The 121,896-nt window shown below is 43.6% G+C and overlaps 2 protein-coding genes across 2 annotated transcripts; one reads left to right on the forward strand and one right to left on the reverse strand.

Moving 5' to 3' along the window:
• Positions 1–64,543: 64,543 nt before the first annotated feature.
• arhgap23a (Rho GTPase activating protein 23a) lies at positions 64,544–109,707 on the forward strand (the record flags this gene model as incomplete). Its single annotated transcript, XM_083976473.1, has 24 exons — positions 64,544–64,580; positions 70,692–70,716; positions 70,986–71,078; positions 74,277–74,355; positions 74,922–74,976; positions 80,273–81,031; positions 81,726–82,728; positions 90,651–90,809; positions 92,185–92,296; positions 92,484–92,523; positions 93,859–93,996; positions 95,024–95,335; positions 95,435–95,496; positions 96,433–96,551; positions 96,934–97,052; positions 97,825–97,977; positions 98,089–98,167; positions 98,352–98,425; positions 99,591–99,680; positions 99,787–99,912; positions 100,025–100,066; positions 102,174–102,267; positions 106,870–106,901; positions 108,148–109,707. Exons 3-24 carry the CDS (start codon positions 71,012–71,014, stop codon positions 109,705–109,707), a joined length of 5,274 nt encoding a protein of 1,757 aa, XP_083832599.1. The 5' UTR covers positions 64,544–64,580; positions 70,692–70,716; positions 70,986–71,011.
• LOC310989446 (uncharacterized protein) lies at positions 107,527–121,168 on the reverse strand. The gene is made up of 4 exons (XM_083976519.1): positions 120,199–121,168; positions 118,521–118,821; positions 116,398–117,119; positions 107,527–107,553 (listed from the first exon to the last, which is right to left on the reverse strand). The coding sequence occupies exons 1-3, from the start codon at positions 120,697–120,699 to the stop codon at positions 116,587–116,589; spliced, it is 1,335 nt and encodes a 444-aa protein (XP_083832645.1). The 5' UTR covers positions 120,700–121,168; the 3' UTR covers positions 107,527–107,553; positions 116,398–116,586.
• Between the last annotated feature and the right edge of the window lie 728 nt (positions 121,169–121,896).

The following is a 121,896-nucleotide window of genomic DNA, read 5'->3' on the forward strand; positions in this document are numbered from 1 at the left end:
CAGTTCTGGTTTCTGTTAAAGGGATAGTTCAACATTTAGTCTAACCCTTATCTCACCATAACACATAGGCTAATAAGGTTCATCATTAGGCTACCTTTAATTATCGGTGCCCTTCTCTTTGGGTCGTCAAAAAGCGGAAAAATGACAATCACTGAGATTCAATGTCTAGATAAAAACTATTTTTCTGGTCCTGTTTGAATTGTGCCGTGGATTTCTCACATGCTGTTTGTGATATTTAAAGATTTAGCCGCTTTGTGAGCTATACATCTCTTCGCTGCTGTCGACGCGAATGATGTGTCTCTGCAACAGATATGGAGATTTTTTTTATGTATATAGCACTTTAAAACAACCATAGCTGAAAACAAAGTGCTGTACATAGAGACTAAAACAATTAAAGGATATAAAATAGGATAAAAACAGACAGTAGAATAGTTGTTTCAGTGTTTTTAAAAGCAATTAGAAACAATAAAACACTAAAACAAGAGCAGAGTCTCATGCAGAGTCGAAAACCAGGGAGTAAAAATGGGTTTTAAGACTAGTTTTAAAAATGGACAGTGAGGAGGTTTATCTGATGTATAACAGTAGCTCGTTCCATAGTTTTGGAGCAGCAGTGGAGAACAACGGCTCAATAAACGGTCAAACTCTTGACATGAAAACATCTCATTTAAGACTTTAAACAACATCTGTGTAATCCAACGCAGAACGACTGGGGGATCAGGTCCCATGTATAATTACGACACATGAAGCAGATACTCGGAACTACTTTGCGCTTCTGAAATCCCTCCGCCCAGCAGCCGTGTCTGGAATGTAGTTCCGGCTTCACATTTCCCTCTAAAACAACTCTGTGTGGTAACGTTGTGTTATTATCTCATAGCGTGGTGAATGTGCAGGTCACAACTTGTCCACCAGAGCGTTGTGGAGTTGTTGGATTGTGTATTTGATGAGTTTGATGAGGGAAACCAAGAAATCCCATAATGAGCCTCCGTAGCGTAGCTCTGAGCAGCTCACGTCTCTGCTCCGCCGATCTCAAAACAACATGCACCGATAATTAAAGGTAAATGAACCTACTGCTACGACTATAAGGATTATTATGGTGAGAGGAGGATCTGACTAAATGTTGAACTGTCCCTTTAATGTCACTTTATCAATATATTGCCAATATGACCCCCCCACCCCCCCTCAGGTCAGCAGGACAACACCTCACCTCAGAGGAAAGCCATATCAGTTTCCCATGATGCTTTGCTGCTGTGCTTGTCTTAATAATCAGTGTTATTATCATTATTGTTATATTTATTATTATATTTATTATATTTATCATCATTGTTCATGTTCACGCCTCGTAGAAGTGATGTCATATGTATCAATGGATACATATAAATATAAATAATCAATCAGTATTGACGATGTGGAGTTTTACCGATGCACAGATGATTTGTTTATAGATCGATGACGTTGATATTTGTTGATCTGTCTAATAAAGATGATTTCAATAAGTCACAGCTTCAGTGTCTTTTATTTTTCATTTTATTTTGACCTATATTAAAATATCAATAGATAGATAGATTTATTGATAGATTGATTGATCCATAGGCTATGGTGTGTCAGGGAGGTGATGGTGTGTGAGCTCCAGCAGGTGGCGCTGTTCACCTGCACTGGTTTCTCTGTTGTCTCTCCTCCTGATAGGAAATAGGTTGATACATCTAGTAAAAAATTAGATCTTGCTTTTTTAATCAAAATATTTACTCACTCTTTAGTATTTGGTGTAAACTTGTGATGTAACAAGATTTTGATTACAGTTTTTCTCAATTGCTAAGACACATTTTCTTCTCCTTTTCTCTAAACTGTGAACACAAACCCCAAATGTCAAGCTACATTCACAAAACCTCAGACTCTTCTTGCAAAACCAAACTTTCACCTCAAAACAGTTTAATCTGTTCTCAAAACTGAACTATGTGGCAAATCAAAATTAAAAACACTACTGAGCAGTCAGTAAACACTACATAGACAAATAGAAAACACAATGCTCAGGACATGAAGCTGTAGAAATAAATGTTTATTTATTGTTCACTGTGAGCTAAATGCATGTTGCTAAACAAAAAACCTGTGCATTTAGCAGTTGCACATACTGTACTGTAAAAAAAAAAAAAAAAAAATACAAAAAACAGAAATCCTGTGCATTTACGTAGCACTTGTACAGTACAAAAACAAACAGAAATCTAATGCATTTAGCACTTGTACACAGTAGGCCTACGTAAAAAATAAAGTACAAAAATATAGAAATGAGAAGTGCACAACTCAGCCACAGCATCGTTTCTTCATCCTCAACTGGTTTATACTGTATATGTTCCCTCACATCATTAGCCACAAGTGTGATCAATTTTGAGTTGTTGTGTTCAACCGGTGAAACCTGTACTTTACTTGTGTGACTTTTGCCACAGGTAAATTCATGCAAAACCGCTGATGCGCGTTGCCTTCAGGGACAGTTTTTCATCAAGCAGTCTCTGCATTTCCCTCTAAAACAACTCTGTCTGGTAACGTTGTGTTATTATCTCATAGCGTGGTGAATGTGCAGGTCACAACTTGTCCACCAGAGCGTTATTGTGGAGTTGTTGGATTGTGTATTTGATGAGTTTGATGAGGGAAAACAAGAAATCCCATAATGAGCCTCCGTAGCGTAGCTCTGAGCAGCTCACGGCTCTGCTCCACCGTTCTAAAAACAGTTTGCACCGATAATTAAAGGTAACGAACCTACTGCTATGACTATAGGGATTATGGCAATGGGAACAATTTGCCAAAATGTTGAACGATCCCTTTAACAATGTATCTAAGATGTAATAGATCTGTGATGAAGTGGAGGCTTGACTGCAGCAGCTAAACGATACTTGCAGGTGGGAGATTCTTGAAATCTCGTGAAGTCAGATAAATATTACCATGAAAAACAGAAAAAAATTAGTCAGAAAAACAGAAATAAAACAAACCAAAACATAAATTAGTCAAGGGAATGTAATACGCTTCTGTACTGGACAGATGGTGCAGCTTGTCTCTATTGGATGCAGCTCCGTAGTGTAACTTGCCCTTGGTTTTATGCTTACAGGTCGGCTGTCTGGGAGCTTTTTCTGCTTGTAGATGTAGTGAACGAGCTGCTTCAACGTTTCACCAGATGGTGGACACACGGTGCCTCGTTGCTGTTTAATCTCCGTTAGAAACAGGTCTGGGTTGGTCTGAAATAAACACCACTTACTGATGTTTTTGTGGACGCAGGACGATCTGGGTGTCGCACAAGGGCAATGCCAGGTGTTGGCTGCTGCGTTGTACGTCACCATCGCCCTCCCGAGGCCACTAGAACGATGCAACGCCGGCTCATGGACTGAGAAGCTAAATTTCTTAGGGTCTTTTTCAGAAGACACCTCCACACACAAAGGGACGTGAGCTTTCATGGCGATTTTTTGCCTTTTTAAGCAAATGGCCTTTTTAGCCTCACCGAAAAATTTCAAATCAACCATTTCGGACAGAACTTCTTCCTTCAAACATTCCTCTGTGGCAGTTTCTGTGCAGTTGTCCAGTGAGCGGATGTGTTGTTCAGACTGGCTGGAGATCAGTCCACGTCTTACTGCCATTAGATGATACAGTCTGCAGTCTTCAAGCTCACACTGCACCGTATGCTGCCGGTGGCCCCAGGGCTTCTTCTGCACATGGATAGGCACAGAGAAGCCATGCCGAGCTTTCTGGACAGCAGATAAACAGACGCTCTTCACTGCGCTTCTTCTCACTGCATCTGTCTTCTTAAGGTGCTTCCTCTCTATGTGCTTTGATAAATTCTTTTTATGGCAGAGAAGTTTACAATGTGGGCACTGCACCTTTTTATGAAGAGATGTATGTGTGGGAGAGGTTTTATCTGGTTGGAGAGGAGGAACAGGTGGAGCGGTGGATGGTGAAAGGAGGGGAGAGGGTGGGGCACATCGGTCTGGGTTATCCTGGGATGGGGCAGCAGCAGCTTCCGTAGCACCGTGGCAACCCTCCAGGTGGGTCTCCATGTCTTTCCTTCGAATTATGGTTTTGCCACATAGAGGGCAATGAAAGTGCCCTGTAGTTCGGCAATTCAAATTGCACCTGCAGATCTTTTTGTCTAAGAGCAAGTACAGAAAAGTTTATATTATTGGCCAATAACAAAACATAAAGAGTACACAAAGACACATTATTTGTACATTATTATTTATAATTATAAATTATTTGGTCATCTGCAGCCACCAAAGATATTAGAAAACGTCTAATTGCACAGAACAAAGCAGCTGATTGCTCTCAATTGCTCACTGCATGCAAATACTGTATCTTAAAAATGCATTGGAATTTATCATGGCTTCTGGTTGAAGACAGACTAAAATTAAGTTTCCTAACTTTCATGAGGAATTTGATTAACAGTAAAAAAAAAAACACAATATTTCTCAGATCAGATAGTGTTCACCAGAAATGTTAATAAATACGCAACCAGACAATCAAGATATGATAACTTACTGGCACGTAAACCAAGAACAAAGCTTTTAAAACATACTGTAATATACAGAGCCATTATAGGATGGAACACATTACCTAATAACATCTAAAATATTAACTCAAAACACATTTTTAAAAAGGTAGTAAAAGAGTATTTAAATAAATTGAAAATTCAATGAGTAAGAAATATATAATGTATAATAATTTATTATAGGAATTTATTTATGGGTTGAACTGTTGTGGTAATGTAATGTGATGTATGATGTATACAGACTGTTTGCTGTTTATGTATATGATGTATACAGTAATCTGTAACAGCGATGAATGTATGTACTATGCTATTTTTAAAATTGCATTGGGGACCCCAGGAAGAATAGCTGATGTCTTGACATTGGCTGATGGGGATCCTATAAATAAGAAAATAAATAAACACAGACACACATATATCCATACCTTTGTATGTAATGGCATTCTTCACATGCACATCAAGGTGCTTCTGAAGCTTTCCTCTGGGGCTCGGCTTGTAATTGGGGCAAAGGGGGCAGTGGAACAGTTTACAATAAGCTGTGCAGCGCTCCACTTTGTGCCCTTTACCCTCTTCATAGACTGAGTGATGCATCTACATAACACAGAGAAAAGTACCGTTAAAATATACAGATATAGAGACCACTCCCAAAATGATCAGTTTCTCTGGTTTTTACTATTTATAGGTATGTGTTTGAGTAAAATTAACATTTTGTTTTATTCTATCAACAATTCTCCCCAAATTGAAATAGAAATATTGTCATTTAGAGCTTTTATTGGCTGAAAATGACTAAACTAGTCTAAATAACAAAAAATATCAAGTCTTTTCAGACCTTGAATAATAATAATACAAAGAAAACATGTTCATATTTATTCCTAAAGAACACAACAAGAATATTTTACCTCAGGAAGAGTTTATAAACCAGTTTTTGTGGGATAATAATGTCAATGTTTAATCCCAGCAGTGGTTTTTATAATCTTCCTATAAAACCAGATGTGGTTCAGGTAGAATGAGTTGTGTTTGTGTTTGTGTTTAAAACAGAAAAGAAAAGAATGACTGTCATACATGTAGAGATGCTTTTAAGAAACATTTGTGAAAGTGCTCTTTGTTTTTTCCAGAGCTGTATGTATCTCAATAAGTAATAGTATAAAACGAGTGGAATGAAGGATAAAAGCCTTAGACAATAATAACCTGAGCGTCAGTCAACCGTTTGCGTAAAAAACTACAACCCATCCACGTTATGTGCGTAAGGCGCCGAGTAAAACCACAAACATGTCTATATCTAGATTAATATATTGTGTAACTTACTGTTGTGTTGTCCCGACGGTAACGTTAGTCAATTCTCCTCTTCTTCAACCTCTCTAGCTCTCTTTCCTCTTCTTCCAACACGCACAGAGAGTTTGTTATTTCCTGTCCTGACGGTGGAGCAGCCTGAAGGTGGAGCCTGCACCGGAAGCAGCCTGACGGTGGAGCTGAATGAATGAATTTTATTTTCGAACATGTAGGCTATAAAAAAAAAAAAAAAAAAAAAAAAGGAACTATTAAAGAAATGAAGAAAAAAAAATAGAGCCAAGACATAACAAAACACCACATTGTTCGAAAAAGGAGTGGGAAGAAGTAAAAACCTTTTTCTGCAGCCAGACCCTCTCGTTGTTTTTTAGCACTGAGGTGTTTTATTTTGAAAATCTTTTCCAAACATGAACTCATTTGCATTGTTTTGTTTTCTAAGTTCTTGTCACTCCTCCACTTCCTCTTCCTCCTCTTCCCCCTTCTCCTCATCTTCCTCCTCCTCTTTCTCTTCCTCCTCTTACCCCTTCGTCTCATCTTCCTCCTCCTCTTCCCTGCTCCTCTTCCTCTTCCCCCTTCTCCTTCTCTTCCTCTCTTTTCCTCCTCCTCCTCTTACTCCCTTCTTCTCATCTTCCTCCTCCTCTTCCTCTTCCCCCTTCTCCTTCTCTTCCTCTCTTCTCCTCCTCCTCTTCCTCTTCCTCCCTTCTCCTTCTCTTCCTCTATTCTCCTCCTCCTCCTCTTACCCCTTCTTTTCATCTTCCTCCTTCTCTTCCTCTCTTCTCCTCCTCTTCCTCTCTTCTCCTCTTCCTCCTCCTCTTCCTCTTCCCCCCTTCTCCTTCTCTTCCTCTCTTCTCCTCCTCCTCCTCTTCCTCTTCCCCCCTCCTCCTCCTCTTCCTCTTCCCCCTTTCTCCTTCTCTTCTCCTCCTCTTCTTCCTCCTCTCCCCCCCCCCCTCCCCTCCTCCTCTTAAGTTTCTCCTTCATGTGCAGACGGAGCCTCTGTGGGAAATAATCTGAATTCCTCTGCTGATAGTACGATCTGCTGCTGCTCTCACACCACAATACACCCGCTGTTCTGTCTCTCTCACACACACACACACACACACACACACACACACACACACACACACACACACACACACACACACACACACACACACACACACACACACACACACACACACACTTCATCTTTTACTCAGGTCAAATGACTCTACAGCAGACGATGAAGCACCAGGGATGAACTACTAGGAAGTGTGTGTGTGTGTGTGTGTGTGTGTGTGTGACCTTGTAACTTAGTCCTGCATTCCTGACCTCCGTGCACACACACACACACACACACACACACACACACACACACACACACACACACACACACACACACACACACACACACACACACAGAGACACACACGCAGCTTCGGTATCAGATCATGTCACAGCTCTGCTCTGTGTCCATTCAATCTAAATAAGCCTGAACAGGTGCTGCTTTGTTTCAGTGTGTGTGTGTGTGTGTGTGTGTGTGTGTGTGTGTGTGTGTGTGTGTGTGTGTGTGTGTGGAGTGGGGGGTATTTTGGGCAGATGTTGTAACATTTCTGTGCTGCTCCAGGTGTGTTCTGTATGACTGAGCTGTGATGTCACTGCCAGATGTTTCCACTGTGGACCAATCACAATAAACTATAAACAATAAAGAATCAATATTAAAGCTCAATACAACGATTCAAACAAGTGATGTGAAGAAAAAACACACCGACCATGAAGAATCCTGATGACTGACAGCAGAGGAGTCGTCTCTGATTGGTTTATTTCCTGTGATGGAACAACAACATATTTTCAAAATAAAAGAGAAAATGAATTCACTAACTAAAAGCTCTACTTCAAAATAAAAGACAATGAATTCACTGAATAAAAGCTAACTTCAAATTAAAAGACAATGAATTCACCGACTAAAAACTCTACTTCAGAATAAAATACAAAGAATTAAAAAAAACTCAGCTTCAAAATAAAAGACTATTAATTCACTGACTAAAGACTTGACTTCAAAACAAAATCGATGAATTCACTGACTAAAAACTAAAAACTCCACTTCAAAATAAAAGACAATGAATTCACTGACTAAATGCTCTCCTTCAAAATACAAAATATGAATTCATCGATTAAAAGCTCTCCTTCAAAATAAAAGACAATGAATTCACTAACTATAAGCTAACTTCAAAATAAAAGACAATAAATTCACTGACTAAATGCTCTCCTTCAAAATGCAAAATATGAATTCATCGATTAAAAGCTCTCCTTCAAAATAAAAGACAATGAATTCACTAACTATAAGCTAACTTCAAAATAAAAGACAATAAATTCACTGCCTAAAAGCTAACTTCAAAATAAAAGACAACAAACTCACTGACTAAAAGCTCCACTTCAAAATAAAAGTCCTGATGATGCTGGTGTAGTGCCCCTCCCCTCCGAGCCTCAGCCACCTGTAACCTCTCGTGCTATGGGATGTTATAGTGTGTGTGTGTGTGTGTGTGTGTGTGTGTGTGTGTGTGTGTGTGTGTGTGTGTGTGAGGGGGCAGAGCATTGAGGAATGGAGTGTAATAACACAATAGGTGGTGACGGAGGGGGCGGGGGTGGGGGGGATAAAGAAAAAGGAGGCAATGAAAGAAAAGAGAAGGAAAGAGGGAGGGTGTGTGTGTTTCACAGTGGCCTTCAGCTGAGGAGTTCCTGTTGTTGTGGTGGGTGTGGGGGGGGGCGACAGAGGAAGTCGTTTCTTCTTCCTGGACATGAGTGCCACCATGTTGATGCCCCAACAGCTTCATTTAAAAGGAGTTGACATAAATACAGATAGTAGCCTATACAGGGTACAGTATACAGGAAAATACAGAGAACATGTTCAACAAGGTTATACATATTACAGAAGTCTATGGTTTTAATAGACTTTTCATTTGTTGATTTGGTGATTATCCATTTCCTTTTGAAAGACATAAAAGCAGGGGGGTTTTCTCAGAAAATTTACTTATATGAATATGAAATTTTGCAAGAAATAATAAACAGATTTATTAATAAAAAGTAACATTTTCCTTATTTCTTAGGGTAATTATGGAAACCAAAAACAAAATTTTCCCAAAGTAAAATAAAATCTATAGTGAAAGAGTCAATAATAGTAAATTTGCTAAAGTCTGCCCATAGTTTTTTCGTGTAAGAGCAAATTTGCCAGATTAGAGCAAATGAACAACTGTTTCTGGATGTATATTACAGAAAGAGCAGTTCATATTAATGTCCTTTTTACATTTTCTTTTGCATATAATGATTAGCTGGATAATATTTGTGTAGATTTTGTAAGAAACCACCTTAACTTTATTTACACTCACACATTCCTCCAGGCCGCCGGGGCTCCGCTCTGAACGCAGCCGGCTTCCCCTCACCGCAGCTCGGACTACATGTCCCGACAGGCCCCGCTCTCCTCCTCCTCCTCCTGGCTCCTCCCTCCCCCGACAACAACAACGGGAGGGGGCGGGGCCTCCCATCCCGGGCAGCCAATCAGCATCGCTCTGTGTCTGTGTGGGGAGCTGCGGTTGGCGCGTTGCACGGCAGCTGTTGTCAATGGCAACAGAGGTTTTGAGGGGAAGCACGAGCTTGTTGGACAGCAGCTGGCGGAGGATCCCCCCCCCCCCCCCCCCCCCCCCCCTTCACCCCTTCCTCCCCCCTCCTCCTCCCGCCACTGGGCTGGGAGGAGTCACGTGACGCGCTGTCGGCCAATCAGAGCGCTCCGAACCCTCCTCTCCTGCTCTCCCATTGGTTCCTCTCGGGGCTGCAGCAGGACAAGGGCGCGGGGGGAGTGGAGGAGGGAGGAAGGGGGAGGAGGGAAATGGAGACAGGGAGGGAGTGGGGAGGAGGAGGAGGAGGAGGCGGGAAAGGAGGGAGGGAGGAGGGGAAGGGGGGGAGAGAGGGGGGGCAGCGACCACAGTGAAAGAGAACACGGAGAGCGCCAGAGAGAGAGAGAGAGCCTCGTCGCTCCTCCGAGAGGTGAACGGGAGATTGGTGAGGAAGAGGAGGAGGTGGAGAAGAAAAGGAGGTGACGGAAGAGGAGAGGAGAAGAAGGAGAAGAGGAGGAGGAGGTTTGATACACAGCGACACACCGGGAGGAGCAGGAGCAGGAGGAGCAGGAGCAGGAGGAGGACCATGCCTGTAGCGGGCGGCTGCCAGGCTGCCTCGCCCGTGTGAGGGAGCGAGAGACCGGGGGAGAGGAGCAGGGAGGAGCCGAGGGAAGGACACGGAGCGGAGAGAGACAGGGAGCGGAGAGAGGAACAGGAGGTGCAGGAGGAGTAGCAGGAGCAGGAGGAGGAGGCCGGAGAGCGGGTGCCATGGTGACCGGGGACAGGAGGAAGAGGAAGGAGGAGGCTCGGTGAAACCATGGACCAGGTGAGGAGGATGGAGGGATGGAAGGATGAGAGAGGGAAGGAGGAGGGAGGGATGGGTGAAGGGGAAGTGAAGGGGAGCACGTATATCCACACCTTCACGCACACACGCATGCACACACACATACACACAGACGCACATGCACCACACACACAGCAGCATCACATCCATCATCTTCTCTCTATTCTATTCTATTCTCTCTGTGTTGGCCAAAAGCAAACAGCACCTCGCCTCTCTCTGTGGGGGAGAGAGGGAGGAAGGGAGGGAAGGGGGGAGGAGGTGATGGGAGATGGGAGATGGGGAGGAAGGGAGGGAGGGAGGAAAAGGTGTTGCCTTAACTCCCCCCTCCTCCTCCCCTCCTCCTCCCCTCCTCCCCCCTTCAGGTGAGGAGCAGCAGCTGGAGGTGAGGGAGGGAGGTGACAGTCAGAGCTCAGAGCATCATCACCGACTCCTTCTCTGACTCCTGGAAGAGGAGGAGGAGGAGGAGGAGGAGGAGGGGTGTGGTTGAGTTTGGTTGTTAACAGGTTGCCCCCCCCCCCCCCCTCCAAATACACACACACACACAGACACACACACAAGGACACAGTGAGGAGGGATGGAGCTGGGATGTCATGCAGCAGCAACACCTGTATACATGTGATGATGCTGTAGCGCTCTCTCTCTCTCTCTCTCTCTCTGTCTCTCTCTCTTCCCGTGTTGCCCTCCACACGCTAACACATTGATTACCTCATCCCCCCCTCAATACCCCCCCCCCCCCCCCCCCTCCTCCTCCTGCTCCTCCTCCTCCTCTTCCCTCTGTTTCCTCTGTATCTTTGCTTCTTCCTCTGAGGGTGAAGTGATGTAAGCATCAGGTTTGTCTTAAAGAAAGTGTGTGTGTGTGTTAGGTGGAGGGTGTGTGTGTGTATGGGGAGGTCGGGGGGGAGGGGGTGTGGGGGGGGGGGTATTATTCGGGGGTGACACACCCTAACCTCAGTCTTCTTCTCCTTTGGGTGAATTATTGATGTGGTGTCCAGAGAGGGGAGCATCATCATCACACACTGGTCAGGGTGACGTTGCCCCCCCCCCCAACACACACACACACACACACACACACACACACACACACACACACACACACACACACACACACACACACACACACACACACACACACCCTTAGTTTAGCAGCGATGATGTCATCACTGTGCAGGCTAGACAGTGTGTGTGTGTGTGTGTGTGTGTGTGTGTGTGTGTGTGTGTGTTGGGGGGGGCAACGTCACCCTGTCTCTGCACTTTGTTTCTTTGTTTTATTTATTTCTTATAACAGGAGAGAAAAAAAAGGTAAAAACACAAAGTTCAGGTGAACTGGAGAACAGACAGTGTGTGTGAGAGTGTGTGTCTGTCAGTGTCTCTCTCACACACACACACACACACACACACACACACACACACACACACACACACACACACACACACACTCTCAGTATCAGGTTCACATTACTGCACCACAGAGCGAAGCTGCTGCAGGAAACTAAAACTATTTTCAGTGAAATGCTGACGCAGCATCTGGCCAAGGCCGACTGTAGGCCGACTGTAGGCCGACTGTGGGCCGACTGTGGGCCGATTGTAGACCGACTGTGGGCCGACTGTGGGCCGACTGTGGGCCGACTGTGGGCCGACTGTAGGCCGACTGTAGGCCGACTGTGGGCCGACTGTGGGCCGACTGTAGGCCGACTGTGGGCCGACTGTGGGCCGACTGTAGGCCGACTGTGGGCCGACTGTAGGCCGACTGTAGGCCGACTGTGGGCCAACTGTAGGCCGACTGTAGGCCGAAGCTGGGCCGACTGTAGGCCGACTGTGGGCCAACTGTAGGCCGACTGTAGGCCGACTGTAGGCCGAAGCTGGGCCGACTGTAGGCCGACTGTGGGCCGACTGTGGGCCGACTGTAGGCCGACACTAAGCCGACTGTAGGCCGACTGTGGGCCGACTGTGGGCCGACTGTAGGCCGACGCTGGGCCGACTGTAGGCCGACTGTGGGCCGTCTGTAGGCCGTCTGTAGGCAGACTGTAGGCCGACTGTAGACCGACTGTAGGCCGACTGTAGACCGACTGTAGGCCGACACTAAGCCGACTGTTGGCCGACTGTAGACCAACTGTAGACCGACTGTGGGCCGACTGTGGGCCGACACTAAGCCGACTGTAGGCCGACTGTAGGCCGACTGTAGACCGACTGTAGGCCGACTGTGGGCCGACACTAAGCCGACTGTAGGCCGACTGTAGGCCGACTGTAGACCGACTGTAGGCCGACACTAAGCCGACTGTAGGCCGACTGTAGACCGACTGTAGGCCGACTGTAGACCGACTGTAGGCCGACTGTAGGCCGACTGTAAGCCGACTGTAGACCGACTCTGGGCCGACTGTAGGCCGACTGTAGACCGACTGTAGGCCGACTGTAGGCCGACTGTAGGCCGACTGTAGACCGACTGTAGGCCGACTGTAGGCCGACTGTAAGCCGACTGTAGACCGACTCTGGGCCGACTGTAGGCCGACTGTAGACCGACTGTAGACCGACTCTGGGCCGACTGTAGACCGACTGTAGGCCGACTGTAGACCGACTCTGGGCCGACTGTAGACCGACTGTAGGCCGACTGTAGACCGACTCTGGGCCGACTGTGGGCCGACTGTAGGCCGACTGTAGGCCGACACTAAGCCGACTGTAGGCCGACTCGGGGCCGACTGTGGGCCGACTGTAGGCCGACACTAAGCCGACTGTAGGCCGACACTAAGCCGACTGTAGACCGACTGTTGACCGACTGTGGGCCGGTGTTGTTTTAATAGACGAACCACGTCCACGCTGTGATGATGCAACGACCCAATATGATTAGAGCACTTCCTGTTGGTCATGTGACATGAGCGTTGTCATGGAGCTGGAGAGGCTTTTTATCTGCTGCTGGGTTTCCTGTGTGTGTGTGTGTGTGTGTGTTATGACTCTGGATGTACAGTGTGTGTTTACAGTGTGTGTAAACAGGCTCGTGGTGTGCTCACTGTCATCATGGAGAGAGGAGACTTCTTTCGTTCTTCTTCCTCAGAAGTTGCACAGTTTGGTTTATTGGTCAGTATCACCTAATACGACAGCAGCAAACTCCTCGTTACACAACCTTTTATTTGCCCGGGGGGGGGGGGGGGGCAGTGGGGCAGTAAAGTGCCAGACTCGTTGTGGATCAGTCCGGGGTCGTTAGAGCTTCCTGGTCGATGGTCATTAGGGCCGAGGTGGGCGGGGCTCTGCTGGCCGCGGCCGCGCTGCTGCTGCTGCTGCTATGAACTCTGGGAGTCGATGGACGGAGCTGCTTCTGACTTGATTGATTGTTGTTGTTGTTTTACTGTTGTTGTTGTTGTTGTTTTACTGTTGGCTCCGTTGCCGTGACGACGCCTCCACTCAGGTGTTTGTTTGTGTTTGTGTGTGGAGGGAAATCCCTGACACACACACACACACACACACTGTGATGCTGCTGCTCTGTTTATTCTCCGAGGACGCTCGATGTGGGCGGAGACTCTGTGTGTGTGTGTGTGTGTGTGTGTGTGTGTGTGTGTGTGTGTGTGTGTGTGTGTTTTATCTGACAAATTGTTTAGTCTGTTTCCCACAGATGTGACTGAAGTGGAATGTAGACGGAATTAGCTCAGAGCGAACGAGTGTGTGTGTGTGTGTGTGTGTGTTTGAAAGGCTCTCTGTGAAGTTATGCAGCAGTGAGAGGGAATGTGAAAGACAACAAGTGTGTGTGAGAGAGAGACAGAATGTGTGTGTGTGTGTGTGTGTGTGTGTGTGTGTGTGTGTGTGTGTGTCATGGTGGAACAGGTGGTCTCTAATCTGTTGCCCCACCCTGAGCCCCCCCACCAGCCCCAGTCTCTGGACTGTAAGGAATGTCTTACTCCTCCTCTATTGTCCTGTGTGTGAGTGTGTGTGTGTTTGTGTGTGTGTTTACATCTTAATTGGTATAAAAACACATTTTATACACACAAATACACATTTAGACTTGTTGACCTCTGCTCCTCCTCTCTATCTCGAGATAGATAGATAGATAGATAGATAGATAGATAGATAGATAGATAGATAGATAGATAGATAGATAGATAGATAGATAGATAGATAGATAGATAGATAGATAGATAGATAGTGTTAATGAAACGCACCGTTAAGACCATGATACAGTCGGTGATATTAGACTCTGATGTGTTCGGTGTTCGACTGCTCATGTCTGTGGTGGTGTTACCTCCTGATGTTCTCTAGCTGCAACAAGTCGATACCGACTCCAAGAAGAACCCAAATCAACTATAACACCTCCTCTTCCTCCTCCTTCTCTTCCTCCTCTCTCCTCTTCTCTCCTCCTCTCTCCTCCTCCTCCTCCTCCTCCTCCTCCTCCTCCTCTTTCCCTCCATCCTCCTGTTTCCCTCTCCTTCATCATATAATCCTCTCTAATCTCTCTGATGGAGATCAAACCAAAACCTCACCCCCCCCCCTGTCTCCTCCTCCTGAGCCCCCTGCTGGCCGCTCACCCTCACTGTGGCTTGGTGTGTGTGTGTGTGTGTGTGTGTGTGTGTGTGTTTTGGGATGGGGGGTGTTGAGGATTATGTGTTTGGAGCAGATGGTTGTAGATTGACAGAAATCAGACCAGATAAAGAAGTTGTTTTTTGTTTGTTAGTATTTGATGATGACAGAGCAGGTTTACATTGAATCTATCGCTGATTGATCAGTTATTGATCAGTTATTGATCAGTTATTGATCAGTTATTGATCGCTGGTTGATCACAGTGTGTGTGGTTGATTCTGCTGTTTCTATATCTTCACTTGTTCTGGAGTTTTTAACAGACTCGTCGTCGTCACCGGCGTCTAATATATGACTGAAGGAGAATAAAGAGTCAGAGCAGGATTATCATCTCTGATCTGACTCTCCCTCCTCCTCCTCCTCCTTCTCCTCTTCCTCCTCCTCATCCTCTTTCTCCTCCTTCTCCTCTTCTACTTCTTCCTCCTCCTCCTCCTCCTCTTCTTTCTCCTCCTCCTCCTTCTTCCTCCTCCTCTTCTCCTCCTCCTCTTCTTTCTCCTCCTCCTCCTTCTTCCTCCTCCTTTTCTTCCTCCTTCTCCTCTTCTTCCTCCTCCTCCTCCTTCTCCTCCTCCTCCTCTTCTTCCTCCTCCTCCTCTGTCTCCCTCCTTCTTCCTTCTTCTCCTCTTCCTCCTCCTCCTCCTTCTCCTCTTCTTCTTCCTTCTTTTCATCCTCATCTCCCTCCTTCCTCCTCCTCCTCCTCCTCCTCCTCCTCCTCCTCCTCCTCCTCCTCCTCCTCCTCCTCCTCCTCCTCCTCCTCCTCCTCTTCTGGACCTGTGTGTTTAGTCAGTTATCTCCTGTGAGGAGTCGGAGCCTAAAACGTTTCGTTGTCCCACAAACACCGATCGTCCTTTAATTTAAACCACAACAACACAAGTTTCTCTTGTATTGATCCTTTTAATCTTTATTTCACCGTCCTGTCTCTTTACTAATCGCTTGATATTGATCTCTATTTCCTGTTTTATTCTTTATTTTACTGCTTTGACCTCTTTATTTGGTTTAATTCTCTTGTTGCTTCAGTTGGTTTTCATCGTCCTTGTTTTTGTTCTTGTTCTAATTCCTTCTTCTTATCTCATTTTGTCTTTTATTTTTTCTATCTGCTTCAGTTTGTTTTCATTGTTGTATTGTTCTTCTCCTCCTCTCTTTGTAAAACCCCTCGTTACTGAAGTTAATAGTGTATTTAATGATAATCGTGGCGGTGAATAAACTCTGATTAACGCTTCAGTTCAGACGAACTCAGGAAGCTCAGTGTGTTTGTGTTGCAGCTTCTTCTGGTAAATCGACAATTAATCACAGGTTTATTCTCAGATTATTAACGAGAAGCAGCAGCAGGAAACATCGACACGTTGTAAAGGAAAAAACCAAAACAAACCGCTCCGTTCTCCTTTGTCTCATCTTTCTAATAACAACAAACCAGGTTTATTTCAGGACTGCGGCTCTGACTCGTCATCTCTGACCTGAATAAGTGAATATTATTATTATTTGTTATTGTTTCTGCTGCTGGTGCTGTTTCCTGGTGCATGCTGGGAAGTGAGAGGCAGACAGGAAGTGGAGCTGTGAATGAAACACATGGAGCGCGTGAAGAGGCGGCGACGGGAAGGAAAAACTGAAGCGTCTGTTTGTTTAAAGGCTGAGAGGGAAAGAGGGAGGAGGAGGAGGAGGAGGAGGTTTATAGTAACAGCTGATATTCATAGTAACAACAAAACAGTGATTCATGTTGATCCTTTATCTCTAATCAGCTCCGCAGAAAACTGCAGCTCATGACATCACAGAGTCCCAGGAATTGTGCTGCGTTCGGGAAAACTCAGAATTCGGAGAATCTCACAGTTGAAAACTCAGATTTCCGACTTAGACCAGAATAAACCTCAAACATGTTGGACCGGGACAAACGTTGCATTCAAAGTGCTTCATGTAGCCGAGGCGTTAAAACATTACAAAGGCACAAAACAATTTAAACAAAGAAGCATTTTAAAATAATGAACCAGATCATTTAAAATCAAAGAGAAATAACAACATGAACTTACTAAATAGGTTAATCTGTAACTGTAAGTAAATATTGCATATTTCATAATGTTTTAATGTATTTTTTTAATCGATTTTTATTTTAAGTTCAGAAATTCTTGATTCTAAAAGTAGCCCACTTTAGTCTCGTTTTGTTTTACTTCAGATTAACTGAAGAGATTCTGTCCCTGAACACACCGTGATGGTTAAACACTTCACACCTCGACACGTTTCCACAAAATTGACGGCAAATTTCTGTACTATATAATTAAAACCGTAATAAATATTGTATGTTTCATGACGTTTGAATGTATTTTGGCTTTAAAAGTGCATTTTAATCTAAGTTTTACCATTGATAGTCTGGGGTTTTTTTGTGCTTTATTTAGATGTGATAGGGGTGACAGCATCATCTAAGCACTTAGAACAAAAAATATATACATAGGTTTTACATACACAGAAACCTTGGGGAAACATAGGCAGACATTATGGAATAATGGGAAAGAAAAATGAAAAATAAAATAAGGAACATAAACAATACACATTGCCAGAAATTTATATAAATGATATCAATCGTTCTAATAGATTAATTATTAATAGTCTGGTTCTGTGCAGGTGCAGATTGATTCTGTTGGGGTCGATTTATTTTTTTCTCCGTCCTGATGCGGCGTTTGAACGTTTTCAAGTAGGAGGAAGTTCTGAGTTGTCTCAAACGCAGCGTTGGTCTTGACCCGTCCATTCTTCCACACTTTTCTATGAGTCGCCGCCACGTGACGCCTCTACAGAATTACCCAGAGTTCATAGCACAGTTGCCTGGAAATGTCCCAAAAAATCTTTATTAGCTATTTCTGATGGGAAAATCGTTGTCGTTTAGTTTCTCTGGGTCGACCCTGCAGATTAATAAACTTTTATAAACGGCAGCAACAGGTTTTACTCGATCTGTCTCAGAGTGTTTGTCTCGGTCCGGCTACGGTGGCCCAGAGGGGTCGATGCCCCCCCCCTGCAACGCAACAGGAAGTGTTTCCAGTGTTTTGTCTAATCTGCTCTGGTAAAAGAAAAAAGCTGCAGTTCATGAGATCACAGAGTCACAGTCCCACTGTCTGTGAGTCACCGCCGCCACACCTCTGCAGACTTTTCCTGTGGTGGGAATTACCCAGAGTTCATAGCACAGGGTGACCAAGATAGAAGAGGTGCCAAGATAAAAAAAAAAAAGAAATAAGCAGGATAAAAAGAGAATAATTCAGTTGAAAGTTGAATTATCTTTATTTTTCCTAACGGAGGGACCTGAACAGTTTTTGTGACCAACAAACTTTGAGGAAAGTAAATAATATTTTGTCTTCTCCTGGTCACGCTGTCAAGTGAATTATTTCTGTTGCCCTCAGGTCGTCGCTATGTCTCACCTGTCTGCAAGACAAACCGTTTTTTAAAATCTTTTATCCCCTCTGCTATTCGCCTCTTAAATTCTTTATAATGATTTTATTCCTCTTACCATGCACATTTTATTGGTCAAACATGTGCAACTTATGTATTTATTCACTTATTCAACTGATCTTTGACAACACTGTATCCTTGGGGTCCTATTCTATTTATTTACCTTGTCTTTTATATGTATTTATTGTTTGTACTGTGTTTCTTTTTTGGCTGTGCAAGCTGCTGAAATCAATTGCCCCTTGTGGGATTAATAAAGTTGTTTGAAGTTGAAGTTGAAGAAGAGTTAATATACTAAATATGTACTGATTATAGTGAATGGAGCTCCGTCTACGGTGGCCCAGAGGGGGTCAGAGAATGAAAGTGTTTCCAGGGAAAAACCAAATGAAGCTGCTGCGACAGACGAGTCCCAACAAGTGCATCAGTTTTTAGAGTCCCAGTGGAAACACTTCCTGTTGGAGCGGCGTCCCACCTCAGGGGGCGTGGCCTTCGTCTGACGAGCGATGACACCGTCTCGTTTCAGCGTGTGTGTGTGTGTGTGTGTGTGTGTGTGTGTGTGTGATTGGTCGACGGTGGTGAAACAGGAAGAGAGGATGGAAACGGAGACAGGGATGGAAACAGGAAGTAGAAAAAACTAAAAAAAAAGAAAAGAAAAAAAAAGTAGTGGAGCTGCTGCAGATGGAGAATCAGTGTCCAGTCTGAGTGTGTGTGTGTGTGTGTGTGAGTCACTCTCTCCAGTTCAGACTTTGAGGGTTTGAGTTCATACATCCTGAAGGAGGAGAGAGAGGGAGGCAGCTGCAGAGGAGGAGGAGAAGAATAAAAAAAATGTCGTTATCATATCGATCTTTTTAAAAAATCCACTTGAAAAACTACTCACAACTCTGTGACATATTTATATGTGTATTACTTTAACTCTTTGCATAATGGTACTATCATGTAACTTTAATATAATTAATATTATTATATGATTGTAATTATACTAGGGATGTGAATCTTTGGGTGGCTCACGATTCGATTCCGATTGTTAGGGTCACGATTCGATTCAAAATCGATTTTCGATTCAACCGATTCTTGATTTTATTTTTGCGATTTTATTTTTTGCTTTATTAACACCAGACCATGTGAAAAAGTTGAATGATGATGATGTCTACAGACTATTATATCAGAAGCCATTTCCCCCCCAAAAATGCACATCACATGTTTCAGATTTATTCAGCAGCAATATATTTGAACCATTTTAAAGTAAACTGCTACATGAAGCTGGTTTTATAGGCTACTCTCTTTTCAAAAGCCTGGACTGAAGGGATGTGAATATTTGCGTGTCTATTCGATTCAAAATCAGTTCTCATGCACATGGACATAGACATGTATCACCTGTAACAAAGGCGCTTCATCACTGTGTTTCTGAGGTTCTAGTCTTCTCTATGTGACATCGTGGTCATGGTCGACCTGGTCCATGGAGCTGCGTTAATGGGTGGTGGGGGGGGGGGGGGGGGGGGGGGGGGGGTGATGGGGAGGGGGTCTGCAGAGTCTTAGAGTGGATGATGATGATGATGATGATGATGATGATGATGATGATGATGATGATGATGAAGAGACGAGGGAAGGAGGTGACGGCTGAGTTCAGTCTGAGTGGAGTGAAACAAGAGGAGATCTGAAAGAATGAGGGGGCAGAGGCCTTTTAGAGGGGGGGGGGGGTGAGGGGTGAGGGGGGGGGAGGCTGGGATAAAATGGAGTGATGAAGGAGACGGACATCATCATCATCATCATCCTCAGCAGCACGTGGGGGGGTGAGGGTGAGGGTGAGGGGGGGTCGTGTTTACTCGAGCGAGTAAAGAGGACGATGGTTGTTGGTGGTTTCTCCTTTTTACCCACAAGGCATCAGGGCGTGTCTGTGTGTGTGTGTGTGTGTGTGTGTGTGTGTGTGTGTGTGTGTGGTTATGTAATGAGCGAGGACTCCGGGGGCGTCGCCTCACATCACTGTCACGGTCTGTGAGGGGGGGGGGGGGGAGTAGGTCTGTGGGACAAACCCTCAGGCTGTGTGTCAGTAGAGGAGGAGGAGGAGTGGGGGGGGGGGGGGGAGGAGGAGGAGGAGGAGGAAGAGGAGGAAGAGGGAGAGAGAGAGGAGGAGGGAGAGGAGGAGGAGGAGGGAGAGGAGGAGGAAGAGGGAGAGGAGGAGGAGGAAGAGAAGGAAGAGGGGAGGGAGAGAAGACAGAGAGGAGGAGGAGAGAGAGGAGGAAGAGGGAGAGGAGGAGAAGGGAGAAGGAGAGGAGGAGGAGGGAGGAGGGGGGAGAGGGAGAGGAGGAGAAGGGAGAAGAAGAGGAGGGAGAGGAAGAGAGAGGGAGAGGAAGGAGAGGAGGAGGAGGAGGAAGAGGAAGAGGGAGAGGAGGGAGAGAGAGGAGGAAGAGGAGGGAGATGAAGATGAGGAGTAGGAGGAAGGAAGAGGGGAGGGAGAGGAGGAGGAGGGAGAGAGGAGGAGAAGGGAGAGGAGGAGGAGGGAGAGGAGGAAGGAAGACAGAGAGGAGGAGGAGGGAAAGGAGGAAGAGGGAGAGGAGGAAGGAGAGGAGGAAGAGAAGGAGAGAGAGAGGAGGAAGGAAGAGGGAGAGGAGGAAGGAGAGGAGGAAGAGGAGGAGGGAGAGAGGAGGAAGGAAGAGGGAGAGGAGGAGGAGGATGAAGGGGGGAAGAGGGAGAGGGAGAAGAGGAGGAGGAGGAGGAGGAGGAGGAGGAGGAGGAGGAGGAGGAGGAAGGAAGAGGGAGAGGAGGAGGAGGATGAAGGGGGGAAGAGGGAGAGGGAGAGGAGGGAGAGAGAGGAGGGAGAGAGAGGAGGGAGAGGAAGAGGAGGAGGAGGAAGAGGGAGAGGAGGAGGAGGAATAGAGAAGAGGAGAAGGGAGAGGAGGAGGAAGAGGGAGGAGAAGGAGGAGGGAGAGAAGGGAGAATAAGAGGGAAAGGGAAAGGAAGAGGGAGAGGAGGAGAAAGAGGGAGAGGGGGAAGAGGAGAGGAGGGAGAGAGAGGAGGAGGAGGAGAAGGGAGAGGATGAAGGAGAGAGAGAGATTTAGGACATTTAGGACGATGATGATGATGATGATGATGATGATGATGATGATGATGATGATGATGATGCGTCTCAAACTGGAGATGAGTGAAGGTCACGAGCAGGAGGACGAGACAGGTCCTCCTCTTCTGATTGGCTGTGAGGATTTGTGACATCACAAAGGAGCGTTACACTCTCAGACTCTTCTCACATGTTTTATGTTGATAGTAAATGATTTATGATGCTGCTGGATTATGAAACAGATAAGTTTCATTTCTCTTTTTTACAGTTTTTATGAGGTTTTATTTTTTATTTTTTATAATACTCTTTTTATTGGTTTCTCAGTTTTGTAAGTACAAACATTGGAACAGAACAAAACAAGACACAACAGAACATCAAAAAGAGAAAAAAAAGAAAAGAAAAAAGAAAACCCACCCCAAACCGAGGTTTTATTTTTTGAGTTAATGTTGCAAAAAAGTATTTTCTTGTTCAAAACAAGTTTACAATGAATTGATTTAAGTTGAGATATGATCAGCTCACAAAACATCAGACAGTTTGAATTATCTCCTACTCAACTCAATAATAATAATAATATACTATGAATTATAGAACTTTTGGCTCCATGACGACGCTTTAATACTTTTTTTTAATGAGCTGCAGAACATTTATGTTTTTTAGTGTCTTGAGAGTTTGTTAAAGTTTATTTCCAACCCAACTTTATTTGTTGAGCATTTGAAATCACCCACATGGACCAAAGTGCTGCACAGAATAATAAATGAAGACATAACAACTCACACGAGGATTAAAATTACATATAAAATACAAATAAAATAAATTAAAAGACATAGGCTACAACATGGGTCAAAATAATAAACTTGTGTAATTATTAATGTATAAGTTGGCTATAACATTCAAAATATCTGTGTTGACTCTGACGTGGACTCTTATTTTGGTAGTCGGGGCTTCCTGTCCCGGTGACCTCTGACCCCTGAGCAGCCGGTGGTGCCGGTGCAGCCAGAGGGAGCTCGCGCTCTGTCCGCTGTCAGCAGCACTGATTCACTCAGGTCAAACTCTGTCAAGTTACACACAACAACAATGACTTACATCCGGTGATTTCCACATTAAAAGCCTCAGGGACAAGTTTTTTTTTTTTTTTTTTTTTTAGAATTTAGAAATAGGTGATTTTCACAATAAAAGCTTTGTTTATAAGTTAAATAACAGTTTTATTCATCACATTTTAAAATAATTAAGTAAGAAATTAAACAAAAAGAGCTTCACATGTGTACAATTTAAAATGCTTAATCCAGCTAATGTAATAATTTACCACTGTATTGGCTAATTGTGACACTGTCATGTCCACGATGAAGCTTTAATAAGTCAGTTTTAATATTTTCTTTATTGAATAAATATTTAAAAGCTTTTATTTTACTAATGAGTGCTAAACAAATTCTCAATTTCCATACATTTTCACATTAAAAGCCTCAGTTATAAGTTTTACAAAAAGAAAAAATAATAAAATCACATTTTAAATTTAAAAAAGAACTTTTAAAAAAAGCTTTTACTTGTACCTGTAAGAGCAATAGGCTACATAGAATTATAATTGTGATGTAATGATTTCCGGAGATTTTCACATTAAAAGCCTCGACTATTGTTTTTTTTTCTCCCCCAGAAGCTTTTTTAATCAAATGTTGAAGTGAATTAAGAAAAAACACAAAACACTAAAAGAGTAACATTTACACCTTTACATCGATTAAATGTCTAATTTACAGACTTTTTGTTTTTCTAGTGTAAAATAATAATTATTGAACTCATCATTTAGAAATCTATTTGAGGGGATTCTTCAGCTTTTGTAGTTCTGACTTTACTTTGAAGGAAGGGTCTCCTGGCTTCCTGTGTGTGTGTATGCTTGATTGTGTGTGTGTGTGTGTTGTGTGTGTGTTTTAGTGTGTGTGTGTGTGTTTGGACCGTGCTGCAGTCCGTTTCCAGGCCGCGCGCACAGACGGATTTAGTTATGTGCAGTAACTGATGCGGTCTGGCGGAAGAAGAGGAGGAGGAGGAAGCAGAAGAAGTAGAAGTAGAAGAAGAAAAAGAGGAGGAGGAGGAGGAGGAGGGGAAAGGGGGGAGCAGGAACAACGGGAGCAGAGCGGAGGGAGGACGGAAGCTGCTGGAGAAGAAGGAGAAGAAGAGTTTGAACGTTTTAAGTTTGAGCGTCGGAGCGACTCTGCTCCCGGTGCCGCGTTAACGAACAAACGAACCCGCGAACCGAACCGAGCCGAACCGGACCGAACCGAACCCGCTGCCCAATGAATGGAGTTGCTTTCTGCCTTGTTGGAATACCTCCCTACTCTGAAAACCACGTAAGTCCGTTAACCCGCCTCTCCTCTCCTCTCCTCTCCTTTCTCTGTTGTGTTGCTGTTGGAGCGGCAGCGGCGAGCGAAGCGACGCGGCGCGGCGCGGCGGAGCGGCAGAGCAGAGCGGCCGGTCAGAGAGCAGAGCGTGATTTCCTAAGAGGATTAAACCGCTGATAGTTTACACAGTTTACACGGACAACGGAGCGTGTTGTGTCGGTGTGTGTGTGTGTGTGTGTGTTGGTCGGTCGGTTGGTTGTGTTGGTTCCCTTGTTGTCTTGTCCAGCCGTGTCCTCCTCCTTCCTCCACCTCCTCTTCATACTTCTCCTCCACGTTGTTCTCTGCGTCTTTTCTGTTCTGTGGTCCGCCTCGTTTCTTAAGGTCCCTCATGGTTTTTTGGCCTCATCTAGTCTATAGGGGAAAATCACAAGCAAAAAACAAAGGTAGCCTACTTGTATGACCATCCAAAATGCAAAACAATGCAATTTCCCACCATGTTATAGAGAAACACCAAAAAAAGAGGGACAAAATCTGTAGCCAAACTGACAAAAAACATGAGAAATCTGTGGTTTGTGACTGAGTGTCTGTCTGCCTGTCTCAACGTCTCTGTTTCTCTGACGGGACAGGATTGAAACACACAGCCAGGGTTGTAATTAATTGTGTTGTCAATAAATGACAGCTGAGACGTTTGTGTAAAAAGGTTCAACTGGAACAGACCAACACTGTAGGCTACACTTCCATGTCTTCTTTACTTGGATGTAGCGTAGGTATCATCTAATTTGTGAATGAATTCTTTGTAACAAGGGGTAGTAGACAATATAAGTTTGCTTCTTTCTGCCCCCTTTCATTCAAGAGTTACAGTATCATTGAGTTTTATTCTATTTTTTGTTTTTATGCTCGATAAATGAATGAAAGTAGTGTGTGTTGTTGCTATAGTGACACATGCATTGCAGATGGAGGTGTGTGTGTGTTGTGTGTGTGTGTGTAGCTAATGAGCAGAGTGTGACCGTGGTTAATTAACGTCACGAGACCAGATGAGATGGAGGAAGATAGAAACATGATAAAACATGAGGAGGAGAGTTAGAGAAACTACTTGTCCTGATGGAAACACACACTACACACTACACACTACACACATGTAGGCTATATTAGTGTGTGTGTGTGTGTGTGGAGGCTCTGTGTGTGTGTCATAGTGAAGTCATGAGGTAAGACATGTCAGCCTGGGCGGTGGTCTGCTCTGCTGCTGATGGGCTGGTATCCTGGTGTGTGTGTGTGATGTGGTTGTGTGTGTGTGTGTGTGTGTGTGTGTGTGTGTGTGTGTGTGTGTGTGTGTGTGTGTGATGTGGTTGTATGTGTGTGTGTAGCTGCTGACTTGAGCTGTGTTTCTCTGCTCTGCTCCTTCTTCCAGAGCTCAAACTGAGGAGCAGAGATGTAATAACAGAGGAGTGAAGGTTTCTCCTGATTGGCTGTTGCTGCTGCTGGTGATGATGATGATGAATCATGATGTCATCATTGATTCTGCTGCTTATTGATCAGATTCTTTATTGATCCCTGTTGATGATGTTTCTCTGTAGAGTCAGAATGATCCAAACTGTCTTTATGGTTATTCTGATCGTATGTATCCGTCCACTCTGGTGTGTTTAACGTTTTAAATCTTTGTCTCTGTTGCTTCGTTTTGTTTCTTCGTCTCCACTCCAGAGTAGCAACGTCACTACTCACTATTATAGATTTTCTTGGTACAATTATGAATGAAATAATCACAGACGTTAATTAATTTCACAGCACTAGGCTATGTTTGTATAAAACCAAATATAGTCAACACATTATGTATTAATTCATGTCGTTCGGTGTTGGTGATGTTCCTGTTTATGTTGCTCAGTGACAGAGTGTGAAAACGAATTTCCCTATGGGACAATAAAGGCATTCTATCTATCTATCTATCTATCTATCTATCTATCTATCTATCTATCTATCTATCTATCTATCTATCTATCTATCTATCTATCTATCGTTCTATCTATCTATCTATCTATCTATCTATCTATCTATCTATCGTTCTATCGTTCTATCGTTCTATCTATCTATTGTTCTATCGTTCTATCGTTCTATCGATCTATCGTTCTATCTATCTATCTATCGTTCTATCTATCTATCTATCTATCTATCTATCTATCTATCTATCGTTCTATCTATCGTTCTATCTATCGTTCTATCGTTCTATCGTTCTATCTATCTATCGTTCTATCGTTCTATCGTTCTATCTATCTATCTATCTATCTATCTATCTATCTATCTATCTATCTATCTATCTATCGTTCTATCGTTCTATCTATCTATCTATCGTTCTATCGTTCTATCTATCTATCTATCTATCTATCTATCTATCTATCTATCTATCTATCTATCTATCTATCTATCTATCTATCGTTCTATCGTTCTATCGTTCTATCTATCTATCTATCTATCTATCTATCTATCTATCTATCGTTCTATCGTTCTATCTATCTATCTATCTATCTATCTATCTATCGTTCTATCGTTCTATCTATCTATCGTTCTATCTATCTATCTATCTATCGTTCTATCTATCTATCTATCTATCTATCTATCGTTCTATCGTTCTATCTATCTATCTATCTATCTATCTATCTATCGTTCTATCGTTCTATCTATCTATCTATCTATCGTTCTATCTATCTATCTATCTATCTATCTATCTATCGTTCTATCGTTCTATCTATCTATCTATCTATCTATCTATCTATCGTTCTATCGTTCTATCTATCTATCTATCGTTCTATCTATCTATCTATCTATCTATCTATCTATCGTTCTATCGTTCTATCTATCTATCTATCTATCTATCTATCTATCTATCTATCTATCTATCTATCTATCTATCTATCTATCTATCTTATATTACACAAACTATCTATTAATATCGGACCAGTTATTAATCCCCTATAGGGGAAATGATACATCAAGTCATAGTTTATTTTAATAGATGATGTTAACTTTTAAATTCCTACTGATTCAATGTTACATTATATAAATGTCATTTAACGAACAAAAGCAAAGTTACGCACACGGTAACATGCAGATGTTGTGTCATTTCGTTTTCCTCTGTGGTTCCAACATCATGTTTTTTTTGGAAAAGCTGCGGTATTTAGGATCTTTATGATGAATTAATTTCATTCGTGTTTAATACTATTTTGAAAAACCTCATCTGGATGGATGACAGTGATGTGATGTCATAGACGCTCATGGTGACTGGCTGGCTTCTGATTGGTCGGTTCCCACTAGACTAATCAAGCTGCAGAGAGACGTCCACTTCCTGTTTACACCTGTGGCACGTGCTCAGTGTCTGTGTGTGTGATCGCTCAGGTGTGTGTGTCATCTTAAAGGGATAGTTCACCCAAAGTTCAAATTTCACTCATTATCTACTCCCCCTCATGTGGACTAAGGGCTGGGAGAAGTTTCAGAGTTATCTGTGGCTTCGCTTTTCTTCGTCCAAAAAGACACACCAAAAAACATCCAAATACCTCCATGCTGCTCGTCTGTAATGTCCCTCTTGTATTGAAGCCCCAGAATGATAAATTGTTTCGAAAAAAATTAAATAAGTCTATGTTTTAAGCTTGTTTGTACAACCTGACGGGACGTTACTGCATGTTCTGGTCTGAAACGATTCAACAACAAGAGTTAAAACCTGACAGATGAACAGTAGCATGTCAAAGAAAAATGTTCTGAGTTGTCAGAGCTCAAAGCTGCATCTTCACATCAGATCAGTCTCAGTTTAGAATAAAACATCTGTTCTTCTCTGTTGATCAGTTGAAGGATGAATTGATTATCAGTTATCGATGTGCAAAAATGAACAAACTTTCAGTCTCAGTGTTAAACTGTATAGAAGATGTAGCCGACGGTCCAAAGTGTCAACGTATCTGCAGCAGCAGCAGTAGTAGTAGTAGAAGTAGTAGTATGGCCTTTATTCGCATTCTAAAACAACAAAATGTATTTTAATCTGCTGTGCTACAGAGTCGAACGGTTCGGTTTGGTTTGGTTCACGTTGATCGTTTTAAGCTTGTTTGTAGCGGAAGCTCCCAGTGTCTCGGGTCTCAAATCTCACGCGATTTGCACATGAGGGTGAATAGATAATGAGGGAAATTTGAATTTTGGGTGAACTATCCCTTTAATCCACAGGAAACTCATTCAGCTCCTTTCTCTTCTTCTTCTTCTCCTCTGACCTCCCTGACCTGTTTCATACGTGACCTTTGACCCCGCATGTCTGAGCCAACGCCCTGCTGCTCTCCCTCACCCTACAGAGACAGAGACAGAGTGGACCGTACCATTCTGCTGCAGCGGGGGGGTGTCCAGCGGGTCGAACCAACCTGATGATTTATCTTTCTGTGTGATCGACGTTTTAATTCGTAGCCGACAGCGAGATGCAGAGCGGCGCTGCTGCGATCTGATTGGACGTGGCAGTCCTGTGGGAGCGAGTTTAATGTTGTTAGTGTTGCTGCTCTAATGCAGCAGGTCTGAGGGGCAGATCGATGAGGCAGGGGGGGCAGGAGGGGCAGAGATGCTGCTCTGAGCCTCGTGATGTCAGAGATATTGACGACAGGAAACATGAGAGAGGCTTTTATGAAGCTAACAGGCCGATGAGCCGGTCGATGGTCTAGAGGCAGACTCTGTTCTTGTTCTGTGTGAAGTCTGACCACGTACAACCTCATCGCCCCCCCATAAATACATGTAAATTATAATAATAAATAATAAAATAAAATAATAACAACAAGACAGAGTTGTTTTAGAGGGAAATTCATGCAAAACCGCTGATGCACGTTGCCTTCAGGGACAGTTTTTCATCAAGTAGTCTCTGCATTTCCCTCTAAAACAACTCTGTGTGGTAACGTTGTGTTATTATCTCATAGCGTGGTGAATGTGCAGCTCACAACTTGTCCACCAGAGCGTTGTGGAGTTGTTGGATTGTGTATTTGATGAGTTTGATGAGGGAAACCAAGAAATCCCATAATGAGCCTCCGTAGCGTAGCTCTGAGCAGCTCACGGCTCTGCTCCACCGTTCTAAAAATAGCTTGCACCGACAATTAAAGGTAACGAACCTACTGCTATGACTATAGGGATTATGGTGATGGGCCAATTTGACAAAAAGTTGAACTGAGTTTGCTGAAAACCAACAAATGTGGAAAATGTTTGTTTTTTTAAAAGAGTTCAGTCAAGTTTTTAACATCTCAACTTTAAATCTACTAGAAAAGAAAAGTTTCTGTCGCTTTGTGGTTGATCTGATTCCAGCCTGTAAGTGGAGTTTTTACAGCCTTGTGTGTGTGTGTGTATGTGTGTGTGTGTGTGTGTGTGTGTGTTGCACAGTGACCAGCATCAGTCCGTTAACGCCTCTCACACCTTCACACCTCCTCCACGCGGTCGCCTGCGCCACATTCCTGCAGACGACAGCTGCAGCCGCCGCTCGCACCTCCAATCATTAACCCACCGAGTGTGTGTGTGTGTGTGTTTGGACGAGTGTGATTAAAGTGTGTCAACAACACACACACACACACACACACACACAGGGTCAAGCACAGGTGTTTCACAGATATAGGAGCTCTGGTATGTTTACATCTCTCTTAAAGAGCCAGAGCTGCACATAAAACTCATAATCTGGGTGCAGGTGCATGAAGCATGGTCACACACACACACACACACACACACACACACACACACACACACACACACACACACACACACACACATACACACTGCTCTGAGCTCGGTGCAGTGTTGTAGTTTGGCTCCGCCCCCTCGTGTCCTTGGCGCTGTACAAACACGGAGCAGAGCAGCTCGTGTCGGGATGAAGGACGTCGTCGACCTCCTTCTCTCTGAGTTCAGAGCAGCCGCCATGTTCTGCTGCTAACGGCTCGTTTAGACCAGTGGTTCTCAACTGGTGGGTCGGGACCCAAAAGTGGGTCGCGGACCCGTTCTGGATGGGTCGCGGACAGCTGGTCAAAAAAGTAAATAATATTTAATGCACATCTGATGTTGGACATGTCTTATATTTTGAAAAATAACTTATTTTGAAAGGCACATGAGACACGTGAACACATGCAGTTGCAATGGTCCTCCTCAGTTTCTTATTATTTGCTCCTTTTGCTCTGAATGCAAAGATATCAGTTTCTTATTAATGTGGCCTGAATGCAGTGAATCTTGTTTTGTTTTGTGGGTCTTTATTTTGTGCAATTTGATATTTATTCACTTTTGTGAACATGCTCTGAATGCAGAGATGCATTAGAAGTCAAATATATCGTTTTGTTGGTCTCCATTTTGTGCAGTTTGATATTTTTATTCACTTCCGTACATGCAGTTGTCATGGTCCTCCTCAGTTTCATTCATGTGCCCTGAAATGCACTTTGCTCAATAAAGAGCAAAATGAGTTTTTAAAGGCTTAAAAAAATAATAATCTTGGTTTGAATTCTATAAAAGTGGGTCGTGACTTAATGACCACGGGAGAATGTGGAGCCCAGAGTGAGACTAGTTGAGAACCCCTGGTTTAGACGTTTAGACCCGTATGGGGCCGGTGTGACATGGTACCTGTGTGTATGTGTGGTCATTTAAGTTATTTAGTTTTATAAAAAATAAGTTCAAACTTCAGAATTTTGAGTATTTATTGTTGCGGTTCGGTGTAAACGAGCAGAGCCGACGTAAAGACGAGTCTCTGGTCGGGTCGGTCGACGACTGAGTTCACGATTCTGTTTGTACGACTCCTTTGGAAACTGTGACATCATTCGCCCACGGTGGCTTCTGATTGGCTGATGAGCCTCGACTAGCAGGAGTAGGCCTAGTGGTGGAGGAAGAGGAACACAGGTGTCACAGGTTCAGGTACATGTATCTGGACTGAGGGATCGAACCCAGAGGCAGCAGTAGAACCGCTGGTCCACCTCGACGCACAGAGGTGAAGACAACAACATCTGGATCAGGACTTTGCAGCTGTGGTTGAGTCACTCTGTGGTTTCACTCTGAGTTTCCTGCAGAGCGACGGTTTCCCTCCTGGTGACGGTGACGAGCAGATTATTGTTAAAAAACAGTTTTCAAAGACGCATCGAGATCCTTAATGAGACGAGTCAGAATCGATGCCGTTATGTCACATAATTGGATTTTAAATTCAAATCATTCATTCAGGTTTGATGATGTTTTTCACAAACAGAAACAAAGATTTATTTTGTTTTATTTTAAAGCACAATGCCAAGATTTATGTTTTGTTTTTGAGAAACGAACAAGTGAACCTTTTTTTTTATGCGTGCGTTCAGACTCAAAGGAAGCTGCTGCTGTTGTGTAAATGCATTTAAATTATACTTTCTATTTAATTCTATCTAAATAAAAAGTTATATTTACAGTATCTGACAATTTATGTTCATTCATAAAAAAGCCGAGTGAGGCAACAGAAAGTTGAGGACTTGATGCATCGTGTAATCGTGAATCGTAATTGAGTTGAATCTTGAGGCTGCAGTGAAGATGCGCACCACTAACGTGCACACGCTCAGTGCACGTTGACTAGTCATGTGATGTCTATGATGTCATCATCAGGTGTCATGGCGGCTTTTTGTTCAAGTTGTTCAAGCAGCTGCAGAGTTTCCTCTCAGGAGCTGATGCAGCCGCTCGACGGCCTGTATGTGTGTGTGTATTAGTGTCTGTGTAGTCGGGGAGCAACGGGGCTCAAAAGCTCAAGGAAATGGGTTGAACCTGACATCGTCCGTTATACTTTTTATTTGTGTTTTTTCTGTTAACTTTGACACTAAGGAACAATAATTGAGGGGTCTGCTCTGCCGGAAATATCGCGAAAAAAAATTGTGGCCATTTCACTGTATGCACCCTTTATTTTTCGACAGGAAATTGTAAAAAATGATTTTTTTCTTCAAATCCTCAGTAGCCTGGGTAGGCTGTCAATGAATGCATTCAGATACACAGAACACATGTGGTGACAACATCCACTGAAAAAATAACTCTTAAAACACATTTCTACATGATTTTGTATCAATTTTATGGAAAAAAATGAGGCGTTTTCTCACTTTTTCCCAATATTTTCATCTTTACTTCATTGGCAATCAACTATGGGTCCAGGTTATGACATCAGTCAATGTGTCATCATTTTCAGCAAACAGTATACTCATTCCAGTGAAAAAATTGTTGTACTGTTCCTCCGTGTTGTTGACGTGACGACCGACGAACAGCAGCAGCAGCAGCAGCAGCAGCAGCGGAGAACAGGTCGCGTCTTGTTCTGAAATGCAGAGCTGACTCTGGATCAGTCTGAGGGATCGAGGCCTGGAGGCAGCAGCCGGGGGTTTGAACCGGGGTCAGGGGTCAAAGGTCACGCACCCCTCCTCCCCCACCTCCTCCTCTTTCTCCTGCATGGAGGCTAAAGATGGAGGCTGATCCCAGGTCAGCGGGTCTGACTCTCTCTGCAGACGATGGGATCTTTGTTTTGTCTCCGTCACGTTCTCATATCGACTCTGTTTACATTTTCTGCAGAGACGACGATAAGAACCTGTGTGTGTGTGTGTGTCTGCAGGAAAAACACAAAACACAAAACACACATAGTGAATGGTGCAGTGTCTCGCTCCAATCAGCTGTGATGAGCTTCTCTCTCCAGCAGGGAGGAGGAGGAGGAAGGAAAACCAAAACAAAAAAGCAAACAGAGAGAATCCTGGTGACTCACAGGAGAAGAACGATGAAGGAAAGTGAAGTGAAGACGAGTGAAAGAAAAAAAACAAGTTCTGGCTTCGTCGTCGTCCCAAAGCGTCGTAACAAGGAGCAGAGTGTAAAAACCTGACAGGACGTTACTGGACGTTCTGGTCTGAAACGATTCAACAACAGCTGAGAAAAGAGTTAAAACCTGACGGATGAACAGAAGCATGTCAAAGAAAACTGTCAGAAAAATGTTATGAGTTGTCAGAGCTCAAAGCTGCATCTTCACATCAGATCATCAGTCTCAGTTTAGAAGAAAATATCTGAATTAATTATCAGTTATCGATGTGCAGAGTTTTTCCTCGAAGAGACCATAAAAAAAATCAACTAACTTTCAGTCTCAGTGTAGCCTACATTTCCCAAAATGCAACACAGCCGACGTCCAAAGTGTCAACGTATCTGCAGTAGTAGTAGTAGTAGTATGGCCTTTATTTGCATTGCAAAACAACAAAATGCAATTTAATCTGCAGTGCTACGAGTGGAACAGTTCAGTTCGTTTCGGTTCACGTTGATTGTTGGGAAAATCAAATCTGTCTTGTATATTCAGGTTAAAACTGTCTGACTTCTGATCCATCATTGTGTCAGTCTGAGGTTAAAGGTAGGAGAGATTCTGGCTGCAAGAGAGGAGAATTTAATTTAATTTAATTTATTGGTTTATTTGACAGGGACGGTGCAACACTGATCAACAGAAAAAGAAGAGCCAGTAAGGCTAGTTTTCATCCGTTGTCCCTGGCCAGATGTTACAGGCAACCTAAGAACCAAAAAACAAAAAATTAAGCAATGCAATAAAATACATCTGAAATGACATATCAATTTACCTAGTAAAAGCTCATAATAACAAATAAGACATGTACATAACACATAGCAACACTGGCATGCAGACATAACATGCAGACAAAAAAAAAAAGTAGATAATACATATTGCTGTGACATTAGCACAAACAGTAACAGACATTAAAAAGCAGGACATGCAATGGCAAAAACTGCTGGTTCCAACATGCTTTTCATTTATTCGGCAAAGAAAGTGACATATGCTAAGAACAATTAGTTATTCACTGAAATATAGAACCTACATTTATCAATTGTGGTTCTTACAGAAAACACATTTTATAATATATGAAAGTAAAAATGTCTTTTAAAGCTCTGAGCCTTGAATTAGAGCGTGCAAAATAATTTAACTTTAGTAAAAATAGACACACACTGTTAAACTGATGGACAGGAGAGTGGGCGGGGCCTCAGTGATCAGATCTCTGACGGTCCCTGAATGCATCTCACCCAAAGTAAATTGAATGCTGTTCTTGAACTGTTTGGAGAATATGGATGGGCTTGGTCTCTTTTGAAAGGTAACACTCTGAAGTTTTTCCCCCAAACTGAAATAATCACTAAAAGTGCTACTATCATTGAGTAATCTAAGTTGGAACACACTGAATTAGAATGTTTTTATTCTCGCCTGAATTTTCTTTTTTGCAATCAGATGCCTGCAGATGATGAGTGTAGCTGGGAATTTTAGCTGGAAAACACAATGGGACCACAGCATGAAGCCTTTACCTGGCCCCAGTCAGTTCAAATTTGATAACAATCCTGCAGAAAATGAGTATTTCACACATGTTTTTCTAAGTGTAGGTGTCTAGGCGTTTTCCTAAAGTTGCCATTAGGGAACAATTCATGCGCCAAAGTGCAGCATTTGCATCGCCACAGCTGCTGCTGGTTTTTATTTCACTATATTTGGGATTTGGGGGAGTGTTAAAGTTGAGTTTGTTGTGGTGTTTGTGTCGTTAGAGGAGGAGGAGGAGGAGGAGTGTGATGATGATGAAGATGAGTGAGTGAGTGTCCTCTGGGCCGACGGTCAGTGAACGCCTCTCGCTGCCCCGGTTCAGTCCATGAACTGTAAGTTGAGGTCAGTAGCCGCGGGCGACGACGACGACGACGATGATGATGATGTTGCTGCTCCACTTCCTGTTTGTTGGACCTGAACCTCAGGCTGTGACACACAACACAGGAGGAGGAGGAGTGTGTGTCTCTCTGTGTGTGTGTGTGTGTGTTGACAGTCAGCATCATGGGACAGAGATTAGCAGGAAGCTAACGAGCAGCAGTGGATTCTGGGAAGAGATAGTGGAGCGCTGTGGTTTTCCTGATGCGGGACAAGAGCAGCTCTGTTCACACGCTCCGAGTAGAAACCAGAAATAAAACCACAGTAGAAATGAAATGAAACCACAGTAGAAATGAAATGAAATGAAACCACAGTAGAAACCACAGATTGGACTCGCTACGTTTACATGACAGTTGAAAAAAAGAGTGAGAGAGAAGAGTTGAAATGGAAAAAGTAAAGAGAGAAACCTTTAAAAATACGGAGACAACATCTACGGTGGTTGTTGAACAGTTTTCTACGTTGTCTGCTCTCCTCCCCCCTCCCTGCTCCTTGTCAGGTAAAACCCAGTAGAACGCGTTATTTCCTGTGCGCCAGCGCGGGAATGTCGGCAACGTTACCAAATATAAAAAGAACAAATACTGAAAAATACGGCGAGGTTGTTAGAGGAGCCGAACGGCTTCATCAGCGTTGTATCATCTCCTCTTGTAGCGGCTTCGGTGAAACGGATATTTACAGACACGTAGAAGTTACGCACTATAGCTTTAATAAAGGAAGCCTGAGGTCCCACAAAGTCATTTGTTTATAGTTTCAGCCCCGAACCAGCCAGTTGAGAACTCTAAGTTATTCATGTCCAGTCATTAAAGGGACAAAAGGTCGACTGGACGGGTCTGTACTGATGTTGAGTCAGTTATTGGATTTTACCTGTTGCATGTGAACTGGGACAAGAACAGAACTGAGATGAGATGAGATGCTGAACCGGAGCTGGTGACAGAGCCGGGCTCAGCTGAGATGTAAACGCACTGAGTGATGAGCTGCAGAGATTCAACAGCTGCAGATCATCTTGGTGCAAAATACAGATGATGCACATCGATCTAGAATCGATTTTGCATTGAAAAAAACCCTAAGAATCGTAATTGAATCAAATCGAGACACCCAGAGATTCACATCCCTTCTCCTGATATAGTTTGTAGACATCTTCATCATCATCATCATTCAACTTTTTCACATGGTGTTAAAAAAAGCAAATTGAAAATCACAATAATCTGCAATATTGAAGAATCGCTTTTAAATTGAAATCGGCACCAAAAATATCGTAAAAGAATCAAATCAGGAGAAATTCATCTCGTTGTCAACTTGTTGTTGTTGTTGTCACTTTGTTTTAGATCTGGACGTTGTCTCGTCTCGTTTCATCGTTGCCGTCGTGATTTTTCCTCTGTGTGACCTGGTGCTGAAGATGAAACTGTTGTAACTTTGTCTGATATTCAAAACTCTGAGCTCGGTCCGACGACCTCATGCAAATAAATCTACTGATCTCTACTCGTCTCTACTTCCTGTTTCCTCCTGTTTCTGCTTTACTCTTTTCTCTCTACACTTTAGTTTCCTACCAACATAGATCCTCTCTCCCTCTCTTTTCTTTCTTTCTTTCTCTTTCTTTCCACTTCCTTATATGGTCATCTCCTTTTTAAAGCATCCTCCTCCTCCTCCTCCTCTTCATGTGTTTAAACCTTTCTGTCCTCACCGAGCTGCTGTAAGACGCTCAGACCTGAAGTAGTTTTTGTGTTTCTCTGTGAAGTTGAGCCATAAAAGGTTTGTTTCGGTCCGATCCTTCTACTAACCCCCCCCCTCCTCTTCCTCCCTCCTCTTCCTCCCTCCTCCTCCTCCTCCTCCTCTCACTCGCTCCTTCAGTTTACAGAGTGAAAACTAACGGGACAGTTTGTTTCTATTAGCGTTCCTCCTCTTCGCTCTGAGCAGCGCCAGCGTGTCTTTCATCTACAGAACAGACCCAGACCATATGTGTGTGTGTCTGTCTATGTGTGTGTGTGTGTGTGTGTGTGTGTGTGTGTGTGTGTGTGTGTGTGTGTGTGTGACTCCCACCATGTCCACAGTCACAGTCCCTCGCTGTCGCTGTCCTGTCAGGACAAAGACGGAGGCTAAAGAGACGCAGCATCAACATCAACAGCAGTTTATGTATGACATATGGATCTCATCACTGTGTTAAACCTCATGGACATTTGTGTCCCTCTCTCACACTTTCCCACCCCCCCCCACGGTCAGATGAAAGGTCACTGGGGCCTGAGTTTTGGCGAGGAGGTGTATCTTTGGGTAAACTCTGGCTGTCCCAAATTTCAGAATGAAAGTCAATTTTTTTGGACCCGTAATGCATTTTTACTACACCCATGACCCTTCAAGTGGACTAAAATGTCCAATGGGTTTTTTTAATGTAAAAATAAAGTAAAAATGTTAACTAACAGATATCACCATGAAACTCCCCAAGTTTATTACTCACTATGGTTGCAAAGGGGTGGAAAATTTCCAGTGAATTTACGATACATTTTCAGAAACTTTCCACGGGAAGTTAAACTGGGGAATTTTGGAAATATTCCCAAATTGGAAACTTTCCATGAGAATTATGGGAATTTATGGGAATTAACTGGAAATTGGTGGTAATTTAAACAAACTGTATCATATCCAAACGTAAATGTAAATTTTGTTTTGTCATAAGCATTGTGACATCCATGCAAAATAATACAATTAAAAAACATGACATTTCAACAGATTTATTTGTGAGTAGAACTTTATCAAGTTTTAATTCTTGTATGAATAATCAATTATTATTATTACAAAAACATGAATGTTGTGTAAAATTACTTATTAAGGGCCAACCTTCAGTTTAGTAAATTTCGGATTTATTCCCGTTTATTCCCACATGTTCCCATTAATTCCTATGGAAAGTTTCCAACTTTGAAAATTCCCGGAATTTTGCAACCCTATTACTCACATTAAGACAAATATTTTTTTTTATTACATTTTATGTTTAAATATGTAAATATGGCAATATCTAATGAAATATGCTAATGCTAATTTCCAGAACCGAAATCTGAACAATGGATAAAGCAAAATCCAAAATTCTTCTTTTATTTTGTTGACATATTAGAGTCAGAAGTTTTCACCGAGGAGGATTTTGGATATCTCTCTTTTTTTTATCACTAAAATACTGTCACCACCAGCCATAAACCCCATAGAGCCCCATAGAAATTATGTGTTTTTGCAGCAAAAACAACTGGCCAAGAAGGGGTTAAACATGTTGAAACCAATGTCAAAAGTGGTTTTCATGTTTAGTCGAGACCCAGTCCTATATGTATCACACATATTTTGGGAGTAAGTGATGTCTAGATGTTGTCCAGGGGTCATGGAAGTGGTACAGAGTCAACAGGAAGCTGCAGCCGATGATGAGACGATAGCGTGGCCTCGTCCTCCCGTATTCAAAACAGGCCGAGTCGTATCTGGAGCATCTCTGACTGAGCCACCGGGGGGGAGGATGGGAGGAGGAAGTGGTGAGAAAGTGAAAAGTGTGTAAAGTTCTGGTCTCGGACGTTTTGTGTCGTGTGATATCGTCTCAGCTTCAAAGTCGAGGAGAAAATGTAAAGATTTCACAGCGGAGCAGAGCTAATGATCGATTCAGAGGTTTCACACCCAGAGAGAGACTGGTGAAGAGGTCGAAGCTGTAGGGAAATAGATAAATGGAAATTTACCTGGAGAAGCAGCAAATAAACTAATTAGCTCAGTTTTTTTTTTTATCAAGAAACAAACTTTATTTAAAAATATTAAAACATTTTCTTCTGTTGAGTTAAAAGTCTAAAAGCTTAAAAGTCTCGTCGAATACGACCGTACGTTTTCAGAAACGTTCATAGATGGAAAAAAAAACCTCTGAAATTTGTTTGTAACAACTTTATTGACAAAAGCAGAGACTGTAAACAGAGACTGGACATTGCCTGGTGGATTAAACGTTGACTGGGAGTCGCGTCGGAGCGAAGAGACGATGATGATGATTGAAGTGTCGGAGGGAACGACTGTTGTTGTTGTTGTTTCGTCCACAGACTGTAACGTCTATCGTTGTGTCTCAGGTTGCAGGTGTTTCACAGAAGATCTGTTTTGGTTGTCTACACGGAAACGCTGATTCCAGATTTTCCCGCTCTGGGACCCGTTTCCAACAAAATACCGTTTTCACCTCCTCCCCCCAAAAAACGCTATTTCTGTCTGGACGAGACGCAGAGACGATAAAATACTTCTGCAGATTCATTAATTCCTAATATTTGTGTGGAAAGTTGTCGGACCGACACAGTTTGCAAAACGTGTGGTTTTTATTTTACTAGAAATGGGAAGGTGCGACTGAATATTTCTTTTTTTGGAGCTGTTTGAATAATTTTCAGTCAGTAAAGCGTCGCCTCGAGCACGGACACGGACGGGAGCTCGAACGAGCGCAGTGATCAAAATCAAATCAAAACAAATAAACTTTATTTGTCCCACAAGGGAAATTTGTCTTGGGCTAGTGTAGCGCAGCTGCCCTGTTCATACACAACAGAATATACAACAGTATCAATGACATAGGCTACATACCCAAAAAGAAAAGTGCGGAGGGAGCAGTAAATAGTTTAGAATACAGAGTTCGTGTAGATTAGAATATAGAGTTCAAATAAAACTCACTAAAAACAAAAAAAAAACTATAAAAACAATGAGGCTAGCACTATGAAATTGGAAGAATAGCGGGAGAAATGAAAAGAGGCAACGCCCACATGAGGAGACCGACTCCCTCTAGTGGTGAGGAGAGGAACTGCAGCTTCATGTTATTCAGTTACAGACGATTCCTGCTGGTTTACGTGGAAATAAACGATGCGCCGCAGGACCAAAGACGGTTTATAAACCAAGAGCTTCCATGACGAGTCAGCTTCCTGTATGATGTCACTAGGCTTCTGCTCGGCCACGCCCCTTTAGGGAGACCAGAGGCAGCATAGAGTGTATTGACTCCAATGGGAAAACTGAACGTGAACACAGATTATGGTCGATTCTTTCTCCCCACAGTCACTGAAGTAAATGTTGGACTCATTTTTCACAAGCCAGATCTCTTCTGAACAGTTTGACACCAAAATGGAAACTTTCAGACAGACACATCAGGAGAAAATCCACTTTGTTCCAGACCTGTCTCTGTCTCTACGACGACACACTCTCGCCAGATTTGGCTCAGATCTCCTAGGCAACGTCAAACAAACGGCTGCGAACTCCCGTGAAAATGATTTAAATTATTTTCGTCATGCTAAATATGACTGTTAGTAGCGTAAATATTTAAAGGGACTATTTGGTTATAAAAAAGTCTCATATTAATGTGGATGAATCTACGTTACCACTTGTTAATGGTCCATTTTCGATAAATATATTGTTTTGTCTCTATCGTTATCGATTTTGTGGCGAGTCATGATAATAACGCCGCCGAATCTCCGTTTATGGTGGGAACTACGACGGTATGTGATCGTCTTCCAACCTCTGACTTTAATTCTTGATGAATGAAAACATGAGTCTGTCTTGCGCCGGTCAAAGAATTTTAACGTGCGCGCGGAGGCTCATAAATGTAGTGTGAAAACACTTTGCTTTTCCAAAACTCCTCGTTGTCCCTTTAATGTTATCATAAGAACATATAAACATCTCACTTTCATCTACCTACAAATGTTATAAATCCACACACACGATCACAGACGAGGTGGTGACGGTTGGCCACGCCCATTTAGAGAGACAGGAAGTGAAATCATTTCTATCATTGGAGCAGCCGCTCATGGAGCATCTTTCTGTATATTGAATATCTTTGCTAGCACTATAAAACTGGAAGAATAGCGGGAGAAATGAAAAGAGGCCACGCCCACATGAGGAGACCGACTCCCTCTAGTGGAGAGGAGAGGAACTGCAGCTTCAGGTTGTTCAGCTAGAGACGATTCCTGCTGGTTTACGTGGGAATAAACGATGCACCATAGGACGTATGACATTAAACCTACTCTCTGCAGCTCCTTCACCCCCCCCCTCTCCTCCCCCTCCTCCTCCTCCCCCTCCTCCTCCTCCAGACTCTGGTGGACTTCCTCAGCGTGGTGTGAGCGCTGGTGCATGGCAGGAATGTAGAAACCAGATGACCTCAAATGGAAACTGTGGGCCATCTCACTCGCTCTAATAAACACTGGAGTCTCCTCTCTGCTGCTGCTGCTCCTCCTCCTCCTCCTCCTCCTCCTTCACCCCCCCCCCACCACCACCACCACCACGCCCCGATCTGGGACACGGTCGGAGCTGCAGCCAAGAAGGAGAACAACAACGTCATCGTGTAGTTTCCAAACTTATAATTTACATCTGTTAATTACACAGAGGAGGAGATGAGCTAAATATATATGAGTCTGGAGGGGGGAGGAGGTGTGGTGATGGGGGGGCTCCAAGTATGGCGGTCCAGATGCAGAGGATGGTGGAGCAGCAGGAGAAGGAGGAAGGAGGAGGAAGGAGTGGGGGAGGAGAGTTTGGAGCTGTGTGGTTTGTTCTGCTGCTGGAAACAACCAGGAGGAGAGAAGAGGAGGAAGAGGAGGAGGAGGAGGAGGAGATGGGGGGTGAAGGGGTGAAGGGGGGGGGGGGGGGGGCTCTTATTGCAGTGGAGCTCAGACGTGACGCTCTGATTGCTCCCAGCGGTTGTGGTCAGCACGGAGAAGAGGAGGAGGAGGAGGAGGAGGAGGAGGAGGTGTGGTGGTAGCTACAGTGGAAGGAGAGAAGGAGAGAAGGTTTTAGCTCTTTGCCAGATGTCGTCATTGACTCTGAGGGTGAATACGGTTCACACACACACACACACACACACACACACACACACACACACACACACACACACACACACACACACACACACACACGTGGAGACAGATGTGTGTGTAGCAGAGACGTCACATTCAGGAAACGACTGAAACTGGAGGTTCAGTTTAGTTTAGTTTTGTCTGTGCAGCTCGTTGACCTTCGTCTCATCTCTCTGCCTCCATCTCTGGTGTTAAAATAATAGTTCAACCAAAATTCTAATTTCACTCATTATCTCCTCCCCCTCATGTGGACTAAGGGCTGGGAGAAGTTTCAGAGTCCTCCGTGGCTTCTCTGAGTTACAGGGGGTCTCGGCGTAGCAGTGCATGTCCATATAACGGTTGCAAATGGATACCAACTGTCTTCGTAACAAAAAGACACACCAAAAAACATCCAAATACCTCCATGCTGCTCGTATGTAATGTCCGTCTCGCGAAATTGTCCCGAAAAAAATTAAATAAGTCTATGTTTCAAGCTTGTTTTGTAGCGGAAGCTTCTCGAAGTTCCTCTTCCTGGTTCGTCAAATTTGGACGAACTATGTTCAGAATTATTGAATAAGATAAAGTTCAGTCTGTTTGATTTATTTAAATATTTAAATTTCTACACATACTGCTGCACACTGGTATTATTTGTAGAGCTGATCATTTCATTTCATGTGGTTTGTATTTGACCGCTCTCTGCAAATGAAGCGCGGCTGCAGGAGCAACGTAACTACAGGAGCCTGTTTAGCTCAAACTTAGACTTTAACAGACAGACTGGACTCGTGAGCTGGTGGCGGTGAGAACTTCTCTATGCAGGATTGAATTGTTTGAATTTAAAAATGGATGATGTGACATGACTGCATCGATTCAGAATCGTTTATAGTTTATAGTCAGGTTACAGGTGGTTCACTGAAGGTTTTGTTTTGGTCTGAAAGAGTTTGAGGGAAACTGTCACTGTGTTGATCCATCGATGGAGCTTCTACAGACGCGTCTCGGTTTCTTCTTGTTGTTTTGCTTTTAGGATCTTCTCCATATTTAACAGATGATTCTTCCTCCTCTTCCTCCTCTTCCTCCTCCCTCTGTTGTTCCAGACCATAAATCCGTTTCCTCTGTGACAATGAGTCGTCTCTGGTTGTATGTGTTGAGGTTTGGAGACGTTCCTCCTCATGTTGTTGTTGTTGTTGTTGTTGTTGTTGGACTGTGAGCCACAGAGAGTCAGATTTAACTCCATGGGAACATGTGATGAGGAGCTGCTGCCTGTTAACCAGGTTAAAGCAGCAGCAGCAGCAGCAGCGTCTCTCCACTTAAAGCTGAGACACAGAGAGAGTTGAACTCTGCTTTCTCAATAGACCGAATCTCCTTGTTGTTTACATTCTACTTCCGGGTAGAAAACCAGCACGTAATTTGAATGAGATCAATAGTAACGAACGAGAGTTTAGCTATATATATCATATTTTTCACGCCCTATCACTGTTTAGACAAATCTGAAATGATTGAAGAAACATCACTATTTCTGTGTGTGTGTTTTGTGTTGCCATGTGTTGTATGTGGTGTCTAAAAAGCATCAGTGGCTGCAGCTGACAGGGACAGCTAACGGTAGCTAAGCTAACACCAGCAGCTAAGCTAACGGCGGTAGCTAAGCTAACAACAGGACGTCAGCTGTTAAAACCCTCCCGTTGTGGGACACGACATGAAACTACTCCAGTTAGCTCAGTCATGTTGGAACTCAGATATCCGCTGGAGAAAATATTTTTTCATGGACCGTTTATTGAGTCACTGAGTTATTAAAGTTAAACAGGTAGCTAACCGTTAGCCCGGCTAATCTATGATAACCATGACTAATTACAAAAATGTGCACACAGAAATAGTAATGTTTGTCCAATCATTGGTTTTATAGACTTTACAAACATCAGATTAGTCTAAACGGTGATATAGTGACATGAAAAATTAGATATATACAGTGAAACTCTCGTCCGTCACTATTGTTCGAATGCTGGTTTTCTACCCGGAAGTAGTTGTAAACAACAAGGAGATTCGTCCTATAGCTCTCTCTCCTACATGGTTAAATATTCGATCAGTTATGACGTGACCTATATGTTTGACATGAAAACACCATGAAACAGGGTCACACACACACACACACACACACACACACACACACACACACACACACACACACACACACACACACACACACACACACACACACACACACACACACACACACACACACACACACACACTAAGTTGAATATGCATCAATAATTCATCTGCATCTGAGTTAATGCATCACTGTGATGTCATCGCTGTATTGAATGATCAATATTGATGATTATTTATTGAATTTGAAACAAACTAGGATTTAAAGGAGAATTCCGGCCATTTTTGACCCCTAAATCCTCCCCCCCCCCCCGACCCAGTGTTGGGGAGTCAATTCTTTCAACCACAACAAACACTCAAAAAACAATCAAACATCTCTGGTACATGACTGGAATCCTTAGAGACACCACTGAACTCATATAGTGAACAGTATAAACAGTATAAACTTTGTGTTTTTGCATGTAGTCACTCACCTCAGATAGCCCAACTCTGAAACATCCTGGAAAGACATTACTATCCCATCACAGAGCGCCTGCTCTCCCCGCCACAGAAATTAACACTTTTTCCTTGTTGTGATGATTTCTTTACTAAAATAAACAGTTGAGCAGAGCAGTGGTAATGTCCATAATGTCTCCGACCGTTTATTGTTGTAAAGAAATCATCACAACAAGGACAAAGTGTCAGATAGTAATGTCTTTCCAGGATGTTTCAGAGTTCGGCTATCTGAGGTGAGTGGCTACATGCAAAAACACAACGTTTATACTGTTTATACTGTTCACTATATGAGTTCAGTGGTGTCTCTAAGGATTCCAGTCATGTACCAGAGATATTTGATTGTTTTTTGAGTGTTTGTTGTGGTTGAAAGAATTGACTCCCCAACACTGGGTCGGGGGGGGGGGGGATTTAGGGGTCAAAAATGACCGGAATTCTCCTTTAAAACTGAAATAAGTTAAAAAGAAAAAAAAGCTGAATATGGAAAATATGGAAACGCAAACGTGATGTTTTTTTTTTTGTCGGGCAGTAAAAGTTGTTGTGTTACCTCAGTCTCTCTCTCTCTCTGTCTACACTGATGCTCGTTCGCCCATCCGTCTCATATTTCCCATGATCCCTTGTGGCGCCTGTAGGATGATTGACAGGCCCTGACTCGGCCAATCACACTGTGTCTGGAGGGGAAATACCTCACTCTGGTTGGTTGTTGTGGAGCTTCTGGTTTTACAAACACGTTGTCGTATTGATTTATTGATTAGTTGATTTATTGATTAGTTGATTGATTTGTAGTTTTAGTTTGTTTTTTGTCTTTTCTGATGGACAAGTGGAAACAACAAGTGTTTTCCAGCCTCAGTCTGTTTCTCCACAGACGCAGCTCACATGACCTGACCTCACGTGGTGTCAATGCAACACACACACACACACACACACACACTAGTAAAGAATGCATGTATAATGCGTTGCGTTCCTCAGGAGGAGGAGCAGGTCAGGTGGTTTAATCCTCGTCTGCAGAGTGAGTCGGTGTTGTTGTTGTTGTTGGTCACTCAAATGAAAACTACTTTTTAAAATTAATTTAGTTTATTTAACAGGAACGATACATATTGCAATGCATATAAGACGTCTATAGCTTCAGCTAGTTTGCAGTCTTTGTCCCTGGTCAGGCTTTAGAATAGGATAGGATAGAATCTACTGAATACAATAAATGCAATGATACAAATACAGTGTCAAACACAGCTGCACAATTCAGATTCAGACAATTACACAAGTTAAATTAAACATTTAAACATTAAGAAGTTTAATAGTTTCTATTTTTATTTAGTTTTTCAGTTTGTTTGCTTTTTTATTTCAGTTTAGTCTTTGTGAGTTCAACAAGTGATGAAGCAGTTTGAGTTTAGTTTTTATTTTTGTGGAATTGACGAGTTTTTATTTAGTTTTTAGTCTTATAGTTATTCAGGTATTAGGAGGCTTTTCCCTTTTAGTTGCATCCCATAATGTTCCCATCAGTCCTCATCAGGTTCCATTCACTCTTATCTACCTGTGGGTTGTAGCCTACTCCAAGTCGTCCCATATTGAGCTGTGGCGTTTTCTTTAGACATATCTAAGAAAACTACAACTCAGCTGATGTTATCTGACTTTGGAGTTTTTGGAAAAATGGTTTTAAATCTTTTTGTTTCAGTTCTTATGTAAATAATGTTTCCACTGCTGGTTGTAGTTGTAGTTATAGTGTTTATAACAACCTCCACCTGCTCTGCTCTCAGGCCGTCGACAGGTGCGACACTGACGGTCTCCGTTAGCAACCGCCATGAGGTCAGAGGTCGACACCTCTCACCTTTTTTTTTTTTTCAAACTTTATTTAAAGTTGTAGCAACAGCAACATTTCAGTCTTTCCAGCTCATATTTGTTACAACAGTAATAATAAAGTTACAATTAAAACAATCAAGTTAACAATAAAGGAAAATAAATTTAGGTGACAGACCTCGTATCCCATGAAATTTATAATTATAGTTATTGTGACAGATTATTCATTACATTTTTTGAATGTATGTTCATTATTGATATACATTTCTTGTTTGTAATTAAATTAAGAGACTTGATAATAATCAACTTCAATCAAAAACAACTTAAATGATGGTGAAGAATTCTGAAATTTACATTTATGGATATGAAACTTCCCCAATAAAATATAAAGGTTTACTATAGTACATAGTTTATTTTCTTTGAAATCAAAATAAGTGATAACGTTCTTCCCCTCAATGTTGATTTTGTGTTTTGTTTTACATAATAGCCTATATAATTCTCAAGTTCTTTCCAAAATGTACTGCTATATGAACAACCATAAAACAAATGAGTTACATTTTCAAGTTCAATTTTACAAAAGGTACATTTGTTATCGATGTCAAAGAATCTTGAAATATACGACACCTCTCACCTCCACTCGTCCTCCTGTGTCCCAGTGACCTCAGATCCCCCTCATCCCCCCCCTTCTCCTCCTCTGTGTCATGGCCGCCCTCTAGTGGCCACAGCCGGTAACTGCTGCTGCTCTGGACCTGTAGCTGCAGTGTGTGTGTGTGTGTGTGTGTGTGTGTGTGTGTGTGTGTGTGTGTGTGTGTGTGTGTGTGTGTGTGTGTGTGTGTGTGTGTGTGTGTGTGTGTGTGTGTGTGTGTGTGTGTGCAGGACTTACAGGAGATTAAAGTTAAAATTAACCTGCTTCAAACCGCGCCGTCCGTTTTCACACAAGCTGCTGCTTTTGTAGAATCCACTTCCCAGATCAGAGCCGGATTCACTTCACACAGGGAAAAATCCTTTATCATCATTCCTTTATTCATAGAGGAAAACCAGAACAAACAACCTGGAAACTCCTGATTTAACCCTTTTTATATTCAAACTGTAGAAAAAACTTTATTAGTCAAAGTCAAAAGTCAAAAGTCAAAATCTTTATTTGCCATTTGTGCAAACACACATAGGAATTTTTTGTCCGGTTGTTCCAGGTCAGGTGGAGAAACAAAAGAGAACACACAAGGACGTACAAGACACAATGAAAAACACTTTAAAAAGGCTGAAGCCTGGGATTAAAAAAAGGACAAGGACATGAAATTTCTAAAAAAGGCCAGAGATCTATGTCTATAAGTAAATAAATATAAGAATAAATAAGTGTAAAGTGCCAAGTGCTACTGAGGTGGGTGCGTGTTGTGTTGCCACGTGCCCGGGTTATTTCGTGTTTGCTAAAAGTCTGACTGTAGCCGGGTAGAAACTAAACTGTTGAAAAAGCGTGATGTGTGTGTGATGATGCTCTCTGGTCGTTTGTGTGAGGTTTTGCAGTATGTGCAGCAGTGTTTATGTTTGAGCAGGGAGTGAGCTGGATGTTGTGCGTCTTTGATGATCCTCTGTGCTCGCTTTTGACAGCGCAGTGTGTAGATGGAGTTCATGGATGGAAGTTCAGTCCCTATGATCTTCTCTGCAGTCTTTATGACTCTTTGCAGGGCCTTCCTCTCCTCTCTGACTGTGTGGTGTTTCCATACCACACAGTGATGCCGCTTGTGAGGATGCTCCAATTCTATATGTGCAGGAAAAATTTATGGTGAACCTTTAATTTACAGGCTGTTGATTACGTCATAATGTCTAGAAATAAACTAGAAATAACAAGTAATATCATAGTAATGTCGTGTTTTTCATACTTTGCATTTTTTGGGAAAGGACAGAATTGTGTTTAGACGGGTCGGGAGGATTCACAGATTCAACAGGTTTCACTGTGGAGCTGAAGGAGATTAAAACACATCACATCTGTCTCTGCCTCTTCTCTCCTCCTCCTCATCCTCTTCTTCTCCTCTCTCCTCTTCTTCCTCCTCCTCCCCCTCTTCTTCTTCCTCCTCTTCTTCTCTCCACCTCCTCCTCTCTCTTCTCCCTCCTCATCTCTCTCTCTTCCCCTCTCTCCTCTTATTCTACTTCCTCCTCCTCCTCCTCCTCCTCCTCTTCTCCTCCTCCTCCTTCTCCTCTTCTTCTTCCTCATCCCTCTCTCTCTCTCTCCTCCTCCTCCTCTCCTCCTCTCTCCTCTTCTTCTTCCTCCTCTCTCCTCCTCCTCTTCTTCTTCCTCCTCTTCCTCCACTTCTTCCTCCTCCCTCTCGCTTCTCTTCCTCCCTCTCTCTCCTCCTCCTCTCTCTTTTCCTCTCTCCTCTTCCTCTTCTTCTTCCTCCTCATCCTCCCTCTCTCTCTACCTCCTTTCTCCTCTTCTTCCTCCTCTCCTCTCCTCTCCTCCTCTTCCTCTCTCCTCTTCCTCTTCTTCTTCCTCCTCCTCTTCTTCTTCCTCCTCATCCTCCCTCTCTCTCCTTCTCCTCTCTCTTTTCCTCCTCCTTCTTCCTCCTCCTCCTCTTCCTCCTCCCTCTTGCTTCTCTTCCTCCCTCTCTCTCTCCTCCTCCTCCTCCTCCTCCTCCTCTTCCTCCTCCCTCTCTCCTCTTCTTCCTCCTCCTCTTCCTCCTCCTCCTCCTCTTCCTCCTCTCTCTTGCTTCTCTTCCTCCCTCTCTCCTCTTCCTCCTCCTTCTTCCTCCTCCTCTCTCCCCCTCCTTCTCTTCTTCTTCCTCCTCATCCCTCTCTCTTCTTCCTCCTCCTCCTCCTCCTCCTCTGTTAAATGTGCAGCTCGTGTTAAACTCTCGTCTGAATCTAATCACAACCGGCGACCGGGTGTGGTCTTCACTCCCTCATCTCCTCCTCCTCCTCCTCCTCCTCCTCCTCCTCCTCCTCCTCCTCCTCCTCCTCTTCCTCCCTCTTGCTTCTCTTCCTCCTTTCTCCTCCTCCTCCCCCTCTTCCTCCTCCTCCTCTTCCTCCTCCCTCTTGCTTCTCTTCCTCCTTTCTCTTCCTCCTCCTTCCTCCTTCCCCCCCCTGCTGGGCGGTTCTGCCCCCCCCTCCTCCTCCTCCTCCTCCTCCCCCTCCTCCTCCTCCTCCTCCTCCTCCTCTTCCTCCTCCTCCCTCTTGCTTCTCTTCCTCCTTTCTCCTCCTCCTCCCCCTCTTCCTCCTCCCTCTTGCTTCTCTTCCTCCTTTCTCCTCCTCCTCTTCCTCCTCCCTCTTGCTTCTCTTCCTCCTCCTCTTCCTCCTCCTCTTCCTCCTCCTCTTCCTCCTCCTCCTCCTCCTCCCCCCTGCCGGGCGGTTCTGGTCCCCCCTCCTCCTCCTCCTCCTCCTCCTCCTCCTCCGTCTGCCTCAGTCTGACTTTATGAAGAACCCTAATTACACATCCTGGTGTATTTATACTCTGCTGTGACTCAGCGGCACATGTGGCGTGTGTGTGTGTGTGTGTGTGTGTGTGTGTGTGTGTGTGTGTGTGTGTGTGTGTGTGTGTGTGTGTGTGTGTGTGTGTGTGTGTGTGTGTGTGTGTGTGTGTGTGTGTGTGTGTGTGTGTGTGTGTGTGTGTGTGTGTGTGTGTGTGTGTGTGTTAGTGAAAGTGTGTGTTGTTGATCCAGGGATAAAGTTCAGATTCACCTGAACTGAGTTTGTTAAAGTTTGTGAGCGCCGAAAACAACTGGAGACGAAATATTGAACTTTATTAAACAAACATGGACAAACTACATCCTTCATGCAGTAATTCAAATGAAGCTTTATTGACACGGACAATATATATATATATACAGAGGCCTATATTTATAAAAGAGCTGATCGTGTTGTTTGTCCCTGTGGGTGTTGCCGTACCTCAGCTGTCCAAGATGGCCGACATGTTTTTATGGAAAAACCTGCGTCCATGAAGTTTGTTTTGTTTTGTTTTGAACTTTTTATTTATTTCATCATTATTTATATATATATATTATTTATATGCATTTATTCATGGAGTTTTAAAGTTGTAGATGTTGAACAGTTGCATGATGGGAAATGTAGTATTCAGGGTTTTGCAGCTCATTGGCCCATTCACAGTCCTGAAGAGGCTGTGTGTGTGTGTGTGTGTGTGTGTGTGTGTGTGTATTGTGTGATGATAAATAGATAAATACTTTATAGATACTTAAATTCAGATATAATTATCATATTAATAATGAAAACAATAATAAACGAGTTTGTAAAACTTATAAAAAAGTTTGTTTAAAAGTTTAAATTCATCAATTAAACAGCAAAAAAAGTGAAATAAAATAAGAACTGACAGTAAAAAAAGAATAAAATCCACTCACTCTTTGCTTTTTCTTTGATTTGTGTTTAAATAAATACACAAATCAAACTTCAAAACCAAAACCACACTACACATTACACACACACGTATTAATTCAGCCTCAGGTGGAATTAAACCACAACGAGACAACATAACAACTGTGAACACAATCCAACAGGAAACGACACAATCAGCTGTAGTTTTCCTGCTGCTGTCGTATCCAGAGGGAACGTCGTCTGAGACCGAGACCGAGACGCTCCTGTTCAGACTCGTCCTGCTGGAACCGGTCGGACCGGGGGAGGGGGGGGGGGGGGGGGGGAGGAGGAGGAGGAGAAGACCCAATCTGTTCCCTCCCTCCATCTTTCTTTCTCCATTCCTTCTTTCCTTCCCTCCCTTCGTCCTTACTTCTTCTTTCTTCCTCTTTTGATCCAATTGACGTGATCTGTTCCCTCCCTCCATCTTTCTTTCCTTCCCTTTTCCCTTCCTTCTTTCCACAATCCTTTTTTGCCTTCCTCCCTCCCTCCCTTCTTTCCTTCCTTCCTTCCTTCCTTCCTTCCTTCCTTCCTTCCTTCCTTCCTTCCTTCCTTCCTTCCTTCCTTCCTCCCTCCCTTCTTTCCTTCCTTCCTTCCCTTCGTCCTTACTTCTTCCTTCTTTTTTGACCCAATCTGTTCCCTCCCTCTATCTATCTTCCCTTCCTTCCTTCTCTCCCTTCGTCCTTCCTTCCTTCCTTCCTTCCTTCCTTCCTTCCTTCCTTCCTTCCTTCCTTCCTTCCTTCCTTCGTCCTTCCTACCTTCCTTCCTTCGTCCTTCCTACCTTCCTACCTTCCTTCCTTCCTTCCTTCCTTCCTTCCTTCCTTCCTTCCTTCCTTCCTTCCTTCCTTCCTTCTTCCTACCTTCCTTCCTTCGTCCTTCCTACCTTCCTTCCTTCCTTCCTTCCTTCTATCCCTGAGTCCTTCCTTCCTTCCTTCCTTCCTTCCTTCCTTCCTTCCTTCCTTCCTTTCTTTATCCCTTCATCCTTCCTTCCTTCCTTCCTTCCTTTATCCCTTCATCCTTCCTTCCTTCCTTCTATCCCTTCATCCTTCCTTCCTTCTATCCCTTCATCCTTCCTTCCTTCCATTATCCCTTCATCCTTCCTTCCTTCCTTCCTTCCTTCCTTCCTTCCTTCCTTCCTTCCTTTATCCCTTCATCCTTCCTTCCTTCCTTCCTTCCTTCCTTCCTTCCTTCCTTTATCCCTTCATCCTTCCTTCCTTCCTTCCTTCCATTATCCCTTCCTTCCTTCCTTCCTTCCTTCCTTCCTTCCTTCCTTCCTTCCTTCTACCCTGTGTCCTTCCTTCCTTCCTTCCTTCCTTCCTTCCTTCCTTGCCCCAGCAGGACAACAGGAGGGTTAAAAACAGGGAGTGAACTAGTGAACGACGACGCAGCAGCAAATGTTTTTTTTTCTTTTCTCTTTGTGGCTCTTTCTCTCTTTCTCTCTTTTCTGTTTTCTCTCTGTTGTTTGCCTCCCTCCCTCCCTCCCTCCCTCTCACTGGAGGGAGGGAGAGAGGGAGGAGGGCTTTTGTGGAGTTTAACGCCTGGATCACAGCTTTGTGTCACTGTGTGTGTGTTTGTGCTGCTCACACACACACACACACACACACAGACACACCTACACACACACACACACACACACACACACACACACACACACACACACACACACACACACACACACACACACACACACACACACACACACACACACACACACACACACACACACACATGCAGCACACGTGCGGCGGCGGCCACCAGCAGCAGCAGCAGCTTCACTCGGCTGCAGCGCGACAAGAGAAGTCTCCATCTGGACTGAAGGAGAGAAGGAAGGAGAAGGAAGGAGAAGAAGGAGAAGAAGGAGGGAAGGAGGAGTGGAAGGATAACAAGGAAAAAGAAAAAGAGGAAGAAGAGGAGAAGAAGAGGAGGAGAAGAAGACGTTTGATGCCCGTTGAGATAAATAAAGAGCGTTGGGAGTTTTGGAGCGTCGAGAGAGAGAGAGATGAGAAGATGAAGGGATCCGTTTGGCGCTAGAGGTGGAAGGAAAAGAGAAAGAGAGAGAGAGGGAGGAGAGAGAGCGAGAGGGGGAGGGAGGAGAGGAGAGGAGGAGTGTGTGTGTGTGTGTTGTGTGTCTGTGTGTGTGTGTCAGGGGCTGGACTCAGTCTGTGTGTAGCAGCAGCAGCAGCAGCAGCAGCGGAGGGAGCTGAGCTGTCAGTCGGCTTTTTTTTCTCTCTCTCTCTGTGTGTGTGTGTGTGTGTGTAGTGAAACCGGACCTACCTCTTGTTACACACACATTACACACACACTTTACACACACACACAGACACACACACACTCGCTCGCTCACTCCACTCTGTCTGCTGCAGGAGTGTGTGTGAGTGTGTGTGTGAGGAGCTGCGAGGAGCTGCAACGGCCCGGGATGTGGAACTATTGTGGGATTAAATTCAATTAAATTAAATTAAAACTTTCCTCCTCCTCCTCCTCCTCCTCCGTTGGCATTGGCAACGGCGACGGCAACCATGGCGATGATGATGATGATGGAGACCTGAGACTCTACAAGAACCAGAAGCAGAACTAGAAGTAAAGAAGAGAAGAGAAGACTAAGAAGAGCTGTGGTTGCTGCTGATTGGCCCATGTGGGCGCTGAGGGATGCGAGAGATCTGAGCAAACCCAGCGGCGCTCCGATGCCCGCCGCCATGTGTCCCGGACCTGGACCTGGACCTGGATCGGGATCGGGATTTGGACCTGGATCGGGATCGGGATCGGGATCAGGATCGGGATCGGGACCATCCGGGTCAGACTGGAGCTTCCAGAACCCGGTCGGCGTGGACTGCAGCTCCCCCGAGCCGCGCTGCATCTGGGTGGCCGTTCTCCGCGGGACGACCACGAACTCCACGCCACTTCCTCCACATCCTCCTCATTCATCTTCACCTCCTCCTCCTCCTCCTCCTCCTCCTCCTCCTCATTCATCTTCATCACCTCCTCCTCCTCCCGGCACCATGCACTCCCATCATCATCATCAGCCGCGGGTAAGGAGGCGCCTGCACCTGTCTGAGCATCACCTGCTGCAGGTACACGACGGATTCTTTATGTTCAGTTGATCAATAATCAATAATCTAGCGATGGGAATCTTTCACGATCTCACGATTCAAATCGATTCTGAGTTTTGGGGCTACGATTCGATTCAAAATCCATTTTCAATTCAAAGCGATTTGATTCCTAATGATTTCTGCTTCAGTCTATCGGTGCAAAGGATCCTCATGATCTACTCCAGAATGACTAAAGTGTCTTTTTCACATTTATTGAGTTTTAAACATTTATCCATGCTTAGATGGAATTGTTGAAACTGTTGCATAAAAGCAATATCACATATTGCTTAAGTAACAAAATTAAAAGTGCCTCTTTATTCAAAAAAATAGTGCAGTTAAACATGCTGCCTTTTTTTATAAACTGTTTTCTTATCTGTAACAACATCTATGTCCCGTCTGTCCGTCCTGGGTGAGGGATCCCTCCTCTGTTGCTCACCCTGAGGTTTCTCCGATTTTTCCCTGTTAAAAGGGTTTTCCATGGAGTTTTTCCTCAGTCGATGTGAGGGTCTAAGGACAGAGGATGTTGTTATGATGCCATGTGAAGCCCTTTGAGACAAACTGTTTGTAAAAACGGGCTATACAAATAAAATTGCCTTGCCTTGCCTTTTAAATTCAAAGGAAATGGGTTTTCCTTAGAATTTGTTTAATTGTTTTATATTTTGAAAATCGATTTTGGGACATTTTATATCGATTCTGTATCGTATTAAATGAGAATTGCGATTCTTCTGTGAATGGATTGTTTGGCACATCCCTTTAATGATCTATTGATCAGTTCTCCTCCACCGGTTGAGTCCAAGCTGCTGCTGCTGCTGCTGGTCGTCGTGCTGCCTTCACTGTTTCTCACTTTGTAGGAAAGTTCAGTTTTATTTTTATTTCTGTAGTTTCTCTGTAAACCGGTGGTGCGTTCAGAGGAGGCTGGGGATTTCTGGTTGTTTCGCTGTTTTGGCTGCTTTTCTTTTAAATCTCTCTGTTCAGATATATAGTGTTGTGTCATAGTGTGTGATGCAGTGTGTGTGTGTGTGTGTGTGTGTATGTGTGTGTGTGTGTGTGTTTGTGTCCTCTTTGGGTTTTTCTAATTAGCGGTCGAGGACAGATGAATGTGGAGGCGGCTCAGTGACACTTTTGGTGTTGAGGTGTTGTGTGTTGTTGTTTGTTTGTTCTTCACACACACACGCACATGCATACACACACACATACACACATGCACACACACACACACACACACACACACATGCACACAGACACACACACACAGTCTGTGTCAACTGTCAGTTAGACATGAGGACGGGAGGATGAGAGGGGGGGTTGGTGGTTGGAAACATTATTGAACAGATGCCCTGAATACTGAGGGCATGTGTGTGTGTGTGTGTGTGTGTGTGTGTGTACACAGCTGGGACACACACACACACACACACACACACACGGATTAATTGGTTCGTCCTGTTCTGTTATTTCTCTCTGCGTCACGTGACCTCCTCCTCTATCTGTGACATCATCAGTCTCATGGTCTGTGTTTGTTATGATGTCGTCGTCGTCGTGATGCGTTCAGGCGCTTCAGGTGTTTATGATAAGTCCATGTGATAAGATCAGACAGAGATAGAGATAGAGAGAGAGGATCAAGTTCATTCATGTGAGACGACCATGCGATGTCATCGTCAGGGCAACCTCCACCTGACTGAGGGTCACGCTGCGTTCGAAGACGACTCGGAACTCGGAAATCTACCCCGACTTCTCTGAGAATGAGTTAATCTGACGTCAACATCCAATTAAAATGCATTTTTTAAAGCCGAAATACGTTAAAATGTTATGAAATACTATACAATAGTTATTACGGTTTTAATCTACATAGCGACTCCTTTTTGTTTTAACTCTTTTCTACAGAAATATTGCCGTCGATTTTGTGGAAACACGTCGAGGTGTTGGTGAACATCACGGTGTGTTCAGGGACAGAATCTCTTCAGTTATTGTGAAATAAAACAAAACACGACTAATAAAATACTTTTAGGATCAAGTATTTCTGAACTTAAAGTAACAAATTGATTTAAAATTAAGATTAAAACGTTATGAAATATACAATATTTACGTACGGTTACAGATTTATCTACTGATGTTGTGGAACACAGTAAATTAATGTTAATTCTCTTCAATTTTAAATGATCTGTTTCTGTATTTTTAAATGCCTCTTTCTTTTTTTAGTTGTTTTTGTGCACTTTGTAATGTTTTAATGTCTTAACTACGTAGACGAACTCCAGACTGCCCCTAAATGGAGACGTTCTGCCCCTAAATTTTCATCTACTTGGGCACGTGCAACCAGTAAATTTGCAGGTTTTATTGATTTATTTAGTTTTTTTTTTTTTTACACTGTTGAAATGTGGAAGGGGCGACTCAAAGAATCTGTAATCTGTCATCACAGGTGTCAGGCCAATGTGTGGGAGGATCATGCATGAAAAGGAAATGTGAATATTTGCTTTGCAAGTCGATTTATTGTGTGTTCCCCTAAATTTTCTGCTTGCGCTCCTTAAATTTGAAGTTCACTGTAAAGTAAAAAAAAGTTAGTGTGGAGCCCTGGTAGGTGAAGCACTGTGAATGCAGAGTTTGTCCCGGTCGGCCATGTTTTTGGTTTTTCCGGTCGTGGTGCGTTCAAGAGTTTTCAAGTCGGGAATCTGAGTTCTGAGTCGCAGCATTAAAAAAAACAGATTGAACCTTCGTCACGTAAACAAGACGACATGTCTGAGGAGTCGTCCTGTAAAAGTTATTCTGAACCTCCAGCTCCTCCTCCTCTTCCTCCTCCTCTTCCTCCTCCTCATCAGATTCCAACATGGCGGCCGTCAGTCAGTCAGACTGGTCTCTGGCAGTTGGACGACAACAACAACACGTTTTACAGCTGGAGTAGAAAACCCAGTTTAACCGACGCTGCGTCATCGTCACACGTCGACCTGGTTTAACAGACAGTAATGGGGTCGGACTGGTTTTTGAGCACACACACGCACACTGACACACACACACACACACACACACACACACACATACACACACTCTTTCCTATATTGATATTGACAGAGAGGCATGTGCAAACACACACACACACAGACACACACAGACCTACATGCAGGGCTCATATGTTGTAATGTGAAGATGTTAGTGTGGAGGCAGCAGCTGGAGACTCAGGATGCATTTAGAGCTGCAGAGGCCGGTGAGTTATCAGGGTGGAGGTGTGTGTGTGTGTGTGTGTGTGTGTTGGGTCATGGTTGGACTGTTGGCAGCTCAGCTCAGCCCGGCCCGGTGGCGGCGGCGGCGGCGGCTGCAGACAGACAGAGCGTTGTGGCGGTGGCGGCGGCGGCGGCTGGTCAGGAGGATTAAGGGCTCGTCAGCGTTTGTAACGGCCGTTAAAGCTCCACTTTTCAAACAGGTTGCAGCTCTCAGCTGTTTAAAAGAGCATTATTGTTCTGGGCTGCTGCTGCTGGGGTTTTAGCAGCTCCAACCCCCCCCCCCCATACACCCCCCCTCACACACCCCCCTCCAACCGCCGCTGCATTCCTCCCTCCTGCTGCTGCTGCTGCTGCTGCTGCTGGATGCACAGGACAGGACTGTGTGTGTGTGTGTGTGTGTGTGTGTGTGTGTGTGTGTGTGTGTGTGTGTGTGTGTGTGTGTGTGTGTGTGTGTGTGTGTGTGTGTGTGTGTGTGTGTGTGTGTGTGTGTGTGTGTGTTGCTGCAGGACAATATCATCATGTCCCAGGAAAATCCTCTTACACTGAGTAAATCCATTTTCACTGGATTTGGTGACCGATAGACACCGACACTGTTTGTTTGTTTTGTTTTTACCATTTAACTCATCACCAGAGTTTCAGTTGTCGACGCCACGATGAACATCCAACAACAGATAAATTCCCTTCTTTATTAAAAAAAAACCTGTTTGACATCAAACCTTCTTGTGTTTCAGCTCCACTGAGCTTCAACAACTTCTCAACCTGCCGAGTTTGAGACGTTGTTCAGCAACTTTAAACTGAGTTTAAACAGCAACATGAAGTTGAGCAAAGTCGCACAGAGGTCACAGAACGATACTGTAGCTGTGTTCAAAATCGCTCCCTATCACGGATGTAGTGCACTATAGTGTGTTCGACTTTTTGTAATGTTGTTCGGATTCTCCGTGGTTAATTTCATGCACTATGTGTAACAGAGGTCCACAGGTATAGTCACAGTCACGAGGTGACAGCGTGTGGCAGTTAGCGGTACTGAAGTTAAACTCACTGGCCCATAAAAGATGTGCTAACCCACTTGCCAAGTGGCCATTGGCCTCTTGGTGAAACGCTTAGCATCGTCGCCCGCAGTGCAGGAGACCCGGTTCAAAACCCACTCAGGGCAGGCCAGAACAACATCGGTCATATATGCAGTGGGCAACAATACCCACAATGCACTGCAAAATTGAGTGAACAAGCGATGGCCTACACCCATAGACTGTATAAAGAATGGACATAGCACCGTGACGTCACCCATTGGTTTGGGGGAGTCTGTTTTGTGCCGCTACTACGGGGGTTTGAGCTGCGCCATGTTGGATTCATTCTACTTGCCATATTTGGAGCGGTGCGGCAGTTAGCTGGCCGATGGCCCGCCCACTGGCCTCGAAGCAGCGGCCTCCGGACCTGTCACTCAACTGACCCTAATTGGCCAGAGTTTTAAACCTAATAATAGTAAAACGGTAGAGTTTTTAAAAAATTCACCCCCCTCAGAGTGTGTGCGGGGGTAGAAACTATCGGTTGAGACCAAAAAACGTTCTGACACCAGGCTTTTAACATGTTTATTGAGGACGTAAAGTCGGCTATTTTAACATGGGGGTCTATGGAGAGTTGCTCCCTTCCGGTACCAGCCCCCAGAGGAAGCCGGGGGATTGCAGTTTTTTGAACGCGGAAGTGAGCTTCACTTCTCAGACCCACAACTGCCCCCTTGCCTACACCACATTCTACTCTCGTATCCCACAATGCAATGCGGTCGTGTTTTGCCAGAGAAGAAGAGCGAGATAATTATCATGTTAGCTACGATTTATTTACCAGTTGACATTGCAAATCAACAAATAGCTCCTTTAACTCCTGAGACATATTTGCCTTCGCTCCGTTTGCCTGAGGAGCAGGAGTTGGGCGAGCAGCATCCGAACAACAACAACAGGCAGCATTAAATCAATCTAATAAAGAAACCGTTACTAGCCAGTAGCTTACAAGCTAAGCTAATAGCCACAGTTCACACGCGAGCTGTTACAGCTCACGCTCGGGACACACAACAGTAGTTGACCAAACCAAACTTCCACACCGTTGATATTTCAACAGTTTTCAACAGGAACAGAACCACGCAGAATCACATCCTCAAATGTTCCAGTTTTTTTTTCTTTTCATGTGTCCGGTTTGTTTACGTCACAGTAGGCTAATACCTGGTGCATTTGCTGATGCAACCACGTTTAGAAAATGACCGTGTAGCGTCCGAAATCTCCTCCCGTCGTTCCCTACATCGTGCAGGATGTAGGGGATAGGGAGTGAGTGAATGAGTGGATGATTTCAAACACAGCTAATGTTTAATTTATCAGATAGAGTGTTGTGTTTCCATGACGACTGTCCGATCCGACGCAGCCCAGCGAGGGCAATAAACCTACCAAAGTACCAAAAAAAAGAACAGATAACGATGTGTTTTTTGTGTGTTGGTACCCAAGTATCTGTTGTCATGACAACCTCAGTGTTTACAGTTTCTACGGCTCTTCACCACGGCTTCAGTTAGTTGTTTAATCTCCTCTCTGTTTGTTTGTTTGTTTGTTTGTTTGTAGTTGACGTGTAAATCGGCTTCTGTAGAAATCTAACTGGTCATGACGCACAACCACAGGGCCGAGTGTGTGTGTGTGTGTGTGTGTGTGTGTGTGTGTGTGTGTGTGTGTGTGTGTGTGTGTGTGTGTGTGTGTGTGTGTGTGTGTGTGTGTGTGTGTGTGTGTGTGTGTGTGTGTGTGTGTGTGTGTGTGTGTGTGTGTGTGTGTGTGTGTGTGTGTGTTATCAGTGTTTATTGTTGTCATCAGCTCCAACAGACAAACTGCTGCTCCACATTTTATGCACCAAGAGACAGGAAATACCAAATCTCTTCTTTTTCTTCCCTCAGCTGAACAAGAGCGACCCCCCCCCCCCCCACATCCAGTATATTTGTCTTATTTTTTAGTCAAAATGTCATTTCTAATCAAAACTAATCTCATTCTACTTAAAATAAGACTTGTCACATTAAAAAGCAGCTTGTTTTTAGACACTTTTTTACGTCTTTCAAGCAGATTTTCACTTGAAATAAGTAGAAAAATCTGACAGTGGAGCAAGTTGAAGAAGATTTGTCTACTTATTTCAAGTGAAAATGATCTAAAAACAAGTTCATCTATCTTATTTTAAGTGGAAAGAGATGAGTTCTGACTAGAAATGAGACATTTTGACAAGAAATAAGACAAATATTCCTCCACTCCTTTCCTTTCTTTGCTCCTCCCTTCCTCCATCCTTCTTTCCCTCCTTTCTCCCTTCTTCCCACCATCATTTCCCTTCCTTCATCCAATCGGTTCCCTTTCTTTTTTTCTTTCTTTCTTTCTTTCAAGTGAAAATTTGTTCGAAAAAAGTGAAAATTATCTAAAAACAAGTTCATTTATCTTATTTTAAGTGGAAAGAGATGAGTTCTGACTAGAAATGAGACATTTTGACAAGAAATAAGACAAATATTCTGGGAAAGATTTAGATTTTTGCAGTGCACCCCCCCCCCCCCCCCCCCCCTCATTGCCGTGTCAAGTTTAGACCCAAAACCACAGGAGGATTTTTCCTGGTTGTTACAGTGAAGGTCCGACTCTCGTCTCGTCTCGGTCTCGTCAGCAACTTTGATCTTTGTAGTTTGTAGTTTTTAGACGGTGAAGCAGCAGCAGCAGCAAAGTGACACGTACCGGAGGAGGAGGAGGAGGGGGGGGGGGGGGGGGGTCGAACCTGCACTCACACCTCACACCGTCCTGTAGGAACAAACTGGGCCGAACCGAGCCGGTCTCACTGCAAAAATTCAAAATCTTACCAAGAATATTTGTCCTATTTCTAGTCAAAATGTCATTTCTAGTCAAAATAAATCTAATTATACCTAAAATACGACTCATCACATTAGACACTTTTTACTTTTTTCAAGCAAATTTTCCACTTGAAATAAGTAGAAAAATCTGACAGTGGAGCAAGTTTTTCTTTCTTATTACAAACACAAAAAAACGTGCTTTCACTGGCAGATTTTTCTACTTATTTCAATTGAAAATTAGTTTGAAACAAGTGAAAATGATCTAAAAACAAGTAAATTTTTAGGTGATGAGTCTTTTTTAAAGTGGAAAGAGATTAGTTTTGACTAGAAATGAGACATTTTGACAAGAAATAAGACAAATATTCTTGGAAAGATTTTGAGTTTTTGCAGTGTAGACCTGTGTGTGTGTGTGTGTGTGTGTGTGTGTGTGTGTGTGTGTGTGTGTGTGTGTGTGTGTGTGTGTGTGTGTGTGTGTGTGTGTGTGTGTGTGTGTGTGTGTGTGTGTGTGTGTGTGTGTGTGTGTGTGTGTGTGTGTGTGTGTGTGTGTGTGTGTGTTTGGGGTAATCACAGGGTTTGGGTTTTTTTTCCCGGCGCTGGGAGGAACCATGTGGTCGAAACCGGCGTGCTGGAGCCTGTCTCTCTCTACTCCCCCCCTCCCTCCTCTCTTCTCCTCCTCCTCCTCCTCCTCTCTTCTCCTCCTCCTCCTCCCCATCTCTCCCTCCTCCTCCCTCCTCCCTCCTCTGCCAGTTACAGTGTGTGTTTCAACTTGTCGCAGCCAAACCGCCGCTCCCTCTCAGGAATTCACCCCGTCTCTTCCTCCGTTCACCCTCCTGCTCTTTCATTTCCTCTTCTTTCTCTTTCTTTCTTTCTCTCTCTTTCTTTCTCTTTTTCTTTCTCTCTCTTATCATTTAAATCCAACAACACCCCCCCCAAACACTCCTCTCCCTCCTTCACCTCCTTCCTCCTCTTCATCACAGAGCTCCATCATGTAGATTAATGATGGATCTGTGAAATATAAACTTCATATTCTACATTCATATGAACCTCAGACTATGAACTCTGGACCAAAAAACACCAAAAAAAAAGTCAGTTTCTTTTTTTTTTTTAATGTCCAAAGTTATTTTTGGTCGTGTTTTTACTTGGATGGAAAAAGATAAAAGTAGAAAAGGAGGGAAAAAACGGGATTTCCACTGCAGAGAGGAGGAGGAGGAGGAGGAGGAAGAGAAGGAGGAGCCTCACCACCGCGCTGACCCACTTCCTGTCCCTGGCTCGCCACTTCCTCTTGTGTGTGTGTGTGACTACGCACAGGCCTGCACGGTCAAATGTGTGTGTGTGTGTGTGTGTGTGTGATTATGGAGTATTGATACTGAAATCCTCCTCCACTGCTTTCAACTTCAACTTCAACTTTCAACTTCAACTTTCAACTTTATTGTCCCCAAAGGGAAATTCATGTTGCAGAAAGGCAAAAAAACACAGGACATATAGAGCACATCCACACAAACTCTACACAACATTGAACAACATTGAAATGGCAAACTGGGAGCTGTTCCAGTAGTTTTTGTTTTGTTTTCGTCAAACAAGTGTCGCTGAATATGGGTATAAAATCTAAATGATAAAGACGTGACAGAAGTGAGAGTGCAACAATCAGTTTGAACAGATTTTGATTTGATTTTGTGATGAACGACTCATTTCAGGGAGGAAATTAGTTTTTTAGTTTGTAAAGTAAAAACGTGTGAATGTGGAGTAGAATCAACAGATGGATTGAAACCTTTATTTAAACCTTTATTTATCACCGTGGGGGAGATTCAGGCGTCCAAAACAGTTACAAGGAGAGGCAGAAGACGGTCATTTTGATAGATAATTGGTTAAAAGAAGGCAATTGGTTAATAAAGTTAATAAATAAATGAATATAGAAATAAAAGTAGCAGCAGGAGAGAGACAGAACCAGATACTTCTAAAAGTATTAAAGTGCCAAGTCAAAGTTAAAAAGGAAAAATTAATCACAGAAAAGTCAAAAATATGAATCAATACCTAAAAACTACGTAAGTGTGAGTGTTTTCCTGCAGCCGTGCAATGCATTGTGGGACAGCAGCGTTCAATGTGGCGTTATATAATAATGTTTGTGTGGTGTGTGAAACTGAAACTTGCTGCAATGCATCATGGGAGCTGGATGCTGAGTGATTGATTGATTGATTGATTAGACGATTAAAGAGCTGAGATGTCTTGTAGATTTATGAACCCCCCCCCCCCCCCCCCCTTCTTCCTCCTCCTCCTCCTCCTCCTCCTCCCTGTTTGGTCAGGTGACGGTGGCGTTTGAGTGACAGATGTGTGTTGCCGTGGCAGCAGGAGGGTGACAGTTCTCTCGTGTGCGTGTCAGCTGAGCTCGCAGCGTCTGTTGTTGACTCAGCAGCAGGAATGAGATGTTTACAGAGCGGCTGCAGACCCACACCCCCCCTCTACCCCTCCACCCCCCCTCTAAGTGTCACAACCTGAACCACTCTGCAGCTGATTATTGGGAAATAGCCTAATAGATTTAGAATTTGAGCATTTGCAGAGGTTTTGCACAGCGGTTGACAAAGAGAACGACTTCTTCTTACCTGCAATATTTGTTATTGTTAAAAGGCAAGTCAAATATTTCAAGTAAGAAGAAAGTGTGCAGGAGTTTCTTCACCAGAATTTGAAATACAATACGATACGATACGATACGATACGATACGATAAACTTTATTGTCCCGTTCAGGGAAATTTGTCTTGGACACTGTAGCTGCTCCATAAATGCCTTGATGGCCACAATGACAAAAACAAAACAAATACACCTCAGCTTTATCAATCCAGCACACAAGACATAACAGCATTGCACATATCCCATAACATAGCACATATTGCACACATCCCACAACATAGCACATACATACACCTCATAAATTCACCATGGTAAGAGCGCTATAAGAATTATTGCACAGACTCGTTAAGAAATTTGATGGAAGTTGGGATAAAATCTAAATGATTAGATTAAGATTTATTTGTCATTGTGCATTTATTTTTATCTCTTAGTATAGCTTTTATTTGTTTTACCTTATCTTATTGTTACTCTATGTTGATGATTTATGCTGTTTTTATCTATATTGCTACTGTAGCACTTGACTCTATATGTTGTGTACAGGACTTTGGGCAACTAAGGTTGTTTTTAAATGTGCTATAACATGTAAATACATTTTGAGTTTTGAGTTAATTACAATGAAACACTGTTGGAGCAAAACCTCAGACAGACAGATAATAAAAAAGAAAAGCAAAACTAATCGCTCACTGAATGTACAGAGATGGTTTAAAGTGCTTGGACCACTATACAATACAAACTATATACACATAATAGTAAAGGATAAAGTAAAAAATAAAATGCAGATGGAATCTCAGGTCCTTTATAATTTTTTCTCCCTATTTATTTATTTTATTTGTTTAATTGTGTTTTTGAAGAGACCCAGAGGAGTTTGTATTTGACTTAATCTACGTTACCACTTGTTAATGGGTCCATTTTTGATAAATATATCGTTTTGTCTTCATATTTATTTTGTTATTTTATGTTATATTATTTAGTGGTCGGCTCATCCAGCATTTCCTACTTTCGGTTTCCCGGACGCTGCCTGGTGGGTCATGAGAATAACGCCGCCGGATCGCTAGTTGGCATCGTTTATGGTCGGAACTACGCCGGTTTAATGAAAACATTCTTGGCAAATGTTTTCGCTTTCATCCTTCTTGCACCGCTCCAAGAATTTCACCGTGTGCGCTGAGGCTCATGGGAAATGTAGTGTGAAAAAAACACTTTGCTTTCCAAAACTCCTCGTTGTCCCTTTAACTGTGTCCTTAAAGGGACAACGAGGAGTTTCTCCATCGGCAGAACGAAAAATTCCGCGACAATAAAAAAGTCTCACGTTAATGTGGATGAATCTACGTTACCACTTGTTAATGGTCCATTTTAGATAAATATATCGTTTTGTCTCTATCGTCATTTTGTTATTATTAGTGGTGGTGTAAATGCTGGGCGAGCCGACCAGCGTTTCTTTACTTTCGGTTTCGTGGCGAGTCATGAGAATAACGCCGCCGTTATGGTCCGTTTATGGTGGGAACTACGACGGTATGTGATCGTCTTCCAACCTCTGACTTTAATTCTTGATGAATGAAAACATGAGTCTGTCTTGCACCGGTCAAAGGATTTCACGGTGCGGAGGCTCATAAATGTAGTGAGAAAACACTTCGCTTTAACAAAACTCCTCGTTGTCCCTTTAACTTTTTAACTGAATGATGAAGATACATATCTGGATTGTGAATTTCTGCAAAGTTAAAAACACAAACCTGCACATCTGGATGCACAGTTTCACATCTTTCACATCTGGAAACACACACACACAGTGACCTTTAACATCCTCTCTGTCTCTCTCTCTCTGCAGGCTAAGGGGCGGAGGGATGGTCTGTCCTCGGCCGGTGACAACCCTCGGCCGCCGATGGCGACGCGGCCGGGCCGGGAGGGGGGCGGCGGCGGCGGCTGGAAGGGCCCGCGCACGCTGCTGCTCCGCAAGAACTCCCAGGGCTTCGGCTTCACGCTGCGCCACTTCATCGTCTACCCCCCAGAGTCGGCGCTGCACACCAACCTCAAGGTCAGAGTCACACAGTCACAGAGTCACACAGTCACAGAGTCTATAAAACGCTGCTGTGGGGGCGTTTTTTATCTCTACGGTGCCTAAAATACGACGCCTGAACGCCACTGAAACTAAACTTCCAAGTGCATTTTGTCCAAACACTAAACTCCTCACTAAAACCGTTTAGACCAGGGGTTCTCAACTAGTCTCACTCTGGGCTCCACATTTTCCCATGGTCATTAAGTCGCGACCCACTTTTATAGAATTCAAACCAAGATTTTTTTTTTTAAAGCCTTTAAAAACTAATTTTGCTCTTTATTGAGCAAAGTGCATTTCAGAGCACATGAATGAAACTGAGGAGGACCATGACAACTGCGTGTACGGAAGTGAATAAAAAAATATCAAACTGCACAAAATGGAGACCAACAAAATAATATATTTGACTTCTGTTGCATCTCTGCATTCAGAGCATGTTCACAAAAGTGAATAAATATCAAATTGCACAAAATAAAGACCCACAAAACAAAACAAGGTATTTTCACTGCATTCAGGCCACATTAATAAGAAACTGATATCTTTGCATTCAGAGCAAATAAGAAGAAACTGAGGAGGAGCATTACAACTGCATGTGTTCACGTGTCTCGTGTGCCTTTCAAAATAAGTTATTTTTCAAAATAAAAGACATGTCCAACATCAGATGTGCATTAAATATTATTTACTTTTTTGACCAGCTGTCCACGACCCATCCAGAACGGGTCCGCGACCCACCAGTTGAGAACCACTGCTTTATAACATCCGTCTGCTCTGTGATATTCTCACTTTTCTACTTTGGTGCAGTCGTAGTGGAGGAGCTGCTGATGCATTCAGGGGCATCTCTAAAGATTCAACATTACTTTATTTGTCACATACACAAGTCACAGAGGAACATGCAGTGGTGAAGTGTTTCTCCTCGACTGGCCATAGAAGTAAAAATAAGAGAAATATCTACAGCTGCATCTCAATAAATTAGAATATCATAGAAAAGTCAAGTGTTGCAAGCATGTAGATGGACAAACTTTTCAGAAGGACAACATTTCCATGTTAAAAATACTTTTTTAATATTGGTCACATTTTTTTGAGATAGTACATTTTTGGTCTTTATTAAATGTGAAGCCATAATCATTAGAATTAAAAGACATTAAATAGATAAAGACATGAGATGTTTCATTCTGTGTGTAATAAGGTTGGTTTTCAGCCAAGAGACGCTCCATTCTCCCTGGAACTAGTTACAAGTCATTGATTTAAATGGTTCTCAAAGTAGAGAGGGTTTAAGGGAGTCCCCAACTCTTGAAATATTACCATTTTTTTCTAGAATTTTTAACCTTTTTTTTTTTTTGCAGATTTTTTACCACTAGTGTTATTATTATTTTTCCTTTTTTTTTTTTTTTTTTAAGAAATTTAAACACTTTTTTTTTTTTTTTTACATTTTTCTTTAAACTTTTTGTGAGAAATTTTACCAGTTTCTTCTATAATTTTTTTTCTTTTACTTTTGAAAAATTTTACCACTTTTTTTGTGAAAATATTTTACTTTTTTTTTTTTTTTTTTTAAGAAATCTTAACACTTTTTTCTATAATTTTTTAAAAAACTTTTTTGAATTTTGATCACTTTTTTGTAAAAAATAAAAACAAAAAATTGACAATTGACAAAAAATAGTTGTCAGATCATAGAGGTGAAGTTCAGGCTGGTTCTGGATCTTCAGCCTCTCTGGTTGTTCAGCTCTTGGAGGTGCGAGGGTGTGGGGGGGGTGGAGGTTGTGGGGGGCAAACGGCTCCAGATGTGGAGTGGAGGCTGGGGGGGGCGGAGCCAGCTGAGACAAGGCTTCTATTATCAGTGGAGCGCGGCACCGAGCTGCAGCAGCTGCAGACAGCAGCTCCGTTGTCTGGGCCGGTACCGCTGTACCAGGCCGGACGGGACAATAGGCCCACTGCTCGGCCTTTGTCCTCAGCTCTGTCCTCGGCTCCTCTTCCTTTAGGGGGGGGGGGGTCACATGGTGCGTTTGGACAATTGCTGCCACAGAGCAGCTCGTTCTTACATGAAATTACCCTCATAGTGTCCAATTATCAGAGGCCCAGTGGGTGCAGCGTGACCCAGTTGGGAGCTAATTACACGGTGTCTGCAGGTCCAGAGCGAAAACAAAGATCCAAACTCTTCTCGGTCGCAAAACAGCTGGAAGATCTGCGTCTCCGCCGGTTATAGATAAATGAATTTAGAAAGAAAAAGCGTTTTATTATTTCCTCCCAATGCACTGACTGTAAATCCTGTGGGTTCAGAGGTCAAAGGTCAGAGCTCAGTGGGCTTCTCCTGGACCTGGTGGATGAAGGAGGGATGAGCAGGGCCCTGTGACAGCCAAATAAACAAAAAATCTATTTGTGACGTGGAATATGACTGAAGTGCTGTTTTCGTGTGGAAGAGGAACGTACAGTATGTCTGGGTGGCACAACCTGTTACCTCAATACATTTCAAGTAATATCTTTTTTTTTTTTCCACAATGTGTTTGTTGATTTTCCATTTTAATGAACATACATTCATAAACATAACAGAATAACACTCAAGAACAGAAACAGAAACCCTTCTAACCCCCTCCTCCCACCACGATAAGATCAATTTATAGTCATTTCTATTTCATTTCTGTACATTTTAGTCATTAACATTAAAAACACTGTAAAATAAAAGTAAAAGGTTAAAAAAAAAAAAAAAGAATTCCCAAAAGTTAAAACAGCAAAAATAGAATTTGGGGAAAAAATAAAAGGTATTTCATAGAGCCCTAGATAAGGAAGAAGGAAGAAGAAGAGAGACGATGCACATGTCTGCAGAAACCAGAAACCTGGAGGAAGTTGGATGTCGGTGTGTTTGAGTGTTTGTCATCCTGCAGCTGAAAGTTACAGAGAGTTTGACCCAGAAACAAGTATTTGATTGATTGATTATTCCACAAATGAAGAACTTTTCCCCAACTACTGGATAATTTGATGAAATTTGGAATTTGAAGTTTGAATTTGAAACAGATAGGAAAATATTCACAATGTATTTGACTAATGTACTGTAGATTTACTCAAGACGAGATCAGAGCAGTTCTGGCTGTTATTGAAGAAACAACAATGAGCACAGAAAACAACACAAACATCCCATTTTCAGATCAATCCACTCAACATCTGGATCTGGTCATCTAGAAAAGTTTCTATCTGGATCATCTGGATCCAATTCAACTTTGCTTTGAACAACTGAGATAAAAGTAAAGATGGATCACGTCATCCTGGATGGAAAAAAAACAACAATAGGATTTCAAAATCTGAATAATTGTGATCCAGATTTCACCTTTTGAACACCTGGACCCAGCTGATCCCAACATGGCCGATTCAAGAGGAGGGGCTTAGCTGGCTGTCACTCAGACAGTCTTTAATAAAACGTAAACACACCAGGATGTACACTGCAAAAACATCTCAAAAAAATCTTACCAAGAATATTTGTCTTATTTCTAGTCAAAAATGACATTTCTAGTCAAAACAAATCTCATTATACTTAAAAATAAGACTTTTACTTCTTTCAAGCATATTTTCACTTGAAATAATCTGATAGTGGAGCAAGATTTTCTTCCTTATTACAAGCACAAAAAACTTTGCTTTCACTGGCAGATTTTTCTACTTAATTCAAGTGAAAATTAGTTTGAAACAAGTGAAAATGATCTAAAAACAAGTTGATTTTTAGGTGATGAGTCTTATTTTGAGTGGAAAGAGATTAGTTGTGACCAGAATTGAGACATTTTGACAAGAAATAAGACAAATATTCTTGGAAAGATTTTGAGTTTTTGCAGTGTAAACATGTTTATTTCTGCTTGGAGTCTATGGAGACTCACTCTAGTGGTCGGCAGAGGAACTGCAGCTGCCTCCTCCTCCTGCTCCTCCTCCTCCTCCTCCTCCTCCTCCTCCTCCGTCCCAGATGTGGTCTGACTCTGGTGGTCTCGGTGGGCCGGTTGTGGAGGTCTCTCTCCTCTCTGGGGTCGGCCGCTCTCCTTTCTCTGCCTCTAAACCCCCCCCATTGTCTGCAGAGCCTGGAATGAGCTGAACTCAGCGCAGCGTAAAGCCAGGCGGCCGTCAGCCCCCCCCCCAGCCCCCCTGAGCCCCCGAGCCCCCGGCCCCAAACTGTCCACTCAGCTCAGTACGCCCGTGTGTGTGTGTGTGTGTGTGTGTGTGTGTCAGCTGCAGCTCTAAAATCTCACCACCTCCATCCTCCTCCTCTTCCCTTACCTATGTTTCAACCGTTTCAATTGAAAACCCCTGATCCGCTCTACAACCACTGATGCGCGTAACACCGCGACGGCCGCCTACTAATCGCTCCTAATTAATAATACGGCAGGAAATATCAATAACAACCCAGGCTTACCTTTGAAAATGGCTGCAAACTATCAATAGACCCTCGTTTTCCTTCTCCCAGTATTATTATTCCTTTTGTTTTTCCTGCTTTCCTGCTGACGTGCGCCCAGTTGCGTAACCTGATGATTGACGACGTCTGTCAATCACTTTCCTCCTCTTTTCTTTTTTTCCCCCTCGGGTTAAAATGCCTCCAAACAGGCGATCTATGAGTAGGCTACGTCCTAACTTAACAGAGAAATAAAACACAGCAAGAGCACGGCTAAAATGTGATATTATTGGCAGCTTATTTACAGATTTTAATAATGGAGGAAACAGCTGTCTGTCCGCATGTCTCGTCCTTTCCTTGTCCGTGGTGCTGAAATAACTCGGAGCACTTTGCTCTCATTACTTTTGTTGCCAATTTAAATTCATAATATTGTTAAAGCCTGTAGTTTGTCTGAAAATGTACATAATGATTTTGCTTTTTGATGAAAACCAACTTCAGTCCTCGTTTTTTCTGCTAAGTCCTGGTTTCTTGCCCTGATAGTGATTTTAACACTCAATGTGTTGTGCGTACCTGGGATGGATGGATAGTGCGTTTACTGCGTCCTTTCAGGGTTTACATAAAGCACATAGCTGGCAAATAATGTGATGTTTAACAGGGTACGACGACGCACCTGCAGACGGTTTCACCTGAGCGTCGCAGCCTCGTAAAAAATAAATATAGTAGCCTATATATATAATTGTCTCCACAGGTCGTCGGACGAGTCTCTGACATTTACAACACAAAGCGACTGACAGCTGTGATGTCTTTGTTACAGTCGAGGCGTCGCCTTGAACACAAACGATTTTATATAAACGACCTGATGTGTCGATCACACGGTCAGACTGAACTCTGGCTCAAAAGTTCAACTCATCTTGCATTTAAATTAAATTTTGTTGTATTTTTTTTTAATAAGAAAGTCGACGGTTCTGTGATCGTCAGTCTGCAGCTGTGAGGGTTTTAAGACTGCAGGTGTCAAATAAAACCTCAGAAATATGAGGAAGAGAAGTCTCAGTTATCTCCACATGTCGTCCTTTACACATAATAATACATTAATCAATTAATATGTGTGTGTGCACCACTAATACAATACATATTTATTTATATAGCACATTTAAAAAATTCAAACCCAAGTTGTCCAAAGTGCTGTACAATAAAAACACACAAGCAAAACTAGTAACAATGAAACTAAATGGGATACAGGTAATGTACAGTAAAACATGCAATAAAACAATAAAACAAAAGTGAAAACATATAAAACCTAACAGTTTCCTGCCTTAAATGTTCATTTATATGTTTCACTGTGTATTTAGTTGTTGGAAAACTCCAGTGAAAGTGAAATGAAGTATTAATTGATGATTAATTCATTGATTCTTCCGCCCATACATTCATCTATCACCTGTTTTAGGTTATTATGAATCTCTCTCTGACAGAAAATGCAGAATAAATGCAAAAAAATAGTCAGACAAATAGAAAAAAAACAAAAAAAACACATGCACATTGTAAATAATTCTCTCTTATCTATGTCTATGTTTTGTGGATGTTGTGAAATTTGACTGTTTATGTATCTGCCACCACTTTAAATTCCCTTGATTATGAACATTTTCTGCCTCAGTTTCATTTCTATTCTGGTTGTTTTATAATAAATCTAAATGAATAACTATATAAAAATGTGGATGTGTGTGTTTGTGTCTCTGCAGGACGAGGAGAACGGGAATGGGAAAGGTGAGTGTGTCTCTCTCTGTGATGTAATGAACTGGTGTTTCCTGTTCCTCCTCCTCCTCCTCCTCCTCCTCCTGCTTGTTGCCGTCGACGCCGCAGCTTCTTCACGCCCCCTACAGGACGACACGCAGCACTGCAGCTCCAACACAACCACACCACCACCATGATGTGACACCAATAACACACAATAAATAAATAAATGTTAGAAATATTGCAGAATAAATGTTATTTTCTCCTCCTGTTCAATCTTCTTTTCTCTCTCTGTGGCTCAGGTTTCCAGAAAAGTCGCTTGGAGCCGATGGACACCATATTTGTGAAGAATGTGAGAGAGAAAGGTCCGGCCCACCAGGCGGGGCTGTGCACAGGTAAAGTCTCAGCATTTTTTTACCTCCTTAAAATTTGCATTGTAAATCTGTTTTGGGGTCATGTGATCTCTCGCTCTCTGTCTCTGTCTGTGATTTACAGGGATAGTTCACCCAAAATTGAAATTTCTACTTACTCATTATCTACTCACCCTCATGTTGACTAAGGTGCTGGGAGAAGTTTCAGAGTCCTCCGTGGCTTCTCTGAGTTACAGGGGGTCTCGGCGTAGCAGTGCATGTCCATATGACGGTTGCAAATGGATACCAACTGTCTGTCTTCGTAACAAAAAGACACACCAAAAAACATCCAAATACCTCCATGCTGCTCGTATGTAATGTCCGTCTTGTATTGAAGCCCCGAAATGCGAAATTGTCCCGGAAAAAATTAAATAAGTCTATATTTCATCGTCAAATTTGGACGAACCAGGGTCTGTCCTCTTCCTAGTTCGTCCAAATTTGACGAACCGGGAAGAGGAGCTTCGAGAAGCTTCCGCTACAAAACAAGCTTGAAATATAGACTTATTTAATTTTTTTCGGGGCAATTTCGCATTTCGGGGCTTCAATACAAGACGGACATTACATACGAGCAGCATGGAGGTATTTGGATGTTTTTTGGTGTGTCTTTTTGTTACTAAGACAGTTGCTATCCATTTGCAACCGTTATATGGACATGCACTGCTACGCCGAGTGCATGTCGAGACCCCCTGTAACTCAGAGAAGCCACGGAGGACTCTGAAACTTCTCCCAGCCCTTAGTCCACATGAGGGGGAGGAGGAGATAATGAGTGAAATTTCAATTTTAGGTGAACTATCCCTTTAATGCACAACTCAAATTCACGAGCTGTATTTGAATGCGACAGTCAGAGAGGTTGTTTTGAGTCCACTCCCAGAGGCTCAGAGTAGACAAACCAAACCTGTAACTCTTGAGTCTGAGCGCGGTTAAATGTCACATCCACTAAGTCACATACCAGCATGAACACACACACACACACACACACACACACACACACACACACACACACACACACACACACACACACGCACACACACACACACACTCACACACTTACACATACTGTCTCAGGGCTTCTGTATGTGTTACAGCTTGTATGAAGTCACTCAGCACATACTTATCTAATCCCTTTTTTTTCTCCCTGGGGCTCTTCTCATGTTTTATTACGTCGTCTAAGAATATTCAAATCCAATAATCAAGATTCAAAACTTTCTCCAGAGTCTCAGACAGAAAGGAAAGATTGTTTCTCATCATCAGTGAGTCAAACAAAAGAAAAAGTAAAAGCAAAGGTAGAAATAAAAACACAATCAGTTAAAACCAGATCATTTGGAGACGCTGGCGCTGGGTTATGAGAAAACCAACGGTAATGAAATTAGTTTTGTGTTGGTTTACTGAGGCGTTGTGTTGTGTTCACCACCACACCCAAGACTGAAGTGGATGAGAAGCGTTGTGTTCCTGAGTCTCTGCTGTCACACCTCAAGCAAAGGACCGGTCACATTAAAGCGAGGGAACGGTCACAATAAAGCGAGGGACCGGTCACATTAAAGCGAGGGACCGGTCACAATAAAGCGAGGGACCGGTCACAATAAAGCGAGGGACCGGTCACATTAAATCGAGGGACCGGTCACAATAAAGCGAGGGACCGGTCACAATAAAGTGAGGGACCAGTCAGGGGACACAATAAAGTGAGGGACCGGTCACAATAAAGGGAGGGACCAGTCACAATAAAGTGAGGGACCAGTCACAATAAAGTGAGGGACCGGTCACAATAAAGTGAGGGACCAGTCACTATAAAGTGAGGGACCAGTCAGGGGACACAATAAAGCGAGGGACCGGTCACAATAAAGTGAGGGACCAGTCACAATAAAGTGAGGGACCAGTCACAATAAAGTGAGGGACTAGTCATAATAAAGTGAGGGACCGGTCACAATAAAGTGAGGGACCAGTCACAATAAAGTGAGGGACTAGTCATAATAAAGTGAGGGACTAGTCATAATAAAGTGAGGGACCGGTCAAAATAAAGTGAGGGACCGGTCACAATAAAGCGAGGGACCAGTCATGATAAGTCACAATAAAGTGAGGGACCAGTCACAATAAAGCGAGGGACCGGTCACGATAAAGTGAGGGACCAGTCATGATAAAGTGAGGGACCGGTCACAATAAAGTGAGGGACCGGTCACAATAAAGCGAGGGACCGGTCACGATAAAGCGAGGGACCGGTCACGATAAAGGGTCACGATAAAGCGAGGGACCGGTCACGATAAAGCGAGGGACCAGTCACGATAAAGCGAGGGACCAGTCACGATAAAGTGAAGGACCAGTCATGATAAAGTGAAGGACCAGTCATGATAAAGCGAGGGACCAGTCACGATAAAGTGAGGGACCAGTCACAATAAAGTGAGGGACCGGTCTGGGGACACGATAAAGTGAGGGACCGGTCATAATAAAGTGAGGGACCAGTCACAATAAAGCGAGGGACCGGTCATAATAAAGTGAGGGACCGGTCACAATAAAGTGAGGGACCGGTCATAATAAAGTGAGGGACCGGTCACAATAAAGTGAGGGACCAGTCACAATTAAGCAAGGGACCAGTCACAATAAAGTGAGGGACCAGTCACAATAAAGTGAGGGACCAGTCTGGGGACACGATAAAGTGAGGGACTGGTCTGGGGACACGATAAAGTGAGGGACCGGTCATAATAAAGTGAGGGACCGGTCACTATAAAGTGAGGGACCAGTCACAATTAAGCAAGGGACCAGTCACAATAAAGCGAGGGACCAGTCACGATAAAGCGAGGGACCGGTCACAATAAAGCGAGGGACCGGTCACGATAAAGCGAGGGACCAGTCACGATAAAGCGAGGGACCAGTCACGATAAAGCGAGGGACCAGTCATGATAAAGTGAAGGACCAGTCACAATAAAGCGAGGGACCAGTCACGATAAAGTGAAGGACCAGTCATGATAAAGTGAAGGACCAGTCATGATAAAGTGAGGGACCAGTCATGATAAAGTGAAGGACCAGTCACAATAAAGCGAGGGACCAGTCACGATAAAGCGAGGGACCGGTCACAGCTTCCTGTTAGTGGGTTTGACAATAAGCTGAGTTTGTTTGGTTCATTAGAACGTTGATATCACATGATTCACATGGTATTGATCACATGTTGTGTGTGTGTGTGTGCGTGTGCAGGGGACCGGTTAGTGAAGGTGAACGGAGAGAGCGTTCTGGGGAAGACGTACTCACAGGTGATCGCCCTCATCCAGAACAGGTAGGACGCCATCTGTCAGCGCTGAACTGACAAACACACACAAACACACACACATCTGTATGCAGGATGTACAGCATTGATTGTCCAAGACAATTTTCCCTCTGGGGACATTAAAGTTTATTTTGATTTGATTTTGATTTGACATACTGTGGTGCTGAAACTGAAAAAACTAATCAATTGGTAAATTGAAATTGTTCATTTTGATGATGAAACAAACAAGAAACGACCGACGAGAAGTAAAAGTTGATATAAATAAAACTAAAAAGAATAAAACAAAGACTTGAAAACTTGTTTTACATATTTATAAATAATGCGATGTAATCCCACACAAATCAATCAACCAATCAATAGATCAATCAATCAATCGGTCGATGATGATTGATCTGTGGCTTTATGGGGTTGATAGCTAGCCTACTGATATCAGGGAGCTGATTGTCCTCATGTTTTACATTAACACACATTTTTAACAATATGGTTCAAACACTTGAGACAGAACATTTTACCAATAACTTTGATTATTGATTATTGACCATGTCCTTATTTGTTCCCTCTTGTTGTGTGTGCAGTGAGAGTGTGTTGGAGCTCTCCATCATGCCAAAAGACGAAGACGTGCTTCAGTTGGTAAGTGTGAGTATGGGATTATATCTCTTTCTTTTCTTCTTCTTCTTCTCCTCTTCTTCTTCCATGCACTATCCTGCGCGCACGCACACACACACACACACACACACACACACTGGCCTGTGAGTCTGTGTGTGTGTGTGCGTTATCCTGGACACTAGCTGGACTGGAGTTCACCTCCGTCATCACCGTCCAGGAATGTGGAGTTTTGACTCGGAGACTCTTGTGTTTACATCATAACAACACACACACACACACACACACACACACACACACACACACACACACACACACACACACGCTCATGAGCAGCTGCTGCAGCGCACATTAAAAGAAGAAGCAGAAATATTTAAGCAACATCACAGGAGAGGGAGTGCTGTTACTGTTATCAGCTCGGTGTGATTGGGTGGTAGATAATCTCACCGTGCTGGTACAACAACACTCCCTCTCCTGTGATGTTGCTTTACAACAGAGCTACGAGGCATTTTATTAGTTAACAGTGATAAGCTACAAGAGATTATGATTTGTTTGTTTATTTAATCATTTATTTGGCTCTGCCAACACAAATAGTTTCTCAACTGGAAGGGAGACAAGGCTGTTGCCAGGCAACACATAAACATGTCCTACTAGCTTGCTAGGCTACTAGCTACAAGCTTTTCCACCGAGCTGCTTCTGGTTCTTGTTCTGGTTCTGATGTGTCTGATTAGCAGCGGAGCAACAGGACCAGCGTGAAGACATACAGAGACGTTATCGATACCGTATTACATCTGTTTATCTGCTATGTAATCAATATAAACACAGTTGAAGCTAAGTAGCTGAGCTACGTGGCTAACAACAGCTAACGCTCACATCAAAACACATCCCCGTCAAAACGTAGTTGCTGCGGCGATTTCTTCTTTCTTTTTTTCAGCCGGGTTTAGACTGAGAATTATCTCCAATTAGACGGACCAGGGGCCTCATGTATCAATACTTGCGTGGATTTCATACTGAAACATGGCGTATGCCAAAATCCAGAAACTGTCGTACGCACAAAGAAAATCTGATGTATCAAAGTGTGCGTACGCATGGATCCAAGCACTTTTCCTTTGTACATCCCAATCAACGTGGAATTGAGCGCACATGCCGAAGTGGTAATCTCCTCCCTGTCCACGCCCCCATTTAAATATGCAAATCAATGTAAATAAGGCCTGCACCAAAGATTCCCTTCTCTTTACGGTCAGAAAACACCATGAAAAACAGTGAGGAACAGCAATTTAACCAAATTTGAGTTGAAGGTGCTCCTCGATAAAGTTGAGCCATGTAAACATCTTTTTTTTTTTTTTTTTTTGCCGTCCTCCGGCACCATCACAAAGGGGGTGGGAGAGTGTGTGTGTTATATAAAGGTGAACGTGAGGCGGAGGACCGCTGTCATCCCAAATGAAAGCAGACAATGTACTCTAATTAAATTACGTGAAATGGATTTACAATTTTATTTGCCTTCTTTTAAACACAGATCGCGTAGTAAATAAATGCAGAAGTGCACCAGGGAGGCTGATAAAGACACATGTCCAACTTTACGCATGTGTTTATTGACATTAAGTACTTCACACAGTCTGTGTAGTTTAACCAGCAAAAAGAAAGTCACTGACAGCGTGATATTTCGGCAGACATCGGGGGGTTACATAGGACAATTAAACAAATACATTTACTTTGCGCGCATACAGTCCCAGGCTGTAATCTGTACCCAGCTATGCTGAATGAACGAATCGTGCGCTGAACCAGCCACCTCGCCACAATGTTTGTTAATATGTGATGCATTTACGCATCACATATGATCTGTACATTTATAGTATAAAAATGCTTCCTGTTCACAGTGTGGTCAGCACCTGAATGGAGGCGATGGCTCCCCGACGTGTCGCGCTCAGTTCCAAGAGAATTGCCCTCGGAGTCATCATGTGCAAAAAAAAAAAAAAAACCTCCGGGACTCGTGTGCACTTCGCACTGCAGCATCTGCAATATCTTAAGACTAAAGCTGATGCTATTTTCTGCACCACTTTGCGCATGCTTTTCTATCCACCTATCTAATTGCAACACGTGGATGGGTTAGTTGTTCATAAATGTGTCTCTGATGTGCACATTACTCTGAGGACTAATTGTTTTCACATTATTAACAGTTTCCCAGCTTCACCTCTAAGTGTCGCCAGAGGAACAACAGCAGTAGAAACGTGCGTACGCCAGCTATGGAGTTGGCGTGGGCCACCGCACTTTTCCACGGTCATTTCACTTTTGATACATCTGAACGTTGGCGTGGAAAATGACGTACGCCACTTTTTTGTGCGTACGCAACATTGATACATGAGGCCCCTGGTCAGGTCCAGGTTTTAATGTTCAGGTCCGTTTCTAACTGTAGCAGCAGCAGAGAGATGGAGCAGTATGGGGTCTGGCTCTGACTTAGCTCCTGTCCAGCTGTTATCATGGAATCATGGAATGTCTCTTGTCCAATCAGATTACTCGGCCTGAACTAACTGTTGTATAATAAAATATAAAAAACACCACCACCTCCTCCTCCTCCTCCTCCTCCTCTGTGCTGGTTGTTCCCTCCGACACATTTCTGGCGCTCCACAGCCGCTCGTTCACATGATCAGACACGCATCATCATCATCACCACCATCATCACCTGAGCTCCGCCCACTCACCTGGAGCGACATGTCAACAACACACCAGCTCCAAGTGGCCCCGCCCCCCTCCTCCTATACACACACACATGCACACACGCACACACACACACACACACACACACACACACACACACATGCACACACATGCACACAAATTATGCAAAGAAATCCCAGTGCAGCTGCCGACTCTGGGATCCCCTCACTCCTCCTTCTCTTCCTCCTCTTCCTCCTCCTCTTTCTGCTTCGACTGTATCTGCCGCATTCCTGGCATGACGTCACCAGAGCTGCGCCTCCTTCCACACACTCCCACAGGGTGGAGTGAGGCAGAGAATGAGAGAGAGAGAGAGGGAGAGAGGGAGTGTGTGAGTGTGTGTGTGTGTGTGTCAGGATCAGACGGAGGAGAAAACAAGGAGAGAGCGACAGATAGAAAAACAGAGGAAAAAGTTGAATAAGTTAAAAGTTAAAAGGAGGATAAAACAGGAAGCAGAGGATTCAACAGGTTGTAGCGGCAGCAGGGTGAGTGTGTGTGTGATTGTGCCTGTGTGTGTGTGTAAATGTGTGTGTGTTTAGCTCCAGGCCGTTGTTGATGCATGATCTTTCTGGTTGTGTAGCTTCTGTGTGTTGAGGCCTCGGTGACTGAGACCTGGAGGTCAGAGCAGCGTTTTGATTTGTGATGTAGTCCTGTCAGTTTTGTGAAGCGTCAAGTTATTTCCTGAGTATTTAAATTAAAAATGATGCTAATGACATCTGGTTTGAACCAAAACTATCAGAACTTATTGTCAGTTTAAAAAATGTTTCCTGTCCAGAACCCGATGTGACAGTAACCATTGGACAGATCTAGATGATCTCTATGGGAAAACTCTGTCTGTCCGTTAGTGGTGCTCAAACTTTTCTTACATCAAGGACCCTAAACTGACACGAATTAAACCATGGACCCGCCCCCCCATTGGACATATTTTGAAACAAACACCAAAAAGACACAAATATTTGTTCTTAAAAGAAACACTTCACCCTCTACTCTACCTAAAATCTACTCACCATCATGCCAAAGAAGGGTTTGGAGAACTTTCAGAGTCATCAAAACTCTTTAGGAGTTCCAGGGGGGGTCCGGCTGGCAACGGGTTTACATATAGGCTAATGGCGGTGGATAGAGTTCACTTTTGAATGGTCCGAAACACACACTATGAAACATCCAGATACCTCCATACTGCTCGTCTGTACTGACCCAAGTGTCCTGAAGCCGCCACATGAAAAAGCGAGATTTGCTGCGAGATGTTCTTCCGTGTTTCCATCAAACATCCAATGGTTTACAACAACGAATGAACATCATCTGGCAGCAAATAGCCACTGTACTGGGAGCTACTGCCACAACAAGACTAAAAACATTTTGGTCTTTTGCTCTGTTTTGTTGTGCACGTGGACGTTTCTGGGTGGAGAGTGAGAGAGTCTGTGTTTTCTCTCTAGCCAATGACGGAGCTCAGGTGAAGCTACGTGCAGCAGAGTAATAGGAGGCTCAGGGCTGCTAGCCGCACTAGCTGTCTCTGATGCTAACGAGTGCTAGCACGTCTCTCTCTCTCTCAGCAGCAGCAGTCAGGACCGCAAAGAAAAAGAAATACAGTCTGAGTGAAGCGCTGGAGCCACGGACCGAATCCCAACCGCTACGACAACTAAAACCTCAACTGGTAACAAGTATGAGGGCCGTTGTAGTGAGCTAGCTCGATGCTAACTTCGGCTAGCGGTAGCAGTTAGCATCCGCCGCTAACACCGTCTTCCCAGCTCACCACAACGGCATAACAACATAACACCGGAGGCTCCCGGTGTCGGTGACGGTTATGGGCTATCGGCCCACGGCTCCAGCGCTTCACTCGGACTGTATTTCCTTTCCCTTGTTGTCATGACAACGGCTGCTGTCTGGGGCAGGAGGCTACACAGCTTAGCCCGAGAGGAGGGGCCCAGTTTCAATGTTTTGTTTACAAACTGCAACGAACAAAACTCCAGACTCTACCTTTAATCATTAACTATTTTGATAATCTAATAATCAGTTTGAGTAGTTTTTTAGAGAAAAAAAGTCCAAATTCTCTGATTCCAGCTTCTTAAATGTGAATATTTCTGGTTTCTTTGTTCCTTTATGACAATAAACTGAGTCTCTCTTTGGTTTGTGGACAAAACAAGACATTTGAGGACGTCGTCTGGTGGTTTGAGAAACACTGGTTGATGTAACCTAGGAAATTTCGACCTGCTTTGTTTTTGAGTTGTGAAGGTTTGTGTATGTATGTAAGGTTTGTGTTTGTGCATGGTCCCCATGGTGGGGGACGTAGCTACTGTGTAGGTATATGTATGTGTGTATGCATATGTGTATGCATATGTGCCATTCCGATCAGACTGCTTATGGATTTTATAATGAAATGAGAAACGAGGGTGTGGCAGCTATAAGCTTTGCTTCAGCCGCAACCCTTTTCGACCAGCTATATAGTACTTGTTACTACCTTGAATTTGTTTTGTTGAAATGTTGATGCTGTGATCGAAATAAACATTCATTCAGTTCAGATGTTTTTCAACATTTTATTGATTAATCGTTTAAATAATCAATAATGAAACTAATCCTAGCAGTCCTAGTAACCACTGTGCCCCCCCCCCCCCAGGCGTACTCCCATGATGCCTACCTGACGGGCAACGAGCCGTACTACGGGGGGGCTGAGAACCTCCCGCCGCCCCCGCCCCTCTGTTACCAGCGCCCCCCGACGACGACCGCCGCCGCCAGCAGCAGCAGCAGCAAGGCCACGCCCCCCTCCCCCGCTGGAGCCCCGCCCCTCTCGCCCCCCGGCGGGCCCCCCCCCATGGGCCAGAACCAGCTGGACAACTGGAGCCGCTGGTCGTCCGGCCCGTCGTCGCCCCTGGACAACCGGTCCTCGGCCGTGGGAAGCCCCGCCAGCTGGCAGGAGGGGCGCGGCGGCGGCGGCGAGCCCGGGGGGGTCGGCCACAGTAGCCCCGCCCACCGCACCGAGGAGATCCAGTACGGGATGACCGGGCAGCAGCCGCAGGGCCAGACCCGCGGCCGCTCCTACTCCTCCTCCTCCTCGTCCGGCGCCTTGTCCAGCCCGCTGCAGGTCCACTACCCCCCCGCCGCCGCCGCACACCACCACTACCACCAGCCGCCGCCGCCACGCAAGTCCAGCTCGGCCTGGACCAGCCCCCTTGGCCCGGGGCGGGGCGAGCGCTGCCAGCAGGCGCTGTCCGACTGGTACTTCAGCCAGCAGCAGCCAGAGCCGCCGCCACCGCCGCAGCCCGGCCGCCGCATGCAGCACCGACACCGCAGCTACTCTCAGGACCGGCTCAGCGAGCGGCGCCGGGTGGCGGCCGCGGCGACCGGCGGCGGGGGCTGGCCCCACAGCGCCTCCCAGGTACGGATGTCACGATTACACATTTTTTTGGTACAATTATGTAAGGGATAATGTATAGTTCAGAGGTTGTTATCGCGGAGGGTTTCCATACTTCCTGTTGGGCTTTATTTAGTTCACCCAAAATTTAAATTTCACTCATTATCTACTCACCCTCATAGTCCAGGCAATTTAGCATTTTTGGACCCAAAAATAGAACTAATTGTAACAGAATGTTTTTCACCATACATCATTTCTATGAGGTGTCTAGAACAACATACTAAAAGTCCTAAGAAATCCTAGTTGGGGAAATGTGTTTAATTTGCATCATTATTTACTGTATAAAGTCTATGGTGCCGACAACAATACACCCCAATGGGGCTATTTTTTTCCTTTACTCCTATCACAATGAAACTTTACATGATGAAAGTATCCATGAAGTGTAACATTTTTTGTATTACAAGTTTCTTTGAAAATGAATTTGAATATGCAAATGAGCCATACACTAATCAAATATGCCCAAAATACACCCGAATAGGCTTATTTTTTTCCTTTACTCCTACCACAATGAAACTTTACACAATGAAAGCCCTTAGTTGACCTGAGGGTGAGTAGATAATGAGTGAAATTTCAATTTTGGGTGGACTATCCCTTTTAATACCGCGATTAATTGTGAAAACACAACTAATCATCATGACATCCTGTTCTCTACTCTCAGGACACTCTGCTGTTACTGCAGCAGTCTGGCCCCGGCCCCCACGGCGAGCCCTGCTGGTCCTACGGCGGCGGCGGAGGAGGAGACTGGGACGCCGCCGCCGCCGGGGGGAGGAGCCACAACGCCGCCGCCGTTGCTAGCGGCTACACGCGGACTCGCTCTGAGAACCTGCTGGCCCAGTACGGCGACCGCCACGGCCGCTCGCTGGAGATGCTGGACCGGGCGTCGGGGCTGGTGTCGCCGCGGTTCGAGCGCCCGTCGTGGCTCCAGCAGCAGCAGCAGCCGGCGGCGGCGGCGGCGCCCAAACCGCCCCCCAGGACGGACGCCGCCTACGGGCACTACGCAGCCGCCAGACACACACAGTCACACTCCAAACACACACACACACAGCAGCAGCAACAAGCGGCGCCGCCCGTTGCCCCCCCCCAGGCCCGACGGCTGCCCCCCGACGACGAGCAGCCGGTCGGTTACCGTAGCTACAGCCCGTCGTTCTATCGCAAGACGGGGCGCATCATGCAGCAGGCGCACTCCTTCAGGGACCCGTCCTACTCCGGCCCCCACATGAACTGGAACCAGACCACCGACCCCCCCAACCCCCCCACCGCCGCCACCGCCGTGACCCCCGACCCCCAGGACCGAGCGTACCGGCCGACCAATCACGAGAGGGAACGGGCGCCGCAGCAGCAGCAGCAGGTGGAGGCGGAGAGCAGCGGTGGAGGGGGGGGGCAGCAGACCCAGGAGGTGAAGCTGAGGCAGAAGCCCCCCACCGGCCGCAGGAACGCACACGGCCTGAGACACCCCCACTACGCCCTCGCCATGGACGGGCTCGAACCCGCGATCTTCTCCTCCTCCTCCTCCTCCGACCCGCAGGACTTGGACATCGCCGCCGCCGCCGCCGCTACATCGGCATCGGCATCGGCATCGGCCCCCCCACGCAGACCCAACGGCAGCCTGGCCCCCCTCCTCCCCGTGGAAGACGACTCCCTGGCCTCCATCCCCTTCATCGGTGAGTCACACACACACACACACACACACACACACACACACACACACACACACACACACACACACACACACACACACACACACACAGGGCTGAAGTGGAGCGTGTGTGTGTGTGTGTTGCTTTAATTTCCCACTTGTCAGGCTGCAATTTCCATTCTGTCACTGTGTGTGTGTGTGTGTGTGTGTGGTGTAATACTGGTACTTCCCTCCCTCTTACAGTCAGTGTTATTCGTTTTGATTGAATTGAATCAGGTCTGATGAGACTTTGCTGAGGTCACATGAGTCTGACATCCTGTGTGTGTGTGTGTGTGTGTGTGTGTGTGTGTGTGTGTGTGTGTGTGTGTGTGTGGGTCTGTGATGGAGGTTTCATATGATAAATGTACAGTTTTCACCTCAGTATTTATTTCATCTATTAAAGTGTATTGTATCAGCACGGTGTGATTGGGTGGTAGATAATCTCACCGTGCTAATACAACAACACTCCCTCTCCTGTGATGTTGCTTTACAACAGAGCTACGAGGCATTTTATTAGTTAACAGTGATAAGCTACAAGAGATTATGATTAGTTTGTTTATTTAATCATTTATTTGGCTCCACCAACACAAATAGTTTCTCAACTGGAAGGGAGACAAGGCTGTTGCCAGGCAACACATAAACATTTCATACTAGCTTGCTAGGCTACTAGCTACAAGCTTCTCCACCGAGCTGCTTCCAGTGCTGGTTCTGGTTCTGAGCCCGTGTCTGATCAGCACCGGAGCAACAGGACCAGCGTGAAGACATACAGAGACGTTATCGATACCGTATTACATTTGTTTATCTGCTATGTAATCAATATAAACACAGTTGAAGCTAAGTAGCTGAGCTACGTGGCTAACAACAGCTAAGCTCATATCAAAACACATCGCCGTCAAAACGTAGTTGCCGCCGTAGTTTCAGCTGGGTTTAGGCTGAGAATTATCTCCAATTAGACGGACCAGGTCAGGACCAGGTTTTATTTTTCCAGTCCATTTGTAACGGTAGTAGGCAGAGGCAAAGGTGTTTGTATTAAAGCTCCATACAGTATAAAGGTAGATGTTTGTGTTAAAGCTCCATACAGTATAAAGGTAGATGTTTGTATTAAAGCTCCATACAGTATAAAGGTAGATGTTTGTGTTAAAGCTCCATACGGTATAAAGGTAGATGTTTGTGTTAAAGCTCCATACGGTATAAAGGTAGATGTTTGTATTAAAGCTCCATACGGTATAAAGGTAGATGTTTGTGTTAAAGCTCCATACAGTATAAAGGTAGATGTTCATGTGTAGTGTGATTATAAAGCAGCTCTAGGTTCTATATTAATACTGTGAAAGTATCAAAGCCTCAGTCCACAGAGAAATGCACACAGCCTGTATTCAGAAACTGAGCCTTAAAACCAGCCGTCAGGACTTCCTGTCACTTTGTGATGTCACAACTAAGCCCCGCCCCCTCACCACCACCTGGACCCACCATCCAACCAAAAACTTGCAGGATTTTGGCTATGGTTTCTCTGAGTGTTTTATTCTGAAATCTGCTCTATATTTTTTATCGGATTAGCCAATCAGAAGAGAGGAGGTCTCGCTGAGCCTCCTCTCTTCTGATTGGCTGACACCGACCCAGAGCTCCAGAGAGAAGCTGAAAGAGAGAGAGGAGATGGAAAACTAGGAAGAAAGATATGGAGCTTTAACTTTTAACGTTGGAATAACTATCGACCAATCAGATGCAAACAGAGATAAAAAAAAAAACAACACCAGTATTTTAATTAGCAGGGTTGGATTGATCAGTGATCGATGAGTTTCCGTAGCTTCAGTCCTTCCTATCTCTGTGTTCATGACTGTGTACAGAGGTGTCGATGGGAGGGAGCTGAGCTGGGTCATGTCCCAGCCTGTCCTCCCCCCTCCCTCTCTCTCTCCCTCCCTCCCTCCCCCTTTCTCTCCCTCTCTCTCTCACATTCCTCGTCTCTTCACCTGAATTAAACGAAACCTCTCCGTCGGAGCTGCAGGTCCCGACACGTTTAATGACCATAAACTGAAACTAGGCTAGTTTCTCCTCCTCTTTCTCCCCTTCTTCTTCCTCTTTATCTTCTTCTATTTCTTCTTTATCTTCTCTTCATCCCTTCATTCATCCCTCCCTTTCTCTCTCTGTCTCTTGCTCTTATCGCCCTGAGTGCAGATACATCAGTGTTTGGTGTTTCAGCTCTTACAGTCAGTCAACCCCCCCCCCCTCGTCCTCAATGCTGCCATTGTACTGGATCAAGGGGTGTGTGAATGTGTGTGAGGCTTCAGTGTGTGTGTGTGTGTGTGTGTGTGTGTGTGTCTTTACTGTCTGGACCCTGAACGCACCACGCCAGGACCAGGACCTTCTTGTTCCTCCCTCTGTCTCCTGAGGCCAATGGGCTTCTTGTCCCTGCAGCTCGTCTCATAGGCACTGCCCCTGATAGTTTATTAATCAATCATGACACTTGTTCATTAAGTCGTTCCAGATGTCTCTTCTTCCTCTTCTTCATCGTAGAGCGACATTTTAGTCTCAAGTGCTGAGAATTTGTGGAATTTAGCCCGACTCTCAAACTTAAGAATAAAATCTATTTATGAACTTCCTCCAGTCTGAGACTCGCTGCTGCTGCTCCTCCCAGATGTTTCAGAGACTCCAGAGGTTCCTCAGTGGTGAGGAGGGGAGACTGAGCCACCAACAATGTTAACGCTGAATTAATGAACTCGAAATATTAGGAAACATTTATTTTTTATTCATTCCTGATGTGTATAGACCGAATCTCCTTGTTGTTTACATTCTACTTCCGGGTAGAAAACCAGCACGTAATTTGAATGAGATCAATAGTAACGAATGAGAGTTTAGCTATATATATCATATTTTTCACGCCCTATCACCGTTTAGACAAATCTGAAATGATTGAAGAAACATTACTATTTCTGTGTGTGTGTTTTGTGTTGCTATGTGTTGTATTTATTCAGTTTGGGGGAATCACGGTGTCTAGAAAGCATCAGTGGCTCAGCTGACAGGGACAGCTAACGGTAGCTAAGCTAACAGCAGCTAAACTAACGGCGGTAGCTAAGCTAACAGCAGGACGTCAGCTGTTAAAACCCTCCCGTTGTGGGACACGACATGAAACTACTCCAGTTAGCTCAGTCATGTTGGAACTCAGATATAATATTTTTTCATGGAGCGTTTATTGAGTCACTGAGTTATTAAAGTTAAACAGGTAGCTAACCGTTAGCCCGGCTAATCTCTGATAACCATGACTAATTACAAAAATGTGCACACATAAATAGTAATGTTTGTCCAATCATTGGTTTTATAGACTTTACAAACATCAGATTAGTCTAAACGGCGATAGTGACATGAAAAATTAGATATATGTAGCGAAACTCTCGTCCGTCACTATTGTTCGAATGCTGGTTTTCTACCCGGAAGTAGTTGTAAACAACAAGGAGATTCGTCCTATTTAGTATTATTTTCTAGATTTACAACGGTTGAATACACACTCCCATTGGCCATTTACACTGTAACTATTCACTGAAACATTTCTATATTCTTCTTAGATAATCATCAGCACTTTGGTCCACTGGGTTTTTAAAGTGCTTTATAAGTAGTTGGTAAAAAAGTTGGTGTGGTGTGGTATAAGGATTTCATTCAGCGATTGGTCACTCCTATAAGTTTGAAGTTGCTGTTGCAGCTCCCAGGCTGTGGAACAGACTGCCACCCGACATTCACACCATCACTGACCTCAGCCTTTTTAAATCGAAGCTAAAGACACACTTTTTTAGATTAGCTTTTAACTCTGACTAGGGAAGTCCTGTTCTTAATATGTACTTATTTTGCCTGTTTTTATTTTGCACTTTTAGAGGGCCTTTAACACCCTGCAGCACTAGTAGCACTTTCTTGTGTCTTCATGTATTGTATTGATGCCTATTATCTTACTGCTCTGATGTAAAGCACTTTGGGTAACGTCCGGCTATTGTAAAGTGCTATACAAATACATTTTGATTGATTGATTGAAGGTGACATCATCTAAAATTGAGTTTACAGCCCATAGTACGGTGGTAACTCAGCTCAGATCAGTCCTACACTTCACTAAAAGTCTGAGTAAGATGCTTGATAACTAAGTTTTAACTGCAGTTTTCAGCCAAGAGTTTTTTTTCACTCATATAACTCGACTCCTAAAAACTCTAAGTCATTTTTAGGAGTTATTCTGAGAAGCTTGATAAATACGGCCCCTGGTCTCTAGTCTCTAGTCTCGGGTCTCTCTGCTTGTTCTGGACTATCTGAGTTCTGGTCTATCTGGGTCCTGGTCTCTGGTCTCTCTGCTGGTCTCTGGTCTCTGTTGGTTCTGGACTATCTGGGTCCTGGTCTGTGGTCTCTCTGCTGGTCTCTGGTCTCTGTTAGTTCTGGTCTCTGGTCTCTGGTCTCTCTGCTGGTCTATCTGGATTCTGGTCTTTCTGGTCTCTGCTGGTCTCTGTTGGTTCTGGTCTATCTGGATTCTGGTCCTGGTCTCTGGTCTCTGGTCTCTGCTGGTCCTGGTCTATCTGGGTCCTGGTCTCTGCTGGTCCCTGGTCTATCTGGGTCCTGGTCTGTGTTGGTCTGCTGGTCTCTCTGGCTCCAGCTGCCTCCTTAATGACGGCCTTTGTTAAACCGCAGCTCGTCTATTTCTGTGCGGCTGTAAACAGATTCTTTCTCTCAGACCGGGAATGTTTCTGTGTCATGAGAGAGATGGAGGGAGAGATGGAGGGAGAGATGGAAGGAGAGAGAGAGAGAGAGAGAGAGAGAGAAGGAGAGAGAAAAGATGAAGAGAAAGAAAGAGAAAAAATGAAAAGAGTGAAGGAAAAGGAAACAGTGAGACAGACCTGGAGCAGAGTGAGGAGCTGCTGCCTCCTGCTGGACACTGGACATCATGACATCATTCACTATCAGATAACACATGACCATATAGGCTACTCAGTATCATACCTGTCAAGTTTTGGATTTGAAAATAAGGGAAATTTTCCAGCGTCCGCCGTGAGCAGTCCCACCACCCCAACCAAGCTCCAGTATCCCTTACATTTTAAGACAGGTGTACAAGAAAGCTAAAATCACCACTTGTCAACCACTTATAAACTACAATTGGTTTTATGCACAGCTGCACTACTTCCTGAACTTCAGCCAGCTCCTTTGTTTCCTGTCTGCCATTATTGGACAAACTGATTAGTCCAGTGTGCCTGACCTCAGTAGTCACAACAACAATAATCAGAAGTTGTGCTGTCGTAATACAGGTGCATCTCAATGAATTAGAATATTATGGAAAAGTGTATTTATGTCAGTAATTCAATTCAAAGGGTGAAACTAATACATTATGTCGATCCATTACACACAGAATGAAAGATTTCATGTCTTTATTTATTTACTTTCTTTTATTTGTAATGATTATGGCTTATATTTAATGAAGATCTAAAAATCAGTATCTAAAAAAATGTAGTGTATAGGAAAAAAAGACCTATTTAAAAAGCATTTTTAATATGTAAATGTTTGCTTTCTGATAAGTTTGTCCATCTATATGTTCTCAATACTTGGTGGGGGCTTTTTGACTTGAACTACTGGAAATAGACTTTTCCATGTTATTCTAAATTATTGAGATGCACCTAGCTATGTGAAGTGATTGCTGCGGTAGTACAGCGGGTGGAGCAACTGCCACGCATGTGACCAGTAATCAAATCCCAGCAGGGGTGCACATTGGTATCTTATTTGTCCTGTATATTAGCCCACTGTAGCCTATTATTCGCCGGCCGGGGACACACCATGTTAACCAATTGTGTCGTTCACACACACCAGACGCGCCGCCGGCTCGTGCCCTGCAGCGATCGTTTCATCTGGTCTATTTTCCGCGTCAATCGCGTCAAAGAAACACGAGAGAATCCGGTCCTAACTCTACCCTTCAAAATAAAACACTGCGGAAATTCGGAATGACGGACCTTTGGAAATTTAACGCAGGTTAAAATACGGGAGATTTACGGGAAAATATTAATACGGGAGGACGGCGGGAAATAAAGGTAAAATACGGGACTTTCCCGGCCAAAACGGGATACTTGACAGGTATGCTCAGTATATATGTCTATAAATCTTTTTTTTTACAGTCTATGCTATAAATTCATAACATAGATAAAGGAATATTAAAATATGTTTAGGTTCTGTTTGTGTTAATGATTTATCAAATTAAAGACAAACTTAATAAATGTTTTAAAGTTTTAAAACATTTAATAACAGTTAAACAATCAATACATTTATTATTATGATTATTGATCATGTCCTCGGTGCAGCTCTGCAGTAAACTACTGGAAAAAGAAACAAAAGAATCAATGTAAATCAGTATAAACAGGTGAAAGTCCTGTTTTCCTACAGTGTTGTGTGGATCATGAACACAACACGAACATGTTGTTGTATGTTTCTCTAGTCTCGTGGAATCGACCAATGAGAGGGCAGCATTTCTGACATGAGACCAGAGACAGATTTAGAGTTCACCTGCACAGAAAAGAGATGTTATCGATCAATAGATATTATTACTTTTAAATAGGAACTCATTAGATTTACATGTGACAAATGTGGGGGCGGCCTCAGTGAAGGAAGTGTGTGTGTGTGTGTGTGTGTGTGTGTGTGTGTGTGTGTGTGTGTGTGTGTGTGTGTGTGTGTGTGTGTGTGTGTGTGTGTGTGTGTGTTTCACATCCTTTTGTAAAAGTTCAAACTGTTGTAATTTTTCCACCTAAAAAGTCTTTTTTCCTGTGGATCAGTGAAGTTCCTGAACGCCTCTCTGCTCGTCTGCACTCGTTCTCCAGCATCCCTCCATCCCTGCTCTTTCTTTCTTTCTTTCTTTCTTTCTTTCTTTATTTCCCCTTTCTCTCTCTCACCCCTCTCTCTCCCCCTCTCTCTCCTCCCTTTCTCTCTCCCACTCTCTCCCCTTTCCCTTTCTCTCCCCTCTCTCCCCCTTTCTCCCCCCTTTCTCTCCCCCTCTCTTCAACTCTCTCTCCCCTTTCTCTCCCTCTCTCTCCCCCTTTCTCTCCCCCTCTCTCCAACTCTCTCTCCCCCTTTCTCTCCCACTCTCTCCCACTCTCTCTCCCCCTTTATCTCCCCCTTTCTCCAACTCTCTCTCCTCTCTCTCCCCCTTTCTCTCCCTCTCTCCCCCTTTCTCTCCCCTCTCTCTCCCCCTCTCTCTCCCCCTTTCTCTCCCACTCTCTCTCCCCCTTTCTCTCCCATCTCTCTCCCCTTTCTCCCCCTCTATCTCCCCCTTTCTCTCCCTTCTCTCTCTCTTCCCTTTCTCTCCCACTCTCTCTCTCCCTTTTCTCTCTTTCTCCTTCTCTCCCCATCTCTCTCCCCTTTCTCTCCCTCTATCTCCCCCTTTCTCTCCCTTTTCTCTCTTTCTCCTTCTCTCCCCATCTCTCTCCCCTTTCTCTCCCACTCTCTCTCCCCTTTCTCCCCCCCCCTCTCTCCCCCTTTCTCTCCCCCTCTCTCTCTCTGGTTGTGACAGTTTCTCCTCATTTTGTAGTTTTCATGCAGAAGTGAAACCTCCAGTGTGTGTGTGTGTGTGTGTGTGTGTGTGTGTGTGTGTGTGTGTGTGTGTGTTGTGTATCTACTGACTGACTTACTGACCCGTTGTCATGGCAGCAGCAGGACACTCAGGTACTCAGACGGCGACGTGTCACAGGTTTGATTCCCGTCCCGGGACCGAGGACGTTGTGTTGAAGTTTGTTTCTCTGACCTGCAGCTTCCTCCTCCTCCTCCTTAAACTCTTCTCCTCCTCCTCCTTATCTAACCGCTGCTCTTCCTCCTCCTCCTCCTCCTCCTCCTCTCTAACACCTAACCTATCCCTCTCTTTTTTCTCCTCCTCCTCCTCTCCTCCTCTCCTCCTCCTCTCCTCCCCCCCTCCCACAGATGAGCCGACCAGCCCCGGCGCTGACTTGCGTGCGCGCCACGTGCCGGCGTCCTCCGTGGTTTCCAGCGGCATGAGCTCGGCGCCCCCCGTCGTCGCCAGCCCCGCCTCCCCCACCTTCCACTTCCCCCCCAACACTCGGCTCTTCTCACACGACTGCAGTGAGTTCCCCCCCCCTCCTCCCCCCTCTCCTCCCCTCTCCGTGCATGCAGCAGCAGCAGCAGCAGCAGCAGCAGTGAAGCATCAGATCTTCACTTCCTCTCGTCTCTGTCGTTGTCGTTATTTTTTTGTTTTTGCCGCCTGTGATGAAATCGAAATGAGAATGTGCACGGTTCAAAAACTTAAAGGGATACTCCGGTGTAAGTTTAACCCCTGGTCTAATGCACCATCAGACCCAGTAGAGTGGTATACTGCAGTGGGTATACTGCTTTTTAGGTGGGTAAACTGTTCATACTTGTATCACTGGTGGTTCTCAAACTTTTTTACATCAAAGACCCCAAAATTTACACAAATTAGACCACGGACCCCCATTAGACAAAATTTTGAAGCAAACACCAGAAATACACAAACAATCAATGTACATTTTTGAAAGATTATAGAGAAATTTCTGGGAAAAGTGGTACAATTTCTCAAAAAAAGTTGAAACATTTCTAGAAAAAAGTGGTCAGATTTAAGAAAAAACTGGTAAAATTTCTCAAAAGAATGCTAGAAAAAGCAAAAAAGTGGTAAGATTTCGCAAAATGTGGTACAATTTCTTGCAAATTATAACAAGTAAAAAAGAAAAATTGAGACGAAACTGGTAAAATTTCTAAAAAAAAAAAAAAAATCTAGGAAAAGTGGTAAAATTTCAAAAAAAAAAAAAAAAAAAAAGAAAAGTCAAAAAATAATTAAAAAAGTGATAACTTTTCTGAAAAAAAAAAAAAAGTTAAAAAATTCTAGGAAAAAGTTGGGGACCCCCTGTCTGTGGTCAACAAACCTGATCTCTGGAGGTGTGATAGACCGTGGATTAAATTTACACCGGAGTATCCCTTTAATGAAATGTAAATGAGAGTCTGCATGGTTCAAACACTTAGATATGATTCTTGTGTCTCTTGTGTCAAACTCTGAAGTGTTTGCATGACGCTGCGTTTTGTAGTTTGCATGAAAACTAGTTTTTGTTTCTTCTGCATGAAGCAGTGAACATGTAAAACTTTTAGATCAGTGTCACTCTGCTCGTCCAGTCGCACGCCGTCCTGTCACTGGTGCATGTGAGTGTTCACTGCACGACAGCCCCCCCCACCCCTCACCCCCCCACTCACCACTACAGCTCATCTCCCCCACCGCCCTCACCCCCTCACCCACCACCCACTCACCCACTCACCTCCACCTGCTTCCTCCCTCCTCCCTCCCTCTCCTAATCCAACACCGTCCACTCTGGTGATTGGCATTACATCAACATCCTGTCTTTCTCTCTGTCTCCGTTCTTCCTCTCTCTCTCTCTCTCTCTGTCTCTCCGTCTCTCCATCTCTCTCTCTCATTCATCCCCTCATCGAGCAGGCAGTATTAAATCCAGTCGCCGTTCCTCCTATCTTCTAGCCATCACCACCGAGCGCTCCAAGTCATGTGACGAAGGACTGAACACGTTCAGAGAAGAAGGACGAGTCTTCTCGTGAGTATCATCCATCTATCCATCCATCCATCTATCTATCTATCTATCTATCTATCTATCTATCTATCTATCTATCTATCTATCTATCTATCTATCTATCTATCTATCTATCTATCTATCTATCTATCTATCTATCTATCTAATCAGTGTGAATCCAGATGTTAAGACAGATGTTCTTCTCCTTCAGGAGGCTTCCAAAGAGAGTGAAGAGTTTCTTCACTGACGGGGTGAGTTCATCATCTGATAATCATCTATATATTATTATTATTATTATTTTATTTTTATTTTTTTTCAGTTCTTGTTTGACACATTGATGATGTCAGACCTACAGTCACATGAAAGAATTAGGACACGTTTGTTTTTTATTTGGACATATGGATATTTTATATAAATAATAAATAAATACATAATAAAGTAATATAACTTGAACAATTAAAACTAAAGAAAATACTTTTTAATTTTTTTTAATAAAAAAAAAAGAAGCTATTTCTGGTGAAGAATGAATTAGGACACGCCCCCCCACACATTTATTCCCACTTAAAATGGCTAAAGTCACACACAGATGGTGGGCTAAACAGTCCCAAATCAATTTGACAGAAATACAAAATAGCCTTTTTAATTGCATCATTGCATATTTATTAATTATTGTTCTGAAGGTGTAAGTTTTACACCACCTTCCTGTGCGATATTTCACAATAAAAGCTCAATTCATGTCATGATTGAAGGACAAATGATAGTGAATCAGAACCATCAAAATGTGGTTTCTTGTTAAAATATGACCAATTTCCTATTAAAGCGTATGGGACTGGGGAAAAATGCCAATTAGCTTAGTTTAGCTTCTGCAGTTTAAGGCAATAACAAAGTCACCATTTTAGTAAAATGATACATGTCTATAAAAGTTCCTAAATAGAATGATATTTTATCATTTAAAGTAACCTCCTGTAATCACACCAAGCACCACCAGGGGTCTGAAGTGTCATCACAGGTTCCCGTTGCTGTGGATGTTGATGTGAAAGTTCGTGTCTCTACATCAGAGAGAGTTTAACCTGCATGAGAGGAAACATGAAGGTCAGATTGACGTCTTAGCAGAGAGGACGTAGACACAGAGCAGGACGACTAGAATAAAGTTCCCTAGTGGACACACGAGTCTGAAACTAAATTATTCGGACTCTAGAACAGACGACGTGTTCGCTGTAAACCAAATAAAATGGGGCGTCCTAATGTTTTCATATGACTGTATTTGTGAATATAAATATGTAATATAAATTAATTTCCCTTTTGGGATTAATAAAGTCATTCCTATTCCCATTCTTATTCTTATATTTATTCTCATATGTCATGAGGCCGATCACAGGTTGTCGTTCTCTCAGTTTCCCTTCGTTTTTTTTCTTTGCCTTTGGAAACTGAGACTTTTCACAGTTCTGCTTTAACTCTGCTCCTCAAACCGTCGAGTCGAGTCGAGTCGTTTCACCTGAGACGAGCGGCCGCCGCCTGCAGCAGAGGAGTCAGAGAGGTTTTAACAGGTGTGTGTGTGTCTGTGTGTGTGTGTGTGTGTGTCTCAGTCGCTGGACAACCTGGGGACGGCCGAGGAGGTTCGGTCCAAACGCCACTCGACCTCGGAGCTGGGGAACATCAGCTACAGCGACGTGAGGAGGGAGGGCTGGCTGCACTTCAAGCAGATCCTCACAGAGAAGGGGAAGGTGAGTCCCATCATCCATCTATCACTTTATTATCGATGTTATCGAAGCGTTACTGTTGCACGACAAGATCCACAACCATCACACTTCCACTTTATGTAAATCAGAGCTGCAGGAGTCAGACAGAGAGAGTAGAGGGAGTTATCAATGAAACAACAGAACAATTAATCAAAGATATGAATCAGTTACGATAAGTTAAGTTTGCAGTGTTAAAGGAATAAACTGCAAATCAATAAAAAAGAAATATTTGTCATTAATAAGTGTTGATCAATATGGATAGAGATATCCTATTGAAGATGATTCATATATGTTTTTCAGTGACTAAATGATTCACTCCTTCAAAATAAGACAAAACCTTCATCAGGATTTTCACAATTAAAGTCCTGCTGAGTCACAGATTCTTCCTGAATTATTTTTTAACACATTTACAGTTTTTCTCAGTCGCTTTGGTGCATTTCTCACATCACAACTAACATTTGCACAACAGTTAGTGCATGCATTTCTCAAAACAGTTAGTACAAACTGCAAAACCTAGTGGATAACCTGTAACCTAAATTCATGCAAAACCGCTGATGCACGTTGCCTTCAGGGACAGTTTTTCATCAAGCAGTCTCTGCATTTCCCACCAAAACAACTCTGTGTGGTAACGTTGTGTTATTATCTCATAGCGTGGTGAATGTGCAGGTCACAACTTGTCCACCAGAGCGTTGTGGAGTTGTTGGATTGTGTATTTGATGAGTTTGATGAGTTAGAAACCAAGAAATCCCATAATGAGCCTCCGTAGCGTAGCTCTGAGCAGCTCACGGCTCTGCTCCGCCATTCTAAAAATAGCTTGCACCGACAAATAAAGATAACGAACCTACTGCTATGACTATAGGGATTATGGCAATGGGCCAATTTGCTAAAAATGTTGAACTATCCCTTTAAATTCTGAGTAAAGCACCAAAGCGACTATTCAGTGTTTAAATAAAGACAGATGTGTCCTCTGACCCCTGAACGCATCACGTCTCTCCGCCCCTTCCCTCTGCAGAAGGTCGGCAGCGGCATGCGTCCATGGAAACGGGTCTTCTCGGTCCTGCGCTCCCATTCGCTGTTCCTCTACAAGGACAAGAGGGAGGCGGTGCTTCGCGGCGCCACGATCGGCGGCGGCGCGGAGGAGGACGAGCAGCCGATCAGCATCCGCGGCTGCCTGGTGGACATCGCCTACAGCGAGACCAAGAGGAAACACGCGCTGCGTCTCACCACGCAGGACTTCTGCGAGTACCTGCTGCAGGCCGAGGACCGCGAGGACATGCTGGACTGGATCAAGGTCATCAGGGAGAACAGCAAGACGGACAGCGAGGTCAGAGCGCAGCCGCCCGTCACGCCCGTCACGGTCTGTTTGTCTGTTGGTGTTGAACAGGAAGTGTGTTAATAAAGTTTTAATGTTCATGTGCTGCAGGAGCTGGGCTTCTCCAGACAGGCGCTCATCAACAAGAAGCTCAACGACTACAGGAAGCAAAGGTCAGTCACATCACATCACATCCATGGCCGTAACCAGGGTTATAAAACAAGTGACGTACAAACCATGCAAAAAAAAAGTTGAGTAAAACAAATAGTGTTTTAAACTGTGCAATTACACAAATACACAATCACACAATGTTGTTGACTGGATCTTTATTAACTTTTGGCTGTTGGCTGTTGCTTTAAGATTATTTTTTGTCAATCAAATTCAAGTATAAGCTGGCTATAGAAAATATAGCTACTCAACAAAAATATTAACACTTTTTTGCTCCCATTTTTCATGATCTGAACTCAATGATCTAAAACATTTTCTATATACACAAAAGACCTATTTCTCTCAAATATTGTTCACAAATCTGTCTAAATCTGTGTTAGTGAGCACTTATCATTTTCAGAGATAATTCATAACACCTCACAGGTGTGGCATATCACGATGCTGATAGGCTGGCCACAATAAAAGGCCAGCCTGAAATGTGCACTTTTGCTTTATCGGTGGTCTGTGGGAGTCAGAGAACCAGTCAGTTATCTGGTTTGACCACCATTTGCCTCACGCAGTGCAACACATCTCCTAGATGAAATGACGATGAGATGAGATAAACGTTAACGTTATTGCCCCCGAGTTGAAATTTGTCTTGGGCAAGTACATGCAGCTGCTGCAAAATAGTGTTTTCTTTTTGTTTCAACAAAACTATTTTTTTTAAAAATAGAAACACAACTCCTGATTGTCGGCTGTAACAGTTAATATAATTTGTGATCTTTCTAGGAATTAGATTTTCATATTTTTTTGTAAAATGTATATCTTTATAAAAAATCCCAGGAAATAGTAACCAAGGTATTTACCTCGGGTGCCTCATAGCTAGTTACGGCCATGCACATGACCATCATCACTTGACCATCATCACCTGACCGTTGTCTCTCTGTGTCTCTCCCCTACAGTCCCACAGGAAGTAAACCTGACTCCTCCCCCCGGCTGCCTCGTATGAAGCCTCCCTTCCTGCTCGCCAAGACGGACAACACCGCCGGAGCGCCGCGCTCGCCCAAACCAGAGGGCAAAGGTCAGAGAGGAGACAGATGGATGGATAGATAGATAGATAGATAGATAGATAGATAGATAGATAGATAGATAGATAGATAGATAGATAGATAGATAGATAGATAGATAGATAGATAGATAGAATGATAGAATGATTGATAGATAGATAGATAGATAGATAGATAGATAGATAGATAGATAGATAGATAGATAGATAGATAGATAGATAGATAGATAGATAGATAGATAGATAGATAGATAGATTAGAAATTAAGAAAAGTAAAATAGTAGAATAGTAAATTCCAGTGTCTCAAGTTATTTCAAACCAGAATTTTCTGAATAAAAGCCTGATTGATAAACGTGTGTGTGTGTGTGTGTGTGTGTGTGTGTGTGTGTGTGTCCAGACGAGAGCAGCCCGCCCAAGTCCCCGTGGGGCATCAACATCATGAAGAAGACGAAGAAGGCGGGGCCTAAGGCCTTCGGCGTGCGGCTGGACGAGTGTCAGCCGGGCGTCAACAACAAGGTCAGAGCTCAGCACATCTACACTGCAAAAACACTAATATCTTACCAAGAATATTTGTCTTATTTCTAGTCAAAACAAATCTCATTCTACTTAAAATAAGACTCATCATCACATAAAAAGCAGCTTGTTTTTAGACACTTTTGACTTATTTCAAGTCTATTTTCATTTGAAATAAGTAGAAAAATCTGATAATGGAGCAAGTTTTTCTTTCTTATTACAAGCACAAAAAACGTGCTTTCACTGGCAGATTTTTCTACTTATTTGATGATGAACATGATCTAAAGACAAGTACATTTTTAGGTGATGAGTCTTATTTTCTTGTCACTACTATGTTTCATCATCTTTAATATTTTGAAATAGACTATAATATTGGTGTTGAAGTAAGCCAATGTAATTATAACAACAGAGAGGGGCAGGTACTATAAGTGTTTCTTCATCCTGCTCCTTTTCATTCATGGTGACTATGTGTAGCCTACATTATGTAAATATGTGCAAATCATGTGTAGAATGTAAACCATGAATGGAATAAATCAAAATGAATGAATGAATGAATTAATTTAGTTTTGACTAGGAATGAGACATTTTGTCAAGAAATAAGACAAATATTCTTGGAAAGATTTTGAGTTTTTGCAGTGTAGACCTGTGTGTGTGTGTGTGTGTGTGTGTGTGTGTGTGTGTGTGTGTGTGTGTGTGCTGGTTCTGACCCGTGTGTGTGTGTGTGTGTGTGTGTGTGTGTGTGTGTGTGTGTGTGTGTGTGTGTGTGTGTGTCCAGTTCGTCCCTCTGATCGTGGAGATCTGCTGCGGCCTGGTGGAGGACATGGGGCTGGAGTACACCGGCATCTACCGCGTCCCCGGCAACAACGCCATGGTGTCGCTGCTGCAGGAGCAGCTCAACAAGGGCGTCGACATCAACCCCGCCGAGGAGGTCACACACACACTTATACACACACATTTATACACATTTATACACACATTTATACACACACACACACACAGGTGGACGTCCACTGACCTTTGACCTCTTGTGTCTCCTCAGAAGTGGCAGGACCTCAACGTCGTCAGCAGTTTACTCAAATCCTTCTTCAGGAAACTCCCCGAGCCGCTCTTCACTAACGGTGAGCACACACACACACACACACACACACACACACACACACACACACACACACACACACACACACACACACACACACACACACACACACACACACACACACACACACACACACACACACACACACACATACCATGTCCGACGTGTTTCATTTAATTTAATTTAACGTTCCTGTTTCTTCTCAGACAAATACAACGACTTCATCGACGCCAATCGGATGGAAAACGCATCAGACAGATTGAAAACCATGAAGAAGCTGGTTCGTCTTTGTTTTTCTTTATAAATCAATGAATCTGTAATGAACATGACAATAATAATAACTTTATTTATAAAGGACAATAGGACAGTATATGTAGACAGACTTGCTGTATGAATGTGTGTTTGATGGTTCAGGCTCATTTATAGGTTTAAAAAACATAAGGTTCAGTCTTATAATAACTCTTTTCTTGCATCAGGAGCAAACTGACTGAAAATAACAGAAAGTTTTAGTTTTTTAACAGAATTTTTCTTTTCTTTTTATCAACAACAATATAATATATACACACATTATCATACAATAACATTTGTTTCCCTTTGACAGCTGCACATCGTCTTTATATCGTCTTTACCTGTACTTACACCCAAATATTGGAAAAGAAAACAACATAAAAAGTTACATAAATGAATACATTTTTAAAAAAGAAACGTGCACAGTGCAGGTCCAGAAAAGGGAAACAGATAAAACTTAGACAGGAAGTCCACAAGGTTTCTATTGTTCAGTAAAAATAGATCTTTATAATGAATAGAACATGACATTTACTCCAGAACCTTTTTGGATCCACATGTTATGTTATGTTATGTTATGTTATGTTATGTTATGTTATGTTATGTTATGTTATATTTACAATGGAGTAATAGGGCCACATTGACAAATAAAAAAATCACAAACTTTGAGAATAAAGTCATAAATTTACAACTTTATTCTTGTAATGTTATGACTTTTTTCTCGTAGGAAATGTACAACTTTATTCTCATAAATGTTCGACTTTATTCTCGTAAATTTATGACTTTATTCTCGAAGTCTGTGTTTTGTTTTGTTTTTCTCAATGTGGCCCTAATACTCCGTTGTTTATATTATATTATATTATATTGTATTGTATTATGTTATATTATATTATATTGTATTATGTTATATTATATTATATTAAATTATGTTATATTATATTATATTGTATTGTATTATGTTATATTATTTTATATTGTATTATGTTATATTATATTATATTGTATTATGTTATATTATATTGTATTGTATTATATTATATTATATTATATTATATTATATTATGTTATATTATATTATATAATATTGTTTTATGTTATATTATATTATATTATATTATATTACATTATATTATATTATATCATGTGTTTCTGTGCCGTAGATCCGAGATCTCCCAGATCACTACTACCACACACTCAAGTTCCTGGTTTGTCACCTGAAGACGGTGGCCGACAGCTCGGACAAGAACAAGGTGAGAGAGACGGAGCAGCTCAGCGTGTGTGGTGATGATGATGATGATGATGATGATGATGATGATGATGATGATGATGATGATGATGATGATGATGATGATGCAGATGGAGCCTCGTAACCTGGCCCTGGTGTTCGGGCCGACGCTGGTCCGGACGTCGGAGGACAACATGAAGGACATGGTCACACACATGCCCGACCGCTACAAGATAGTAGAGACGCTCATCCAGCATGTGAGAGAACACACACACACACACACACACACACACACACACACACACACACACACACACACTCACACACACTGGTACAGTCACTGATCTCTCTCTCTCTGTGTTTCCGTAGTGCAACTGGTTTTTCACTGAGGAGCTGGACAAGGACGAGAAGGTCGGTGTCCTGTAAAACTTTATCTAAACGTCCACATTGTGTTTATATTTACATAAAAAATAAAAATATATATGTTATATATAATATAAGATCCAGCAGTTAAAAACCTGACAAGATTGATTGATTGATTGATTGATTGATTGATTGATTGATTGATTGATTGATTGATTGATTGATTGATTGATATCTTTATTTCGATCATGTAAACGACAATGTAAAAAAAAAAAAAAAAAAAAAAAGATAAAATAATAATATAATAAGGAAATAAGTGAAAAAAGCAAAAATGTATACACAAAAAAGTAACATCTCATAAGCAACGCAGTTTACATGAACGAAAAGGAGTAGGAAGAAGTATAAACTTATCTAATATAATCCTACCCCTATAATTTTAACTACATGTTCTAATTAAAATCATAGCACAAAGACATTACATTTATTATTTCATTCCTCCATTACACTATGTAATATGTATTTCCTGCCACATTTTAATCCAAATAGTAAGTAAGCAAACACCTTGTGTGAATTATTCAATGTACCTCTGGAGAATAATTTCTTTATGTCTCTTTTTAAACATGATTACATGACTTACATGACTTAAAACATATTATTGATCGAGCAATGTAGCTTTCACAGAGTGTTTGAAACGACATGAGAAAGTTAAATAAAACCGGGAGGAAGTGAAACCTCGACATGAAACAGTTGCTGTGGCGCTGTACAAGTTGAATAATTATTAAATTATTAATTGTTTGTGAGAAAGAAAATTGTGGGTAAAAAAAAGGCGGGAAGTGTTTTGTTTGAAGAACCGTTGATGTGATAGATATGGAGGATGCCAAGGTTACAAAACTGAATGACAGAGGCAGAGATTTAAAGATACAGATCTGCAGGAGGAGCAACAGGACGACGGTTTTAATTACATTAAAGTTATAAAAACCTCAGATCAGAGCTGTACAAAGACAAAACAAAGAAAAATGACGTCAAACATTTTCACAAACTCACAAATAATCACATTTATGAACAAGGTTTTTATTTTATTATTATCATTAATAATAATTGATTATGCCATTAGACTTTTTTAATCATGAGCCATTGGCTTCTCTTAACTTCTGTAATCATGTGATAGTGTCTCTCCCTCCTTTTTTTAAATCCTATTTTAGACCTCGCTACTTTTACTCACTTATCCATGCTTTAACGGGTTGTGCAATGTTGTTATTGTTATTGTGTATTCTGTGTATGATGCGTGTGTGTGTGTGTGATCCTGTGCGGTCTTCTGTCTGTAACAATGTAATTTCCTACAAAGGATTAATAAAAAGTATCTTTAACTTTAACTTATTATTTAGAAAGTCTCTTTCAGAATTAAAAAAAATTGTATCAGAGAAAAAAAACAAGAAATAACAATAATGATATTATAGGTTCATTAATGACTGATAACATGTCCTGAACTTTACCATAATAAAACAATAATAAAGGCAGTAAAATATATACATATTATTGATCGAGCAATGTAGCTTTCACAGAGTGTTTTAAATGACATGAGAAAGTGAAATAAAATGTGGAGGAAGTGAAACCTCGACATGAAACAGTTGCTGCGACGCTGTACGAGCTTGAATAATTATTAAATTAATTGTTTGTGGGAAAGAAAATTGTGGGTAAATAAGGTTTTGTTTGAAGAACCGTTGATCTGAAAGATATCGAGGATGCCAAGGTTATGAAACTGAACGACAGAGGCAGAGATTTAAAGATGCAGATCTGCAGGACGACGGTTTAAAGTGTCAATTAACATATTTTAAAGAAATATGAATTAAATATAAATTATAAAAACCTCAGATCAGAGCTGTACAAAAACAAAACAAAGAAAAATGATGTCAAACATTTTCACAAACTCACAAATAATCACATTTATGAACAAGTTTCAGAAGGTTTCAGAATTTTTAAAAAATAGTATCGGAGAAAAAAACCCAGGAATAATAATAATTATAATATTAAACATTAATAAAAGCAGCAACCACATGATCTGTTGAGCTGTAGGTTCATAAATGACTGATAACGTGTCCTGAACTTTACAATAATAAAACAAAAAGCAGTAAAAACCCCTGTGTGTCTCGTGCAGACGCCGGTGGACACGGAGGACGTCCAGCCCGCCCCCAACATCGACCACCTGCTGTCCAACATCGGCCGCACGGCGCTGCTGGGAGAGGCCTCAGGTGAGGACGCTGCTGCCGCCGCCGCCATGGCAGCCGCCATCGCTGCTGCTGCTGACCGAGCTGAGACTGGAAGTGAAAGTAGAAGTGAAAGCTGCTTCTGTTGAATGGACGTAGGAAATCCCCCTTTAGAGCGTCACAGTTTAAACAGTTCAACTTAATTTTCCCAGCGCTCATTCGTTCACACATCAGATAGTCGACACAAACTGTCAATAAAACATTAAAGGGATAGTTCAACATTTTGGCAAATTGGCCCATTGCCATAATCCCTATAGTCATAGCAGTAGTAGGTTCGTTACCTTTAATTGTCGGTGCAAGCTATTTTTAGAACGGCGGAGCAGAGCCGTGAACTGCTCAGAGCTATGCTACGGAGGCTCATTATGGGATTTCTTGGTTTCCCTCATCAAACTCATCAAATACACAATCCAACAACTCCACAACGCTCTGGTGGACAAGTTGTGACCTGCACATTCACCACGCTATGAGATAATAACACAACGTTACCACACAGAGTTGTTTTAGAGGGAAATTCATGTAAAACCGCTGATGCGTGTTGCCTTCAGGGACAGTTTTTCATCAACAGTCTCTGAATTTCCCTCTAAAACAACTCTGTGTGGTAACGTTGTGTTATTATCTCATAGCGTGGTGAATGTGCAGCTCACAACTTGTCCACCAGAGCGTTGTGGAGTTGTTGGATTGTGTATTTGATGAGTTTGATGAGGGAAACCAAGAAATCCCATAATGAGCCTCCGTAGCGTAGCTCTGAGCAGCTCATGGCTCTGCTCCGCCGTTCTAAAAATAGCTTGCACTGACAATTAAAGGTAACGAACCTACTGCTATGACTATAGGGATTATGGCAATGGGCCAATTTGCCAAAATGTTGAACTATCCCTTTAAGTGTATGGGATGGAGTCAAGAACTATATAAATACGTATACGACTCTGAGTTAATCCTCAGTAACAACACAAACTAGTCTCGGAGCTTTTTGAGGTTCATCGTCGGACGCCAGAATTTCCTACTCTCCAGCAGAAACTGGAACGCAGCATAAGAGACGAAGTGTTTGATGATGCGTTGGTTAGTGTGTGTGTGTGTGTGTGTGTGTGTGTGATAGTGTGCGACACTTTTCTCCCCTCTGCTGACTTCTTCTTCTTCTTCTTCTTGTCCCTCCATGTTGCTCATCTTTTTACTTTCTCTCTGCGTTTTCTGCGTTTCCTTCTCCTAGCTGAGCCTGTGGAGCAGCCGCTGCGGTAGGATGGGACCCTGTGTGTGTGTGTGTGTGTGTGTGTGTGTGTATCATGCATTGTGCTGTAAAAGTGACATCGTGTGTGTTTTTGTCAGAGACAGTCAGTGGTGGTGACGGTTTATGTGTCTGTGGTGTTTTCATCATACGGTGGCCCTGAAGGCTCAAATCACTGCAGCTTCAGAAAACACATGTGAAGATAGACAACAGGAAGTGTTTCCGGGGACACGATAGAGCGAGGGACCGGTCCGGGGACACGATAAAGCAGGGGTACCCAAACTACGGCCAGAGGACCACTTCCGGCCCGCCTAAACAATTGACCTATGGCTAAGCCACGCCCCCAAACGCGATGAGCCAATCACAGTGCACATAGCTAGCCCATACACTCGGACAGAAATGCATTGCAGTTGGTCAGTTTTCATTCTTTTTTATATGTTTTTTCTTTACATTTTAAGTTTAAAATGGTCAAACGGTGTTCATGGGGTACATGCAACTCCGACACTAGGTATCCTGAGAGGCTGGGGGACGGGGTGGATTTTTTTTTAACCTTTTCCCAAGCCACATCTCAACCGAGAGAAGTGTCTGCTCTGGATAAAGTTATGCAGTAGACCACAACACCAACTAAACGTGGATAAACTTAACAAGGATGTCTACATCTGTTCTAAGTTAAGTCAACAACCTATTTGAGGCAACATATTGTCAGAGATGTTTAGATGTTAGCCAGTATCACAACTAAGCATAAAGTCCGCTAGCTTAATGCTAACGTATAATGCAAAACTCCATAGACAGGCTAACAGAAGTTAACCCGTCGCTATCGGCGTTTCGCGGCAAACGACAGCCATAGCAGTAAAGTGAAGTTTTGATGACTTCCAGACGATATTTAATCTTTCTGTCTCCAAAAACCATCAGTTGCCTCCTGTGAAATGTCTCTAGTGACAGCTGCCATAGCAACTGTCACCGAATGTTGACTGTTTGTCCGAGTGAGTGGAGGGGGCGGGGCTTAGCCATAGGTCAATTGGAGTGGCCCACTTAACAATCCCAAACAATCCCTCTAAACATGGCCTGTTTTTTAAAATGGCATTTTCCTAATTTAAAATATCCGCATTTGATGATTAATGTTGGCATTATCAGTGATGTTGCTAGCTACGCGTCCTCTGTCACGGACGCATTAAAATCTGAAAGGACGCAGTAGAGTCACTATCCATGCGTCCCTCATTTCCCCCATGAAAAACGACACATTGTGAACAACAACTCGTGTTTGAAATCACTGTATCTAGTTGGGTTGTCACGAGGACCGACACTTTGGTACCAAGTCGATGTCGACACGTAAAAAAATACGTCGGTACCTGCCTTTTTTCGGTACCGTGAGTACTGAGAAAATACAACTTTGCCCTCGGCGGACCGCGTCGACTCCTGTTGGGACTGACGCGGACATTATATGCGCGCCTAAGCATGATGCTCTGACAGTGGTGCTGTGGCGTACAGACCATAATACATCCATGATGGTTTGGACCAGAGAAAAAACAAACGTGTATAAAGGTGAAACGTATGTATGTGCTAAAAAAATGAAACAATGAGTCACTTTTGCACCAGTTTGTGTGAAAACAGCCTAAAAGTGAATGAATGAATGAGAACTGTTGGGGAAACAGAAAATAGATTCAGAGTGCAGAGTTTTTAAACACCAGTGGACAGATGACTTATTTTTTTCTTTTGTCCAGTGCAGGGACAAGGCAGTTTGTCTCATTTGCAAAGAAACAGTGGCTGTGTTCAAAGAATTTAACATTCACAGACACTATTATGAATACTGGTGTCACTTTGGCCCATATCATTTCCTGTTATAGACTGACCCCGGCCGCTTGTCACAAGAAGGAAAGTTGATGTGGCCCCCACCGAAAAAAAAGTTTGTGGACCGGTCAGGGGCCTTTAGTTGTTGTTCTTCTTGACTATAGAAGTGGTGCAGACAGCTTCCTGTTAGTGGGTTTGACAATAATCTGAGTTGGTTTGGTTTATTACAACGTTGATAGCACATTAGCTTAGCATTAGCCTTCAGCCTGGTCCCTCGCTTTACTGTGTCCTCCAGAAACAGAAACACTTCCTGTTGAGTTGGGAGTTTTTGTACATGAGAGACAACGACTCCACACACACACACCCTCCCTTCATAAACGTGTGTGTGTGTGTGTGTGTGTGTGTGTGTGTGTGTGTGTGTGTGTGTGTGAGTGTGTTTCTTCTCATTCTGTGGGTTATTTCTGCTTTCACTCCTCCCACTGCTTCCTCCTTCATGACTGACTGATGTCATCAGTGTTTCCGTGATGTCATCAGTGTGTGCTGTGATTTGCTAATGCTCATAAACCAAACAGACCCCCCCCTCCTCCCACCCTCATCATCATTGTTCCTCCTCCTCCTCTGTGAACCGGTGCTGTAGCAGCAGCAGTTTGTTCCTGCAGAGTCTCCGGCTGCAGCTTCAGCAGCTTCAGCGCCACCTGGTGGACCGAGGCAGAGTGCAGTCTCAGTCTCTGTCCTCCACCTGCAGCCTGTGGCTCTGCATCAACACACTGCTGCTGCTGCTGTGGGGGTGTGTGTGTGTGTGTGTGTGTGTGCGTGTGTGTGTGTGGGAGGGGTTATCAGGGTCAGAGGTCACAGAGGGCAATGACTTCCTGTAGTTTAGTAGGGTTTTTTTTCTTTTTTCGGTCCATTCAACAACAGAACATAATAACTGGAGCTGCAGCTTCTTTTACCTACTACACTATTTAAAAGCAAGAAAGCTGCATAACAGAACAAGATAATGAGATAACACAGTTTAAACATTTATTTTTTTAAACTAAACTGAGAAGAATAAATAACAAGAGCTTACAATTTATCAAGTTTATACCTCAAGTACACACATGTGTGTTGATATCCATATATATATATACATACAGTACATAACGATGGACGGGACTATCCATCGCAGTACCAAGTACATTCATTACTCATTAGTAATCAATGCATTTAAACTTGTGTATCATATTTTGGTTTTCACTTGTCATTATACATTATTATCTTCAGTTGTTACTTTATCATAATGTTTTATATTCATTGAATACTTTCGTTTTAAACATCTTTTTAAATTTAGTGACTGATGCACACGTTGGTTAATTCTATTATTCTATTCTATATCCTATTACATCTAGGTGCGTTTACCTTTTGTGTTGGTCCTTGCCCTTTATTTTCTCTGTAGTTTATTACTTGGAACCAAAAGCAGAGATTCACTGTGAACTGGTCCTTTAAAGACTCCCTGTGTGACCTCTGACCTCCTGTCATCATCGTCTCTCTGTGTCCGACTCACTCCTGTGTTTCTTATTTATTTTTATTTTCTTCCTCCTCAGACTCAACCAACAGTGACTCGGCCAAATCAAAGGTAACATCTCCTCACACGCTGCTTTAAGAATAATATCAAAAATAGAAACATGGATTTGATCTTTATCAGTAGAAAATGTTTGTTTTTATTAGTTGTTTTCTCTTGATGAGGTAAATGTCAGTTGTTCCTCCTCATGAACAAGAATACACATCCTGTTGTTTCTCCTCAAGATAACACAAAACCTATTAAAAGGGATAGTTCAACATTTTGGCAAATTGGCCCATTGCCTTAATCCCTATAGTCATAGCAGTAGGTTCGTTACCTTTAATTGTCGGTGCAAGCTGTTTTTAGAACGGCGGAGCAGAGCCGTGAGCTGCTCAGAGCTACGCTACGGAGGCTCATTATGGGATTTCTTGGTTTCCCTCATCAAACTCATCAAATACACAATCCAACAACTCCACAACGCTCTGGTGGACAAGTTGTGACCTGCACATTCACCACGCTATGAGATAATAACAGAACGTTACCACACAGAGTTGTGTTAGAGGGAAATGCAGAGACTGCTTGATGAAAAACTGTCCCTGAAGGCAACGTGCATCAGCGGTTTTGCATGAATTTCCCTCTGTATTTGATGAGTTTGATGAGTTTGATGAGGGAAACCAAGAAATCCCATGAGCCTCCGTAGCGTAGCTCTGAGCAGCCTGCGGCTCTGCTCCGCCGTTCTAAACAGCTTGCACTGACAATTAAAGCAGAACTATGCAAGTCGGCCGGAAATAGCTCGCTCCTTCGTTGGTTTCTCTTTTTTTCCCTCTCCGGAGCTCCCCCACAGTTCTGGGAGGCACATGTCACTGTCGTAAAAAAAAAAAAAAAAACTTGCAGCCACCACCCCCTCCACCCCCTACACGTGCTTGTGTTTACAAGGAAGCTGCTGAAGGTAGAGAGCCGAGCGTGCTAACACGGAGCTAATGCTAACACGGAGCTAACGCTAATACGGCCACACACAGACAAAGACACAAAGACACAGACATACACACACATGAATAAAGGTTCCAAAACGCGAAGGTGTGTGTGTGTGTGTGTGTGTCATGGGGGAGGGGGAGGGGGTAGGGGGGGGCTAGACCCCATTCACCTCATAATAGGTCACTCAACCATCACAGCCCAAATCCTGCATAGTTCTGCTTTAAAGGCAACAAACCTACTGCTATGACTATAGGGATTATGGCAATGGGCCACTTTGCCAAAATGTTGAACTATCCCTTTAATAATAATAATGATTATTGATCCTCCTCCTCCTCTTCCTCCTCAGGGCTCGTGGGGCTCGAAGAAGGACCTGAGAGCCAAAGACTTCCTGACTCTGTCCATCATGTCCGCCGTCACCGGCCGCAAGCGCAGGAAGCGCCACAACGGGCGCCGCGTGGGCAGCAGCACCGACGACGACTCGGAGCACGAGCCAATCAAAGCCGGCGGACACCCGGGGGCAGAGGAGGAGGAGGAAGAGGAGGAGGAGGAGGAGGAGGAGGCGGAGTCGCCCGTCGCCACCGCCGCCGCCGCTCCTCGGGCCGAGGGAGAGGAGGATGACGAAGAAGAGGAAGAAGGAGAAGAAGACGAAGAGGAGGAAGACGCGGAAGTTGTAGAAAGCTCAGCGAGAGAAGAGACGACGACGAGCGTTCCCAGAGAGGAAGAGGAGGCGGGAAGAAGGCAGGAGGAGGAGGAGGAGGAGGAGGAGGCGCGGGCAGCGGCGGCGGCGGTGGCGGTAGTGAAGGGGCCGCGGTGGCGAGCGCCGGAGGACTCGCGCTCCATCGTGTCGGGCTACTCGACGCTGTCCACGCTGGGACGCAGCCTGGGCGGCGCCGACGACGCCGACGACGAGCACAGCGAGCTGGTGAGCGAGACGGACAACGAGAGCGGCTTCGCCTCGCGCTCGCTCACACAGGAGCGGCCGAGTAAGACCAAACAGACGGCGGCCACGGCAACCAACACGCCATCGCCCCCGACAACCAACACGCCATCGCCCCCGACGACGACGACCAACACGACATCGCCACAACAACAGCAGCCGCGCAGCTTCCTCTACTCGCACTACACTAAAGGCGCAACGACGACGACGACGACACATCTGCTGGCTTCGCCCACGCCGCCGCCGGACGCCGCGGAGAGGAGCGATGGCGGCGGCGGTGCTCGCTCCACAACGCCGCCATCGTCGTCCACTTCCTCCTCGTCCAACGCCGCCGCCGCCGCCGCCGGCCACCGGCTGCACCCGCGCCCGTCCTTCAACTCGCACCGGCTCATCCAGTGCGACACGCTCGCACGCAAGAAGCTCAAAGCCGAGAAGTCGAAAGCGCGTTCGCTCGACCTGCTGGAGCTGCCGGTTGCCGCGGTGATGACGACGCCGGGCAGTAGCGATGGCGAGCCACGCTCCCCGAGGAGGGATGCTGTTGCCAAAGCAACGCCGCCAACGCCCCCGCCGCCGGCCAGCGAAGCCGCATCCTTTACGCCGGTGGGGTTGAAGTCGCGGCTGCGCGGCTCGGCCGACGACCTGCGCGGCGTCGGGCTGCGGGCGCCGTTGTCCCCGGAGACGCGGCGGAAGCGGCGGGCGTGGCGACGGCACACGGTGGTGGCGGCGTCGCCCACGGAGACGATGTCCGACAACAACAAGAGGCCCCCCCCCCTCCCCCTCCCCCTCCCCCTCCTCGCCGTCACAGACTTCCCCCTGTCCCCCCTCACCTCCCCACAACCCCACGTCACCGCCGCCAACCAGGGGAAACAACCGGCCGCCGCCGCCACCGTGTCGGCACGGGACGCCGCGGACGGAATCGAACAGGGACCGGCCGCTCGTCAGGCCTCCAGGTTCCACCAGTACCTGTGACACCTGGCAGCTCAACCCCCCCCTCCGACCCCCCCTCAGAGTTATATATTGATCCAGTGATCGATCAGCTGATTGGAAACTAAAACAACTAAAGTATCATGTGACTTTTTATTTCTTAAATTTTAAATATTTAAAAAATAAAATACAATCGGCTCCTGTTCAGTGATTTATTGATCTGTATTGATCAATATCAAGGGATTGAAACAATAACCACTTCCTGTTTAAAGCAGGTTGTTAATCAATATTAGAGCACTGGAATAAGACAGTAACGACACGCATTGGTCCAATGGCAGCGCCTCCTGGTGGAGGAATATGGGTTTTGCAAAAGCGCCCAAGAACTGACATCTCTGCATTGTTGGTGAATGAGCAAGTGTGGTGTTTTCAATAATTTAATGACATTTATAGATCACCCACGTTAATAGCATCATTGAGGATCCTTTACAGATAAACATTAACACATAGGCGAGTAAAATTTGATATGACCAAGACACCTAAAAACAAAAACACGGCCGTTTTCATCCATTGATCCAAGCAAGTGAGCAACACACATACATTGGAGTGAATGGGTTTTCTGGGCGCTTATGCAATACCCACATCCTGCCACTCGGGGCGCAAAAAAAAACCTTATTACCACGGGAGTCAATGGTGGTGTCGTTAGCCTACTCTCTTTTCCAGTGCTCTAATCAATATGAACGTCGTCTAATTGTAACTAATTTATCTTTAATTAGCTACAACACGGAATTTCAAAATAAGAGCGCGGCCTCAGTGTTGATCATTGAATCGATGTATTGACGAATCGTTTCCTCCGCTGTCAGCTGACAGGTGCAGCACAGGTACCAACACACACACAGCCCCCCCCCCCCCCCCCCCCTTTTTTTATTATTAATTTTGTATTTTTATTGATAAGCTCATTTGCATAATGACAGGTGAGGAGGGGGAGGGGGGGTCACTCCAGCGTTGCCAAAGCTTTTATTTTTTTAATTTAATTTTCTTCTTTTTGTGTGTTTTTGTAGAGACGATACAGAAACACACACACACACCATCAGTCAGTTACAGCCAAGAATAGAGCCCCTCCCCCCTCCTCCCCCCCACCACCACCAAGCCAAAGGGTTAAACCCAGTCAGAACCAGAAGCCCCTCCTCCCCCCTCTCTGGTCCTGGACAGTATGGTGCTTCTTTCTTTACAAAGTGGAATTATTATTATTAATATTATTATTATTATTAATAAAAATGAAAAAAAATCCAAGATGGAGGCAGAAGAAGATGAAGAAGAGACGAAGACGAAGACGAAACAGTTTGATGAGCGACCTCATCGTCTTCCTGTCTCTCTCTTTGTTAATAATGTTCATGTGTTTTATTATTTTTTATTTTTTTGGCGCAACAACATGGCAGGTGTGTCGGTGTTGAACTATTTTGTAACATTTGTACAAAGCCTTGTTAAGTTAACCTTGTAAATATAAATATTATGTTATCATATTTGTTTTTACTTTACTTTTTTTTTTTTTTTTTAGTTCTTTTTTTATGGTTTACAAAAAAAAGTGCGTTAACAGGTGCACAGTCATTTCCTTCAAGACGTTACTTGAAATGTTTCCCTTAATTAATATATTCTTTTTTTTTTTCTTTTTTTTTTTATATTCTCTTTCTCGATATATATATTATATATATTATATTATATATATATTTTGTATTAAAGTTAAACAAAAAAAAGTACCTTTATTGTGGTTTGAGCTCTGGGTGTACCTGTTCAGAGGAGACGAGATCGACTGCTCCTTATTCCTCCGATGGCCTTTTCTCTCTGATTCTCAGCACTGTGCAGAAACTAAACCTTTATTATTACGTAAATAACTCCACATGTAGCAGGAGTTCAACTAAAGATGGAATCTGGTTTTTATTATTATTATTATTATTATTATTATGACAGTTTATTAGAAGGTTTCCAGGCAGCTCGACCTCATTTCTCTGTTTTTCTAAACTGAGCTCAAGACAAAAATAAATATAAAAGTGTTGGTGATGATGATGATGCAGGAGGAAGAGGAGGAGGAAGAGGCTGACCACCCAACTGTTACAACACAAAACATATATCCAGAGGATTTGTACTTTACTTGAGTATTAGATTTCTTTGGTACTTATTACTCTTACTTGAATACATTTCCAAGACAAATATTTTTACTTTTACTGGAGTTAATTTGTAGGAAGGCTGAAAAGTACTGGTTACTTTCAGGTCTTTTTCTAAAATCCTATTGGACACAAGCTGTGTTTGTCAAAGAAGGAAACCCTAACCCCTAAAAGCAGCACATCAGTGCAGCTGCTTTCAAAGAGTTCATTCTCAGAAACAAGAGTTAAAAGCTCCTTAAATTCATTTAGAAACAATTAGAGTCATTCATTGATGTGAAAAATAAGAAATTTACTCTTACTCTAATTTTTACTTAAAGCAGAAGTAAGCGATATTTTTGTGTTAATATAAGTCTTAAATAGTTATATCTTCCGACAGCAATCACTTCTATAGAGTGTTTGGTCTGAAACACGGGTCTGTCAGTCACTCTGCTCTGCTCTGAGTCGAGGAGAAAACATTTATCGTATCCTACAAGTTTTATCCAATGAGGAGAGAGAACGGCATAAAGGGGCGGTCCTCTCTGTGTGTGCAGCCAAGGGATGCGCCTGAATGTGGTGACGTAGGGACGAGGACTGTTATGGTGCGTTCAAGGCAACTCGTAACTCGTGTTTTTCCGACCTGTGAAGTGGTACCAGTTCGATCTGGTACGAGTTCACGGGTCGGAAGTTACGAGTGGCCGTTATAGTGACTTTCACAGGTAAAACAGGTCGGAAAAACACGCCTGGAACGCTACAAAGTCGTAAGTCGTGACTTGAAGCTGTAATTTACGGTTTCAAAAGCCTGCCTGGAACGCAGCATTAGCCAAAACGACCGGATCACTTACTTCTGCTTTAATTACCTTTAAAAGCATGTACTTTTGGATACTTAAGTACCTTTAAAAGCAAGTTCTTTTTTACTCTTACTGGAGTAACATGTCGACTGAGCTACTTTTACTTGTAACGGAGTCAATTTTGTACTCTTACTCAAGTAGTGGGGTGGAGTACTCTGTCCATCTCTCCTCCTCCTCCTCCTCCTCCTCCTCCTGTCCGTCAGTCGTTCAGACAGGAAACGGTACATTAGAGGAAAAAGTTAATGAACAATAAACTTATCCTGTTGTTTTATTGTTTTTATTATTATTATTATTAACTATAAAAACAAACAGGAAGCAGCAGAAATAAAATAACGATGATGATGATGATGATGATAATAATAAATGATAAATAAATTATTATAGTCTTGTCTTCTTACCTCAAAGAGTTTTTCTACAAGTGCCTGATTTGTGGAATGTGTTTTTGTTCTGCGGTGCCAAGCTCGGTTCTTCTCGTCTCTGGGTCTCCTCCCTCCCTCCTCCTCTCCCTCCTCTTCCTCCTCCTCCTCCTCTTCCTCCTCCTGTGGTTGCTAGGTCTGTAACTAAGGCACTGACCCAAAGATGTGTAGCTTAACAATGAGAACTAATGAAATCCTTAAAGAAGAAGCAACACGTGAAGCCAAGGACCCGTCGTCACGACTCAGCTGCTTTTCCTTTAACAAACTGAGACCTAGTGATCCACAGTGTGAATATGGTACACCTAATAACCCCCCCTCCCCCTCCTCCTCCCCCTCCCCTTTTCTCCTCCTCCTCCTCCCCCCTTTCTTCCTCCCCATGATGTGTCCTTGTTGTATTTTTAAAAAGTCTTCTTTTGTACATACCATCTTTTAATATGTAACATACTGTATTGTGTACATTTTGGAATTTGCTTTTTGAGTATAACTAATAATAATAATGATGATGAGAAGAAGAAAATGACTGGACTTCAATGACTTGTCCCCCCCCCCCCCCCCCCTCTCTCTGAAACCAACCACCACTCCCCTATCCCCCCTCATGGCTGTGTGCTTTAAAGCAAGGTTATATGATGTAAATAAACAGAATTATGTTTAAAAAAATCACACATCGTTGCATTTGTTATAGTTTTTTGGGGGAGGGATTGGACACATTCTGCAGTAACTTCCAACAGCAGCTGGATGAGGATGATGATGACGCCCCCTAGAGGCTGCAGTGCAGACTGTAACTCTACATAAACTAATATAACTCCATGTGAAGTGAAGTGGCTGTTCAACCTTGTTAATGAGTTCATGTTAAAACAACAAGCAGCTGTGACGTCATGAAGCTGCAGAAACTAAACACATCTAGAGAGAAACAATTAAATAAAAACCATCTACAGCAACTTCTCTACATGATAAAGTCCTTAAAACCTCCTGTTGTCCTCCTGGGGCAAGGAAGGAGGGATGAAGGGAAGGAAGGAAGAAGTAAGGACAAAGGGAAGGAAAGAAGGAAGGACGAAGGGAAAGAAAGAAGGAAGAAAGGACAAAGGGAAAGAAAGAAAGAAGGAAGGACGAAGGGAAAGAAAGAAAGAAAGAAGGAAGGACGAAGGGAAAGAAAGAAAGAAGGAAGGACGAAGGGAAAAAAAGGACAAAGGGAACGATGGGAGGAAAGAAGGAAGGGAAAAAGGAAGGAAAGATGATGGAGGGAGGGAGGGAGGGAACAGATTGGGTCAAAGGGGAGAAAGGAAGCTAAGAAGGAAGGAAGGCAGGAAGGATGAAGGGAACGATGGGAGGAAAGAAGGAAGGGAAAAAGGAAGGAAAGATAGATGAAGGGATGGAACAGATTGGGTCAAAAAAGAAGGAAGAAGTAAGGATGAAGGGAAAGAAGGAAGGGAGGAAGGACGAAGAAGCCTGTGCATATTCTCATTTGTCCAGGTCATAGTATCTCAAAGGAATTTTCAATTGAGAGAAAGAAGGACGAAGGGAAAGAAGGAAGGAAGGACAAACGGAACGATGGGAGGAAAGAAGGAAGAGAAAAGGGAAGGAAAGATAGATGGAGGGAGGGAACAGATCAGGTCAACTGGATCAAAAGAGGAAGGAAGGACGAAGGGACGGAAGGAAGGAAGGAAAGAAGCAAGGGAAAAAGGAAAGAAGGAAGGGAGAAAGGAAGGAAGGAAGGAAAGATAAAGGGATAGAAGGAAGGACAAAGGGAAAGAAAGAAGGAAGGAAGGAGGAAGACAGGAAGGACGAAGGGAAAGAAGGAAGGAAGGATAAAGGGAATGATGGAAGGGAAAAGGGAAGGAAAGAAAGATGGAGGGAGGGAACAGATGAGGTCAACTGGATCCAAAGAGGAAGGAAGAAGTAGTAAGGACGAAGGGAAAGAAAGAAGCAAGGGAAAAATGATTGTGTAAAGAAGGAAGGATGGAGGAAGTGAACAGCTGTGACGTCATGAAGCTGCAGAAACTGATCAGATCTGAAGCTGCAGAAATACAATAAAACCATCTACAGCAACTTCTCTACATGATAATAACCTCCTTAAAGGGAGAATACAACTCATGAAGCTTCATTTTTCTTGTGTAAAATGCAGAATAGATTTGACTTCCAGTGCTTCTTCAGTCGCTGCTGCTGCTGCTGCTGCTGCTGCTGCAGAGCTTCCTGTCTGAGGCTTCACAACCAAACACACTGCAACTCAATTCAATGGGTTTTTTATTTTATTTTTATTTTATTTTTATTTGAACTTATCTGTTAACACACAACTGTTAAAATGTCACTCTCTGGAATTTGAATTCTGCAAAAACGAAAAAAAAAAAAAAAAAAAAAGAAGATACAGTCTCAGTTGAAGCTGATTTGTTACTGTTTGTTTTGAAGGGGGGCGGGGCTGCAGGGTCAACAACTTTCAATTAATATAAAAAAAAAAAAAAAACGGTATCATTTAAATGGACACACACATATACGAAGTCGACCAGGGAAAGAAAATATTCTTCTCGTGTTGTCAAATACATTCTCTTTATAAAAAGAATATTATTTTTGAAATATTTACATTTCTTCTTGGAAAAAAAAGAAAAAGAAAGAGGAACAGGAACAGGAACAGGAACAGGAACAGGAACAGGAACAGGACACCTCACAGTCCAGATAGAAAAAGAAACGTCGAGTATTGCATCGCAATGAGAGGACCTCAGAGTCCACATGACAGACTGGTGACACAAAACTGATGACACTTTATTTAAAGGGATAGTTCAATATTATGGCAAATGGGCCCATTGCCATAATAATCCCTATAGTCATAGCAGTAGGTTTGCTACCTTTAATTGTCGGTGCAAGGTGTTTTTAGAACGGCGGAGCAGAGCCGTGAGCTGCTCAGAGGCTAAGGGAATTACTTGGTTTCCCTCATCAAACTCATCAAATACACAATCCAACAACTCCACAACGCTCTGGTGGACAAGTTGTGACCTGCACATTCACCACGCTATGAGATAATAACACAACGTTACCAGACAGAGTTGTTTTAGAGGGAAATTCATGTAAAACCAGCTGATGCACGTTGCCTTCAGGGACAGTTTTTCATCAAGCAGTCTCTGTATTTCCCTCTAAAACAACTCTGTGTGGTAACGTTGTGTTATTATCTCATAGCGTGGTGAATGTGCAGCTCACAACTTGTCCACCAGAGCGTTTTGTGTGGAGTTGTTGGATTGTGTATTTGATGAGTTTGATGAGGGAAACCAATTAAGAAATCCCATAATGAGCCTCCGTTCGTAGCGTAGCTCTGAGCAGCTCACGGCTCTGCTCCGCCGTTCTAACTAGAAACACCTGGCACCGACAATTAAAGGTAACGAACCTACTGCTATTATGACTATAGCGATTATTATTATGGCAATGGGGCCAATTTGCCAAAAAAATGTTGAACTATCCCTTTAAAAATGCAGTAGTCCCGTGTTTTTTTTATTTATTTACCTCGGATGAGCTCAGAGTCCTCTAGTCTAGTCTAGTCTAGTCTGAGCCGACTTGGTTCTGGTTCTTTAGGAGCAGCTCGGTGTTCTGGGCTCTCAGTCTCTCCAGCTCGCGCTCCAGCTCCTCCACCGTCGCTCCTCCTCCTGCTCCTCCTCCTGCTCCTGCTCCTCCTCCTGCGCGCCTCAGCCGGTTGTTCTCCTCCTCCAGGCGCGACATGCACTTCTCCAGCTCCAGATACTCCTGCACCAGCTCCTGCTTGGTCATGTTCTGCAGCGACTCCACGTGGTACATCTCGTAGGTCTCGGAGAAGTCTCTCTGCAGGAACTCTCTTCCTCCGGCGTTCCCGGGCCTCCCGATGCCGTCACTGCCCCCTCCTCCTCCTCCCCCTCCTCCCCCTCCCCCGCCGCCGCTGCCGTCCTCCCCCTCTCCCCCCTCCTCCCCCTCATCCTCCGGCTCGTAGTTGTAGCCGTAGTTGTAGCCGTGGTGATGATGCTGGTTGTCGAACAGGTCCTCCTCGCTGCCCGTGTCCTCCATCATGCGGACGCCCACGCCAGAGGTCCGCCGTGACCCCCCTGTTAGGGGTGGGAGAAAAAAAATGTATTCACATAAATATCGTGATATCTTTTTTGACAATTTTTTTTTAAAGGCCCCATGCTGTGCACTTTTCTCTGGGTTTATTTACCTGCTGATATCTCTAACAAGATGTATCATTGGTTTTGAGTATCTGTGATCTGCTTAATATCGTTTCTACTGCCCCTTTCTGTTGCCTCTTTCTGGAGCTCTAGCAGCCACAGGTCATTTGGCCAATCAGAAGAGAGAATGAGAACCTCTCCTCTGATTGGCTGACTGTTTTTGAGTGGCATGTGGTCGGGCCAATCACAGGCAAGTAACTGAAACCTAAGCTGCATTCATAAAAATTGAAAAAAAACAACTGGTCACGGTGGGCGGAGTTCCCTTGTGTGTGACATCACAGAAAGGAGGAAGTGCTATCTGCTCGTCTTAAAGAGACAGTTCCTACAAATGGGCGGTGTGCGTTTCTCCGTTTATGACCAGTTTGATGCATGGGGCAGTTTATACGTGGCCCAGAGACCTCCCAAAGCACGACAAAATAACCTAAATCACATTTTTCATGCCATGGGGCCTTTAAATGTTGTGCAATGTGCATTTGTTAGCCTTTTTTTACATACAGAGAGTACAGGTTTTGAAAGGGTTTTAAGTTCACTTTATAATGGAGTATGTTAATTCAGTGGTTCTCAACTGGTGGGTCGTGGACCCGTTCTGGATGGGTCGCGGACAGCTGGTCAAAAAAGTAAATAATATTTAATGCACATCTGATGTTGGACATGTCTTTTATTTTGAAAAATAACTTATATTGAAAGGCAGGCATCACGTGAACACATGCAGTTGTAATGCTCCTCCTCAGTTTCTTATTATTTGCTCCTTTTGCTCTGAATGCAAAGATATCAGTTTCTTATCAATGTGGCCTGAATGCAGTGAAAATACCTTGTTTTGTGGGTCTTTATTTTGTGCAATTTGATATTTATTCACTTTTGTGAACATGCTCTGAATGCAGAGATGCATTAGTCAAATATATCATTTTGTTGGTCTCCATTTTGTGCAGTTTGACATTTTTTTTATTCACTTCCGTACATGCAGTTGTCATGGTCCTCCTCAGTTTCATTCATGTGCTCTGAAATGCACTTTGCTCAATAAAGAGCTAAATTAAAAGGCTTTTAAAAAAATCTTGGTTTGAATTCTATAAAAGTGGGTCATGACTTAATGACCATGGGTCCCAGAGTGAGACTAGTTGAGAACCCCTGTGTTAATTTCTAGGCTCCTACAGTATTTGTGTGCAGATAAATGTTAAAGATGCAGACTAAAAATCGAGAGAATCTGCAATATCGTAGAATCGTAATTTAAACCGTAGAAGAATGGAATCGGGGGAGAAAAGCGTATAATGGTCCCAGCCCTACCCCCTATGCAGGCCTCGGTGTTGAGGTCGGGCTCCTCACGGTCGTGCTCCTCCATCAGGAACTGCGTGGTGTTGTAGGGCGCCACCGGCAGCCCCTTGGCGAACATCTCCTCCCTTAGCCGCGACGCCCGGGCCGTCTCGCGCTCCTCCAGGGCCTTCCGCTCCTCCCACGACAGCTTGTAGTACGGCTTCCAGCTGCGCTTCTTCTTGGACGTCCGGCGCCGGTGCCGCTTCTTCCCCAGACGCGCGTCCAGACCGGTGTCCGAGTCCACGTGCAGACCCTCCTCCCCCTGCTGCTGCACCTGAGTCCAGGGATGTCACAATTACTTAGTTTTCACAATTAATCGTGGTATTAAACGCCACAAGTCGACATGAGGGTGAGTAGATAATGAGTGAAATTTGAATTTTGGGTGAACTATCCCTTTAAACGCCACAATTAATTAATTGTTAAAGATTCCTAAATAATCTTCACTTCCCAAAAAAAGATTATGTTGGAATTGTATTGGCAGATGTGCGTTAAAATAAAGGTTAAAGGGATAGTTCACCCAAAATTCAAATTTCAAACTTTTACTTTCATTTAATAGTTTTTTGTTTTTGTTTTTTGTGCGTTAACCTTTATTTTAACGCACATCTGCCAATACAATTCCAACATAATATTTTTGGGGAAGTGACGGTTATTTAGGAATCTTTACGATTAATTAATTGTGGCGTTTAAAGGGATAGTTCACCCAAAATTCAAATTTCATTATCATTATCTCCTCCCCCTCATGTGGACTAAGGGCTGTGAGAAGTTTCAGAGTCCTCCGTGCCTTCTCTGAGTTACAGCGGGGCTCCGTGCAGCAGTATTTGTCCATATAATGGTTGTCAATGGATACCAACTTTCTTCGTAACAAAAACACACACCAAAAAACATCCAAATACCTCCATAGTGCTCGTCTGTAATGTCCCTCTTGTATTGAAGCCCCAACATGAGAAATTGTTCCGCCGGTCACACAGGAAGAGCAGTGAACTGAGACACTGGGAGCTTCTGCTACAAACAAACTTTAAATATAGACTTATTTAATTTTATTCGGAACAATTTCTCATGTCGGGGCTTCAATACAAGAGGGACATTACAGACGAGCACTATGGAGGTATCTGGATGTTTTTTGGTGTGTCTTTTTGGACAAAGAAAGTTGGTATCCATTCACAACCATTATATGGACATGCAGTGCTGCACAGAGCCCCGATGTAACTCAGAGAAGCCACGGAGGACTCTGAAACTTCTCCCAGCCCTTAGGCGACATGAGAGTAGATAATGAGTGAAATTTGAATTTTGGGTGAACTATCCCTTTAACGCACAGATACTGGTAACACTGAATTGGTAGGAATTTAAATGTTAGAGTGTCATTTGTATTTAAAAAACAAACAAATAAAACAAAAAACCATTAAATGAAAGTAAAAAAATTGGTATAGATGACAATTTATGACCTTAATATTTCAAACACTTCCACTGGGGGGTTAATAATTGGTCATATATTAATAGATAGCTACTTGAAATATTTTGTGTAAACAATGAGTAGGCTAGTGTAATTATATTTGGACTATAGTTGATTTTACACATTCATAGTGTTGTGAAATTAATTACTAATGCATAATAATCATGAAAATGTGTAATCTTGACAGTAAGTTATCCCTACCTGAGTCCCGTCCTGCTCGGATTTCACTGGGGAGATGAGACCTCCACCTCCTCCTCCTCCTCTTCCTCCTCTTTCTCCTCCTCCTCCTCCTGATGCATGCATCCGGGGGTTCTGGTTCTGGTCTGGACTAGTCTCGGTTTTGATTTTAATCCGGCACTTTGAGTTTGAGTTGAGCTCGTTGTTTCCGGCTGCAGCTGCAGCAGCAGGGCACACCTCCTCCCTCCTCCGGCCGCCTTTCATTTGCCATAACTTCTTGTTGTCTGTGTTGTTTTTGTTGATAATATCCCCACAGTTCTCAGCCCGCTGCCGCTGCTGCTGCCGCCGCTTCAGCTCTCTCTGTCTCCCCCTGTCGCCGTTCACTGGTCCTCCTCTTTCTCCTCCTCCTCCTCCTCCTCCTCCACGGTCGCTGGCTGCTGGGAGATGCTCCAACCCGCTGCTGCTCCCACCTGAACTTTTCAGGTGATGGCTCTTCTGCTGCTGCTGCTGCTCCTCCGTCATCATGGTGTTTTCTTTCTTTTTCTTTTTTTTTTAATTTTCAATTTTTTTTCTTTCCAAATTTTCAATTTTTTTTAATTATTCTAGCGCATTTTTTATTATTATTATTATTTACTTCCTGCTCCAGAAGCTACGAAGTTCGCATAAACGTGTTATAAAAAGTTAATTTGAACGAATTATAGCCTATCACTTAGTTATTCCAGAAGGAGCCGAAGTCGCCAAAGAAAGTTTAGTTTCTGTGTCGGCGTCTTTTTTTTTGTTTGTTTGGTTTTTTTTTTTTTTTTTTAAGAGAGAGAGAGAGAAAAAAAAGAAAAAAAAAGAACTCCCGTAAAGTATAAAGTAAAGTTCCGGAGAGTAAAAAACACTTGTTACTCCTTCAAGGATTTGTCAGGGCAACTGTCGCTAACTACCATTAACTGTTTCGATGCTGTCAGAGCCGCCGTTCACCCGGAGACCGCGATCCGCCTTCACAACAGTGTCCAGTGTGCTGCTCAAGAAGAGGCAGCTCGTGTTTATATAGCAGCTCCGCCTCTGGCCGCGCGCATGCTGCTGGTTGTGACTCCTGTTGCATTGTGGGACTTGAAGTTCCGATCCCCGTGGCCGCACTCCCACAGAGCGCTGCGACGAACTACAAAGCCCACAAGTCCGGCGTAACTGACAGAAACGTCGACCAATCGGGCGGGAGAATGTCGAGCTCGATGGCGCCCACACCTCTCTTCGCTGATTGGACGAGGAGACATCTTTGCTGTTGCTAAGCTTAAAGTTTTTTCTGATTGGACGGTCCGCGAGTCAATCAAAAGTACGCAACACACACGAAGAAAGAAGTCCGGGGCATTTTTATGGAAGCTACTATGTCGAAATAAAGGGGGCACGTGTAAAAGTTACGAAATGCAAGTACATTTAAATACTCTCGAATCACATAATATTGTACGTAAAACAATTGTATAACATTTTATACACACAATCGTACAGTTTATCACCATAAATTTACCACAGAGGGTAGCGTCTGCTTGATACGACAGCGAACCCTCTTCCTGTATTTTAAGCAAAATGGAGAACGCCTCCAACGGAAACTAGTCCGCCGTGAATTTTCGTCTCGTAAAATCAGCGAATACAGCTCAGTTTCACAATGTAATCATTTCCCCCTGTTTACTGGTGTAAAAACGAGAAACGCCGGTGTTAATTGAACCGTTAAATGTTTTC

The sequence above is a fragment of the Trachurus trachurus genome, assembly GCF_905171665.1.
Source record: "Trachurus trachurus genome assembly, chromosome: 8".
NCBI classification, from domain to species: Eukaryota; Metazoa; Chordata; class Actinopteri; order Carangiformes; family Carangidae; genus Trachurus; species Trachurus trachurus.

Excerpts from the sequence above, each read along its gene's own strand:
- LOC310989446 (XM_083976519.1), bottom strand. The coding sequence starts at position 120,699 with ATGATGACGGAGGAGCAGCAGCAGCAGCAGAAGAGCCATCACCTGAAA. Across the intron at positions 118,822-120,198 it reads CCGAGCAGGACGGGACTCAG|GTGCAGCAGCAGGGGGAGGA; the intron begins GTAGGGATAACT and ends CCCTGGACTCAG. Across the intron at positions 117,120-118,520 it reads CACCGAGGCCTGCATAGGGG|GGGGGTCACGGCGGACCTCT; the intron begins GTAGGGCTGGGA and ends CACCCCTAACAG.